Below are 144,179 nucleotides of genomic sequence, written 5' to 3' on the forward strand. Positions count from 1 at the left end.
CCTACCTATAATAAAATTAAAAAATAGAATGAAATTTTAAAGAAAAGAAAAAGAAAAGAAAAACTGGTCCATTTGGACTGGAATATGACCATTAAAGCTAGTAGGACACTTAAATCAAAATTCTTTCAATATAGCATTATGAAATGCCATGTTTATTCCTCTTTCCTGTTAGTAATCCTTTTGCTTCAGCTTTCATATATTTATTTCTATAAAACTCACAGATAATTTCGTTGTTTTGCTGTCAACGATAAATGTCACACACAAAATAGTGACATTTCTGAATACAACTACGTCTTCTGTTCTATCATTACACAATTATGTTTTTCTTTTTATTAAAGCAGCACCATTCTCTAGGGAAATATGGAATATATGATGAGCACAGCAAGCAATCCTATGCTCTAATAAATAAGCACACGTGGCAGCTTTTATATCTGTGGCAACACAGCTCAGTAAGAATTGGTTCACCAAAATGTATGCTGTCTCAAGACATTTTCCAAAATGAAAATGAGGTGAGTATCTAATAAGATCATGCACACAAGAAAAATAAATAACTAAACAGATCACCCCATGAACCTTTCCTGCTGCTTGAAAAGTAAGCAGCAGGTTTGCAATGTTTGTCATAAAATTAATTTGTTATTAAATGGCTTTGCAATTATGTAGTTTCAGAAAGTAGTATCAATTTTAAACTCTTGACATGTAAAATTTGGGATTCAGCAAGATGTGGCAAAAGAAGATATATCTTTAGAAAAGATAAAACCTTTCATAAATCCCAAACAGCCTCAGGGTCAATAAAAGTCCCAAAACAATATTTTTCAATATTTTTTCTTCTATCCCATTTTGCAAAACACAATGTGATTTGAGAAATGCTTTTATGGCTGTCTAACATTACTGTTTTCTTCAACCAATCAGATTCAGTTTTTTACTCTCAGGCACATGGTCAATATTATTCACATTGGCAAAAATTTGGAATGCAATAAGCAGAGGCTGGATAAATTATTTTTTAACCATAGAGATTTGGTGATGTCATATTTATGCTAAGGACATAACAGATGCTAGGCCTCTATCTGGTCCATGTGATAGAGAGCAGAGTGAAGTAACTACATAACTATGGACTATGTTCCTAAACTTAAAACTTCCAACTGAACCTACATTTGATTGAATCTGGTTGTGATGTGCAGAGCTGAAGTACAACCTTATCCCCAATTTTTGTTTGCTCTGTATTGTGACATTCTTGTAGGCTATATATTGCCACTGTTATTGTGTAATACTTTTTTTTTAGCTTTATCAGCATGTCACCTCAAGAGAATTTGCAATCTAAAATTTGATGCAAAAAGGAGAAAGGTAAAAAAGGGAAGAAATACAGAATTACTTCACTTGGATGTATTGAAGTTGCTTATAGGCCAAATATCAATAAACACCTCCCCTCCCCCAAACTGTTAGCATTTGGGGATATCAAAGCATCCTCACAAAATGGCTGTCAAAGTAGTAACAGATCTAGTCACATTTATACTATTGGCTACGTCAGGGGTGTCAAACTTGATTTCATTGAGGGCCGCATCAGGGTTGTGTTTGATCTCGGGGGCCCGGAATGAGTGTGGCCAGGGTGAGTGTGGCCAGCTTCGTGTGACTCATGTCGGGTGCATCTGTGGTGGCCCAAACGCTCTGCCAGTGAAAATGGACACTCGCTGGCAGAGGCACCGTGGGCCGACCCATCACAGTTTCCAGGACAACCCTGCGGGCCAGATCAAAGCAATCCATGGGTCAGATGCAGCCCCTGGGCCTTGAGTTTGACACCCTGGACAAGGTAGTTCCATGCGTTTTTATTTTTACAAACCACCCTTGTTTCCACCACACCCATGTATTGCTTCATACCACTGCCGTTTGTTCTTCATACTTCTAACATATTTCTTTTTGAGGATCTCTTCAACTCTGTGCAGTCACAACATGGTTAGTTTTTCTTTCCTCTTAACCCATTCACTCTTACTTCATGTGTTGTGCGATATCATATTTCTTCCTTCTCTTACTCAAACATAGCAGACTTCATACAGATACTCACTTTTGTATTCAATCTACATTAATTTTATCCTACTCTTGCTTTATCATGCCCATTTCTAAATGCACCATTCCGATACACTGAACTTACTTTTAAGTTTCTCCTGATAAGCCAAATTCTGACTTTCATAGAACAAAGTGAGCAAGGACATGCTCTTATAAACAGCCTTCTTAAACATTCATCCCTTACAACAAAACACAATGCTTTTTAGTATCACTTGCACTTCTTAATTTTTTTCATCCATCTTCAATAAGCATTTTACCAAGCTACAAATTCCCCATTTACTGGTGCCTATTGCAATTGTTCACTCAGTTTCCCCATAAAAAAAAATCCTAGTCCTTCAATATGTTAATTTTCACAACCTCTTTGTGTACTTCTCTTTGCATCACACGTTCTTGGCAAATCATTTGATATCAGCAACTTATTTTCACATGCCAACCAATAGATTTCTTACATTATCACCATGATTCCTTATACATTTATTGTGCATGAATACATTAAAATAACCAAGAGTACATAGCAATTCCTCATTTCATTCCCTGCTTGGTGTTCAACTATTCATTAAGGATTCAATTAATTCTCACCATATTATACTCTTATCGCATTCTGCAACCAACTTTCAACTCAATACTTACGTAAAACATTCCATAATTCAAGCCCACTCACACTATCATACACTTTCTCTGAATCAACAACTGTACAATAAATGTTCCCTTCACATTCATAAATTTTTAAGTTATTTTATAAAGAACAAAAATGATATCTGCATGCCTCCTGCCTGGCATAAAACCACACTGTAGTTCCTAAATTTTACTCAATGTCACTTTGCATACCCTTTCTATCAGAATATACTTTCCGAGATCCAGACAACAAATTAATCTCCCTTCAGTTTTTACATTCCTCTTTTCCTTTGAATAGTGGAACAATAATGGAATTCTTTCAATCATCAAACAGATTTAGTTTTCATACAAATGTTAAACCATTTATGTAGCTTCTCCACTAACAAACCACATCGCTGTTTTAATATTTCCTCAACTCATGCCATCTATACCTACTGTTACCCTTCAGCACTCTTACAGCACAAAACAGAACTTTTTCTAAGCAGATACTCAGCAATTGTTATTTTCAAACATTCATTCATTGAAAGTTTTATAACAGAAAATAACCTACAACTGCTTCTAGGGAGCTGCAAAATCCCAGGCAAATCTGAAATTGTCAAGGATCCTGATGTTAAAATAGAACATTTTTTTTGAAAAAGTATGAGGCACACTTTTTCAGAGCACTCCTTTTAATTAGTAACTAGATTCTTGTTTTCATTGTTCATATAGAACCGTGATGGCAAACCTATGGCACACGTGCCACAGGTGGCACGCGGAGCCATATCTGTGGGCATGCAAGCATTGCCCTAGCTCAGCTCCAGTGCGCATCTGCGCGCCGGCCAACTGATTTTTGGGGCTTCTGGGCCCACTGGAAGTCGGGAAATGAGCTGTTACTGGCCTCCAGAGGGCCTCCGGGGATGTGTGAGGAAGGCTGTTTTTAACCTCCCCAGGCTCCTAGAAAGCCTCTGGAGGCTGGGGAGAATGAAAAACAGGCCTACCAGGCCCACCATGCCATCGTGTGCCAAAAGCGGAGGTTCTGCGGGGGGTTACGTGCACATGCACATGTGTTCTGTTTAGGTGGGGGCTTGGTTGTGCTCGGGTTAGTCTGAGTTACAGGGGGATTTGAGCTGGTGAGCTGCATTGCTCGTTTGTCAATGAGCTGCCCTCATTGACAAACGAGTCCCTAACACAAAGAATGACACCAGACCCACACTCACGAAAACCACACAGGATGTCACCACCACACATCCACGCAAAAAGCAAACCCACACTGATGAGGCACGACCACAAACCAAAAGCCAGACCACAGCTGCATCATTAGCCACTTTAAACCCCTCCAATCCATGCATGAAGCAAACTGAGACCCACCATGAAGATGTGGCACGACCATGAATGCGAAGCCAAACAACAGCAACACAGCTCACCAGCTCAAATCCCCCTGCAACTCAGACTAACCCGACCACAACCAAGCCCCCACCTAAACAGAACACACCCCCATCCAGAGCACAGCCAACCCCCCCATCCAATCAGAGCACAGCCAAACCCCCAACCAATCAGAACACACCTCCATCCAATCAGAACACAGCCAAGCTCCCACCCAACGAATGATTCTTCGTCGAAACGTCGCCAAGACACTTCCAATTTTACGCGGGAGAAAACCCAAATAACCAAAGACCTACATTTATATGTATGTATATATGTATGTATGTATGTATGTATGTATGTATGTATGTATAATTCGTAATAGTTTTCAACTATTAGGTTGAAATAATAACCTGTACAATAAACTAAGACCATCACCTAAAAAGAATTATGTGAGTAACAGATTTTAATATGTTGCCTATGTATTAGCACTGTTTAGGGTTTGAATGCAAAAATGTGATTTGGATTGTGCACTGGTGCATACAACCTGCAAGAAATCTCTCAAAGTTTCTGCCTTGAACAGCTCCTCAAAGATGATCATGAATGGGTGCCAAGGCTTAACAGAAAAGCAAGTGAGGAAGCCCCAGTTCCCCACAGGTTCCAATAAAAGAAGAATCAAACAAAATGACTAGTGTGCAAGATTGTTTGTAAAAAAAAAAAAAAAAAAAGCTTACCATAAAATGACTTCACTGATTTGATCTTTTTCTTCCAACCAGCTTAAATAATAATTTATAATGTTTGTAAATATCAGAAGATCCTTTGCAGTAACTGAGAAAGTAGAGCATGTTATCAAGATTGGGAGACGGGAAAAATATCTCCAGAATTCAAATATTTAATATTCATTTTTTAAAAAACATTGTTAATAACTTTTTCAAATGTTTAAGCAATTAATAAGTAAAAAGTAAGTTATGGCAAAATTCCAAGTGTTCCCAACTGAATTGTTATAAGCAAAAACTTAAGTCTTAAGTATGACTTACAATTAACAAATAAAAATTATTTCATGTTTTCAGAATGGCAGCAGAAGTTCAGTACCCTCCAACATTGCCTTTTGAGGAATTACCTTTTTTTGCACACATTTTTCTGGATGCAGAAAATATTTTGGAATATAACACTTTTGGATATTTTTTCATTGGAAGTAAAAACTCTCTATTGAAATTACTATTCAAATGTTCTTAATTAATTCTGATTAATCACAAATTACATTCCAAAAACTATCTTTAAAAGTATCACATACTATAAAATCTATTGTGCAGTACACATTATTTTCTACTGATTAGACTTCACTCCTAATTGGTACTCCACATTTATAGTTTCCCAGAGAATTGCTTGTGTCACAGCTGTGGTATCTTTAATAAGTACCAGAAATTGTTATCATGAGATGCCCCCAGTTTCTCAAGGTGGCTATATAAATCTTTTTCATACATACATACATATATACATACATACACACATACATACATACATGTATACATTATTATACCAGTTTCAACCATTAAATATTGGATTTTGTTACTAACAGCATTAAACAATGTTCTTTCTACTTACCATGTAATTTTTTTTGCCACTTCACAGAAGATAGGGTGCAATATATTTGGGCTTTTTATTGCTTTTGTAGAAAGTGCTCTTTACCTTTTTTCAATGTTTGTACATAAGAAAAAAACAAAAGCAAAAACAGTTTTCCAGATGGGGAAAAATCACACTGTTGTTGTGGTTGATTTCCTCAGGATGGTCTTTTGGGGTTTTGGTGCAGTTGGTGGAGGCACAGTTGCAGGTCTGAGAGGGGGAAAGCTATTACTGGGACATATGCCTACTCCTCCATTTTCTAATGGGGGAGGAGGAAGTGGTGAAGGAGGGGGTGGCAAGGGAGGACACTGTTGAGGAGGTTTTCCTGGGATGTGAGCAGATTCATTGTGCAAATGAACCTCCCTGTTTTTAATATTATACCGCACGTCACAATCAGCACAATAGCCATGGTACTGCACCTTTTCATTAAATCGTACCCGTTCCCGTGTTCCAGCCTGAGGACATCTGTCTTTCTCAGTTCTGTGCATAAGAGGTTGCATCGGAACTTTGTCCAAATTATTATTTGATATACCATATGTATCTCCATTTGGAATTTTATTAGGTCCTCCTGGTAAGCCTCCATTTCGTAGCAGAGTCCCATTAGTCTTTACAGGATTGGCAGAGATAACTGGCCTGTGGGTGTCTTCACACTTCACTGGAGTCAGCCGTGGAGGAGGTGGTGGGGGATTAGGTTTCCTTAATACTGTTAGAATAGCAGATGGATGGGGCGGAGCCCTGATGAGTGGGGCACTGCCTTGAACCTTTATTTTTTCCAAACTTGATGCTGTTGTGCTACTTGAACTGCTATTCAACGTGTCTGTTTTTGAGCTGTCAGTCATCTCATCTTCCAGCTGCAGATCAGAAGTGAGTGTATCAATCTGGTCAACCACCTGCATGAAAATCAAATACAAATAATGGTAAGGATTTATGAGAATTAAAAACAGTAGAATTTGCAACCTTTTTATAGATATATTAAGTATCTCAACAAAGATACTATACAAAGATGTATAGTAAGTACATCAACAAAGTGGCCATTTGATATAAATGTATAAATGTATTAAGGTCACAAAATAATAGGGAAGAGTCTATCTCTTATGTTCCTTGATTTAAATGAGACACTTTCACATTTGGATTATAATATTAGAATGGTAACTACCAAAAAAATGGCATAACAGGAAGTTTAAGAGGATTTTAGAACAACCTGCAGTAAATGGAACATCAGAATTACTGCAGAAAATGTTTGAAGAATTACACAAAAAGTTGTCCAACTCACTTAGTACTAAATTGACAAGTTTTGAATAAAGAATGGATGAAAGACTTGTTAAAATGAAAAAGGAAATAGAGAAGTTAAAAATATGGAAAAACTGTAACAAACTGAATGTAAGTGTAAAAAATTAATGACAAAGTAGTAATTTTGAAATGTAAAATGGAATTTATAGAGACATGAAAAGAAATTCAGATAATCTGGCATTGTTTAGGTTGAGAAATCAAATTCCATTTTAAATTGTATTTTATCCAATTCTATTTTAAATTGTTTTTATCACATTTTAGTAATAATTTGTGTCTGGAACTCTGCACTTTGATATGGCCCAAGGGCTAATCAATAAAGTAAACTGGTAAGTTGAGAAAGAAGATTTTTTTCTTGAAATTCAGAACAATTCTAGAGGATTCTGGAGAAAAGGTAATTCAAGCTTTATCAGTTTTTTGGATTGGAATGAAAAGGCAGAAATCAATACAATTTATAGAATAAACACAAGATTTATGAAATTAAGAAATGTTCCAAGGGATGTTCTATACTTTTTTCAGAAAAACACAACCATATTCTGCAACAGAATTTTAACATAAGATTGAAATTTGATGATAAAGATATAATTGTACTCAAAGAAATTTTAATTAGAATACTGTGTAAGAGAAAAGAGTACTTCTTTCTTACTGATAGACTTAAACAGAAAAAGATTCCATTTTGATGGAATAAACTGGAAGGAGCAATTTTTACTTTTAAACAGAAACTTAACTTAAAATATTTGGTTTTGATTGAATTTTATGAAGAAATCAAGAGAATTTCCAGAAAAATTCAAAGAATACAAATAGATGTGACACATAAGTCCAAAGCCTCCAAAGATTTCCAACAGGAAAGTGAGGGGGATGATACTGAATTAAGTGCTACAGGAATTGAGTTTTAAAAAGATATATTAAGTTAGGATGAATTACAGTTGTTATTTGTGGGGATAATTTATGTGATAAACATGAATATTTTGTCTAGAATGATGTTTTTGTTTTAGACAGTACTTAGACAATTCTTGATAATTGTTGCACCATTTAAACAGTGGCAAAAGGATTTATTTAAGTTTCTATGGTAAAAGAAGTTAAATACTGATCACTAAACAACCACTCAGTTATGACAGACCTGAAAAAAGAGGATTTATAACCCAGAATTAGAAATTCTGACAGTAAGATCCCCTCCACAGTCAAGGGACCAAACTTTGGGCCCATGGCAACAAAGCCATGTTTACAGCATTTTGTGGTTACATGACAGCATTTTATGATGGTTTTGTTGAAAACCGGCACTTCTGACTTTTGACAAACCACGTCTATAACAAACCATTCATTTGCTTTACAATTACTTTAAAACTACCACATTTACTTAAAAACGAACACACAAAAAAGATTGTAAAACAGGTGAACCTCGTTACAATATGCAACCATAAGGATCGACTCCATTATGGTTGTATGTTGAAGAGTTTAAAATTATCCCTCTACTCTATTTTAGAAGTCTGGTACTTGATAGTATGGTATATTGCATCTTAGCAGCAGTGAAACACGAAATCCAATGGTTTGGAGATAAAATGATATAAGTGTTCTGTTAATGAAAAATTCCCAAATTCATGGAGCTCCAGCCTCTATCAGTTTCATAAAGAAGTGTTTGCAAGTGTTCCTGACACAGACTTGAGCCAAATATACATCACTTTAGCTGATCAACTGAGATTATAGAGGATAACTATGTGATATCATCTAGAACTGGCAACAAAATCCCATGCATTTTTGTTGCTTAAATAAATAGTTAAATAAATTAGTTTTTTGAACACAAAGGAAATGTAAACTGATTCCATTTCTCAGCATTTCCCAGCATTTTAAAAGGCACGTACTCCATTTGTGTCATAATTTTTCTATAGGTTTTATTGACCATTTTTTTATATATAATATATAACATATTTTTTGCACTATAAGACTCAGCGGACCATAAGACGCACCTAGGTTTAGAGGAGGAAAACAAGAAAAAAAAATATCAGGTGGAGCCTAAGAGGACCACAGATAGGTGTCCTCTCATGTGCCAGCTCTGCTACTGACTCCAGCACTGCGGAAAAGAGACACAAGGGGCAGGCAACGACAAAGACAAAAGAGTCGGGGTTCAGCACTGTAAAAGGATCCCACCACCACGGTCTGGCTGCTATTCACCAAAGGACCAGCACCCTTTCGACCCACTTTTTTTGGGGGAAGTGCGTCTTATGGAGTGAAAAATATGGTAGTTTATAAACAACTATTTATAATTTACATATTTTCATAAAATTATATGGGCCTCAAGTCAGAATTTATTTAATTCTTCTGTCTTGCATGTCAGGCTCTATTTATTGCTTGTCAATTAAAACCACATATCTTTTTTAAAATTATTGAATATATTTTGGTATAATTAATTTTATTGTAATAATCAGTACATACTGCATTTATCTTACAACTACTGTGCCCTAAGATCATTTATGTTGTTTAAAACTGTTTGAAAATTCCAATCTTTTCAGATTAATCTCATGAAAATTGCATTCAACAAAACATCAATTCATAAGTGTGCTTTTGGATTCAAATTCTAAACTCAAAGACAAACAATAACCTAAAAAACAAGCTTTAACTGATTCTTTGTAAATTGGGTCTCCACCATTAGTGATCTGCCAAGCCAACCAAGTCAATTATTTTAGCCAGCCAAGTTTTTGACAAATCATTTTTTGCAATGTCATATAGCAGAAAAACAGCAACACTAACATTAATTGACCCAACATGTCCTTAAATCATTAACTGGCAATGGTGCTGCAATCATTATATATAAGTCCTTTGAATTTAGTTCAAAATAGAAAACTACATTTTCAAAACATCATTCCAAGTGCCACTAGCAATTTTAATATGAGCAGAAGGTTATCATCCTATCGTTTCAGCTTAGTTTTGTACTAAATCAAATCTTGCCTGGTGTCATTTACTGGAAGGAATCTTTCCAAGGTCTACTAATGACATATGATGTGGATCAGTCATACATAAAATAAACACATAAGAAGTATTGTATATCACTAACTTGGTATGGTCCATATTAGATGTGTTCAATGTGTTAGTTTCTTTTCCAAAATTCCGAGACAGAATGACCAAATCTGGGAATTAAGAGCCAGAGTCCAACAAGTGCTAATTGGAAATTTGGGGAGCTGTAATCAAACAAACATTCAAGACACAGATTGGGAAAGGCTGGTCTGCACTAAGGTAGCTATTTTCCAGTATATAGTAGTGCCCAAAATTGTGGAAACCTTTTGGGGAAAGTGTATTTTCTAAAACTAGCTAATGACACTTTTTTGGGGGGGAGTAGTACCATAAAATTATATATCAATGGAAAGATAATTTAATCAAGAATGTAATGCAATAACTTTTATGAAGGATTTGCTATTAGTATAGCAATTACAGTATAAAGAAGAAAAGTGAAACACGTAGAAAAAACGAGATATACAAAAATTATCATGTTAGTTAATACTTAAGTTGGATAACCTTTAGCATGAATTACTAATTATGAATTATGCAGCTTCCATGGAGTGAACCAAGACCTTTAGTTCTTCATCTGTTATAATGTGAAACCAAGATTGAATGATTGCTTCTATTCACTGGGTTTTATTCTGGGTCGTTTCTGACTAACAAGTTTCTGTAGTCAGCTCCATAAATTTTTCAATTGGGTTAAGGTCTGGGCTGTTCCCAGGCCATTCCAGCAGTGGAATATGATTATCTTGAAACTCCCCCAAAAAAGTGGTGCTATTAGCCATCAACCTCAAAAATACACTTTTCCCAAAAGATTTCCACAATTTTGGCCACTACTCTAAGCATCACGTTTACCAGGAAATACGAATCCTTTTAGATCTAATGTAGAAATAAATTAGATATAGATATAGTTATGGAGTTTTTTTTATAACTATGCGTAAATGCCTATTTGATTTGTAATATATTTCCTATGCAACAATGCAAATGTTTATTTAATAATCTTATATTATTTTAAGTAACAATTATCAGTTTTTTTTTTCCAAAATATCCATTTACCTTAACAATAGTTCTTAAATAAAGAATTGTTAAATAGGAATATTTTTGCTGTATTTCCACTGTATTTCATCTTATGCTAAAGTACAACAGATTCGGTAAAGTACTTTGGCCATTTCTGTCTTGCATGTCCTTACATGTATCTTATTATAACCTTGTAAGCAAATGATTTAAGTGAATTGTGTTTTATCTTTGGAAAAGTGATTGGGCAACACTGGTTTTCATAAGAAGTCAGTGTTCTGCCTTTGCAATACTATCTAATTAATCTGGGTGAAAAGGTTATATGAGTTTGAAACTGAGACAATAAATATATGCCGTTAAAGTGAAAATTTAAGTTGCAAAAAATAAAGAAGAGTAAAAACGTAGTCGCCTTAGATATGACAGGTGGTTTTTAATTTATAATCAGAAGACAGTGTCTTCCAAGAGTATCCTTTATTCATTAAAGTATTAATTTGAAAAATAAAAGTACAATTATAAATATTATTTGACATTCTAGATCTATCTATTCTGAGATAATCAAAACTATGTGCCTCCAAGCATAAGATGTTGGAAGTTTAGGAAAATCAACTGGATCACACTCTAATTCTCATAAATTATTAGCAAGGACAAGGACATTTTCATCCAAGTATATGATTTATGAATGAAGGTCATGAACTATCTTACTGTCAATTTAAATAATTTATTGTCATTTGTTTATACATTTTATGTTTTTAGTTGTATTTAGTATCTGATACAATCAAACTATTCTGTATCATTTTTACTTATTGAAGTGTTCACCTGAAAATTAAATTTATAGTTATAAAAATATTAAAAGTTCCCTTTTACTTTAATGGAATTATAAAATCCCTTTCAGTTTTCTTACTTTTAAATTTTCAGTAAAACATATGTTCCATTTACTCAGATAAATTATATCATCTCAGTTTAAAATAATTAATATAAAATACCTTTTAAAATGTATTTCATTTTTTATTCAAAAACCATCGTAATTCCATTCGACAGGGGAAAGGCATAGCAGCAACTATTGCTACATTCAGGCTCAGCACAGGCTGTCAGGCTGATTTAATAAGTCAAAGAACTTAAGTGCCAAAGCATTAAGAATGTGTGAATGAGGGCAAGGTTCATTTTCTTTCTGCTTGTAAATTTGATGTTTCATCTGCCGTGCATTTGTCAAAGTGCTGACTGAATAGTATACACTGACTGGATTAAGGTTTGTATGAAAATGACAACAACTCTACAAGATAGAGTAATCATAGCTCCAGAAAAACATAAAAATATCCAAATAATTAAACCCAAAAGTATTTCATGAGAGTTTCTGGAGGTATTTCAAATTTTATTCTATGGACTCCTGTTTCTGTCAAATAAGAATAAAAAATAAGAAAAACACAATTGAAAAATCATAAATGTTTAATATGTGAATAACGAATGACAGAGTCTGAATTTAGACTTACTATATCTGAATTGCAGAAATAATTTTCTGAGTTTCCATGAACAGAAGGAAATTAATTTTCTTTCATGAAGCTTCTTTCCTGCTGCCTAGAAGTAGTTGTATGTACAGATATTTCAATGTGTCTGCTTTATGTCACCTTTAATATTTAAGAGAACAGCATTTGAAGTATCTTGTAAGCAATTTGTAAGCTGCTGGGGACTTGCAACTTTCTGCCAGCTTCCCCAATGACCTTGGTTGTTGGAAGTTGGCAGGAACTTGTGAGGAGATACTCGCTTAACAACCCACGATCCTTGCTTAAAAGCAGCAACTGAAGAGTCTGAGAGTGCTTCAGGAACCAAAATGGAAATGTGACAGCATGCTTTATGACAGCATCACTTGGTGATGGAAATTCCGAGCCCAACCATTGTTAAGTTGTTCAGGTTATAGAGTACAACACATGGTTGACATTCATGAAATACTTTCAGACTTCTGTACGCTTCAAAATTATTTAATTTACTATGAAAACATATCTTACCTACTACATTGAAAAGTTTTAAAATGTCTTCTTTAAGGAATAGAACATTAGACAATACAAATAATATTTCCACCACTTATTGATTTAAAGACAAAAATAAATGAATTAAAATTAACTGTGCGTAAAATGTACTTAATAAGTAGACTAACAAAAAAAATATTAAGGAAAATTAAACGGAAATCTGATTTTGTGAAAGTATTAAGTTAGATCTTAATCTAAACCTGTTATTAGTGCCCAACTTTACAGAAAAACAGTTTTTGATTAGTGGCATATGGATTCAAATATTGTTTAGTATCTGACTCTGAAAATCATTTCAATATCCTGAAGAAACAGGAGCACAGACTTAGGTTTCTGCAATTTTGGTATATAGCTTTGTGTTTATCGCCTCTGGTCCAAGAGGTCTCATTGGCTCCAAGTACATTTGGAGAATTATATCTAGTCTGTCACCTTTCTTGATCAGGGATGTGACCTCCTTGCAATAATGCATGTTCTAGAAACCTGCTAGTGTAACAACTTCAAACTTTTCATGCTATCCTCAAAGATGGCTCAGACTATCAGCTGTAGTTGATGCTATAAGCAGAATTTTTTATAGACTACATAACATCAGATTGTAAGGCACTGCACCAGCTCACAATGTTTCTATAGTTTTTCTAATGACATTTTTAAAGGATGTGCTTCACCCAACATATGACTTCATGGACATTTATATCTAAGGGGGAAGAGGCCCTTCAGCACCTCATTGTGAGGGTAGGGAAATTGATATTCCTATTATGGCACCCCAACTTTGAAATACCCGATTTTTTAACATTGTCTCTTTTTTGATGTCACTACTTTCCCTTGAATATAACTTCATAGCCACATGCTGTACAACACTTTTCAATTTTTCTGCTTTATATTATTATATTGTTTTTTAACCTTTTAAAATAGTTTTTATTTCATTTTCTTGTTCTATCTTATGCACTTAATGGGATGTAAGTAAGTAAGTAAGTAAACAAACAAAACAAACAAACAAACAAACAAGACTGAAGTATAACATGTTTTGACAGTTTTGACAGTTTTATACTGCTGTGGCTTTCACTGAGGTTTTTTTTTTAATGAAATGCAAATTACAAATGCTATAAATAAAAAGTCCTGTGTGCAATTAGAAAATATATAAATAACATCTTAGGTATTTATTTTTTTGCAACAAAGCATCCAAGTTAGTACTAAGTAAATTTTAAAGTAAACCTCTACTTAATAAAGCTAAGACTGAAGGTTGGATCCCAAATTTAATAAAAGCTGAGGTAAAATATATGTTCTTTTTATTATAAGTTCTGATATAAATTACATAGAAGACTTGCACTCCTGTTATGCCAGAGAAATATTTATTATTCACAAAAGAATGTAAGAAATGAGAACATTGTAAGTTTAGCTCAGTAAAAGCCATTTCAGAGGGACAGGTGCATTTTTGAGACTAAGATAGGAAAGCCACCATAAAATTGGATTATTTTTATTGCTGATAAATCTTTTTAATGCGTTTAAATGCATTTAATCCAATCTCAGAAATGCTGATACTTAGGCAGAGTAAGAACTGCTATAAAAATATGTGTCACAAACTTCATATAAATAATTTAGCTAAGTGTGTTTTCAATTTATATGAATGAATTATACTTATATATTTAATACTGTTATTGCAAGGGATTCTTTCCTCTTCTCCTTGCCTTTTTGTCTATCAGATTGGTCCAAAGGGTTTCCAACATTAAGAAAAAATATTGTGTGTGTGGAGGGAGATGTGATGGTATGTTCCATCATGATATATACTCTGTCATAGGCAAATGCAAATAGAAACTTGCATTTTAAATTGGAATTTGGATTATACTATCATTCTTAAATGTTTTAAATAGATTATTTTACCTTAGAACTGGTCATGCTCTGCCCCCCTTTTTTCTTTTTAGGGAACACTTATAATGAAGGTTAAAGCTAAGTTCATTTTTCATGCAAAAATCCATTTTATATGAATGAAAAAATGCTCTTGCAATAAACAAAACAAAACAAAGTACACATTTACATATAACTGCATTTTATTATTTTCTTTATAAACACCATTGGCAATTATGATATTGTAGAGACTCTGAATATCTAGGGAAAAAGGAATAAGCACTTCATGATTCTATTCGTAAAGTAGGTGTTTCAAATATGCTTTGACACACAACAGGAATCAGAGCTAATGTCTGCACTAAAGTAATGCACAAGTATTCACATCTGTCCTCTTATTATTTATGCTTTTATTCCATTCAAACTAGATTACTGAATTGTATTTTATGTGGGTCTACCTTTAAAAGGGCTTGTCCACTGGAACAAATACAATTGCCAGGATTCGTGCGAAAGATAAAACTTCAGAAAATGCAGATAAGGAAAATATGCAAGTTGTATTACCTATCTATCTATTCTTCCAAAGTTCAGATTTTAAAATATTAAAACAGTTTGGAATCAAGTGTTTTAAAGAACCAATCAAGCATTCCCAGGGCTTGCCTGCTTTTCTTTATTTGTAAAGATCCTTAAAGCTGGGAACACTTATTTGGGCTGATCTTGTTTCCTTGGAATTCTCTTTTGTAAGAGTTATGTATGGCTTTTTCAATGTTTTCTAAAATAATATTTAATATAATATTTTTATTAGATCCTTTTCGAAAGGAAGGAAGGAAGGAAGGAAGGAAGGAAGGAAGGAAGGAAGGAAGGAAGGAAGAAGAAATCATTTCAAACGTAGGAGAAACAAATATGAACACATGTTACAGTATATCTTATTCTGCTGGTCTGATACCTTCCTCTAAGTCATCTAAGATTTTATTTCTTTATTAAAATGTATTAGCTGAACTCTGGTTGGTGCATAAAACCAAAAAACCCCTTACAAATAGATAAAGCATCAAGGCTCCCAAACTAAAATGATCTTCTCAACAACAGAAACGAAACAAAGAAAAGATTAGACCTCCCTGTTTTCCAATTTCTTTTCTTCTTCTTTTCCACAACGTTACTTTGTAGATTTGTATTTGTTACTACGTTAATGCAGTTTTGAAATGGTTGATTTCATGCATTGGAGAAAAAGTTTTAAATATTTAAATATAACATAATATGGAACTTCACATAGTTTCTGATGAAGATTTCTATCTGGCATACATTGTATCATACTAAACTAGATTTGGAGTAAATTCTTCAATAGCTTGCTAGAAAACTTGATGTTATAAACAGTAGAATTTATAAATTGTAAATATCACTCAGAGTCATGGTTTGTGATAACCATGGTTTACTAAATAAATCATAGTGGTTTGTTTCATACACAATTCAGAGGTAAACCAAATTTACAAGTCACAGCTTTACACACCATTCTGAGCCAAAAGAGCCTGGATAGCTCTGCAGACAAGGCACTGTAATTTAACACCAGCTGTCTGCAATTAAAGTAAGATCGAATCTCGCCAGGCTCAAGGTTGACTCAGCCTTCCATCCTTTCTAAGGTAGGTAAATTGAGGACCCAGTTTGTGGGGGCAATAAGTTGACTTTGTATAAAATATACAAAAGTATGAAGGCTATTGCTTAACGCATTGTAAGCCGCCCTGCATCTCCGGAGAAGGGTGGCATATAAATCAAATTAAAAAAAAAAAAATCAAGCATCTGAATATTTGCTGTTTTTTCATATCAAGTTAAAAGAGGCAATTGACAATAACTTAAGTCAGTTCAGCATGCAAGTGAAGATTGCAAATCTGTGTGCAAGTAAATACCTCTAGGTCAGTGGCGGGTCGCCCTCAATCAGGTGAACTAGAGCAGTCGCGGCGTGAGGCTCCGCCCACCCACCCGGATGCTTCTGAGCATGCGCAGAAGCATAGCACATGAGCGTGTACGAGCCAACCAGTAGCAAACTAAATTGAAACCTACCACTGCTCTAGGTGCATATAATTTAGATTAGGAGAAGTGGGGGGGATTAGATACCTGGAATGGGTTTTTAGTACATTTTATTGTTGAAATTTTTAAAACTGTAAATTGATTTAAATGAATAGGAAAAAGCTTTTTGCACAAGTTTACATAATCTCTGTTATGTTTTAGTTGAGCTTTGATAGATAACAGATGTTGTATTTTAGTCTTTATTGTAAAAGTATATTTTTAAGAGCAGTCACCTTTTTTTAAAAAAACAAAGGAACAGCACTTCACTCTCTAACTAGGATTGTATAAACATTCATGTCCCACTATCCAGAGGTCAAGAAATAGCATTATTATTTGCCTCATGGGGCCACCAGAGGCAACTCATTTGAATTTTGGATCATGATTCAGAAAAAAACACAATCTTGCCATCACATTAGTTGGCATAAAAAATGTAAATTCATGGCTATAACTTTTGGAATTTTACCAGAATATTAGACTTTTAATTTGAATATGAAGGATATAGCACAGTGTCTATGTACTACATCCTGTAAAGACTGTTGTAATGAATTATGCACAACATTTTTGTAAGAGATATTTTACCATTAAAAAAATATAATTCTTGAATCAGTCATTAGATGTAAAAGCCATAACTCTTAAAATGGAATACAAAAAACAGTAAGATAAACAACTGATGAAAATTTCTCAAGATCTTTCCATCACCAACTTTAAGACAGAAGGACTCAATCAACTAGTAATCATCTGATCAAAAAGGTCATTGAACAGATCTTTCAGCTATTGAATAAATGAATACTTCCCCCACTCTCCTCTTTCAGGTAGTTAGAATGCTAAGAGGTGCAAAAAAAGTTATACTTCCTTTCTAAAACCTTTCTTTCTTTGGCAAGCAATGCCATTTTTTCTGGCTCTTGAATCTTGATATTCAATCAGAGACCGAGCAACTTTGCATACATTTTTCTGATTCAACTGAGTTAAAGCATCAAATCACCAATTCTATTCTACATTTAGATTTCAGTAGAGAAGCTGCACATCCCTAATCCAAATCTACTTTGCATTCCCATATGTTTTGCTCATGTGGGGATTTCTCAGCAGGTAAAAGGCTTTCTTATAGTAAAATATACGGTAAACTTCACAGGCAAATAAAGTTAACACAACGTGTACAACTTAAATCTGAATTAATATAATAGGAACATAAATATAAAGGCAATGGATTCTGCCTTGTGTTCATGGACACTTATTCTCTTTGTTCTACCCCATGCATTCATAAATGTCAAGACAACTATCAGAATAAAAGGAAGGAGTAGTGAAAAGCAGAATTAAAACAAAATGAGCCGTCACATTTGCAGGTCAAACCTGAAGGGAACTATCGCATTTGAAATAGATAAAAGAAAAGAATCTATAACAGCAGCCAAGGCAATTAATTGTAAAAGATAAGGTGACAAATTCAATTGGTATTTGACAGAAATATTTATGAAGAATGAAAGATAATAGAGCCACCAGCTATAAGAAGTGGTAGAAGAAACAAGTGTGTGTGTGGGAGGGGGGAGACCAGTAAAATGGGCATATCTGTGCTCAGGACTGCATCAGAAAAAGAGGAAAACCCCACTCAGCAGGGGACAATATGTTTAATGCTTCTATATGAAATAGCCATCAATTATTACTAACTTAGATTTATAACTAAGTTAAATAGATATAAATTAAGTGCCTATCAGGCACAATAGTTTCAAGGAGTTTCAAGAGGAAAACTGTCTGATTTCATAAATTTATCATTCATATCCTCAAAATGGCATTGCTGATGGCAGCTCAGTGAAACGCTCTCTAGTCCAACTTTTCTGACTCAACAGACTAGCAGAGACAATGGTGGGAAGGGAGAGGGGATGGTTTCACGCATGTGCCCACACCCCACTTTCACAAATGCAGCTTCATGCACTCACACATGCGTGCACCTGCTCCCCCACCACTTCCATAGCCAAGTTACGAATGAGCTGCAGCCCAGCACATGGCTGTGGACCAGGATTGGGGAGAAGCCCTACTCTAGTGTATTTTGTTTTATATTTTAATTGTCCGTGACTCTCTGCAGGTTACATACACCAAAAATGAACTTCTGAACATCAGACAACTTTCTACAAATATTCCTCCTTTGGTTTCTCCTGTGTATGCAAATGTGAAGGAAAGTTGTATGGGTATTCTGATCCAAGCAACAGCTTTCCTCAGCAGATGGAGAAAACAAAAGAAAGTGTAGGAAAGGGAGGCATGGAGGAGTTTTGGTAAGATTGAGTAGGGGGGAAAGGACAGGGGTGAAATTCACCGGATCGGACTGGCACAAGCGAACTGGTAGGGACAATTTGAATTGGTTTGCCGAACTGGTAAAAACCACTCCTGGTTGGCCCCGTTCACACCCGCCTGCTCACCGCTCACTCCTTTTGTCTGCTTGCTCGCTCCTTCCGGCTGCTCGACCCACTCATCCACTCCTGCCCTTTAGGCTGAGACTTTTCTCCGTCTATTCACAGCAGAGCTGCTGCTCCCTTTATGGCCCCCCCAGCCCGCTCCCTCCCAGAGACTACTTTAGGGACAGGCTGTAGCAGCTCCGCTCTGAATGGAGGGAGAAAAGTTCGGTTTCTCTCTGCCACAGAATTCAATGTTAAATGCTACAGCAGAGAGAATCTGAACTTTTCTCCCTCCATTCACAGTGGAGCTACTGCAGCCTGTCCCTTTAAGGTAGTCCCTGGGAGTGAGGGGGCCGGGAGGGACCACAAAGGGAGCAGCAGCTCCGCTGTGAATGGAGGGAGAAAAGTTCAGCTTCCCTCTGCCACAGCATTCACTATGAGCCCTTCTCGTGGTCATACAGACACTTTTTCCTACTGGGTTCTGTGGGTGTGGCTTGGTGGGGGGGGTCATGTGACTGAGTGGGTGTGGCAGAACCAGTATGGGAAAAAATTGAATGTCACCACTGGAGAAGGACCACTCTCCCAACACTTCACCTAACAAACCTACATTCATTAGTCAGTAAAATGGATGAGCTGCTCCTTCTAAATCAGAACAACCCTGATTTTCTAACTCAGCAGTTCTCTGCTTTACAGAAACTTGTGAACATTTTGAGGACAATATAATACAGATCTCTGGGTTTCAGATTCAAAGGGTGGATCGGGTTACAGAGACAACTTTCCTGAGAAAAGGAGATTAGAGGGTATTTGCTTCTATGTTAATAACCGATGGTGCAAGAATGTCATAATATTAAACAAAGTTTATGATATGGACTTAGAGATACTATTTATCGATTGCAAACCCCTTTATGCTTCATGAGAGTTTTCCTCATTCATCTTGGTTGGAGTTTATATACCACCCCAGGCTTGTACAAGCAGCACACTGCAAACCCCTGTTGAACAGATTCTGTGCACAGAATGGAAATACATAGGACTTCCTCTTGCTTCAATTGCATAGACTGGAGTGTTTTTGAAGATGCTTCAGCAGCCTTCGATGAATTCTGATACTGTGACATCGTAAGTTTGCTTCTGTGAGGACACGTGTGTGACTACCAAGAGCTTGTGTATATATAACAATAATAAGACTTGGTTCCAGCTAAGCTCAAGCAGCTATGTCATGCCAAAGATGAGGCCTAAGGAAAGGAGACAGGATTTTGTACAAGGCCTGGACTGTATTTAAAGGGAGATCAAGTTAGCAAAGAGAAGCTACTCCAAAAAGCTGAGAAACAAGTTCTCAGATAATGAACCAGCAATCGTGTGGCAAAGCCTGAAGAACATCACTGGCTACAGCAGACCTGTCTCCCTTATTGAAAAAAAATGTCAACTAGCAGAGGAACTGAACGTGTTCTACTGTAGGTTGGAGAGAAGGTCTCTGTCATTTACCGCTACCTTCTCCATCTCAGATACACAAAGAACTGCCAAATCTCCTACACTTATCTCCATCCTTCTGCCCCTCCCCCACCTCTGCCCCTCCCCCTCACCTTAGAAGAAGATGTGCATGGTCTACTTCAAAGCATCAGAGGTCCAAATAAATCGATTCCATTCCAGGAACAAACAAAAAACCTGGTCATAATGTCTGAGAGAAAAGCCAAACCTCTGATACCTTATAGAAGGCCAAAACACTTGGGACACCTGGTTCTTAGGGGAAATGGGGTAGGATCTGTAACAGAAAACAGTTATACAACATTTATAAAGGTTAACTTACTTTTATTTATTTCATTAGGATTTTTTGCAAAATCACACATTATTCTCTTCTGCTGAACTGCTAAGGCATCCCATCCACACAAGAGGATTAGGTTGCAACTAAGAACCTTCCTGGCTAATTCTTGGCTGTAAAGTAGAGTATCAGTCTTTATCTAAAGTAAACACCTAAAATGGAATTATTTATATTAAACTGCAATCCATAAAGAGCAGCTTTGTAAGCAATTTAAAGAAAACAAATGAAGTAATAAATGCAGCAATTAGCTTCTCTTTACCTTCTTTTTTTAAAGGGGGAAATAGAAAACCAAATTTTTTTTTAATAATAATCCACTTGTTTATATAGTGCCAACAGCAGCAGGAAATTATAAGCCAAATTTCCACAATAGAATTCTGATAAATAATGTGTAAATGGTTCTTGTGTTGATACAGCATTTTTATAATTAACAATTGACAATAGAAGTATCTCCCCTTTTTAAAGCCAAGAAAATACTAAGATACAATATTGATTGGAAAAGCCATTTTGTTTATGTTTAAATATTTAGGGAGTCTTATTTGAACCTCATTTATAGTCTATATAATCTTCAACAGTCTGCCTAATGTATTTGCAGGCTTGAGAATCAGAATGCCATTAGTAGCATTACAAACATTACTCAGATTCCTGTGAGCCATTATTATAACTTTTAGAACGCATGGTACTCAAAATGGGTCATTCAAAATGAAACAAGATATTTAGGTTACACAACACATTAGCAGAACGTCAATATCTAGTCCTAGTTTAGCAACTACCTTGTTTAGCAACCACTCTAGTTATGATGGTGATGAAAAAATAATTTTAAGATTACTCCTTACATGTATGACCTTCACAGGTCTGTAAAATCAAAGGAAAGCTTAAGATCATAAACACAGTTGTGGTTTCGCTTAGTTACCACTTTGCTCTAGGACCTAGTTGAATGTCCCAATTGTAGTAGCTAAATAAGAACTGTATTTGTTGCTATTGGAAGAGAAAAATGACATATTAAAACTATTCCCAATGTTTTCAAAGCAAAAAAAAAAAAAAAAAGCAGGATTGACACACACACGTCCATACACCATTATATAACTAATCAATACATCGATATAACAAACAGAAGATACCACTGTATTAGAGATTTGCATTCTAGAGGTTCTTCTTTCAATTGCCTAGACTTCTATTACTGTGCCACTTTGGCCTCAATTCACTAGGGTTATAAGATGAAGTATAAAATCAGTGTTATTGGCACAGATATTTTTAAAAATGATGCAAATATTAAAGATCTTTGGAATAATTCAAGGTTTTACAAAAAGTAGGTAAAGGAAAAGAAGCAAGGAAATCCAAAACAAAAGCTGAAGGTTTCATCTATGATATTTGTTTGTTTTAAAATAGACACCAATCAAGTCTTGCAGGTCTCAGGTTACAATCAAGGATGTTTAGATTTCTCTAGTTTTAATACTACCCTGTTTCCCCTAAAATAAGACATCCCCTGATAATAAGCCCAATTGGGCTCTTGACCTCATGTGCTAAACTAAACCCTCCCCTGAAAATAAGCCCTCCCAAAAAATATTTAAATGCATGCACAGCCGATCCCCGCCATTTCCTCTGGTTAGGGTTAGGGAGACAGAGCTGGAAATCAGGTAATATAGCAAGAGAAGCCCCATCTTGCTCCATGTGCCCCAAAATAATAAGACATCCCCAAAAATAAGGCCAAGCACTTATTTCAGGGTTCAAAAAAATATAAGACAGGGTCTTATTTTCGGGAAACACGGTATGTAGTTCTGATAATTATTTATTTCCCCAGAAACAATATGTACAAGATATGGTGGATAATCTTTCAACTATGGTACATAATGCCAGATCATGTTGTGACTTCTTCATTTTTCTAAAGATACATGTCATATCAATTTCTTAAAGCTAAGTATAATTAAAAATTGATTATTCTAAAACAGAAAGTCTCTTATTTTGTACTCCTGTTTTCAGAGATTCTGTGTATTTCATGGATGTGTAACATAATTTTATCTAGGAGTCTGGTGGCGCAGCAGACTAAACTACTGTTAAAAGTAGCATTTAGCTGCCAACTACCTGCAATTACTGCAAGTTCAATTCTCACCAGGCTCAAGGTTGACTCAGCCTTCCATCCTTTCAAGGTAGGTAAAATGAGGACCCGGTTTGTGGGGGCAATAAGCTGACTTTTTATAAAATAGGACACCGCTTAGGGGAGGCCAAAAAAAGCCCTACTAAGCAGGTATATACAAAAGTATGAAGGCTATTGTTTAATGCATTGTAAGCCGCCCTGAGTCTCCGGAGAAGGGCGGCATATAAATCAAACTAATAAAATAATATTAACTTTAGAACATTTGAAAAAGTCAGCTTTGCAGCACATAAAACAGTTATTTATTGAACAGTATAACTGAAAATTTATCTACCCAGCAGTAAATCACAATAGGTTCAACAGCATTAAAAGCAAGATAGGTATGCATCGGTAGACATAGGACCTTAATTCTTTTCATAAAAAAATTTAATGTATGACAAAATTACTTCTAAAATAATCTAAAAACAAGAAATGTAAATAAAATTTAAAAAGTTGTCCTAAACCAAAGCTTTTTTTCAAATGTTTGTTACAGACAAGCCAATCTGTTTCTTAAATCAAACAATTTGGTAGCTAATATTTAGAAACAATCACATCAATTAGAGTTACAATTCTCTATACTGATACCTTTCAACCCAAATATTTTCACTTACATTTGGAGATGGCTTTTTGTATTGCTAAAATTCTGGTCCAAACATTACCTGTTAGCTTAATTGTTTCAATCTTGACAGTTTTTTTTAGAAATACAGTCTTTCATAAAGCAAATGTCAAAAGATTTTGAACAGAATCCAAGCTATTCATGTAAGGGAAATTCAACTATAATAGTTAATTGTGCTTCCAAATAATACTGTGAAATTACTTGACATGATGACTTGTGAAGCATAGCAGCTGTTTGCTAAGCAGTACCCATATGATGGCTATTCTGGCATAGTATAAATTATAACTTCCCAAGAACAAAACATATAAAACCTTACCTGATGTTTTTTGAATCTTGTGGGCATATTATACCTTTCTTTTTTATTATTGTAAAGAATTTGGCATATCTTATGCCTTGAAGTTTTGTTCAAGATAGGAATTACATTGATTGTTTCTATCCTTGAGAACTTTATAGAATTTGCTGCTTTTATATATTATGCCCATACATTTCAACGAGGTTGAAATAAAACAGAACTGTGTCTGCTTTTAAGAAATTCTACATTAAAATAAATTCATTTTTAAATTTCCTATTTGTTTTATATTATTCATTACAAATGTTCCTACTAAACCAGCCTCCTCTCATAATGAAATCTAATAAATATTTTCAAAAAATGAACCTTGATCAAATTAGTGTGTGTGTTGTGTATATACAGAGAGGGAAAGAGAGAGAGGGGGGGAGAGGGAGAGAGAATAAGAGAGAGAGACTGACTTCATGGAAAGTGTCTAGAGCCCAAGAGAACTATTATCTTTTGAAACATTTTGAATATTTAAAACCTGTTGAGTTTCTTCCAATCCTTAAAAAAATTCATGAAAGCAATGGGACAAAAAGATAGGAAAGGATTAACCTAACTCCAAATTCAGTGCAAATCAATGTCAGCCAAGAAATTCTGATTTTTTCCAATTCTCACTCACTTTGATGAAAAAGTTTTCACAATTCTTTCCAGGGAGAAGAACATTTTGGAAACATTTCCACATATGGTCAGAACCACTATTTCCTACCCTTAAGAAATTGTTAATAAAGGATTTTCTTAAGATGTAAAAAAGGTTCATCTTTTATTCATAGTAAATCACAGGATTGTTTATGGTTCTTTCTCAAATGATTAAACTTGGTTTTCCAGGTCCACCCATTTCCTTGTGCTCCTATCATATAAAGGTGATAATAAATTGCTCGGTTATTGGTTAAAGAACAAATTCTTAGATCATCTCAATGTGGGAACAACATGCAAGGTAACAACAATATGCAATTTAAGAGTAAACTGTATGCCAGATGTGAGCTGTAATTGCTCACTTTTCGTTGTTTCATAGTATCTCTGATGTTTTAGGCAGTGCCATATCCCCTTATAATTTATTCTTCTATTTAGTCATTGAAATGAATAAAGCTCTGACAATCTTGACACTATGGAATTAATACAAGACACTGATTACATCTAAGACAGTGATGGCGAACCTTTTAGACACCGAGTGCCCAAACTGCACATGCGCATATGCACAAACTAAAAGGGTGTGCAGACATGCACAAATGTGTGCATGTGCGGGAATGCGCAAACATGCAAATGTGTGGACATGCACAAATGTGCATATCTGGATATGCGCAAATGTGCACATATGTGGACATGCGCAAATGTGCGCATGTGCAGGCATGTGCAGCAGAGACCTGAAGACCAGCTGGCTGGTGGGAGGCGGGGCATCCCAACACCGGCAGCGCAGCAAGAGGTAAGAGCTTTTTCTTTCGTCAGCTTATGCTTCGTTGTGTGCAGGGAAATGGAAGCTCACGAAAGAAACGTCACAGATATCTGATCTGGGGCGATGGCATGCATGCCAGCAGAGGGTGGCACCTCTGGCACACGTGCCATCGGTTCACCATCACGGATCTAAGACCATACTCTGTATATTACTGTTTTTTATTCTTTTTTATGATCAGTATATATAAGCAATGATAGGTTTTAAATATTCCATATGCTATCCCTAATATGTTTGAATTTGAAATTGGCCATTTAGCTTTGTAGAACCAAGATCAAGTATTTTTAGAAAAGGAAGTCTTCATTTATACAGCCCTTTCCAACACTTCATTGACTCTGCTACAGACATCTTTTGACAAGAGAAGGAGACATCAGCTTAAGTGTGCTTTGTTATTCATGCTCCAGAAAAGCTGCCACCAGCTGTTATTATTATTGCATTTCAGTGATGAAGGGGATGCAAAATAAAAAAGATACAGTAGTACACATTTAATTTTAAATCGATGTATAAAAACAAATGGTATCCATCATGTATTTGTTAAATTTTAACATTATGAAATCAACTTACAAGTTGAACTTGCAGTAAACTAATCGTGAATGTTTATTTGCTCGGATGTTATTGACCAAACACTAGAGATCTGTAAACAGTACTCTGATACAGTACTCTATTTATAGGTCGAAACAAAACTATTTTTTTTTTCATATTTTATCCTCAGTTATGATTGTTATAGTTTTCACCATCTTAGGACTTTTCTCCCTTTCTGTTCAACACAGTATTTTGAATTATATATCATACCTATACCATGTGATTGGGAATGAAGTCATTGTTGGGCTAAATGTTTTAGTATTCAATATGAATTATCTGAACTCCTTTCAGTAAGATTTCAGACCAGGTTATGGGACAAAAATAACATTGATTGCACTTGAGATGATTTCTAGAGAAAGTGGGATGAAGGTAGTGGATTCCTCCTTCCTCTTCTTGACCTTTCAGTGGGTTTTGATTCCTGGTGTTGCAAGCAATGCTGCGGCTGCCTTTTCTCAGGGCCTGGAGGTTGTATGGATCTGGATGGAGGACAATATTTACCTTATTATTATCTGCCAGCTGCCCAAAGTCACCCTATTGGAGAGATAGGCAGCATGTAAATTTAATAAATAAATAAATGTTTTAATAGCTGCACAAATGCTACATACTTTTTAATACCCTCTTATATTCATCCTTGAAAATTAATTAGAGTGAATGTTGCTTCTATGGCAGCTTTCTCCCAACATGTATATAAAACTTTTGTTCCAATATACTTTCTCCCAATTATTGACAGCCTTAATACATACCTGTTTTAATATTAAATGCTTAAACTGGCATGCTGCTAACTGCACTGTGAGAACCAAATGGAAAGTGTCTTTCACACAGTCACTGATCACAGCTGCTGTCAATATTTCTGTGTTGTCTTTCCCATTTTTTTTTCATCTTCAAAGTACGCCCTAGTCATTCATTTCCCTAAACATATGACAGAGAGCACCTGTGCATTTTGATGGGACAGACAGCATAACATCAATGGAACAGAGTGCAATATAAAACATTCAAATTATGTTCTTTCTTTAGCTTTAGCTCTTTTTCAACACAAGGGGGAAAACAATCCAATGCCTTCCTATGTTACTGTTTTTAGGTACTAGGAATGTATCACTTATTTCAAGCCTGGAGTCAACAGCTGCAATGTGTGAATTTAGAAAAAAATGTTCTACAGTCTCCAAAGAAAAGCCGTAAAATGCCAAACCACTTTCAAATAAATAGGACTTCCTTGCAGACAGTTCAATATATAAAGTATCCCACAATGACACATGATGGCTGGTCTTTCACAGTGAAATTAATTTAAGATAGTTCATGGAAATATAGATTTCTATTCCTTTTCTCTCTCCCTTTATAGCTATTTGAAAATCAAAGGTTAGGTAGATGGACAAGAAGAAAAATCTTTCTCCTGCTGCTTGCTGAATTTTAATTGCAAAGCACCCCAAACTCATATCCCTGAAACCATACGGACTCTATCATTCTCCCAAAGTTTACATTATAGCTGGCGGATACTCTGGGAGACAGACTTCAGATTCGTCCATGCAGCAGGAATAGGAAGGTTTAAATGCTGGTTTAAGAGAATATTTGTATGTTAACTGTTCTTGCTTTGACTATTCTATGTTTTGATGATGTAGTTGTAGCAGGGCCGGATTTAGATGAAAAGAGGCCCTAGGCTATTCCACTTATGAGGCCCTTTCACCTATAGTGAAAGTGTAATTTTAATTTTGCTAACAATTTGAATGTAGGCCCCTCTTGATCTTGAGGCCCTAGGCTAAAGCCTAGTTAGCCTATAGGAAAATCCGGCCCTGAGTTGTAGTGTATGTTATTAGAAAGTATATTCCTTCTAATGACATTTGTTAGTCTATGAATATATTATCAGACCCTTTCTGATTCTTCATATCTAAAGTAAAATTATTTCCTTTTTATTTCTGTTATGGAAGCAGATTTCTTATTTTTTATGTAGACTAAACTCTAAGATTATACTCATAGGGAAGCTTTGCAATGTTTTATTAGCAAATATTGGACTGCAACATAGAATAATGTATGATATGAGAAGCTTGAGAAAAAATGGGCGTTGGTCTTACCTGATACACCCTTTCTATATCAGGCGGGCACGGCAGTCAGGTCTGGGAGTGACACAGCTTCTCTTCCAATGAGACCGGGTCTGCTGAAAGTTTTAAGTCCCGCCTCTTCCTGTGTGATTCAGTTTTGAGACGAGGTAGAGAAGCAGAAAAGTCGTGTCTGCAATGGTAAGAAACATATGAAATTGCCTCCCACCCACCGGTGCCCGGGGATGGCCAGACAGGGAGGGGCTGACTGCCATGCCCATCTGATATAGAAAGGGCATATCAGGTAAGACCAACGCGACCTGTGGAAGACTGAGTTGATCTTAGGTATGAAGGCTGGATCAAGACGGAGGACCACCCTGTCTGCGTGAAAGATACACAGGTCCTTACAGATAGAAAGGGCCGCCAGCTCTGAAATACGGCGAGCCGAGGTTATCGCCACTAGGAACGAAACCTTGAAAGACAAATACTTGAGATCCACCTCCCGCAGGGGTACAAATGGAGGCCTGGTGAGTGCAGTCAGTACCTTGTTGAAGTCCCAGGTTGGAAATCTGTGTATTGTAGGTGGGCGTAGATTGGTAGCCCCGTGAAGGAAGCTGCGGATCAGAGGTTCCCTAGAAAGCAAACCTGAAGATGCCAATGACAGGATGGATGAAATGGCAGATACCTGCCTCCTTAAGGTGTTTGGTGAGAGACCCGAAGAGAATCCTTCCTGAAGGAACCCAAGAATCTGGACTATTGCTACTGAGGTAGGGACGAACTTGTGTCATCTGCACCAACTGGAAAAGGCCTTCCACGTGGCGTCATAGATATGAGTCATCGATGGACGGCAAGATGCCTGGATGGTAGTGATGACCTCTGGAGGAACCAGAGCTTCTGTCAAGAGGAACTGCTCAACCTCCAGGCGGCTAGCTGGAGTGACTGAGGATCTGGGTGGACCAGACGGCCTTGAAGGAGAGATATCTGGTTGTCGGGAATCCGCCAGGGAGGAGCCACTGACAAAGACACGAGGTCCGCAAACCACCGACGACGAGGCCAGTGGGGAGCTAGAAGGATGAGCTCTGCCTTTTCCATGAGAAGTTTCCGGATCACCTTGGCTATGAGAGGGAACGGAGGGAAAGCGTAAAGGAGAGCCCCTGGTGGCCATGGGGTACATAGGGGGTCCACTGCTTCTGCTCCCAGAGATGGGAATTGGGAGAAGAAGTGTGGAAGTTGATGGTTGAGTTCTGTGGTGAACAGATCCACCAGTGGTAACCCGTACCTCCTTGTCAGCTCCTAAAAGAGAAGAGGGTGAAGGCTCCATTCCTCCTGGTCGATTGTAGTGCGGCTGAGGGAGTCCACCTGAACATTGGCTATTCCAGAGATGTGTTCTGCGCAGAGGGACTCCGCCCAGAGACCCAGGCGAAGGGACTCCTGAAGTAGAGCCCGCGATCGGGTCCCCCCTTGTCTGTTGATGTGTGCTTTGGCCGTGATGTTGTCCCTGAGCACAAGAACATCCTTGCCTAGCACATGGTGTTTGAAGCTCCGAAGGGCGAGGTAGACTGCACGTAGCCTTAGAAGGTTGATGTTGAGTGCACTCTCCAGTGGAGACCACCTGCCTTGAGCCATGTGAGTGCCCAGGTGTGCCCCCCAACCTGAGAGGCTCGCATCCATAGTGATGACTACCCTCTGAGGTTCCTGGAACAGGGAACCTCTGGAGACTGCTTTGGGGGACCACCAGTGTAGGGACTCCATGACATTTGTGGGGAGAGAGAGAGACAGAAGGCCGAGGTGCTGCTGAGGGTTCGTTGATGGGAAAGAAGAAGAAGCCACTGCAATTCCCTGCTATGGAGACGAGACCAGGGTACTATGCCATTGTCAGGTTTCGAGGTCGTCTCAAATAAATTGCATTTCAAACAAAGTCTTTGAAGTAAAACTCCCATTTATTAAGCATGACATTCTGAATCCGACTCCAATTGCAGCCAACACTGACTTCCAGACCCAAAACCCTCCCTTTCCGTTCCCCACTCCCCTGCACTCATTGGCCATCTTCCAAGACACTCTACCCCTAATCTACTGCCCCAGCTCAAGGAATTTCCCCCCTCCCATCCCATCTCCTAGGGGATATTATCTCCAGGGAAAATAAGTAGGTGAAAAGTCAAACGTCCCTTTCCAGATGCCTCCGCTTCTTCTTCTTATGTCAGCACTAGAGTAAATGCAGCTTGAAGTGCTGACAGCCATAAGAGGATACCATTTTACCTAATAAGCTAGATAAATTTAGAAGGGAGGCCGACCTATGGTGTCTAAAACGTGCGGCCAGGTCAGTGAGGCTATCCTGACGATCTTGAGACAGGAAAACTTTTGAAGCTACGGTATCAATTACGGCTCCCAGATATTGAAGGCATGTAGAAGGTGTAAGATGACTCTTCCTCCAATTAATGGAAAAGCCATGAGCCCTCAAAATTTGTATGGAAGTGAAAATATCCCGGCGTGCCCTGTCTTCAGATTGGGAAAGGAGTAGGTAAAAAAAAATTGTCTAGGTAAAAAAAAATTCTAATCGGTATAGATGAAATATGGCTGATAAGGGCGGCCATGACCTTAGTAATGGCTCTAGGCGCTGAGGACAACCCAAAGGGAAGGGCCCTGTATTGGAAGTGTCACCCATTGTAACAGAAACGGAGGAATCTGCGATGAGCAGGAAGTATAGGGATATGTAAATAAGCTTCCATTAAATCAATTGAAGACATGAAGTCTCCAGGTTTGATGGCTAACAGGATAGTTTGAAGTGATTGCATTTTGAACCGGTGGTAAGTTATATGCTGGTTCAAGGATTTTAGATCCAGAATAGTTCTCCAATCCTCTGAAGCCTTCTGCACTAGGAACAACCTGAAATAAAATCCCTGTCTCCGCTGGTGACAGGGGACCGGTTGAATGGTCTTAATCTGGAGAAGGTGATCAATAGCTGCATCTACTCGAGCTCTTTTGGTTCTGTCCAGGGACAGAGGGCAGCGCAGAAAGAGATTGGGGGGATTGGACCGAAATTCAAGAGCTAGGCCAAATCGAACCGTATTCGTCACCCAGGAATCGGAAACGGTGGCATCCCAGTGGTCTGCAAAGAAAGATAATCTGCCACCGATCATGGAATCTGGTGGAGAATTAACGGGCTCGCCAGAAGGATCTGTCCCTGGAGCCTCTGAAAGGTCTCCTGGAAGAGAATCTGTAACCTGGTCTAACCTGAGTGTCCTGCTGCTGAGTTCCTCTTGGCTGGAAGAAGCGCTGGGAACGCTGCTGGTAGGCGTTGAAATCTTGGCCATGAAAGGAGCCTGTCCGAAAGGAGCCCTTCAGAACTTCAGACCTTCGGGAGAGAGAAAGCAAAATTTTTCTATGATCCTTAGCTTAATAAGGAGGGGTTCCAAAGGAGTCCCAAACAGCTTGTCTCCCTGAAAAGACGCCATTTAGCCCTTTGATCAGCTTGCCAATTTCTGAGCCAGAGTAAGCATCTGGAAGTCACCGAGGATCCAATCGATTTAGCAGAAAACCTAACTGCGTTAAGAGTAGCATCTACTAATATCAAATAGCTTATGAATGAATGTTAGTATTAGAAGTATTTGGTTATCTGTAGTGGAGTTAAGGTTTCAGTGGGGGAGGCAGTACTTTGAGGATAAGTAGATTAATCTAGTTTATGTTTGATTAAATGAAATACCTTGTATTTCGCTCTGGGAAGTCAGGGGGAAGGGTGGGATGAAGGGGGGGAAAAGGGGGGGGAACAATGGGGGGAATTTTTATTTTTGTATTTCTTTTTTGTAAAACTTTTCAATAAAAAAAAAAGAGTGGCATCTACTGAGAATTCCACCACGGCCAGTATTTTATTAATGTCTTGATGAGACCTAAGGTCAGCCGCTGGGATTCTCTCCTGGAGTTGTCTCAGCCACAGGATCGTAGTGCGGTTAAAGAATGAAGCCGCAGAGCAAGCTTGGACCGCCCACGCTGAAGCGTGATGTCTTTTAATCAGGGTCCTCTCCGCCCGTTTGTCCTCTGGACGCAAGGATTCCTCCGCTGGACCGGCCACAGGTGAAGATGATGACAAGGTCATTATTAGAGCATCTAAGCATGCACCTGTAACAAGCTAGAGAATTCAGTTGCCAAATTATAAAAGTGTTTTGTCCAGCGAGTTAGGAAGAGGACCTGTACAGGGAAAGGACCATTGCCTTTGAAGCATATCAGAAAACAATTTGGGAGATGGAACCGCCTCAGTGAGAACTGTGGGTTCCAGAAAAACTGATGTAGTAGGATCAGAAGTTGAAATGGCTATATCAGGCCTGGAGCTAGGAACACCAAGGCGGGTGGTAGTCTGAGCTTTAAACAATAGTGATCTGAACATCTGGGGCTTAAAAAGCCCCACAAAGGAAGGTTGATCTGGTTCCAGGCCCTCATCCTCAGAGAGATCTTGATATGGGATGATTTCCCCTTTTGAAAGAGAATCTTGGCTGTCAGAAGCCTGTGATTCCTGCTCCCCTTGATGAGATTCAGAAGCGCCCGACACATGAGGTCTCTGTGAATGACTATGATGACCTTCTATGTTAGAAACCTCAGAAGGGGCCTTTGAGAAAGGCCTTCAGCAATACCCTGGAGAATGGCAGTAGATATAAGAGAAGCCAGAGCAGGGGGAATCTCAGGAATTATTTGCTCTGTTTTGGAATTGCCCCCTCCAGAAGTAGAGGCTGCCACCATTGGATCAGTTTGAAAATTATCCTGAGCCTCTGAGATGTTGTGATCAGGTTCTGCCAGGACAACAGGAAATACTGATGATGCATCAGCCATGCATGAGTTCTCATGAAGAGATCTATCTGGAGATAGAGAAGGAGTATGAGGTGGCTGGGGGGCAGGAGGCTGAACACCTGAAGTGGAAGCAGACACAGAAGGGGAAGAAACCTGAGTATGGGCTGAGGCTTTAGCCTTTTCAGCTTGGGCTTTTTTAAAAGCTCTTTCCATAGCCCTATGGTGTCTTTCTTCATCTCTAGAGGATTTTGAGCCCTTAGATTTAGATGGGCGTGACAATTTAGAAGCAGAATGCTGCTGTGATGAGGGGCCTTCGTCTGGATCCTCCCCGTGGTGCCTTTTCTTCTTGGATGACTTGAGAGAAACTCTGGCTGCAGTAGCATTGGTCATTTGCATTGTAAAGTTAGCCTCCGGTAAATGTAAACGCCTTTAAAACTTGCCCAGGCAAGGGTCAAGTCCCTCCAAAGGCCAGATACTCAAATTACAACTCCCAGCCCCAGATACTTGCGATTGCAGAGACCTCCTGGGGAGCGTGGAATCTCTAGCCGTCCGGCCTGAGGCTATTATAAATCGCGCGGTAAAAATCCTCGCGCCAAAAACCGCTGCAGAGCAAAAGCTCCTTTGTGCAGCAAACTGCCCATGCCAATTTTCAATGAGGCCTGGGGGAATCAGCCAGCGCTGCGGAGCAAGCTCGTGGGCGCTGCTGAAAGGGATCTGCCCTCAGGCAGCCCTGAGCCGCTCCAGCGGCTTTGAGCGGCTACAGGCAAAGCCTTCCTCGCTCTGCTTGAGATTTAAAGCTACAGTAACAAAATAATAAAATAAAACAAAAAAAGGTTTTCTAAATGGAGTGGAACTACTACAGACACGACTGTCTCAGAGAAGATCGAGTCGAAAAACTGAATCACACAGGAAGAGGCGGGACTTAAAACTTTCAGCAGACCCGGTCTCATTGGAAGAGAAGCTGTGTCACTCCCAGACCTGACTGCCATGCCCGCCCTTAGGAGAATAACCACATCACTTTTAGGTTTTACAAAAAGAGAAAATCAGAACATTGTACATATGCAAAAGATTTCAGAACAGCCCTTCTGTTTCTCTCTATACACAAACACTTAGATACACACCGAAATATTTTTAATTAAATACTTTTTTACAGAGTAAAAACAATATTGATTTTAAGTTAAAGATAAGAGAAATGTAAGGTAAAGGTTCCCCTCGCACATATGTGCTAGTCGTTCCCGATTCTAGGTGGCAGTGCTCATCGTTTTAAAGAGGAAGAGCCAGCATTGTACGAAGACGTCTCTGTGATCATGTAGCCGACATGACTAAACGCCAAAGGTGCACGGAATACTGTTACCTTCCCAACAAAGGTGGTCCCTATTTTTCTACTTGCATTTTTAACATGCTTTCGAACTGCTAGGTGGGCAGAAGCTGGGACAAGTAACAGGAGCTCACCTAGTTACGCAGCACTAAGGGATTTGAACCGCTGAACTGCCAACCTTTCGATAGACAAGCTCAGCATCTTAGCCACTGAGCCACAGCGTCCCTTTTAAGAGAAATATAAAAAAAAATAATAAAAAATAGAAAAAGAAAAAAAAAAGAATAACAAAGAAGTGTATTCCACTATTCTTAACAGCAGTTACCGGTATATTATTTCTGTTATATCTTTATATCTATCTCTTAGGTTACATCAAAGTTTCCTTGTTTCCATAGTCTAAACTTTCTAATAATCAAATATATAAATCATCAGCTTTTTTGGCCAAAAGTCTACAAGGGATTAGAAGAGTTTATAAAAATAAAAACTGGGATCTCATTGATAGAAATCCTCAGGTCAAAGGAACCACAGTAATATTAGGGAAGTCTTTAAAATAAGAGGCTGGAAGTAGTCCATTGGGACAGAGAGGTTGTTTGGGCACTCCTTAAGAAATAATAGGGAGTTATATGACAGCCCTCCAGGAATCGCTACTACCACCAGATCTTTAGATAATTAGGAACTCTTCTGTTATCTTCTGTTAACAAGAATTAGTGGAGTTTGGAGATAATATGGAAGGGCTTAGTATTGTATGATATGTATAAAAATGCATAACAGTAGAAAGTGAAAAACAACAAGACTTTCAATGGTGTCATTGTTAAAACACAGAAAATAAAGGTCGGGGGTCTCCAGGTGTAATTATCTCTGGGAAAATCCTTGAGAAGTCAATAAGATGAAAGATATCTCAGCCACAGAAGGAATAGAGACAGTGTCTCAAAAATGACCCTCCATAGTTTTTGGAAAATAAAGGCAAAGGGAAAGAGATGTGCTTTTTGATTTGAAAGATGCAGTTACTGTAATTTAACAATAAAGACAGTGATATTAATTGGTTTCTGGTTTGGACTATGCCAAAGGGCAGAGACCGGCATCATAACAATTACATCTGAAAGCAAGTAGATGTCACTTCAGAGTCCCATTATATGACCTTTGAGTAATCATGGAAGATGGACATGGTCTTAGATACATATTTAAGGGCAAATGTTATTCCTAACTTCAGAAAAGGGAGAAAGTAGAAGCAGGACATTACAGACCATATAATGCACATACTGAACAAAATGTGATAAGCAATTATTAAGCAGCCAGTTTGACAGAAATATTAAAAGAATGTATTACTTGGTAGGAGGCATCAATCTACCATCATTTTATATTCCTTAAACATGTGCATAAATCTAAATGTTTTGTCTTCTTTAAAGATGTGTAAATTGTATGCATCCATACTTGGCAATTCAATGCCAAACTTTTATTTCTGACAGAAATCTGAATAGAATTTCTTAAAGTATGTCCTTTAAGAGTATATCCTTTTTAAAGTATATCCTATGGAGCCGAGGTGGCGCAGTGGTTAGAGTGCAGTACTGCAGGCTACTTCAGCTGACTGCTAGCTGCAGTTCAAACCTCACCGGCTCAAGGTTGACTCAGCCTTCCATCCTTCCGAAGCGGGTAAAATGAGGACCCAGAATGTTGGGGAAAATATGCTGATCCTGTAAACCACTTAGAGAGGGCTGTAAAAGCACTATAAAGCAGTATATAAGTCTAAGTGCTATTGCTATCCTAATGCTGGCTATGATCAGTTTGGTGTGGGATTAATTAGAATCTCATAGCTACTGAGTGACACAGGAGTGGGTCATACCAATTCAGAGCCATCTTAGTAGTAAAAAATACACACTGGCATGTATTTCTAGGTCTTCAATGTTATATTTTAAAACAGAGTAACTATATGATGGATTTTATGAGAAGTGTGATTTAGATATACAATCCACCTCAGTGCCTATTGCTATGTCCCTACTTGCATCACAAAAAATGTTCCCAGTGTTTCCATTAAGTTATTTCCACCTCACTGCTATACTACGTATGAGGCAGGCTTAAGCCACTCTTAGCTATTAGTACTGGTGTTTTCCCTTTACCATGATCCTATCTTGTATGGAAAAAACATGCGATATAATTGGTTTTCCTGCCCACCACTAACATTCAAGGTGAAATTAGGTAACCAGCTATAGAAACAGTACCAAATAACATCCACAGGATGTTTTAGCCTCATGCAACTAGTCCTTGAGTTACAATCATTCGTTTAATGACTATTCAAAGTTACAATGGCACTAAAAAAAGTGACTTACGATTGCTTTTTATGCTTACAACTGTTGCAGCATCCCCATGGCCAGATGATCAAAATTCTGGCACTTGGTAACTGGCATGTATTTATGACAGTTCCACTATCCCAGGGATATGTGATCATTTTCTGAATCCTTCCCAGCTGGCTTCCGACAAGCAAAGTCAATGGGAGAAACCAGATTTGCTAAACAATCATATGATTCACTTAACATCTGCAGTGATTCACGTAATAAATGTGGCAAAAAGGGGTCATAAAATGGTGTGCAACTCCCTTAAAAATTGCCTTTCTTAGCAATAGAAATTTTGAAGTCAATTGTGGTCATAGGTTGAGGTTTACCTGTATACTATTTTGGTCTCTGTGCAGCATCTTTCTACTTTTATGTTTAAATAGACTGCTTATAAACTACTTCTTGTGGATATTGTTTAGGTCTGAAATAGTGCAACAGGTTGAAATACCATAGCACTGAAATGTTAGTCAGATCATATTCCCATTTTAGTCCCTGAATACATAACAGAAGAATTTACAGACTGGCAATTAGGAACTACTGTATATAGAAAAATAAGTAGGGAAGGAGAGAAATCTTAAATAAAACTCCCAAAACTGCCATCAACTTCCATTCATTTATTAATTTTTCTTTTAAACTTTAGACAATTTGTGTCGTAACAGAATGCGTTCTACGAGGAGAGGCAGACACAACAGCTGAGAGACCCCACTCGTGTCTTGGAATAAGACCCATGTACCTGCCTCAGTGCTGAGATTGGTACTGTAGATATTTTTTGCTGCTGGACGATGATATACTGAACTGGGAGAGCAGCTTATTTTCAGGAAACAGTATCACTTACTTTATTTATCATGCTCTGTCTACACCTAATCAGGATGTAAGCATTTGCTCTTTGCAAATCAGGCTAATTAATTCATTTTCAACAGCTTAACATATTAATGCTGTTACAATACATACAGAAAATGTGCCAAGAAAATTCTACTGACCTTACTTCCTAAGCTTGGTCACAATGATGTTGGCAGTGCTTTAATTACTTAATTATTTCCTGTCTTTGTTCAGACTAAGGATTTACAATGCTATCTAGCATGATAACTGTTAAATTTTAATTACAAGGGTCTGAAGAAAATAATTCCAAATACTGCATCTTACTGTCAGAGACTTCTTTGATACAGGAATTTTCATAATGAGGTCCAACATTTGTAAATAGTTGCCACACAGATATAGCCTGGGAACTGACACTGGTACAATAACAAGCAAACTTATCATGTACTGGCAATTCAGTTTATTATTTAGAATATTTATTAGGTACTTTCGAGTGTTAAGCAATGAATCCCAAATTGAACAAAGATTATATTTTGTAATCTATAAATCATATTACATTGTTGGGAGTCAAACAGCAAAGCTTTTCAAATAGGCCAGAAATTGGTGTGTAAAAAAAGATCCTAGAAGTTTATTATTGTAAATAATTACGACAGTCATACCCAACCTATATCTCCCAGAAATATCACCCTGCAAATTCTATAATTTTTCAGCACACAGCATTTGATTATATGGGGCCTGAAACACACTATACTAAGGGGTTATTCTGGCAGACACTATATTGAAGTACTCTGGTTGTATGCAGGGCTTTTTATTTTGCAAAATGTATTTCTACTGTATTTTAGTCTCTATATTTAATTTACTATCACAGACCAAAAAGAAAACAGTACTACAGTATGAATCAATAGATTAGGAATTAGTATATTAGAAGGACATAAATAACTGACAAATATTAAATGTTGGTGAAATTCCACACAACACATTACTAACCAGATCACCAAAACTGGAACATAATTCAAAGTTTACTTCTTCTAACAGCAATCATAACTGAGCAGAATTTAACAGCACTCATAAAAACTTCAACAGATTGATTGTGCATTAAAAACAGCTTTCTATTTCCTATAACTAACCAAATCACTAAAATTAGTGCATAATTCAAAGCTTGCTTCTTCTAACAGCAATCATAATTGAGCAGAATTTAACAGCACTGATTTAAAAAAATCTTCAATAGATTGATTGAGCCATTGGTTTAGAAAAAAAAAACCCTTCTATTTTAAGCCTGTGAAATATGGGATGCTGTTGAACTCTCTCATGCACCAACCTGGAGCTATTTTGATCATTACCAGGATAACATAACAAGCCAGTTTGGTCTAGTGATTAAGGCAATGGGCAAGAAAGCAACTGTAAGTTCAAGTCCCACCTTCACTATGAAATCTAGCTGGGTGATATTTTGGCCAGTCCTCTCTTTCAGCCAATCTACTTCACAGGGTTTCTGTTGTGGGGAAAATAGAAGGAGGCAATTATGTTGGCTATGTTCCTCACCTTGAACTATTCATAAAAAATAATAAAGGCAGGATATAAACATAAATAAATGACAGGTAAACAAGTAAAAAAAGATACACAGCAGAAAACAAGAGACCAAAATGATTCCTTAAATGTAAATGGTGTATAATGATAAAATATTGATAACAGTAAAGCCCTAATTCTAAAACTAATACTTCAGAATCTAAAATACTTGTAATATAATATCATTATCACCAAAACACTGAAACTAGAGCTAATACATACACCATCAAAGAGAGAAACATTAAATCTCTTATTGTTAATATGCAGCAGCAATGTCCTTTGTCATCAATCAATGAGTGTTTTTATTATAGTCAATGGATGATGGAAATCAAATGGTATTACAATATAGAAGAAGCAATCAGTCCATGTCTAGTTCTGTAGGCGGAATAACAAAATTTGGCACACTCTAAAGGATGAAGCTATTATCATATTTACTCAGCACATGGTCGCTTCATACCCTCTGGCAAGAAGTCAAGCCAATGCCTATTATATTCCAGACATTATAAGAAAAGGAAATATGAAGAGCATACTTCTCGGTTTTCTTCCAATCCCTTAAAAGCATTTCTGCTCTGGGACATGACTTAAAAGAAAAGGCAACAGGGCATTCATGGAGCCACTGACAGCATTACAAACCACTGCCCACTGCTGCTCCATAGAGAAAATTCGGAAGTGTGGGGGAGGGAATCTGAGTTTTTTCCCCACAATTCCCAATTGTGGATAGTCCCAGATCCAGACTATTTTCAGAATTAATTCTTCATTTATGTTTCCCCTCAGCATGCCAAATGTAGTCCTATTCTGTTATCTTGCTGACAGCAAACAGCTGGACAAGAAACCTTAGCAATTTTACATTATTATCTTTTTAGAGAGACGATGTGGATTTAAGATTTTCTCTTTTTTCTTTTGTTTATTTTGCTTAAATAGTGTTATGATGGGCCAACATAATGGTCCCTGTGTTTTTAATTGCTTGTATCCCGCATTTATTATGTTTATAAATAACTCATGATGGCAAACTTATCCAACAGATCTTCCTCCTACCATTTTCCCCACAATGACAACCATGTGAGGTGGGTTGGGCTGAGAAGAATGACTGGGCCAAGGTCAATCACCTGACTTTAATGGCTAAGGTGGGACTAGAACTCATAGTCTCTTGCTTTCTAGCCTGGTGCCTTAACTGCAAATTAAACCCATTTTGTTATTACCTCAAAATCACAATTCCATTCCAAGGTATACCTACTTAGAAAACTATAGTAGGTCACAATGACTACTGTTTTGCAGTACATCATAGTTCCATCGTTAGGCTTGAAATAAAACTCAAAACATAATTTCAATTAAATTGAAGCTAACCATTTCCTTAATGTATGGATAATATATTTAGGAAACTGGTGATATCATTCAGAAGCATAAGCATCTCTTCTTTTGATCTCTCTCTCACACACACATATTTGTCACTTAACATTTAAAAATTGCATGACATTGCTAATAACAGAAGCACGTGTTACCTACTATTATTCAACTAAAAAGTTAGAAAAACATATTCATGAGTATATATTCAAAATTATTTATTGTAGGTGCTATTTAGAAACCTCCTTTCCAATACAAACACAGGATGGAACAAGTTATGAATTTGTTTCTGTAATGCATGTTTTAATTCTGTGGTTATTAAGCATGGGTCATTAAATGGAGCATGGGATGGGATGGGATGGGATGGGATGGGGTGGGGTGGGGTGGGGTGGGGAAGGCCCAGGCCTGCATGTCAACACTGCCCCAGCTCATATATGGACTGCCCTGGACCTTCCAAGGCCTCCCCCATCCTCTGAAGCATGCCATGCTCTGCTTCTTGCCCCTCTGGCCTTGGGTCTGTTTCCCATGCCACTGAGTTTCATATCCAACTCCCATATTCTGTCATCAAAGATATACGTTCTTGAAGATATATCTATTCAAATTCTGGAACATAAATAAGCAAAACATAGCCTTTTGTAGGAAACAGCAATTATAGGCAGTCTTCTTTTAATGATGCTAATTAGGGGACCGGCAACTCTGCTCCTAAGTGAAGTGGTCACTAAGTGGGAAATCACATGATCGTGACTGTGTTTTTGAACAGGAAAGGAACAAGACTACTCGGTTTAACACTTTAGCCTTTGTTTGACTCCAAGGGAGTACTGTAAGATGTTTGCATAGCATGTCCATGGCTCTCAGCCTTGGGCTGCTACCACAGCCACATTATTTTCTATGTGTAGAAGATCAAATAGCTTATACTCTTGCAATCCCTTCCTCTTCAATTTCTGTTCTGCAAGGAAGGAATAAAACATTGTACAGGGCAAAATGTCCTAACTGTAATGGTAATTACTGTATTTTTCAGACTATACGACGCAACCCCCACAAAAAAGTGGATAGAAATGTCTGTGAGTCTTATAGAGTGAATGTTGCGGGGGAGGGGGTTGGTGTGGCACAGCTGTTCTAGGTGGTGATCTGTCCCCGTACCCACACACACACAAACACAGCCAGTCGAGGGTTAAGGAAACACTTTGGAACATACCCAGGTCTTATCTCCCACTTGGCAGCGATAGACACACCGTCTGCCAAGTGACTTTATTTTCAAAGTAAAACAGAAAGATAAATACTCAAGAGTCCAAATGTCTGACACTTTAAATCTTTCTCTCAGCAGTTCCGGACGAGGCTTTAGTGACTATCCAGGATTTGCTTTGTTCGTCACAAGGATCCTTGACCACTACCCTCTATTATATAGTCTCTGGGGTGTGGTCCAGTGACTCAGTTCTAATCCCTAGCACGCCTCCTAAACTGCTGCAAACGTTTATAACGCCTTCGGAGGCGTGCGTCCAGGAATGATGTTTCTTCATCACTCTGATTCGAATCAGCTGTCTCCTCTCCCTCAGCCGGCACTTGAGACAATGCCAGAGGGGAGGGGCCTGGAGAGGGAGGCCTGGCTGACTCCTCTTCCTCATGCTTGGAGCTTTCTTCCTCCGATGGGACAGGCTCAGAGGGCGGGGCCACAACAGGTGGTGGGATTGCCACTGTCACCGCCTATTGTCGCCGCCGCCTATTGCTGCCACCCAATCGGCGGTGAACAGGTGGTGGTGGAATGGGCGGCAGTGAATGGACAGTGGCGGCAGCAAATGGGTGGCGATAAACGGGCAGTGGCGAACAGGCAGCAGCGAATGGACCATGGCGAACGGGCCACAGAGGAGGCAAATGGGCAGATTTTTCCCCATTGTTTTACTCCTGTAAAGCTAATGTGCAACTTATAGTCCGAAGTGTCTTATAGTCCAAAAAATACAGTATATAATTGTGGAATATGTGAAAGTCATCTGTAGTCATAGACTGTAATTTTTTCAGCACTGTTATAATTTCAAACGGTCACCAAATAAGTGATTGGAAAGCAAGGACTACCTGTACATCAAAATGACAATGCATTCACAATTATGTCTTCATGAAAAAGAGACAATTATACGTGTCCCATATAACTATACTTTTGTTGTCATTTGCCCCCCCCCCATTTCTCTCCATAGATACTAATGAACTTAATTAAATAACAAGGCATCTTAATATGCACATTAATTCCTTTTAGCATGACAGTGTGCTAATTTGGGAATCAAAACATACAAAGCAGATTAGTTGCACACTGCAAGATAGTAGTGGCAAAATATTGCCATTAAGACAACTATACATAATGGTAGTTCTACACAACACTTTCTACTCCAAAAACATTTAAATTGCTACAATCAGTTATTCACCCATGAGACACAACTGGTACTGAATGGTTTACTCTACAAAAAAATGAAGATTCTTTAGTTTTAATAGAGTAATTCTTAGAGTAAAATGACAGTTTGTATTAATTATATAGCATGCAGCTCACCTTATTTTTTTACTTAACTATTTAGAGGTGATCTTCAACTTATGATCACAATTGGGACCTGTTGCTAAACAGGGCAGTTATTAAATTGCGCCCAATTTTATGACCTTTTTTGACACAGTTGTTAACCAAATCACCACAGTTAAGTGAATCATGCTGTGGTTAAACAAATCTGGCTACTCCCATTGATTTTACTTTGTCAGAAATCAGCTGGGAAGATTGCGAATGGTGAACTCGTGATCCTGGGACTCTTCAACAGTTGTAAATACATGTCAATTGCCAAGCGCTTGAATGTTGATGACATGACCATGTGCAACAGTCAAAAGTGGAAAGACTGCCCATAAGTCACTTTTACAGTGGTGGTGTAACTTCAGTGGTCACTAAATGAATAGTTGTATGTAGAGGATTACCTGTATTTACTTATTGTTCTCCTCTGATTTTGGAGTAGAAGATACAACCCTCAACTACTTCATCCCCTAAACCTTAATCCACTGGTGTTTTTTTTTAAAAAGGCCTGGGAGTTTCCATTGATATTAGCTAAGGTAACATAGTAAGCAGTTGTTTGCAATGAACTGTTCAGTGTGAATATGTACAAGATAAAAATCTTGGTGCATAACACAGAATATGCAAATATTCATAGGAAGATGACATCAATTGTGTGACTAGCTTCCTATGAAAATTTGCATATCTTGACTGACATCAGTGTAGGAGAGGGCTTATCAGGAAAGTCCCCACATGCGTATTCCCAATATCAGAACAACTGAACAGCACTTAAAGCGTCCATAAGAGGTGAACATCGGAACTTTTGTCTTAAACATCTGCGTTTTCATTTTCTCCACCCTACAATTTCATTTGACATTTAGACTGAAGTTCAGAACATGCATTTTACATTTTTAGCATCCAATGCTTTGAAAAATGGGTTCCTTCCTTTTTGTTATTTTATGTTTTGTTCTATAATGGTTTGTATATCAGAATGAATACAAGCTGACATTCCAAAATGTGATAAAAGTCACATAAGCATTTTTCCTCTCATCCAAAACAAAATTGATGCACTTAACCTACTCCAGCATACTTCAAATTCTCTGCCAGCTTTCTATTCTTACTGTTTTAAATTCTGTCACTCAGTCATAACAGAAATCTGTCACCTTTGTGTTAGATTTCTGTCTCAGCTGGCTATCAATAGAACGTATATCTATTACAATTTTAGACTGACAGTCACCTTCTATTACTCTCTCTTTCTTTCTCCCCTTCACACACACAGAAACTTACAGACACACAGACTCAGACATTCTATAGCAGTGGTGTCAAACTCACATCATCACAGTGTCGTCATGTGACATATTGGGACTTTTTTCCCCTTCACTAAACCAGGCATGGGAGAGACCAGCGTGTGATGCATCCTGCCCACAGGCCATGAGTTTAACAGCCCTGTTCTGTAGCATTTATTCTATCAGGCTAATCTTCTGATTTTCAAAGCAAGGCAAGTATGAGGAAGGACAGTTTAATTATTACCCTTTAAAAGAGAATTTGATCAAACAGAATATAAGAGAAATTTTCTGGCAGGTGTAAAATGAAGAACATCAAAGTTTTAACCATCCTAGTCTGATGAATTACTAATACTGGTAGAAGTTTGAATATATTATTAAACTATATTTTTTCAATAAAATTTAAGAAAGTTTATCAAAAAGGTTTCATCTTATATTAAAGGTTTTATTGGGAAAAAATTAAATGAAAACACAAATGTTGAAAGAAGAAAGCAAGTAAATAAAAAAGTAATAAATAAGTGAAAATGTGCAAAAAAGAAAAATAGAGAAGAGGAAGAAAGAAGCAGAAGATACAGTAATTCCCTTCTTTCCATACCGTTTCTAATCATCAATCCCATACATCACAAGTTCATTCTTTTTTTTTCCAGCAAAAAGTCTATAAGGGGTTTCCAATCACTAATAAACGTAGTAATTTTCCTTTTTCTAATCAAACAAGTCAATTTTGCCATCTCTGCTACTGCTGTCATCTTCATCAGACATCCCTCTGTTGGGGGTAGTTCAGAGTCTTTTGGGGTAGTATTGCCTATAATAGTCTTGCAGCAGTTCTCTTACAACTCTTTTCTGTCTATCCATTAGTTCCAATAAAAAAGTTTAACTTTTGAATTTAATTAAGGACGTAGCAAATCAAGAAAGTGGTGTCATCCTTCTGCAACACTAGATATGCCTATGAAGGGGTGGAGCTTGTGCCACAATGTCTCAACTCTGCTTTTTTGATGGATGCCTTCTATTTCCTGATCTACTCAGCTTATGGTCCAAGGATTTCTCCTATAAACCAACAGGCTCCGTACCTGAGATTTTAACTGAAAGGCTTCTTTTTGGCAAGATTCAGTGTTTTGCATTACAAGTTTTAGAGGAAGAATTGTTCATCCTATAATTAGCTGAGCTTCCTGATGCTGATGGATTGTAGGACTGTAGCTTTCTTACCCTTGCTTTATTTCAGGTTTCCACAATTGGAATCTGGCTATCAAAACTTTCTCTTAGAAATTAAATAAAATGCATATAATGCATGAAAATGTGGTCAGCTGCTTATTTTATTTCCTTTTCCTACTAAAAAGGACATAATATTTTCACAAAGCAATATAACAGATAAGACATTTTAATAACCCATCTATTCTGTTCAGTCATTAGGGAAATCTATAATGACCACAGCAGTGAAGTATTCCTTGTTCTTTCAAGTTACTTGTTACAAGTGACATAAATAAATGCACTAATTGTATTGTAACTTCTCATAAAATCAATTTAAATAGAATCAACTTCTTCACAGATTTTTCCAAACATTTTTCATTATAAAATTGTCAATATACTTGTCTTGTTTTAGTTTCAGAGATCACTGTTTGAGCAATGCTAAATTAGCAGCAAACTTATAAATTCAAGCTGTAGAAGTAAGCACATTGCTGTTCTTATAGTTGAGTTGGGTGTTGGCCAGAGCACTGTATAATAAATGCTTTCCCTAACACTACAAGAGTTATCTATTGTTAACCATCTTTACTCACCCAACCAGGTACAACTTTTGAGAAATCAAAATTCAGCCTTAAAACAATGTATGGTACTGATCAAAACAATTGTCCTCAATTCAAACTCTACAACCATACTCCACTCAGCTCAATAAGAATACAGGTTTCTGATACTTGTGATGACAATTAACACACATATTGCTCTTATTCATACCAGCTTATATGTTGGTATATCCAAAATGCAATGCTACTAACCTAGAATAATATACTACATTTAGGTAATCTTGGTTCATATCTACTATGGTTGATAGCTGACCAACTTGACTCCTTTCAGAAGCATGGCCATAAATATAGTACAGAATCCTATCCATTCTCACTGAAAGCAGATATGGAACAGTCAGTGTCCTCAGCAGCTGATCAATCATGCCATCCTCAAAATACCAGCCTAATCAATAGGTAGTACCCTTAGCAGTTTATCTGAAGGATTCTCTTCTTGGAGGTCAGATGTCTTATTGGGTATAAAACTTATTCTTGAATCTTTTTATTCAAAAAGTATCTTTTATTGAAGAGTTGTTCTTCAACAGAATTTGTTCAGATTTTAGCAACCCTTTCCTGTAACTTCATGGTTCCCCCCTTCCTTTAGTCAAGTAAAGTTAGAATGAAGAACTGGGATTTCTAGAAAATAATGACATTTTCTGAGTTATTGAAGGACATAGTACAGCACTGCCATCTGACAAACTACAGTAAAGGAGATTAAGATATTAGCCAGGAAGGAAAGATCCAACCTTGCTTGTCACCTGGGACATTCCTCAAGAGACAATATTAGTATTTCTTGAAAATGTCTTTTCTAAGATGTTGCTTGCTACATGTCAAATGCATTATTAAACGTTTGGATTTAACTATATATTTATTGAATTTATTCATATTTACTTATTAAATTTATTTGCTGCCCATCTTGTTTTTAAGTTACTCTGAGCAGATATTTAAACACCCTAAAAACTTCTAAAAATGTCATATACATTTGGGACCCCAGACCTCACTGTTAAATTTCAGATATATTCCATTGAAATATTTGCTTATTCTGCAAAACAAGCTTGAGGTGCCAGATTTTGTGCAAAGGGTTTTTTTTCCCTCCTTACCAGGTTGCAGTTTGCCAGAAAGAGATTGCTTTATTCGTTTCACTTATCTTGAATTAAAAACATCTAATGTTCATTCAGAGATACTAACTGCAGATCAATCTCTAAAGGTAATTAAGGCAGAAGCATTGGGAATAATGATAGATACTGTAATTCCAAATTCACAAACTCATGGGACATTTAATCACTTGGGGCAAAGGAAAGAAGATATAATAAGCTGCTGTCTGGGAAAATACAAGAGCGATGACCAAAAGGGCTGGAATAGACATGTAGGACAGATTTTTGGCTTTAGGCTGTCACATTTTACAATGCAAATCCTTAAATTTACAAGGCAACTCTAATGGCAAACAAACTGAAGGTTTGAAATGAATCTTTACTACATAAGACAAATAAAACTGTAAAAATAGTAATTTATTGTAAAAAATAAGGTAGAGATGCACATGCATTTTAAAAATACAACCTATTTCCTTAATTAAATTCATTCATTTAATAAAAACCCTATTAGAGTTTTACTATTATGGTGGTATAGAAAGCACCATAAAAATGCAGAAGCTATAGAAGTTCATATCTCGGTGACCCAATTCATTTAACAAACTGTTTTTAAGCCCACAAGGATTAAAAAAAAAGGGGGGGGATGGAAAGGCTCATCTCAGACAGAGCAAGAATTGGATTTCAGTTTTTATGATACTGGCCTTTTTCATCCAAGCTGTTCAAAGAACATCATTCAGCCTTGTGCATGAATGAGGCAGAATCTACTGGGTCCAGTTCATAGCCTGATATTGTAGTTTGAAGGAAGAGAAAGTATTACTTCCATAACCTTTAACACTGGGAAAAAAAACATTTTTGTCTGTTCTTTCTTCTTAAATTTCAGTATTTTGCATGTATCATTCTCAAACAAATATTATAATAGTTTTAACAAGAAAACAAAGCTAATGAACAACTAAAATATATATATATAGGAGTGGTGAGTTTCAAATTTTTTTACTACCGGTTCTGTAGGTGTGGCTTGGTGGGCGTGGCATGGCTTGGTTGGTGTGGCAGGGGAAGGATACTATAAAATCTCCATTCTCTCCCCACTCCAGGGGAAGGTTACTACAAAATCCTCTACAAAATAGATGGGGGCAGGGCCAGTCAGAGGTGGTATTTACCGGTTCTCCGAACTACTCAAAATTTCCACTACCGGTTCTCCAGAACTGGTCAGAACCTGCTGAAACCCACCTCTGATATATAGCACCCAGAAAAATAAATATCATACCGTGTTTTCCCAAAAATAAGACCCTGTCTTATATTTTTTTTGAACCCTGAAATAAGCGCTTGGCCTTATTGTCATGTGCTCAAAAGCCCGATTGGGCTTATTACCAGGGGATGTCTTATTTTGGGGAAAACAGGGTATAATGATATGATATTTTTCATATCTTTTTAGGATTAGGAGATTGAGCTTCAGCTGTAAATTTTGTTTTGTTTTTTGCCGTTCCATATATTTCTCAGACCTCAGTTCCTAATATTTTAGAATATTTGCAACCACAATTACAAAAAAAAAAAAAACCTAACAATAAAACCCCACCATGCTCAGAATTTAAATAATCCAAGGGGGAAGAAAAGATATGAATTTCTTAATTCTTCCCTTACTTTTTGAGGTTTATATTTACTACTTTCAGCAGACTATTTAACAGTCATATTTAAACAAGCTCTTGAGAGAAATGTGCAACAGGTATTCATAAATGCTGAAAAGGAAATCCTTTTCTCCAAGTTCAGTTAAAAGCAATTAGTACCAGAGCAATTGCCAAGAATTGGCAATTACCGTAGTCTCCATCATGCAGTCACATTGACATTTTATCTTATTAACAGACTCAAAGTATGCTGCTAAATATTGAGAGCTTATAGCATACATTAAAAGATCATGGCTGTGGCAGGCAGCATTTACTGCATGTAAAGTCATATGAAATTTTGAAGTCATGCCATGATAAACAAAAGTACTATTTTTTATGACAGCAGCTGTGTAAAGATCCAACCACTCTTAAGTATGCATCTGCCTAAATACTCACCTTTAGCAGATATATATATCTGCAATAATATGCCTCTTCTTCTGGACCTGACGGGGAAAAGCAGTCACTCAAATACTCCAGTCACATGCCATACAGGGCTTCAAATGTTACCATCAGCACCTTGAATTAGATGCAGAAGCAAATTGGTAACAAAGGAGCTGACAGATCAGTGGTGTAACATGCACATCTAGGCCCAAATATAACTGTCCATACCGCTGCATTTTGTACCAACTGAAGCTTCTAAATATTTTCATTCTATATAGAATGCATTACATTAATCCACACAGGGAATGAGTGACTCAGCATAGAACCCATGATCCAGGAATTGGAACAACTGGTGTACAACTGGAAGCTGTACCCTCCTAGCCATGACTGCCCCCTGTGCTTTGAGCAGGAGCTGTAAGTCCAGAAGGACCTCCAAATTACATACCAGTTCTCTCTCGGGAAGTACAATCCCATCTAGAGCCAAAGATAGTAAATTCACAGATCCAGGTGGCCCTAAAATCCAAAGCCATTCAGTCTTGCCAGGGTTCAGATGAAACCTGTAATTCCCCATTCATACATTTTTCAAACACCGAGCAGGACATTGGCAGTAGTACTTCCCCAGGGGAGAAGATATATAGGTAGGTATCAGTGATACCTCACCCCATAATCAAGGATGACCTCAGCCAACAGATTCATATAGATGTTAAATAAAGCAGGGAACTCCTATAGCAGGGGTGCTATTCAGCAGGTTCGAACAGGTTCTGGAGAACCGGTAGTGGAAATTTTGAGTAGTTCAGAGAACCGGCAAATACCACCTTTGGCTGGCTCCAGAGTGGGGAATGGAGATTTTGCAATATCCTTCCGCCAGGAGTGGGGTGGGAATGGGGATTTTGCAGTATTCTTCCCCTGGAGTGGGGTGGGAATGGAGATTTTGCAGTATCCTTCACCTGCCACACCCACCAAGCCACGCCCACAAACTTGTAGTAAAAAAAATTGAATTCCACCATTGTCCTATAGCACCCACAATGTGGAGGCAAAAGGGGGGACCTCTTGCCCCCAGTCTACACCAACTGAAACTGGCCTCAGAGGAAAGAAGAGAACCAGCTTACTGCCCACTCCCAACCTACCCAACCAGACTAGAAAGAAGTTAGGGTTAATGGTATCAAAGATTGTCAGAGGTCAAGAAGGGTAGGGATGGATGCCTTACCAGAAGACTTTGTCAAATTTGTCAAGAAACACACATCTTTCTTAGTTATTTTTCATTTGTTAAGCATAAAGTTTAAAGTTAATGGTAAATGCTTACCCTTCAAATAAAAATGCATATTTATGCTAAATTTTTCTAATATGCCTCAATAGAGCTATAAAGAAGAAAAATCAGTAAAGAAAAATAGGGATATAGGGAATATATAAAAACAAAATATTGTTATTCACTAGATTTACATTCCAATTTCAAAAGCGCAGGATAGTAGAAATAGCACTTCCTCCTCCAGATTACTTCAAAACAACCTATGAAGTTGGCAAACCAGAGACAAAGTCACCCACTCAAAGTCATCCAATCAGCATCTATAATTGAGGTGACTTCAACCTCATTCATTTTATACCAGACTAGGTTTTATCATAGAAATGGCTGATAATGGTTTCTCTTGGTAAGGTCTGTATGAAAAAAACAGCAGAACCCAAGTTATGAGTTGATGAATGTGAAAAAGCAGATGTTGATATAGCAGAAAATTACTAGAAAATTTGCAAAAGTCTATACAGGTAGTCCTCAACTTACGACCACAATTGAGCCCAAAATTTTGTTGCTAAGTGGAACATTTGTTAAATGAGTTTTGCCCTATTTTACATTTCTTGCACTTTTGTTAAGAGAATCATTACAGTTATTAAGTTAGTAGTACCGTTATTAAATGAATCTGGCTTCCCCATTGAATTTGCTTGTCAGAAAATCGTAAAAGGTGATTGTGTGATCCTGGGACACTGCAACTGTCATAAATATGAACCAGTTGCCAAGCATCTGAATTTTCATCATGTGGCCATGGAGAAGCTGTAACAGTCGTAAGTGTGAAAAACAGTCATAAGTCATTTTTTTCAGTGTCGTTGTAACTTTGAACAGTCACTAAATGAACTGTTGTAAGTCGAGGACTACCTGTATTGTCATTAATGTATTAACAAATGGGGAAAAAGTATTGTATCTTATTTTTACACTAAATGATTAATGTCTTCCTAAAGCTACAAGTTAACTTAGAAAAATATATTTATATTATGTATCCTCCTGTTTCCTGTCTACCTTTGGCTACAAACATTAGAATACATGCAGTTCAAAGGTACTAATATTATTTATTCTAAGAGAATCACTTTTCAATTTCTTCCCACTAGAAACAGCACAGAAACATATCTAATTGGGAGTTACCTATTACAAACCATAATGAGCTGAATCCAAACCAACATTGCAATAAAATTAATGGGAGAAATTAGTTATTGCTTAAGTCCATTGATCGTAATATAAATGAAACTAATATAGTCTGTATCCTACAAAAAGTTTGTAATGAACCTTAACAAAAACTGTCATCACACCATTGCATTATGAAAATCTTAATGCTATAGTTTTAGCAAAATAAAAAAATGACATCACATCGCTGAATTACACCACTGGATTCTAATGTTGCCTGCAAACCATTCATAGTGGTTGTAGTGAATCACAAACAGTCTTCAGGCAGCACTCATTATTTTGTGACACAATCAACAGGTCATTCCAGCAGCTTCATGAGAAAACTCCATGGAGTGGACAAATGATGTGAACCATAGGAAGCAGACAAAAAAGGCTTGAAAATGCCAGCTGCCATGAGGACGCCACATGAAACTACCAAGAGCCATTGCAATCAAGCAGCAAAAGAGGAGAAAATGTAGGTACATAGCTTATAAGGAGGAAGAGGGAAACCTAATAGGTGGGTTAATACATTTAAATAAATAAATTCCCATAGACAAAATCTTGTTATTTGCAGTTAAGTTTTACCCTGGAAAAGGCCCCCTGCACATAATGATTACGGTACCTGTATGCATTTTTGTTCACATACATAATCTCTTTCAATAAAGAATTCTACAGGTAGTCCTTGCTTAACTTCAGTAATTGGAGGTGGCAATGCCATCACTAAGTGAAGCAGTCATGATGACACCAAATTTACAATGTAAGTTGTAAAAGGTTTATTTGCCATTGATAGGCAGAATCCTGCATGGTAGCAATATCACGTGATCACCATTTGCAATAACCTGCCAGATTCCCCATTGATTTTTCTTGTTGGAAGCCAGCAGTGAATGTCTTAAAGGGAACATAATCACAGACACTGCAACCACTGTAGTTGCAAACCACTTGCCAAGTGCCTGAATCCTGAGCACGTCTGGGGTAACACTGTGACAGCCACCACTACGAGAAATGGTGTATGTCCCCTCGTTTGGTTCCCTTGTAACAGTCCCTTAATGAGTAATTGAGGGTTACCTGTGCCAAGGATATTTTTTCATTTTTTTCCATAGCATAACTCCACACATTTCTCCAATATTTCTTTGCACTGCATTAAAAGCAGCTTGTTCTTATTTCCTTTCGTCTACTTTTGATTTTGGTTGGTCGAGGGTTAATTTATCTTACATTTCTTCATGCAAGACTCGTATTGTATCTTCCTGCAAAGGTTCTATTTTAACTCTCATTTCTTTTCCTTTTCTTCCATCCCCTTTTTATCCAAGCATTGCTATTCAGAACTTTTCTTCCCCGTGAATTCTACACATTTTTTCAACCTTTATTTTAAACAGTCAAATGAATCCCACTTTTAGATTTAAATCTAGTCACTTATCATGCATATATACGACTAGACATCTGCTTGAATTGTGTATTCAAAACAAACAGATCTATTTCGAAGCAATATTCAAGAAGCAGTCACAGTTCTCATTTGTTCTTACATCTCTTAATAACCCAATCACTTTTTCAATACTCTCCTGTCTTATCCCTACATAAGTACTGTGTCTTAGAAAAATAGTTTTTCACCCTAGATAGCATTCATTTAGAAAGTTGAACAATTTTTCCAAAATTCATCTGTGGTTCATTATAATCATTCAATAGAATATGCAACTATCACCAACTTGAAGATTTCTACTTGTATATGCATCTATATGAATTTTGTGTGTGTGTGTGTGTGTATGCACACATTACATTGTATAATATACTACTCTTTTATGGGCTTTGGAAATGCACAGGTGGATTGACTGCAGCTGACACAAATATTTCAAAAACACAATAAATGAATTATTCTTTCACGAGACATGATGATTGTGCAACAAGCAAAACATACTACAGCAAACTTAATTTTGCCATTCAGCATTATGTCAGGATTACATGCTTTTGCAGGCTAATGCATATCAGACAAAAATGGATTGAGTAAAATTCTCCTTCTCAATAAATATGTATGAATATCATAAACTATGCATAAAAGGACTCCTTATGATTTTTATGTATTCATATTGCTGCATGTCTAAAATGTTTATAAAACTGCAGTTTTTATATGTCACGTCATATAAATTTAGCTACCTGTAGAAATTCAAAAAGTTTTCATAATGTGCATAATTTCTTCTGTGGCCGCTTGCCACCACTCACATGCATTACCCTGATCTGGATCTGGAGCTCTGTTATCGGTTGCAGATGCCTTCCATCAGGTATCTGGATGCAACATGTAGGTCAGGGCAATGCGTGCGAGTGGCAGCAAGTGGCCGCAGAAGAAGTGAGTCAGCAGCGGGCTCCTGCTGGGCAGTGCTGTCAGTGCCACCGCCGCGAGGTGAATCAATAATTAGAACCCTCCAAAAAGAAGGCCTAGCCATTTTGGGGGGAGGAGGGGTCAAAAGAAAATAAGACCCAGCCTTCTTTTTGGAGAAACATGGTAATAATGTGTTCAAGCCCTGTATAAATCATATGATGTAACTTGGAAATTTAAAAAAATGGAATTACCAAATGCAAGCTTGCTTTCTCCAGAAAAGTGACAATGAAGTAAGTTTAGGCTGCAATTAGGACTCCTGTCTCAATTGGACATTTCAATATATGTATACTCAATCAGAAATGTGAAGAGCAGAAGCATCAACAGTCTAAATATGGAGGGGAAATTGAAGGTATCAAAATGAAAAAAAATAAAACAACTAGTGGATTTAGACAATGTTACACACAAATCAAAGATACTATGGATATGACAATAAATGTTCAGATTAGGTTCTTTTCAGTGCTGAAAAGAAACTATGAAGAAGTAAAAATGTGTTCTATTATTAAATAAGAGCAAATCATTTACAACATTAAAGAAATTAATACATTATGAGATCCTATTAATCAGGCACTGAATAGATCATATCTCAGGATCCTCAGGCATAACAAGTACAAACCACCAGCTTAGTGATGGTGCGGCTCTGTCCCGTCCTCACGCCCCGAGTTGCGGTGTCGAGCGTGATGATGGGGCTCGACATCATATAACTCGGAAACAAAAGAAATAGATTACCATTTTATTTATGTATTATTATTCCACATGTATTTTTTTAATAATTCATAATAATCCTTCCTATTTTCCTCACAACAAACCTGAGAGTTGGGCTATGTTGAGAAAGAGTGACTGGCCCAAAATCACCCAGCTTTCTTTCATGTCTAAGGATTCAAAATCTCCAGATTTCTTGCCTGGTGCCTTAACTACCTAGACCAAACTGGCTCTGTTAAGAATATAACTTAAGGATCTTAAGGATACTATCTTAAGGATGTAACACTAAATCCTATTTCCTTGGATCAGAGGAGGTCACTGAATAGGCATTGGTCTTACCTTGAAGGCCAAATTTCTTGATAGTTGTGTCATCGTCCAGATATGGGCTGCTTCAGTCGGATCTGTTGCTGGCTGAGCCATAGTTTTTTTGACCACGCCCCTTGCTCCTCCCTTTGGGGCCCAGTTTGGCGAAGAAGGCCACAGGAACAAGCTCCAACAGGAACCATCATCCTCAGAAATAGAAACTGGTCCAACGGGACAACTGGAAATAAACTTCTTTAACATTAACAAAAAACAAACTGTACAGGCCCTGAGACAGAGGGAGGGGCTGGACGATGACACAACTATCAAGAAATTTGGCCTTCAAGGTAAGACCAATGCCTAATTTCCTTGATCCAGTTGTGTCATCGTCCAGATATGGGACATACCAAAGTTTGGCAGTCCTAAGGGCGGGATGACGAAGGGCCTGGGGAGACCCCTGACCGGTGCACCTGTTGCAAAACCCTCCTGCCAAATGTCGCTTCCGCAGAAGCAAAGACATCTAACTTGTAATGTCTAATAAATGGCGAGGGGGTGGACCAGGTGGCCGCCCTGCAGACCTCCTCAAGGGAAGCCTGAGTTGCCCAGGCCGCCGATGTAGCCGCACTCCGGGTGGAGTGAGCAGTAATTTGACTGGGAATAGGAACCGCCTGGGCTTGATATGCCGAGGCAATACATGCTCTGATCCAGCGACCAACCGTTGCAGATGAAGCTTTATTCCCTAAGGAACTTGGCAAGAAAGAGACAAACAAGGCCTCGGATTTTCTGAAAGGGGCAGTTCGTGTAATGTATATTTTCAGAGCCCTCCGCACATCTAAGGTGTGCCACCTCCGTTCCAAGTTATGGGAAGGTCTAGGACAAAAATTGGGAAGAATAATGTCCTGAGTCCTATGAAATAGTGAATTAACTTTAGGAATAAAGGAGGGGTCCAGTCGTAAGACGACTGTGTCGGGTCTGAATATGCATAGATCTTCCCTAACAGAGAGGGCTGCCAGCTCTGAGATACGGCGAGCCGAAGTTATGGCCACTAAGAAAGCTACCTTAAGGGTGAGGAAACGAAGATGGACCGTGCGGAGGGGCTCAAAGGGAGATGCCGTCAAGGCGTCAAGGACTCTGGGTAAGTCCCAAGTGGGATACCTATGAATCGAGGAAGGCCGTAAGAGCCTGACACCTCTCAGAAATTTTCTAATAACGGGGTGGTGAGTGAGCGGCTGTTCAGAGGGCTTGGATAGGGCCGTAGACAGTGCCGCCACATGTCTTCTAAGGGTGCTGTGGGCCAGACCGCGGTCCAAGCCATCCTGCAGGAAGTCTAGGATCTGAGGAGGGGAGGCTAGCAGAGGATTGATCTGGTGGGACCTACACCATCGTACAAAAGCTACCCAGGTGATATTGTAAATCCTAACCGTGGACCTGCGTCTACAAGCCTGTACAGTAGGAATCACCCTATCTGAATACATGTCCCGCTTTAGGAGGGCCCTTTCAAGTGCCAAGCAGTCAGTTGGAGCCACTGAGGCTCCGGATGGGTCAGGACTCCCTGCCTCAGGATGATCTGGTCCGATGGAATCCTCCAATGGTGTGATATGGAGAGATTGACCAGATCCGCAAACCACGGGCGCCGTGGCCAGTGCGGAGCTATCAGGATTATTTCCGCCCTGTCGGCGACCACCTTCTGGAGCAGAGCTGGGATCAGAGGCAGAGGTGGGAAGGCATAGTGAAGACCGGGAGGCCATGTGAGGCGGAGAGCATTGATCCCTTCCGCTCCCGGAGTCGGGAACCTTGAAAAGAAGCGAGGAAGTTGAGTGTTCAGATTCGTTGCGAAGAGGTCTATGCGTGGAAACCCGAACCTGTTGCATATCGCTTGGAAAATGTCCGGATGGAGCTGCCACTCGGCATTGTCTATCTGAGTCCTGCTGAGGAAATCTGCTTGGATGTTTTCTGTCCCCGCTATGTGATCTGCTCGGATGGAGAGGAGATGTTGCTCGGCCCACTTGCCTAGACGAAAGGCTTCCTCCATGAGACGTCTCGATCGAGTCCCCCCTTGATGATTGACATGTGCTTTTGCAGCTATGTTGTCTGTCAGCACCAGAACGTGATGGTTTTGAACAAGCTGTTGAAACTATATGAGAGCTAGGCGGATGGCCTTCAGTTCTAGCCAATTTATGGGGTTGGACAGGTCTGATGGAGACCAACGACCTTGAGCCACATGCGATTCGAGATGCGCCCCCCAGCCATGAAGACTGGCGTCCGTCGTGAGGGTGATCCTGTTTTGGTCCATGAAAAGACATCCCCCGTCTAGAGAAGGCGATGTCCACCAGTGTAGTGATCGCCTGACTGATAGTGGGACTCTGACAGTGGCCATGGTGTGAGCTTGTTGCTTTCGTTGGAAAGGCAGTAGAAACCACTGCAGGTGTCGGGCGTGAAGGCGTGCCCAGGGGACGATCTGAATGCAAGAGATCATTTTGCCTAGAAGTTTTGACAAGGTGGCCAATGGAACAGAAGGGTTTTTGTGAATGTGAGCTATCATGTCTTTGATGTCGGCTCGGCGTTCCAAGGACAGGTAGACTGCGCCTTGATGTGTATCTATGATGGCCCCGAGGTGGACGAGTCTGTGGGTTGGTACTAAGTGACTCTTCTTGTAGTTGACTAGGAAACCGTGTTCGGTCAAGGTTTGAATTGTGATGTGTAGATCGTGTAAGGCTTGGTCGTGAGATGGAGCTAGAATCAAAATATCGTCCAGGTAAGCCTGGAGTCTTACCGGTTGTTGCCTCAGGTGAGCTGCTACTACTGCCAGTACCTTTGTGAAGACCCTTGGTGCGGACGCCAGGCCGAAGGGAAGGGCCCGGTACTGTAGATGTTTTCCTGCGTAGCTGAATCGGAGATATTGCCGATGCCTTGGAAGTATTGGGATGTGAAGGTAGGCCTCTGTGAGATCTATGGAAACTAGAAAGTCGTTGGGACGAATCCCCTGAAGAATAGAGGTTAGTGAACACATTTTGAATCTGCGATACACTATGTAAGAATTGAGAGATTTTAAATCCAGTATTGCCCTCCACCCCCCCGACCGTTTTGGAACCACAAACAGGATAGAATAAAATCCCTGTTTCCATTCGCTTTGAGGGACCTCCTCTATGGCGCGAATATGCAGGAGATGTTGAACCGCTTGGTCCATCAGGAGGCGTCTGGACTTGCTGCTGTAAGGTGGGCATTGAATGAAACGTGTCGGAGGTGTGGATAGAAATTCTAGGGGGAGGCCAAATGTTACTATGGATAGGACCCAGAGGTCTGGGGTAGAGGCTTTCCACCTGTCTGCGAAGAGAGCCAGGCGGCCTCCAATGGGAGGGTTTGGTGATGAATTACTTACGGCCACGGGACTGGCGGTAGCCGGAGCCACGAAAGGGCCGCTTGGACTGTGTGAATTGTCTGCCCCTATCCCGAAAGGACTGACGGTCCGAAGACCGGCTTGATCCCTGAGGGAAGCCCTGTTGGGAGGTGTTTCCATGGTAATAGGGACGAAAGGATGCCCTCTTGTAATAAGGATAAGATCGTCTGTCAACACGAGTAGATGTTGAAGGAAGAACCTTACGCTTGTCCCGTGTTTCAATGAGGAGGGGCTCAAGTGACTCACCAAATAATTTCGCTGCAGAATATGGAGCTGCAGCCAAACGCCATTTGGCCCGAAGATCTGCTGGCCACTGACGGAGCCAGATCATCCTGCGGGCTGATACAGTAGAGGCTAGGGCCCTAGAGGCGAATTTAACCGAATTTAGAGTGGCATCTGCTGAGAATTGAGTAGCAGCTATGATTTTATTAATATCCTGATGGAGGCGAACCTCACTAGGGGGCACTCTTGCTTGCAATTGCTGAAGCCAAAGGATGGTTGATCGGTTGAAAAAGGAGGCTGAGGCAGCCGATTGAATTGCCCATGCAGCAGCCTGGTGGTTCTTCTTGCACAGGAAGTCTAATTTTTTATCCTCTGGTCGTAGACCCTCGGAAGTATCCCCTGTCACATAGGAGGAGGGAGACGAAAGAGCTGCTACAGGACTGTCCACAGGGGGGACTTGCAACAGTTGAGCAAATTTGGGTGCAACCGTATAATACTTCCTATCTGAAGCAAGGGCAGAGGCCAAGGTTGCAGGGCTAGACCATTGTTTCTTAACCACGTCTGTAAATAATTGAGGGATTGGAACAAAGGATTGTTCAGGAGTAGGTTCAGCAAAAAGTCCCTTTTTATGACCCTGGCTATCTTCTTGCAATTCTTTAATGTAATCATCATTGTCTAAAGCTGCAGTAATGCGTGCCTTATGTAACAGAGACTTAAATTTGTGTGGAGGAAATAACCCTGTAAAGGCAGGTTGATCTTGAATTACGCCCTCATCATCTGATAAATCAGAATGGTGATCCATTTCCAAAGCAAAGGATTCACAAGCCCTTGAAGCAGTAGGGGAATGAGAGCCAGTAAGACTAACTGCAGGAGATACTCTAGCATGAGTGGAATGCTCAGAAATTATTGATCCAGAATGATGTCTTTTATAGGCATCCTCCACTCGAGAAGCAATGGCCCTTTCAATTAAAACTTGTAAGTTTTCTGGCAGATTTTTAAAAGGGTCCTCTGGAATCTGATCTTGCAAGGGAAACTCCCTTGCAGCCTGAGCTGGTGTCACATTTCTGCTAGGAGCAGGAGAAGCCGGGGAAATTATTTGACTTGCAAATGGATTTTGCAGAGTGCTCTGTTCTTCTTGAATAAGAACCCCTCCCTCACCTTCTGAAGACCAAGCTTGGTGAACTTCAACAACAGGAAGGGGGGGAGTAGCGGGGGGAGGAGAGGTTTCCTTACTGGGAATAGCTTTTGAAATTTGCTTCTCTAAAGCCTTATGCCTCCTTTGCAAGTCTTTTTCCTCTGATTTAGAAGAGTGCTTGCGCTTGCAATCTGCTTTTTTCCCCTGAGGCATGGTATTTCCCTCCCCGTGGGAAGAACGCTCTGCCCTTGCAATAGTATACTCACTGCGACCAAGATGTCGACTGCAAAGATTTAGTTTCACTTTCGCCACGTGGTAAGGTAAACAAAAGCAGAGGATCTGGCGTTAGCTCACTGGCTGCCAAGTAACACGTGAGCAGAAGAAACTTGCTCTAGAGGTGACTGTCCAGGAAACCTAGAAACAGCCCCTATAAAGCGCCTTTACAGCCACAAAAAAACCCTGGCTGTAATATTGCCACGTGGAGAGTGTAAGGAAACCTTACAGCTCTCCTGTATAAGCTCCGTTGGTGATATAGGAGGATCACTGGCTAAAAAAGGGTTAAAAAGCCTCCTATTGACTCGTTGGTGGCAAAGCGGCAATTATCACCTCTCCAAAGTGCCGCGGCGCTTCAAAGGACCGCCCTACAGCTGTTCTGCTGTCCCGGGAGCTGAGGGCGGGGGCGGCGGCCTATTTTAGCGATTCTGGGGTTTGTCCCAGAATATCACTACAAACGGTGGTGGTACAATGGTTTAAGCCCCCTGCGGTGTTGTTGGTGGTATAGATTTAAAAAAAAAACCCCACCAAAGGGAAGAAAAAAAAATTTGAAAAGACCCGGGAAGAGGCTTCCAAAATGGCCGCCGCCTGGAGCTATTGAAGAGCCTGATAGAACAGGCTGCTCCAATAAGAGGTATACCGGTAGGCTATTATATGCAAAATAAAACTAAAAATATTTCTTAACTAGCCTAGTAGACCGGAACCTCTGAAAATTACAAGAAAAATTAAATAGGAAAATAAATGAAAGAAATAAGAAAATAAAAGGTCAAAAAAACTTACAATTTAAATGCAATCGAACAGACCTGGGCTGAGAGCCAGATCTGTAGGAGGTGTTACTCTCAGGCCGACTGAGCCTAAACTGGGCCCCAAAGGGAGGAGCAAGGGGCGTGGTCAAAAAAACTATGGCTCAGCCAGCAACAGATCCGACTGAAGCAGCCCATATCTGGACGATGACACAACTGGATCAAGGAAATTAGAGATATCTACCCATCAGAAATATTCAATGTCATAAACAACTTGAAGATTAATAAAATCACTAGGACCTGATTCTCTGATTCTTTGTATATAATATTTAAAGACAAATATAAACTCTTCATTTATGTAAATTATATATTGCTAATCTTAAAGAATGAGCTTGTCAGATGGTCAGCCAACAGCCCGGGTTTGAGACACAAGCTCCGTGCAATAGAGTGAGCTTTCATTCCTTGCCCCAGCTCCTGTCCACCTAGCAGTATGAAAGCATGTAAATGTGAATAGATTAATAGGTACCACTACCTTGGGAAGCTAACAGCATTCCACACGCCTTTGGTGTATAGTCATGCTGGCCACATGATTACGGAAATTGTCTTTAGGCAACACTGGTTCCCTTGACCAAGAAATGGAGTTGAGCAGCCTGTCCTAGACTCGTACTTGTCTGACAGGGAAACCATTGTCTTTTTTTAATCCTAAAGGTGTCAGAGTAGATATATGACAGAATTAAAAAATTATGGCCATACTAAAATCAAACAGATATCCGACAGAGGCATCTAATTACAGAACAATCTCACCGTTAAATTAAAATTTAAATTAATCATTGAGACCCAATGATTAATAAAAGAATGTACTGTATTAACTTAGACTGGATAAGACTAATCAGATATTTTAGAAAAGTGTTAAATTTTATTAAATACACTAAAAAATACAAGTCAGTTTTAACTCCCAATGCATAATACAAACCCTTTATTCATTTAGAATAGTCTTTGCTAGGGGAAAAAAAGTTAAGTAAATATAATTTGGGTCATAATTTTTGCATTTATTTTTAAACTATAATAGTGTAAATGCTACGCTAAGGATTAAAATTTTTTAATCAGAAACATTCCACATCAATGTAGGGACAAGACAGGGATACCCTTTACAACTTTGTCACCTGTACATATTATCTACAGAGCAGGAGGCCACATTAACAGGAGTGGGCCACCATTGGCCATGGGGGAAATGGCAGAGGTAGGAAATAGGGTAGTGGAGGCAGGAGGTGAGGAGGCAGCAGCAGGGAATGGAGAGGCAGTGGCAGGGTGGGACATTGTCAGAGAGTGGGACAGTGGTAGCAGAAAAAAAGGGGGTGAGGAGGGGTGGTGATGGTAGTGGTGGGTAGGGCAGTGGTGGCGGCCTTCCATGACAATCCTAGGTTCTCAGGTGGCCCCTTGGGGAAATTAATTGCCACGCCTGCTATAGAGCCTCTATCAAGAAGTATCCAAAATAATGAACAATACCAAATTGTACTGTATGTATGCTGCACTCCTTTTATTTTATCCAACGAAAGAATTGTTAATTATTTATTCAAGAAATTAACATCTATTAAAAACTAGCAAGTTTTTAACCAGATATAGGTTCTAAGATTCATAAAGAAATTAAGAAGAAATGCAACATGAAAATCTATGTAAAGTCAGTAAGATACCTAGGAATTAGTATTCCAACATTCTTTTATTATTCTTAATATTAATTTTATTAATTTTATTATATTATAATAATTATATTTTATATAATTAATTAATTATTTTATATTAATTAAAATTAATAATATTAATTTCTATTAACATAATGTTAAATTAGATCCAGAATTGCTTGACAGAAAGAGATGGACAGCATACACATTTCATAAAATAAATAAATAAATTATAATCTCTTATTGAAAACAATTTTAAAAAATCTAGAAAATGATCTTTTTGTGGAAATAAGCTGCCCAAAAATTATCAGTATTTCTAAAGTTGTCACATTAGTTCCAAAATATCTTAGAATATCTTTGAATTTTAAGACCTTGAATGCTTATCAGCAAATGTTTATAAAAAAAATTATTCAACAAAAGTAGATTGAAAATGATAAAAAACCTATTATTTTTTAAATCACCCAAATGGGGATAGGACTTCCTAAATAAATATTTACATTTAAATATTTACATATCATTTCAACTTTCACTACATACACACAGAGGAATTGAGCAGAAATGGAAACAGACAAATCAAACAACAGAATTGATTCTTTTTGAAAGTGACAGATATTAAAACCTTAAGCATTCTCTGAAGATTTGAAAATACTGGGGAAAAATTCCATCTCGTTGCCTATTAATGTTAATTATGGGTTGTGACTCTTTCCTAAGCAATTTAGCAGAGTTACCTATTAGTAGACAGACGGGTCCAAATCTATTTAGGTTAAAGGACTATTTTATAAATGATAAAATAATTCCAGAATATATTTTAAAGCAGAAACTTTTATGTATCAATCATAATTGATTTCAACTTATTAAAATGAAACTTTTGGTACAAAAATAATGTGTAAGATAGCAGTACTGTGACCATTAACAATCTTTGAAAACCTTATGGTACTCCAAGTCCTCTAAACCTCTAAAAGCCAAAATATATTTTGTTAAAACTTGTTGAACCAATATCTCCCAAAGTAGTGTAGGAATCAGATACAAGTCATATTATTTCTGACAAGATGTCAGAAATGGACTACACTTTGGAAGAATCCTATGTTATGATCAATATCAGCAAAAATCAGGGGAAATTCCTTAAAAGCCTATGAAACCTATTCATAGGCAGTATTCTGCTTTATATAAATAAGTAGAAATACTAGAAATGATTCATATAAATGCTGGAAGAGTTGCAAAGTAAAGGGCACCTACATGCATGTATGGTGGTTCTATAAAGTTGGACATAGATTATGTCATACGTAGTTAGAAAGATCAATAGAATGGGAAATCACAGTTAAAGTCCGTAAATATGTTTACTGTCATTATTTAGTGCCCTAACTCAAAGTCCTAAAAATAACATAACTAATCAATTCATGATAGTTCTGGAAAAGCTATCTTTAAGACAATGGTGCAACAATTCAGAGGTTTCATCATTAAATTTCTGGTATGAAAAGCTATGGAAAATTGTTGTAATATTTGTGAATCCCATTCCAGCACACCCAGTCAATTCATGCAAATATTATTATTAATAATTTTATTTACAATAAATCAATCTTTGTAGTTAAATAGTTAGCAAATTTTGGCTGCTTTGAGGGCTTTGAAGTGACTTTATGCAGAATGACAAGATCTATTTACACAAAGTATTAAAAGAGAGTTATGAAAAGGCTTAAAGTTAGGGTTGGGGTTGGGGTTAGGGTTAGGATTAGGGTGAGGTTTATGGTTACTCTAACCCTAACTTTAAGGTTAGAGTTAGAGTAACCAAACCTAAACCTAAACCTTTATTGGTAACCAAACCTAAACCTAAACCTTTAGAGCAGTGGTGGGATTCAAGTAATTTAACAACTGGTTCTCTGCCCTAATGATTTCTTCCAAAAACCAGTTTGCCAAACTGCTCAGAAAGTTAACAACCGGTTCTCCCGAAGTGGTGCGAACTGGCTGAATCCCACCACTGCTTTAGAGTAACCAAACCTAAACCTAAACCTTCATTGAAAAGACATATACGAAAGTGAAAGAAATGCAAAATAAAGTACAGGACTTTCTTACTGAAAAACAAAACCAAGAGAAAAAGACCAGTATTGACCTACATGTTGCCACAAGGAAAGCTAGAATGCCATTTTAGAGGGAGTGTTTTATATATTGCCAGTTTGCCTTTTGGCATTGCATAGAATGCCTAGAAAATATATGAAATATTAAGTGTTTCATACTTTGACGTCTCATTTTCAGCATTCTATAGATTTTCTAGGCATTGTATAAAATGCCTAATTTCACACACTGACAGTAACATATACATTATGTAAAAGGTAAAATAATAATAAATTTTAGGAACACACAGAAAACGGGTGTAATCCTTGCCATCTTGGATCCTCCCCTCAGAAAACTGTTGCAATGGAAAAATTGACATATAACAGACGAGAGGGATAGATCAGAGAAACTATGTTTGATTCAGTTTGGGAAAAAAAATGCTTTCTGCAAAATATAATAGGACAAACTTCATTTTGTATATCCAAAAAATTTTTTTTGTATATGCAACATTTTATTTGTATATACAAAAGTTGCTATTGGTATCTTGACTTGTTTTTAAATTGTTTTAACATCTCTGATGGCTTTTAAACTGGTTAGGTTTTAAAAAAAAGGTCTAGATATAGAGTTAGGGATTTGCTCTGTCACCTTTATTTGCTAATTTCAGGCCACTTCCTAGTACTTCTCTTAGTTAGATGTGAATCTTTGCCTGAATCTATTCTACAATGTACTTTTTAATATCATTTCTTTTGTACTTATAAATTCTGTTTCACTATTTATTGACCCTAAATCAGTGGTCCCTAACCTTTCAGGCTTTGTGGACTGGTGGGGGGGAGGAATGGTCCTGTTTGAGTGGCAGGTGCATGCACAGTTCAATTTGTGCGAGTGGTGGGTATTTGCTGCGCGTGAGAGTGCCTGCCTGATGCACAAATTGCCTGCTGCTTGCATGGCCCAGTTCTGAATGGGCTGCAGCCCAGTATTGGACCGCAGCACAGGGGTTGGGGAGCCCTGTCCTACTAATACCTGTATAAACAGAATGCCACTTCTACTTTGACCAATTGCTATGGACTGTGATTAGGCCCTCTGCATGTGAAGATTGTGCATTAAATGAAACAAACAAAATGTTAAAAAATTATGATATTTATGTAATTACTTACTAAGCACGTCTAAATTATATGAAAGTAACCAAAATATTTTTACAATCCCTAAGGCATATCACAACTTTTGAGCACCCCTAATGTTTGGAAATTGAAAGTTGAAAAATTTGACATGCCCTAGACCAGGGCTGTCAAACTCCCGGCCTGTGGGCAGGATGCATCATGTGCTGGCCATGCCCATGCCCGGTTTAGCAAAGGGGAAAAAAGGTCCCGATACGTCACTTGATGTCACCGTGACAATGTGAGTTTGACACCCCTGCCCTAGACAGTATAATTAAGCTAACAATGTTCATGTTTACTGCTCCTTGAAAACATCAATGTTGCAACAGGAATTAAAGCTGCTAAGAAGGAGAATAAGCTCCACATCCTCTAATTACTTATGCACAGAGAATCCATTTTTACTATTTTCCACAATGTTAAAAAATGTTTTGCATGTTTATTAAATAAGAATTGCCAATAGTTTTAAGATATGCAAAAATGATTCGGTAAATCAATCAAAAGGTGGCAGGTTTGAAGCATAAATGAATTCAGTGATGCACAAAAAATACAAGTTCAATGGCAGGCAATCAACTAAATAAATTGTTGGTATAGACAAATTTGAATGAAGCCAAAACAATTATGCAGACTAACCACTATTTTTCTTGCATATCATACAATACAGATAATCTCTATTTGGAAAGTTTTCTGCTAATTTCTGGCAACACCTATCAGGTCTGTTTCCCTTTGATAAAACATTAACACTCACTTATTTATTAAAAGTTATGCAAATAAATTGCAAAAATATATTCTAGCAGATACTTTATATCCATAATAACATCGCCATGTTATATACAATACAAGAAAATTCTGTGGAATTACCAAATGAAAATGCATGCTAGCCATGACCTTATCAAATGGAAAACATCACTGTTAAAAAAACTGCAATATGTCTGAATTATGATATGACTTGTCTCTTTCTTTCTCTTCCCAAAGCTGTCTACAATAAAATAAAAAAAAATATTTCAACAGCAAACATATTGATTTATTCATTTTCTCCTAAACACAGATTTCTATTCTGAAATATTTGAAACACAGTTTAACAAAGTCAGTTGTAAGAAGACAATGCTAGATTACCACCCTACACTTTCCTGATATACATGAGACTCATTTCCATTTTTTCCTCTTTTCCATACTTGATTTCTCTCTCTCTCTCTCTCTCTCTCTCTCTCTCTCTCTCTCTCTCTCTCTCTCTCTCTCTCATTTGTGTGTGTGTGTAAGAGAGAGGGGGGGAGGGAGGAAGGGAGAGGGAGAGAGGGGGGGAATCAGAGTGTAGTTATCAGTGTATGGACATGGTGAAAGTAAAAAAAGTTTTCCAAGACAGAAAGCTATGGAGAGGTAAATCGTTTTAATACAAAGCAGGCATAGTTAAATTTTCTTTTCTTTTTTTTTATCTCCTATCTTTGATTTTTTTTAATCAAAAGTTATTATTTTTTCTGTTTTATATAATTATTTACCCTCAAAAAGAATATTGTGATGGGTATGTATGGATTTTTATGGTGGCACAGAACACAAACAAAAGCAAATCAGTGTTCTCTGCTTGAGGAAACTTTGTAAAACAACGTAATTTTCTTTGTATGTAATTCAGCTCTACCAACTACTTATGAGAAACAGATGTGCAGAGAATCCTGAAGTGCTGTATATTCACATAAGCACATTCTGTTGCACGAATTCTGTGGATGCTGTTTTTCATACTGGGGAACCAGCAAGTGTGGAGCTGCTGTATATTATTAATAAGTATCGTAAGAAGCATGTTGTTGCAAAATTTGGTATTTCTCATCAATATGGATGGATGAATTATTACTATTATTATTATTACTACTAAGTATGGTCTAGTGAATAGAATACTAATTTGAATATTTGTTTAACTGTAAAGTTCCCTGAGTGACCTACAGCAAATGATTTCAACAAAATTGTTGCAAGTATGAAAAGAGGGGAAAACATCTATACTGCCTTAATTTTTCTGAGAAACTCAGCATGGAATTTTAAAAAGTAAGTATTCTCACAGTTTTTCAATTACAATGCAGACTTTCTTGCACCTATGTATTTTTGTGTGCTACTATATGTAGTATCAATAAAATCTTTGATGTAAATAGAACCGTTGTGGATTGAAACAAGTCTTTCTATTTTAATGCTCCACGTACCTAGCTGTTAGAATGACATTATAAAAAGGTATGTACTGAACATGAGATCAATAGTAACCTCCAGGAATTGTTGCAGACAATCATATAATCCCTAGTATAGTAGATAGCATTCAGTTAAGTTCAATATAAATCCAGCAGATATTAATTATAATTTAAATACATAAAATATTAGTACCATTATGTAGAACTAGACACTAATTCTTCTATTCCCCTCTAACATCATTCAAGCTGGTGCTACTACTCTTATATCAAATTCCTTTTACTTTTTTCACATAATATGAGAACTCAGACTCAGCTATTCAGCCTCACTGAACAATAGCTCATATACCAACAGCAGCTCCTATAGAACCATTTTCTGAGATACAATTCATTGGATTTGAGATGTAATATCATTAAGAAAATCCACCTCAATTCATAACTGGGATCATTCAAAAATTTGCTGTGGTCAGTAATATTTACATGTATTAGATAAAACCATCTGGATTTTATATGGTACATATAAAATATGTATATATTTTATATGTATACATATAAATACATATATGGTACATAGGATTGTTACACTGTCACAAATGTTTGAAGAACTCTCTTAAATCTATTTAATCCTAAATATTGACTTAGGCAGTTGGCCAAGTACCTTGACAATTCAAATAGCATATTACGAAGTTTGAGCTAACAAAGCCAAACCCTGATGCTGCTAAAGGCTGAGCCAGCAAAACATTTCACTGAACATTTCAGTTCAGAGTTAAGCAGTCCTTTGAACCTAAATTTACACGGCTTCTCATATCTAATTCTTCTAACAGAAAAGATCTAAATCTCTTACAGATTACACATGGATAAACCCTAGGTGACACTATAAATTATACAGCTGATATATGAGGATATATGAGGTCGCAGATTATTCAACATGATGCCTTGAATAGGATAAGCTCTCTTCAGACTTTCACAAATTTTCATTTGATCTTTGTTTAGTAATAAAGATATGTATACATGTGTGGGTCTACACACATGCACGCATACACACACACACACACACACACACACACACACATAAAGTATGTGTGTACACATGCACACACACACACACATACACACACACACACACACACTTTCTATATACCTAACAATGTAGAAAGATATTTTCTAAAATAGACTGGAATTTGAAAATATGCAGGCTGAATTACTTTTCCAAGACAGTCATCCGAACAGGAAACAGCTTCAGCAATTTTTGTACCTTCCCAGTAACAATCAGAATTCACTGTTGAAGGATTTTTCTTTTGCATTTTCTTTTTGTGTCTGCGTGTGTATGTTTTGTTGGTTCTATTTTAAAATTAAAGATATTTAGAATAAATATTTAAGAATATTTAAAATAACAAAGATGATGCTTATGAACTGACCATCATCAGTTGATGTGCCATTTATGATGGAGCTAGGCAGAAAGTGATTGCCCAGATATTAGTTATAAGTGCTGAGCTTTGCAAAGCAGCTATTCTTGAAGTATTGAGCCAGCCTCACCCTATGGAAGATCAACTATGGCTTTTCCAGGTGGCCTGCTTACCAATCAATGCTTCCATTGAAATTGGTAGGAAAGGAGAGGGTACAGACTATGCATGAATACACAAACATCCACGGAGGAACAACCGGAGAAAGCCCTCAAGGCAGCCATGCCAATATTTCTAAAAGATGAATCTGACCTAAAGCTTTGAGAAGTGCTTTGCTGACCCAAAAGCTTTGTGTCCCCTGAGTAGCAAGAACATCTCCCAATTTCTATGGAAATATTTGTTCAGTGATAAAAATTCACCTCTGTTATTTAAGGTTTTAACACAGTAGTTGATGGCCATAAAAATAAGAGAATATTTTTTCAATGAAGGATACATCAGACCACTTCCATTTGTATTGTACAATACATCATAGTGCAACATATTTCATTTTTGCTGTACTGGTCATAATACACAGGTTCCCATCATCTACACCAGGGGTGTCAAACTTGTATGATCACGTGACATATCATGACTTTTCCCCCCCTTCGCTAAACTGGGCATGGGAGTGGCCAGCGTGTGACGCATCCAGCGTGCAGGCCGCGAATTTGACACCCTTGATGTACACCAATGGTTGGTGTAGTTTCAATAGCTAATGAGGTTGAGGTAATTAAGGTAATTAAGATTTCACATTTTTAATTGATTCTCACAATTATTTTTTCCAGTATATGTTTAACAGCCATTTTCTGATAGCAGAAATAAAGTGAGACAAGCCATCTAAAACAAGGTGACAAAGTTGTTAACTGAATGTGCAGGAAATGAGTTCATGATTAAATTCTCCCACATAGGCAATGGTAATTTTTTTGTAAACCATTTCCTCTCCAAAGTTCTTTGCAAAAATTTTACTAAAGATTTATCAGGAATAGCATCAATTTACTTCATCCAGAATTATTTATTAGGCATATTTTTATGTTTCCAATTTATATAAATACTTAAAATTAATGAACTTATGTTGAGGAAAAGTACTGTATGTACATTTATTGATTATCTATCTATCTATCTATCTATCTATCTATCTATCTATCTATCAGGAAAATATATTCTTGGATTCTAATGGAGGCTCAATTTTATTAAAAGGAATGTCTTGTAAGGATTTACATTTTGATTTTTCAGATGGCATTCTCCATGAAGCTAATTATTGTAATAGCCAGAAGACTCAGAATTGGCCATAATCAAATAAAAGCAATATTTTTCTGGTATTAGAGATATTTAATATTTGAAAGTGGAACAAGGACTGCAAATGAAAGGTGATAATATAAGCCAGGCCACACTATTGGCCTGTTTTTTCTAAATTATGTATTTATTTGTTTATATATTTACAATGTATATATTTACAATGTATATATGTCATCAATTTCCAAATTGTCTAGGGTTCTATGATGTTGTGCCATCACTTTCTCTACCATGCTCTCACAAAAGAGATGGTTAGAAATTGGTCTAAAGTTGTCCCAAAACAATTGGATCAAGTGATGCCTTCTTGAACAGAAGAAATATCACAGCTTCTTCCAGAGAAGATGGAAACACTTCCTTGCTAAAATAATAAGGGGAAGATTTCCTATTTTAAATATTTATTTTATATAAATATTTTTATTATATATATATATATATATTCTATTTTACATCAACATTTTTTTTAATTTCCAAGTTTTAAATAGTAAGAGATGTGACTGCTAATTTTAGGCTTCGAAAAATGGATTTAAATCTACATGAAGCCTCACTGCTTCAGGATTTATTTATTTTATTTAACGTATGGCAAATACATGGACTTATAGTGGTTCAAATGTTAATGTCCAGTCCAAGGACAGAGTGGTCTATGTTGAAAAAATCAGACATTGGGCCAGTGTAAACTCTGGATGGACATTCAGACACAATGTGATGGGTATTTTGTCAAGGAGCACCAACAGTCACACTGAGGAATAGAGACAAGACCCCACTTAAACAATGAGTCCTGGCAGACACCATGTTGGGTATTGATCCTGTTCAGAGTTGATCTGTTCAGAGCTGGTGAGGAAGGTCAAAACCTGGCACCTTTTGTATAGGGTCATTATGTGACTGCCTGTATCTGAGGGTTCAGCAGCCCATTTGGGCTTTCTACTGTGTGTTGATGTCAAAGTTGTTAGACAACTGTTGAGCAAGTGCCAGAGAGGGCATCCTGGATTTAAGCCTGCCAATTGATGGATAAGGAAGGTCAGCGTGCACAGAAAGAAGTGGGTTTCTCATAATTTTGTTGTACTCCTTCACTAAGGCTTCCTGCCTTCATAGAGCTGGTGGTGCAATGTGACTCAAGATGGGGAGCCAGCAAGCAGGAGTAGGAGCTTCAGGATATTAGCCCCAAATTTAAATCACTGAATATATTTCTTAAAAAGACATTTAGGTTTTAATTTTTTGTAACATTCATACATCTATAATGTTGTGAATCTGTACTCTTAAAATGTCTCAGATCTTACTATATGAGAATCCCAAAGTTCTCACTGTGGCCCACATGAGACATCCATCTTAGATAAAAGAAAGAAGCACAACAAAGGCCTGCACTGTTTTTCAGTTGTTCCCCATGACAACTTGACTTTTCCAGGAAAAAGACCAAGCAGCTATGGCTAGGAGTTGAACTTCTAGACACAGGTGCAAGACCCTCAAAAGATAATCCCAAATGCTGTCACTGCAGCCATTAAAAAAAGCCTATTTTAGAAGAACATTTTTGGGACTGCTATCTACATTTATCCTGAGGATCTTCCAGCTGGAGTTATCATTTCTTCGATACAAGTGGTTATTAAGAGCTTTGTCCTACTGAAGCCAACTCTCATGGGTCCAAAGGTAAAACAGAAGAAAAATTAAAGGTATGAAGAGGGAAAAAGCTCCCTAAACTTTCCCCTTCTGCCATGCCAGACAGTAGTAATACAAAGCAATTATTATAAAGAAAAAGAAAATAAAGCCTAGTGCCAATCTTGATCTCATTTTCAGATCAATTCAGTCTCAAATTTGTTCTCAAATATATTTGAAAAGCAAGGCCCTTTCACTGGGTTCTCCTTGCTTCAATTCCTTGTCTTTCAATCTTTAAAAATTTCCTTTCTCCCAGCTATTTTTTCACATTCTTATTTCTTGGATGACTATTAACTCACTTCACAATTCTGCCACTTCCCTCAGCCATCTAGTCCCTAGGCTTTCAGTCTTTTTGCTTTGTTATTTCTTGAATTATTCACCCAGGTCTTTCTAAATTACCCATGTCATTCTTTCTTTTCCTAGGGCCTCCTCACATACGATTTTTTTTTCTCTTACTCTTTTACTCTGCAGCAATGATGCTGTAGACAGTCTATTCCTATCAGCTTCATCCTCACATAAAACAGATTCACTGACATCCCAACAGTACATTCAATTTGTAACAAAAGTTTTGCTTGGTTCACTAAAGTCCTCGAGGTACGACAGGTTGATTTAAAGACTGTTCAAAGTTACAACAGAACTTTCAAAACCAACATACAACCCTGTTTTGAAGTTATGAATTCTGCGGAACTCACCCAGTTATTTGCCCTTATGACCGATTGCAGAGACGCTGCAACGAACTCATCTATTTATTTCTGCTTTGTCCTACTGAAGCAGCCCTCATGGGTCCAATAGTACAGTATTTCAGAGGGAGAGAGGGGGACAACCTGTTTCCCCTCCCCATCTCAGGAGAGCAATCTCAGATTTCAAAATATAGAGGGGTGCCTGCATGGAGGGGAAAAGGCTGCTTTGCTGGTGAATTAAACATTTCTTGGCAAAGCACAGGACTTTCCCTGATCATGCTGCTCAGCCACTTCGTTGCTGTGCTGCATGGGTGGCTGGATTGAAAAAGATGCTGCTTGTGGAATTCTCCCATGTGGCCCAGCAGGAGAAGCCTGATCTCCTTCCCTTTCCGATCTCCTGAGCTCTGCAGATGTTCACAAGGTAAGTGGGTGATTGTGAGGGCAGAGGAGGAGTCCCAAGTGCTTGTGAAGACCGCAATGGGTGGCCAGTGGAGAATGGGGTATATCAGGGGGTGGGAGGAGGTCTTGGGAGACCCAAGGCATGAATCTGCATTAGCCCTACAGGATCATCTCTGAGGCACCCATGCACACATAACAACCCATGCATTGGTTTAACAAATGCACTGGGGAGACCAGGGATGGGTGGTGGTGGTCATTAATGGAGACGGTAATGGACAAGCACCATTACTGCTGTAACACAAGGATTAGCTGTATACCTGCTGTATGCTGCCTTCATTTTTTAAAAAGAAAGAAAAGCTAATTTAAGCAATAAATCAAGCACAGTGCACGTATTTAGTATAAATGCACTGTATTTAGCTTCAGTGCCTGGTGCTGTATTAAATCATATTCCCATTTACATACATTTCCATCATTATAATGCAAGACAAAAATAAGAACCTATAAGAATACTTAGGGCCCAACATAACTGAATACGCTGTAGTCATAATTAAAGTGGATGTATTGACACTAATTAAACTGAAGTGAAAAGTTACTAAATAAAACCACATTGATTGCAGTGTGAAATATACCTCAGTCTGAACCTAATCCACTATTCAAAAGAAAATATTAAAGACTGCTAAGAAAGATGATACATCATTGATAGAAATTACATCTAAAGAGGAAATAGAAGCTGTCATTCATATATATACAGTAAACACATGTGTATAAGATACACAATGCTGCTCTTAAAGCTGCTCACTTAAAAAGATAGGTTGATAACTATACTCCTCTTTTTAAAAAGTTTCTAGTTGCATTGGACCAAACATGACTCCATTGTTTTCACTGCGAAAGGACAATGGATAGCAATTATCCAGATGAACACCATTCTCAGTACAAAATATATTCTTATGCTCATTAGCTTAGAGCTATGCCTCTCTATATAATTAAGAATGTATTATTATTATTTACAGGTAGAAGTTCTTTTTAAATTAGAAATTTAAAAATATAAAATGCTGTATTATATCATAGCCTATTTAGTCTATCTTTCTGTTCTCAACCAGATGTCTACTGGAAATCTACAATCAGAACATGAATTAAAAAGGATCTCACACCTATGTTTTCCTGGTATTGGGAGATAGTAAGCTACATTATTGAAAGGAATATACAGCATTGCAATTAGAAAATTTTCCCAGCTTCTACATTTTGGATTAATATTTCCATCAAACCATCCACCTGAGTGCTCTTTTCTAGTCAACCACCAACAGAGTCATAAATACAAAGTTAGAATTTCATTTTGTTTTAATCATGTACTTTTTTTAAAAAAAATGCATGTGCTTTATTAATGCTGACTCCCTACTTTAGCGAGATTTATAACTCTGTTTTCCTTCATTGTTGTAGTCACCCTACTAATCATTTGATGTCATTAAGAACCATGCCCAAATCATAAATCCTCAGTTCAGACCATTCATACTCAAGTCACACCAATTCCAATCTAGTTCCTTATGGAAATACTATATTTAATCTACTTACTCCAAGAAGATTCCTATATTCCTATTCGTCATTTGTGTTCTTTTACCAGTTACAGATTTCTAATTCTGATCCCATGACTACTAAATTTGTTCAGAAATACATAGTAAAAATCACAGTCCTTTGGAAAGCTATGTAAAGCAATGGTCTATTGAGTCACCACTTCCATAAATTGTTGACATTTTCAAAGGATTTTGAGAGATAGGATTAACCTTTGTTTACTTTCAGCAAAAGTTACCCTTCTATCTATCAGCTTTATTAAACAAGCTATTATGTTAACCAATCTGTACTCCTTCCTTGGAGCAGCCATATTTCCCCTGATACAGTGAATAGCAATAACACTTAGATTTATATACCACTAATACAGATAGTCCTCAATTTATGACCAGAATTGAGCCCAAAATTTATGTTACTAAATGAGAAATTTGTTAAGTGAGTTTTGCCCCATTTTATGACTTTTCTTGCCACATTTGTTAAGTGAACCATTGTACTTGTTAAATTAGTGACCCAGTAGTAAGTGAATTTGGTTTTTCCCAAATTGACTATGCTTGCCAAGAAGGTCGCAAAAGGGGATCACATGACTCAGGGACACTGCAACTGTCATAAATGTGAGTCAGTTGTCAAGCATCGGAATGTAAATCAGGTGACCATGGGGATGCTGCAAAGTTATAAGTCTGAAAAATGGTCATAAGTCACTTTTTTCAGTGGCATGATGTAAAGGCATATTATATATTATAAGTTATTGAACTAAGCAGTGTCTCTGATGATTGGAAGGGAAACCATTCAGGTATACCATTTGCATGACTGGATTCCACAAAAGAACAATGAAATATAGATGAAATATACCATATGAGTACAGAAGATAATATTAAGTCTACATTTTTTTCACTGCTTGCTTAGTATTCAACAAGCTTTTCAACATAAGTTATTGAACAAACTAGGCATTCTGCAATTTCAAAGAAATCTTGTGTGTCTAAAACAAGGAAGAATTTATATGATAATGAACATGGTCTTACATTTTCCTGCAATAATCATTACATGATTACATATTGTTTTAGATGCATAATATTATAATTTCAAGCTTTATATTTCTCTGATATGTTTTTACACTATAGCTTCCTTTCCATGAAAACCATCATAGTTAGAGGCAAACAGTTTCTGGCAGCAAGCACTAAAGGCAATATTTATTGCAACTGTGAAGCAGCCAATGATAATAGATCCAAGTCATAGTAAATGTCATGTGACTTCTACTTACAGAAATCCTGCTTAGTTTCTAGAAAGAAACCCTTAGGAACCATAAAACACATTAAGGTGATAGAAAACAAGGGTTGGTTGCCAGATGCTAAAATGTATATGCACTCCAGCAGAATTAGTGGTTAAATTTATATATTAAAAGACAACATTGTTACACAAACTGCTTACGTGAACATAACTAACAACCACATACATTTAAAATGTGCATTGAGATTTCTCAGTTAAGATAACAAACATTTTGCCAAGGAAAAATATCCAACAGGGTGAAGGAAGGTTAACTTATAAAAGTTATTCCTGTACCATTCAAAGTTCTTCAAATTAAAAGCTGTATCTAAAATCTCTTAGAGACAAGATCACTTACAAATTAGAAAACAGAGGAAATGACTTGTATAATAGAATATAAAGTATTACAAAGAATATGTCCAAGCCTGCACTCATATCCAGCACAAAATCCAAACATTTGTCGACCAGCTTCATCAGCAAAATAAAACAAAATAACCAATTAAAACTAAACAACTGAAAGAAATACAGAAGCTCTGAGAAGGAGAGATAAATTGTATTATTTGAACTGTAATGTTTGCTACTACAGAACATCTCCACTATAATTCTCTCTGCAAATTAAACTAAAGGGGTTGACATTTGCCTGGCTAAAGGTTATATTATATTGGTTCCCAAGACATCTAAGGCCAGCAGATATATAACATTTATTCTGTGATTCAACTTTACAATTCAGATTTTCCATTTTCATTTCTGATTTTATTTTCAAAGTATGAAATGATATTTATACATTTCCAACTGCCACTGTACATTTACAGCGAGAAAATCTCTATATATTTAGTTATTTAAAACACCTTTCTTGATGCTATATATAATCCATCTGCTTACCTCGACAAAGATGTATAGTATTTAATTCAAGAGTTTTATATTTGAGTAGTTGTGTATCAGACTACACTATGAGCTAATTGAGACTTAATTCCTCAGACAAATTATAGATCTTTCCTAATGAAACCTTAAATTATGTCTGCAACTGATTCTAATTCCCTCTTGTCATTTAGTCCTACCCAATTCAGGTAACAATTCCAGGATCTTAAACATTAAGAACATAATATTAAACAAGGTGAAAGGGAAGATAGGTCTTTATCATTAATCAGGTCAGCATGTTTCGATAAATAAAAATGCATCTGCTGATATCTTTTAACTATATCCAAATAGACTTACATATGTTTGAATATACAGTAATTTGTAAAAAAAAAAAAAAAGTGCCAGTTGCTACATAACTAGATCTACTACTTTTCCTGCTTCTATTGCACTGCAATCTCCATAATCTATCACAATTTATTAACCATCACAGCAACAGAAGATGTCCAAAAGCTGGAAAAAGTCATTTAAAAATCACTCAAGAGTGCACTGCCAAATTCTACTAGATCATATAGAACATTCCACAGCCTGAAGTTTGAAAAAAATGAGGAAAGCTGGAGGACAAAGTATCGATGTGTTGTTAAAGCAATTAGTTGTGAAATGGACTTTGACTGGGAATTGAGGAATTTTATTCTTATTTACAAATCTTTGCAGGCAGATTGCCTTTGCCGGTTTTTGACAGAAACCTAAGAAACATGCCCACAGAACATAATTTGGGTCCTAAGAATGGAATCTGGCATCCAAGCAGGCCCACTTAAATTCAGCATAATCCCTCAGATTTAGATTACTTGCTTTATCCTAACCCTGCTTCTAGGAATATCCCTTCTCTGCTAAAGACAGGAAATCTAATAAGGTTGTCCGGCTCAAAGCTGCGACCTCCCCGACCTCTTAAAATAACATCCACAAACAGAAAGAAGTGAAATTAAGTAACCACCCTCGGATAAGAAGCCAAGGCATTCTAGCGGCGGCGTCGCCGGCTGTCAGGAAAGGAAGTGTCTCCTAGCCAGAGAATTGCAGTGACTAAACCTAACACCCAAGTTATCGGGTGGGGAAGGAGAGAGAGGGGGGGGGAGGGGGAGAGAGAGGGAGAAGGAGAGAGAGGGAGGGAAAGCGAGAGAGAGCGAGAAAGAGAGAGAGAGAGAGAGAGAGAGAGAGAGAGAGAGAGAGAGAGAGAGAGAGAGAGAGAGAGAGAGAGAGAGAGAGAGAGAGAGAGATGCCCACACATGGCTTTACATGAAGAGATGGGGAATAGCAACTCTCGCTGCTGCTGCTGTTGCTCGCCCGCCCGTCCCCCGCAACTCACCAGTGGGTAGCAATGGGGAAAGCATTTAGCGCTCCCCCGCCCCGCCAGTCTCAAACCCCCCTCCCGAACCCGGAGGAGGTACTCCTTTCTCTGCTCTTAGTCATCCCCAAGAAAGCCAAAAGACTGCGCCGCCGCGTCTCGATCCCATCCTCTCCGGAGCCTCGCAACCAAAAGCCAGTTTGAGAGGAAGCCAAGCGAGCATCCTCAGTTTGCCAACCCCGTGAAAAGCCAAAGCCAAAGGCAAGGGCGGGGCGGGCTTGTCCCCCCCCCACCCCCTGCTGCCAAAGAGGGAGACACTAGTTGATTTCTGGCGGCTCCAGGCAAGACTCGAAAGTGTAACAAGTCTGGCGCAGTCCGGTCCACTCCTGCCGCCGCCGCTGCTTCGGCCACAGTTCCCCAGGAGTTGGGGCAGTCCGAATTGCGGGAAGCGGGGCAGGAGGACCGGGCTTACCCCGGGCGATCCAGACCAGAGGGTGGCTTGCCTTCTTTTCCTAGCCACGCCACCCAGCTGGCGGTTCTCTCACCTCCTTGAGCTCCTTGGCCACGTCCTTCAGGTCCCCCAGGACTAATTCCAAATCGTCCACGATTATCTTGATCTGTTCCTTCACCTTGGCTTTGGAAGCTGGCGGCACCCCTTCGGCTGGAGAGGACACGGACGAGGAGGTGGCGGAGGAGGAGGATGTGGTCCCCTTAGACTTGGCTGACATTCTTTGGGGGAGCGCCGGGAGAAGGGAGGGGGAGGGAAAGGACGGCAGGCAAGTCAGGAGAGCAGACTTGCCACGAGCGATGGACGACACTGCCGGTCCCCGTCCCTCTTTAGAGCTCCGGAGCTGCTGCTGCAGCCGCTGCCTCTGCTCTGTTTGCACATCTTGGGCTCCGGTCCCCGGGGCGTTGCGCTCCCGGCGCGCGCCGGCACTGCCATCAACTGCACTGAGCGAAGGAGCCCCGGCTGCAGGCAGGCGAGCAGACGGGCGGGCGTTGCGCCTGCGCTGGTCTCCCTCCCCCCCCCTCCACCCCTCACACAGATATGCAGACACGCAGGGCACTCCGCTCGCCCAGGGCTCCGGAAAGAGGCGGGCGGGCGAACGAGCGAGCACCGGCGGCCCGCGTGGTTATTCTCCAAGCCCCCGCCACATGGTGCGCTAAAACTCTCAATTCGCTCCAATCCTTCGGACCGGGTGAAAGGAGAATATGGAGAGGGAGGAGAGTCGCTTTTTGCAAACTTTATCCCCGCCCTGGACCTAAAAAAAAAAAAGAAGAAGAAGAAGAAGAAGAAAAAAACCCGCTAGAAACGCCCCTCCCCCGGGATGGTTTGGCCCAGACTCTGGAAAGGCGTCAGGAAAATGTTTATTTTCTCTAGTGACTGCGGCGGGAAAGAGGTGTAAGTGCGTAAGAGCCAAAGGAGGCGGAGAAAGAAGGTGGGGATAATTTTTCCACAAGACTCGCTTTTTCTCCCACCCCCCTCCCCTCCCCTCCCCTCGTCTCCTCGGAATGATTCCCCATTTGCTTGGCAGGGCGCAGTCCCCAATTCCATCAGAAAGCGCGTTTGGGTACTACGGCGGGAAGACACTTCGGAGCACCCCTTTGCGTCGCGCCGGTTCTTGTTTATTCGGGGTGAGGGAAAGCTTCCCGCGTCAATCAAGCAGCAAAATTGGCGACGAGATTGTTGGCTTTGATTGCTCGGGATAAATGGGTTTGTTTTAACCCACATAGTCGCCTTTTTATTTATTTATTTTATTTTAAAAGAACCGTTCTCTGAAAGGGGCGGCGGATGGCGGTGTGCTCCGGACGCGTGCCACGCGGTGCCTTTTGGCGAGGGAAAGAAATGCGCCTAACTTCTCGAATGAGAGCTTTATGACGATGGTTGATTTCTGCTGAACAGAGAAGGACTGTGTTAATACTAAATTATGACATAACAGCTACTAGGATTCAATTACCTTTATTGCAGCGAGAGGGAGAGAGAGGGAAGGAACCCCTTGGAATGTAACATTGTGAAATGATTTTATAGGAACGGGTCGTAATAAATAAGGAAGACAAACTGGGCAGGCTAGCAGTCGTTCAGTCGGTTTCGGATTTCATAAGAGATTGTATAAAAAAGAAACGTTTGTACGGACCTCCTGATCCAATAAGGCAGTTGAACGAGGATCAAACGGAATAACAGGGGAAACCAACTGGATTGTTAATAGAAAACCAGAACAAAACTTACATAATATAATGATTATACATAACATTGTTGATTAAAAACGATGTCAAGTTATTAAACAAGTTAAACTCTATTCCAGGTAGTGTATGAGCTGTCAGTAGGATGCCTTTAAGATGAACACCTGAAGTGGTTATTAAATCTTTCAGAAGCAAAACAGAAATATATTAGGGACTAATTTCAACAAGTGGCACAAACAAATAAACAAAAAATGTACCTGCCTTAAGAACTGAGCCACAAAAGCTGAAGAGTTCAGTGTTGCAAAACTGTATTAACAAATAATAACTCTGCCTTTTTTTTCAGCACTCCAATACATAAGTGAGGAAGGATAGTTGCCTTATTATGCAGATTTAATTTGTGACCATCTAATCATAATTTATTTTCTCATATTGTCTCTAACAGGATATATGTGATTTACTTAGGAAATTTATCCTACGTGCTTTTAAGCTTTACCTAAGTTTCTAGTAAACCCACTATTTTCTAGTAAAAAATTCTATGTTGAGTTGAGTAATCCAAAGCAATATACAATGATTTCTGAGGAGTGAAAAACATTAAACTATTAATGATCAAAAGTTTTGTTGTGGTGGTTGTTTTATTATAGACAGGTTGTGGAGACCATCCATACAATGATCAGTAGTAATATTCACTAAAAAATCTTCTTCCGCTTTCTGCTGAAAATTAAAAATGATATATTTTGATTCATCATAGTTTCTGTATATTTCCTATTTTCAAGTTATTTCATGTATTTGCAGTCATCAATAATGTCATTTCTTTAAATATCTTTGCACTCATTCTGCTTTGCTTCCACGTTCTAAAATTAGTCAATGTGTTGTTTTTTTTAACTCAAGGCAATCTGTTAGATATCTTTATCTAAGCACAGAAGGTACAGGAAGAACCACGTAATCATATCCATCTATGGTTACATTTACAAGTTAATCTCACAAAGACATTCACAATTTGTTTGACATATTTAGGTACTGCATAATTTTTTAAAAAAACTTCCAGACTTCAAATCAGCAATTAAAAAATAATAATTTATAACAGTTGAGCATACATTACATAAAATATATGAAACGAATAAGGAAAAAAAACTAATAGAAAGAAAGAACCAGGTGAAGTAAAGATCACTGCATCTCCAACTTAAACTTAAAAAGGCTGAGCTTGACATCAATGCCACCGTGAATTCTAGAGATGCTTTAGAAGGCATAGAAGTGAGCATGCTGAGCAAAGACTGATGAGTAACTAGGAAAGGGGAAAGAGTAAAAAGCACTGTACAGTCAACAAAGAAATCTTAGATGATCAAAGTATAGCAGCAACAGGGATTTCAGTCATCTGTTCAGTCGCCTGAATTAGGAAGAGAGATCTTTATCTCTTCTCCCATGGCTCAACATCATATTTTCAAGCATCTTCTAAATACACCCACCACCCTGGGAAATCCTCATATACAAGTCATTATTTTTGCTGCTGTTGCTGTCGCTGTCCTGCAAAAGCTGAGACAGCAGGCACTTAAAAATATCTCGAGTCTGCTAAATAAGTAGTGGTCCTTGAATTGGAAGCTGTGCATCTAGATTTTATTTCATTCAGTTAATGAAGGCACACTAAAGGGCCAGCAACTACACTGAAAGAAGAGAAGAGAAGGTTGTCCAAATTGTAGCAAAAGCTAATGCACTCAAGAACACAGTAAGACTAGAATACTGTATGGTGTTCTTGAGTTGCTAGGTAAAGTGGAAGTAGCAGAGATATGTCTTATTCTGTGATTCTGTATCCATGGATCATAGTGATGCTCTTGATGAGATAGTTCTGGGGAAGACGGGAAAGGGGGTGGAAACTTCCAGCACTTCCCAAGTCTAGTAATGGCTACCAAAGATCCTGGCCCACCCCAGTAGATTTGTCAAATTATTTGGCAATAACATCCTTTGGGAAACAACTCACCTAACACTTCTTGAGGCACATGCAGCACTTCATGGCTCTCACCATGTGCATGCCTGATCTCTTCATGCAGCTAGCAATGGGAGAGCTTGTGATTTTACAAATTGAGAAGTTCAAAATTTTACCTAAGAGTACATAACTTGATGGAAAAGCTGATATGCTGCATGAAATCCATCTCAACTTCCTGATAAAATGACTAGGATAAGGCAAGCAGAAACGATCAAGGCAGATTTGACTAAATTGCACTGAATCTGACAGGCTGGAATCTCAATATAGTACATTAATTTAATAAAGATAACTCTCATGTAGAGACTGGGGAACTCCCTTAAAATAACACACTTCTCTCCATGCTGTGGCGCCTGCATAGCATGTTGAATGGAGGTGCTACTGGTCAGAGAGGACTTACACTAATAGGTTTTGCTAACCTTGAAATCTTAAGCCCACAATGTCTTTTGACTGAGAAATAGCTGTACAAAAGAATAGATGCCTGCAGTCATAAACTACAAAAGATACCACCAGCAGACCACTTATTCTTTAGCATTTTTATCCATTTTATCAAGAGACCTGCCAAAAGAAGAAATGATCAACTGACTTTGTTAAATCAGGCTCAGTCTCTTCAAGTTAGAGAATGAGAAAGCTTTTCACAGACCTAAAGCAACTGTGTCAGTGCAAAAGATGCAGGTCATTCATGGCTAAAAATAAGTTGGAGCCTAAGCCCAGGGGTACGAGGGGACTGGCAAGCTGTGTCTACTATATAAGAAAACTTATCCACTAAACAAGTGCAAAGGATTTAGGTAGAGATGAAAACTTTGCTGAACAATTATCATACTTGGGTTTGATGATGTGCCACCACAAGCCGTTCCACCAGAGGTAGAAATAAAGTGCAATGACTGCAGCAATGAAAGCTATATGTCTGCTCTCCATTCAGACTCATGCAAATAGAATATCAGCCATGTGCAGACTGTAATTGGATTTGGAACTCTCTCAGTAAGTAATGTGGCCATAAGGTGTGATGTCATACGATCATATTGACTTACAATGACAGTTCCAGCTACTAGGTGAATCCCAAAAGATTGCAATATCCCATGACGACATTACCATCATTTGCAAACCTCTGCCATCTTCCCCATTTACTTTGTTGTCAAAAGCCAGCAGTGAAGGTTGCAAATGGCGATCATATTACCATGGGTTGCTGCAATGTAATTGTGAGCCAGTTGCAAAGTGCCCAAATCACAATCACATGACCACTGAGATAGTGTAATAGCCACAACTACTTTTATACGATAGCATTTGTAGCATTTTTAACTATCTCCTCATCTAAAGCAACCAGCAGCTTTTGTGATCTGGAAAAGAGAACTATTGCATTTATATCTGCATCTATGTGTATGTCAAACCCCTGTTGTTTGTCTTCTCTATAACTTAATAAAACTTATCCTGGACATTAAGAAAAAATGTGATGATATAAGTTAAATATAAATGCATGATCAGCAAAATTAGAACCATACCTCATGCTTTAACATTATTAACAGCAATCAAATTTCTACATATAATTACCGATGAATGAAAACTTTATTTTGAAAGGAGTAAAGGGCTATAAAACTGATTACAGAAACCACAATTTAAATATAGTTTGTAGACTGAGACATAATTACTAAATTCATATATTATGCCAGAATTAACCCAAATTATATAATGGCTTAACATGAGTAAATTTAGCAAACAAGTATTATATAGTCCATAAGAATTCCAAATTGGAATTCCCTATTTCCATTTTGCAAATGGAGAATAAAGTTTGGAAAAGTAAATAATATATGAAATTCACATGAGATACTTGACTAAGTGGATTATTATGAGTTAATGTTAGGTTGATCCTACCTGATTTGAAGGAGAAGAATATATTCATTTGTTAAGAGATTACTGACCCCTGGCACTTGACTTTTACTTCAACGTGGCAGACTGAACATAATTCTCTAGAACCTGAGGGCAACAGGACAATTTAGGAAGGTTAAGATAGGCCACCCGAATTGTCTTAACTCCCAACATTTCACCACCAGCAGCTTCTGTATCTGTGTCTTTCACTCACTGACTTTCTTCCATGATTCAATCATCTTTTAAGAAACTATGTACTTTTTGACAGATATTAACATTTTAACTTTGTGACAACTTGGTCTTCTTTGATGTGTTAGAAATAAAGACAGCTGATTTAGGGAGCAGGTTCAGTGAAGTATGATTATGAATTATTGGCATTATTATTATGCCAATTATGATTATTATGTTCCTGACGTGATTTTACACATGAATGTAGCACTACTGAAATCTGAAGCTATATCCAAGGGGTACAGTTTATATACATACCTCACAGAAGGTGTCTGTTACTGCTATGGAAACATTCATGCTTTTCATATGTTGGGGGTGTGAGAGAGTGAGATATTGTCAAATAACTGCTGAAAACTACTAATGTCCATCTAGTTCTGTTAGGGTATTGAATACTAGTCATGATATAATTAACTAGTATAGGAGCAGAAATCCAAGTTCATTAAATACTAACATTCATAAAGTTAATAAGCCCTACAAATTGTGATTGCCATATGTGAGCTACAAAAATCCAGATCATCAATAGATTGCAGTTTAGAATAGGATCTTCTGAATTTCAGTGATGTCATCTAATGTTTATATATACTTCAAATAGCCCTACTATTTTACCACAGGCTCTTTGGTCCAGAACATTTTTTTAGCTCTTTGACAGGAGTAACACACATTTCTAGCCTTATCTTAAAATGTCAGAATAAGGAAGCAAATTACCCATTGTCATTATTTTTTCACATTTATCACTAGAATTGTTTAGTATAATTAGGTTACACACTTACTTAAATGCTATCTAAATGCCACCTATCTTTCTGAAGATAGCTAACCTAAGGCAATATAATGAAAATAGTGCAGCGGTTTAGTCAAAGATGGATCTAAAGATGATAGAATTTACTGGTTCTCACAAAATTCATGAGTGGTAAATATATTCAAGAAAAAAAACTAGATATCTGCTACTTGTGAGAAAGGCTATGACATTTAAGTTCAGTGATATCATTCTATCTAAAAACATAAATGCCTTTGTCAAGGTCATGTTTTAGTCCTAGTTGTAATGTATGGGTATGAAAGCTAGCCCATTAGAAAGGCTGAAGGAAGAAAAATGGATATACTGAATTGTGACACTGAAGAAGATTACATGTACTGTGAATACCTTGGACTACAAGAACAACAAATAATTCACTATTAGATGAAGTAAACGCAGACGGCCTACTGGAAATACTATTAATGAAACTGTAACTAATATATTTGGGACACATATAATGTGAAGGCAAGAGTCATTGAAGAAGACCCTAATGCTTGAAAAAATTGAAGGCAATTGAAAAAGAGTCAGACAGAAGACAAAGTGGCTAGATGTTATCTCTGATGACACAAGCATGAGCTTAGAAGAATTAAAAAAGCAGTTACTTATAGACAAACTGGTGAAATGATTGTCCATAAGGCCATGAAGAGTCAGAAGTAATTGAATTGAACAAGTGACATATCTATAACAATCTGATATAAAAGCTGCAGAGTTCTGGAAATTTATGAATTGTCAGTTAAAGATACAGGTAGTCCTTGACCTACAACAATTCATTTAGTGACCATTCAAAATTACAACAGCATTAAAAAAAGATTTATGACCATTGTTCACATTTAAGACCATTGCAGCATCTCCATGGCCATGTGATCAAAATTCAAACACTTGGCAACTGGCTTATATTCATGATGTTTATAGTATCCTGAGCTCATGTGATCATCTTTTGTGACCTTCTGACAAGCAAAGTCAATGGGGAATCTAGATTCACTTAACAGCCATGTTACTAACTTAACTGAAGTGATTCGCTTAACAACTGTGGCAAGAAAGATAATAAAATGGAGCAAAACTCACAACTGTCTTGCTTAGCAACAGAAATTTTGGGCTCCATTGTAGTCAGAAGTTAAGGACTACTTGTATTTTCACAGGCAACTTCATGGAGCGCTTTATTCAAAATTTCCTTTAGACACTTGCTGAGTCTTGCTACCTAACTTAATCCAAGAAGTTCTTCAACCATATATACTATGGAGTATTGTTGGATAAATTGTAAAGTTGCACACATGCATCCAGTTTTCGAAGCTCAATTCATTTTAATTGACTACATACATAACTGAGTGTAGTCAGCTTGGAAAAATTATATAAGTACTCAACAATTAGCTTTGAATACTTGTGGGACATTCATGTTATAAATTAACTTGAATGTCACACACACCCCTTATTTCAAGTCAAAATACAAGTTATTACCATAGCAGTTGTTTCCATTTCAAGGAACATTTCCATTTGCCACAACTTGTCAAAGCTTCATATAGATTCCTAGTTCAATTTGTTTGTTTGTCTAGGTTGCAGAAACCAGTACATACTGAGCACTGGTGAAATTCAATTTTTTTATTACCAGTTCTGTGGGCGTGGCTTGGTGGGCGTGGTGTGGCTTGGTGGGTGTGACAGGGGAAGGATATTGCAAAATCTCCATTCCCACCCCACTCCAGGGGAAGGATACTGCAAAATCCCCATTCCCTCCCCACTCCTGGGGGAAGGATATTGCAAAATCTCCATTCCCACTCCACTCGGGGGCCAGCCAGAGATGGTATTTGCCGGTTTTCCAAACCACTCAAAATTTCTACTACCAGTTCTCCAGAACCTGTCAGAACCTGCTGGATTTCACCCCTAATACTGAGATACCACAATCCATATTTAAGACATAGAGTTTGGAACCATTATCAAACTCTCCTTGATTATTCAACAAAATTATATGTAGAATTATTTTCAAACTTGCTAAAAGGACATAGCCACGTATGAAAAACAACTTTTACAACGTTTATATATATCTATAGCTATACTTTCTCATGAAGAATAACTTACAAGGCATTATTTTTATGTTTGGTTTGCCCCATAATTTTAAAAATGATTGTTAATCTATTTAAACTTCTTCAATGTCTTGCCCTCTAGTGTATTTTTCTACTATTGTAGAAAGAACATGTAAGCAATAATGACATTTAGTTAGATTACAATTAATTTGGATCTGCCCCAATATCTTGAAGAAGCCCTCATCAAAATTACACGTGAACTAAAAAATAAACATAATAAATCAATGAACTGAACTGAATATATTTCCTAGCTACTGTATATATCTACCTGTTGACTGGTAAGTCTCAAATCTTAAGATTCACAATAATATTTTTTTTATTAGTTAGTACTATACATGCTTCAAAATATATTCAAAAATACACCAGGCCTCACTAATGCAGATAATTAATAATACTATACATTAAATTGGCCTATTTTGTCAGTTTCTGTTATATCTTCTTAAAGCAGCTGCATTAGCTTTATTGATCTAACTCCTTAGAACAGCTAAACCTTTTTTCAGGTTTTCAAACAATGCTTATTTGGCTAGAGAGAGCCATTTTGGTCTAGTGGAGAAAGTATAGGCTAGAAACCAGAAGATTATGAGTTCATGTCCCACCTCATCCATGAAAGCCAGCTGGGTGACTTTGGATCGCTAACTCTGTCTCAGCCCAATTCACCTCATAGGGTGGTGGTTGTGGGGAAAGTAGAAGTGGAAAAGAGTATTAAGTACATTCACTATCTAGAATTATTTATAAAAAAGATAAAAATAATAAAGGCAGCATATACAGTAAATAAATATATATTTTAATATAGTGATTCTACCCTAATATGAGAAAAAGATTCATATAAAAACTCTCTTTGTTTCCTCACTATGTGCAGAATCACAACTCTCATATAACCAACCAAGTATAATAAATTTTCACTAAAGTATCATTTGAAGCACAACAGCTGAATTTGCACAAATTATTAAAAATAAAAAACTTCCCCTTTAATAAGAGATGATAACCATTCCTTATGATCATGATGCCCTATTTGTGGCTTCCAACACCCGAAAAAGATATTTCCAGGTAAACTGATGAATAAAATGGCTGCCCCCTTCCCAATAAATGACGAGTGGAAATAAAACAACAGGGTTCTGATGAGCAAAGCTCTCTTGCTGAATTCGGCCATTTGTTGCCATGTTTTATAAGGATAATCTAAAACAAGCTTGATTTCATTGAGGGTCACATCAGCATTGTGTTTGACCTCGGAGGGCGTGGGGGCATGGATGGAGTCAGTGTGGCCAGCTCGACGTCACTTGTGACAGGGGCGCCTGTGGTGGCTCAAGTGCTCTGTCAGCAAAAACGGGCTCCCAAGCTCTGTTTTCGGCTGCGATGGCCTCCTGCAACTCTCTGCCAGTGAAAACATAGCTCGGGAGGGCCGCACATGGCACTCCTGAGCTCCTTTTTCCTTGGCAGAAGCACCATGGGCTGGTCCTTTGCTGTTTCCAAGGTGAGCCTGACAGCCAGATCTAAGCCCTAAGCACTAAGATTCGGTCCCCAGGCCTTGAGTTTGACATCCCTGATTTAAAATGTTAGACTTTAAGAAAGAGATTTTAAGGTTACAGAGACTTCATTCTGCCCCCACAAAAATACAGAACAACACTTTAGAATGGGGGTAAAGTAATCTGATAAATATCCACTGTAGAATAATAACGGCCGAAACTGGACAGTCCTGAGGTAACACCTTTAATAATCAACAACGACTCTGAACGTAATCTGCTTCAGGCGAAGAAGAACGCGCAAACTCAGCCTGACAGCTCTTACATAGGGGCTGTCAGGCGGCTAACCAATAGAATAACAGAACGTTACAAACAACACCAACAGGAGGCCGACTCATGGAACCGGCTCAGTACACTACACCCCTTCCCACCTGGACCGCACAAGTGTAGTCGTTAAGGTATGCTGGTCGGCACCGGATTCGCCCCGATCTCTGGGGTTGCGCTGTTAGCACTCCCTCACCCTGGGGATAGACGACAATGCCATCAGGACTGCTCTCTGACTCCCTGGTAGACTCCAACTCATTGTCTGGGCCCCGCTGGCCCTCTTCACCTTCAGGTAAGTCTACAGAGTCCCGATCTGGTGTGGCCATTGCATCACTTTGCGACGTGCTCCGGGGTTTCGGCTGGGGTCCGTTTTTACGGGGTGTTACTGGGGAATCTACCTGCTTAGACATCCCTGCGTCCCTAGCTGTGCCTTCCGCCCCATTCTGCCAATTTGCACCATCCCGCCTGGCCTGCAATTGATCCTGATGCCTGCGCCAGACCTTACCTTGCTCTATCTCTACCTTATACGAGCAAGGACCTGTGAGCGCAACTACATGCCTCAGTATCCACAACGGGTGGCCCCCATAATTTCGAGCATAGACACTGTCACCTAGGCTGAACCCCCTCGTGGTGCTTACAGAATCTAGCGGCTGCGTTGGGGCATAATGGGGATGCAACCTATCAAAAACAGTACGTAACCTGCACCCCATAAGTAATTCCGCAGGACTCTGATTGGTGACCTGGCAAGGGGTGGTGTGTTGGATTAGCAGGTATTCGGCCACCCTGTCGTGCCAACCACTGGGGCCCATTCGTCCCAATGCCTCTTTAGCCGATCTTACGGCTCGTTTAGCAAGGCTGTTTCCGGCTGGATGGTAAGGGGAAATTAAACAATGATGAATCCCCAACCCCGCGAGGAACATCTCGAAAGAACTGGCGGTCAATTGGGGCCATTGTCCGACACCAGTAGGTCGGGCAACCCATGCGTACAGAAAATAGAGCGGAGGACTTTAATCACGGTGTCAGTCGAGGTGGAATGCATCAGCCAAATTTCAACCCTCTTAGAGAAGGCATCTACAAGGACGAAGAACATTTGGCCATGGACTGGACCCGCAAAATCAATATGCACGCGGGACCATGGGCCCGAGTGTTCCTCCCACCTCCTGGCCTGACACTTTGATGGCAGCAGTCTCGATTCCTGGCACGGATGGCAAGACGCCACCCAGTCCGTAATGTCTTGGTCCAGGCCGGGCCACCACAGGTACGCGCAGCCTAAGCCTTCATGCGCACCACCCCAGGGTGCCCCACATGCAAAGAGGAAAGAATGGACCTGCGCAGAGACTGAGGAATCACCACTCGGTGTCCCCATAATAGGTACCCTCCCTGAGTTGACAACTCTGATTTACGAACAGAAAAAGGCTTCCACTCGGCCCCCACAATGCCAGTTGGCCACCCCTGTAGTACTCAGTCCATGACTTTGGAGAGTTCCGGGTCCCGAGCCAAGGCACGAGCAACATCAGCGGCAGTCAAGGCGAACAGTGCGCTGTCAATCAACAGGACAGAAGATGCAGGTGCAGGGTCGCAGAGGAGTGAGGGAACCGGACAGCGGCTGAGGGCATCAGCGTGGGCCAGATTCTTTCCTGGAATGTAGGTCAAAGTGTAGTTATAAGCAGACAGAAAAACTAACCATCTGGAGAAATGAGGGGAGAGAATTTGAGAGAATTTGACGATCTCCAGCGAGGAGGCCGAGCAGGGGCTTATGGTCAGTTATTAGGGAGAAAGGTCGACCATAGAGAAAAGTGTGAAAACGTTTAACCCCCGCCACTAAAGCCAATGCCTCCTTATCAATTTGAGCATAATTACGTTCGGCGGGAGCTAAGGTCCGAGAAAAGAAATCCACGGGGGCTTCCCGGCCATTAGGGAAACAGTGACTCAGGACAGCCCCCACCCCATAAGGAGATGCATCACATGCCAGGACCAGGGAGAGGGTCTCACAATACTCCGTGAGAACGGAGTTTGAGACTAACAATTTATTGACAGCTTGAAACGCAGAAGCAGCTTTAGAGTCCCAATTCCAACGGGCCCCTCGATCCAACAACCGATGCAAGGGTTTAGCGACAGATGCCTTATGTGGCAGGAACATTGCATAAAAATTAAGCAACCCCAGGAAAGCCTGAAGTTCAGCTTTCCCTTTGGGGAGGGGTGCGTCGAGGATACCCTGGTCTTCTCAGGCGTTGGATGGATACCCGTCTTGACAATTAAGAATCCCAAGAACTCAAACTGGGGAACAGCAACAAGGCATTTTGATTTCTTGACTTTAAGCCCAACACGCTGAAATGTGGAGAGGACCAACCGGAGCCTGTCCATCAAGGCAGAGGTGCTGACTTCCTGTTTGCTGCTGGCCGCCGCCAGACGTTCCTTTGGGATCGTCAGCTTCCATAGCCTGTCAGAGCCGCCTTCACAACGGAACGGCGGCTCGAAAAAACTCCGTTCCCATGAGGAAACGGAGATAGAGCCGGCAGGGGTGGGTAGAACTCTCTGCAGAGTCCCAGAAGTTTTTCTTTTACTTTTGGGATGGAGCGGATGAGATGCCCCATATCCCCAGCCGCTGCTCCGGGCTTTGGGAGACCTCTGCTAATGCAGAGCTAGGCGTCAAAAGCAAGCCTGCGAACTTGACAGATTACTCAAAGAAAATGTGAGCTGGACCTGTAATACTGAAGCGCAAGTATTTTATTTATCTTTTAAAAATTACTTAAGAGAATAGAGGAAGAGAAAGAGGAAAAAAGGTTTTTTTTAAAATGGCGTCTGCCGCGGCTGGAGAAGAGTTTGAGAGGGAAAGTTCTTCCGTTTTTTATTATTACAATGTAGCGGAATAAATACCACTGGCTACATTTGTAGACAAAACTCCGCTCCTGTTTTTGCTTTTCTCTTTTTCCCCTGGAGGCCTGATTGTTGCTGGCTGGAAGTCTTTTGTCTTGTTTTTTTTTTTCTTCTAACAAAGCCTGCTTAGGCGGAAACATGGCACTGAGGCTTGTGAAGTCAGACAAAAAAATAGGTGGGGGGGATTCCCCCACTAAGAATTTAAAGGAACAAGTTTTAACTTTTCAGTCCCAGAAACCTGATTTTAATATAATAGAATTTCTCTTAGAGGAGATTGAAAGAAGGGATGAGATTGTGAATCAGCAACTTGAAAAATTTAAGCAGGAAACTAAGGAATTGGTGAAATCCAAGTTTGACTTTTTGCAGCAAAAAATTTTAAAAATGTCAGAATTCATGATTCGGTTGGAAATAAATGCTAATTTACTAGAGTCAAAAATGGATGAAATTCAAGACAAATTGGACAATAGAATTCAAAAAACTGAAAATGATTTGTTAAATATTCAGGATTATAGTTCAGAAGAAAAATTCAAAATGGATGCTGATCAAAAGTCTGGTAATGTAGAAACTCTGCAACAGAGGATTGAAAAAGAGGTTCTAAAGATACAATATAATTTTACAGAATATGCAATAAGACTTAGAGGTTTGCAGGAAAATAACAGAGATGACTTAAGGAAAATATCTTCTGAATTTCTAGCTGGGATTTTAAAGATTCAACCTGAGGAAGTGTTTTGTAGGATTGACAGAGCTTATCGAATAAACTCCTGGACTGCCAAGCAAAGGCAATTGCCTAGAGATGTGGTAATCTATTTTTCAGATAAAGAAATTAGGAATAAAATTGTGCAAAATTCCTTCAATTCTAATTTGCAATTGTATGGAAGAAAGATTTGGATTTACAAGGAACTCCCACCTAAGATATTAATGGAAAGGAAGAAATTTGGTTTTCTGGTGTCTGAGTTAAAAAGGAGAAATATTCAATTCCGGTGGGATGTCCCAGTTGGTATTATATTGAGATATCAAGGAGAAAGATACCAGTTAAATACTGTTGAAAGAGCGGAAGAATTTTATCAAAATAGGTTGAAAATGAATTTAATGTCTTCAGATATAATACAGGATAAGCAGAAGGAGCTGGAACTAAAGACAGAGACTGTACCAGATAAATTGCCTTTGGATTTATCGGATACCCCAGCTGGATTATCTACAAATTCGAGAGAAGTGCCATCTGATTTTAATGTGATGACTTATCAAGGCAAGGACAAGCATGGAAACCAATTAGAGGATATACAAGGGATAAAAAAGAAACGCGAGACACAAAAAATTAGGATGGAAGTCAAACCCACAAAAAGAAAACAAAAAAGAAATAGGTTGTACAAAAATAGAAATTTCTAACCCAAGCAACAGTGAAGCCAGTGATATTAAAATATGAATGATTATGTGAAAACATAGAGGAGGCGACACATTGGTCAATATCATCCTGAGGATAGTGGCAGATCTCTGCATTGCCGTAATTTTGGGACATGGAAAGAGCCTCAAATTGATGGTTTTGAATTATCTACTTTGAAACTTCTTTTTGTGTTGATAAATATATTATAATTATCTTGAATTATAAGGCAAGAGAATCACATTGGGACATGCAGAAGATCGGGTTGTTACCCAATACGATGATGGAAATTAATAATCCTGATGAAACCCACAATTATTATTATATGGAATATAATTATAATGTCACTCGGGTGGTTGTTTTTACTTTTATATATATAAGAAGATGTTTACTACTGATGGGGGCAGATATGATTGGAGACCTTGAATAAACTGTTGCATCAGCAAGCTATGTTACCCTATTATGGATGTTGGTTCTAACAATCCAGTGGAAAGACTTCAAGAAGATATTATATGGACTATAAATTTAAAGTTATTGTCTTTTCTTTTTTTATTTAGATATAATGGAATATATATATATATATATTTTTAAGTAGTGTGGGCAGTGAATTAAAGATATCAAGAATTGTTGTGTATGGTAAATTTGTAAGACAGTGGGTGAATAAGCTAGCTACAGATTGATTAGTTTAAGAAAAGGGATTTTTAAGTGATACATTTAGGGGAGTGGAGGAAATGGATAGAATGGAATAAATGTTAAATTAGATTTTATGGGGAGCCCGCTTTGAAATGTTATTAAAGTAGGACTTATCGCATAGTTTTAAAGTGGAAGGTGGTTTTGAATTGTTGCAATAATGTATAGATATAAAATACTATTATGCTAAATTAGAAGTTATTTTATAATAGTTATAGTATAATGTGTTTGTTTTTTGTTTTGTTTTTTTCTCTTCTTCTTTTCTGAAATGTATGGATAAAGGGGGATTTATAATACTTTTAGTAAGTAAAGGTCAGTATTTTGAGGAGGGAGTAAGTAATCTGTTATGAATTAGGGTTTTTTTTTTTTTTACGAAGAAGTCACAGGGGGGGAAGGGTGGGGAGGGGGGGTTAGGGAGGGGGGGGAGGGGGGGGGAAAAAGGGGGAAAAATTTGTATTTGAAAACTTTTTCAATAAAAAAAAAAAAAAAAAAAAAAGGCAGAGGTGCTGGTAGCAGACACCAGCACATCGTCAAAATAAGGGATAACCCCAGGGATACCATGGAGCAGCCTCTCCATCAGACTCTGGAAAATCCCTGGGGCTATACTGACGCCAAATTGGAGGCGGCGGCAACGGAACGCCCCTCCATGGGTAACAATAGTTTGGGCATCTGCAGACAAATCATCGACAGGCAACTGCTGGTAAGCCTGTGCTAAATCAAGCTTGGCAAAAATCGACCCATCCCCAAGGGAATGCAGGAGGTGTTGGACCACAGGGACAGGGTAAGCATGAGATGTTAATGCCCGATTAATGGTTGCCCGATAGTCTGCACAAATGCGGATGGGATCATTAGCCTTCATAGCGATGACAGTGGGGGTCTCCCAACGCGCGTGGTCCACAGGCTCCAGAATTCCTTGTACAATCAACTTATCTAGTTCAGCATCTACCTTACCACAAAGGGCAAAAGGCACTCACAGTGGTTTAAGCCGACATGGCTGAACGAGGGGGTCCAAACAGAACGACACTGGGGTTCCGGTGTACAAACCCAGCTTGTCATCAAACACAGAAGGGAATTCCTGACAGAATGTTTCAAGTTCAGAGGATCCTACAGCATGAATTCCCTGGATGGTGAGGCCCAGGGCGTCAAACCAATTAAGGCCCAAAAGGCTGGGCAGCGGCCCGTCAACAATTATCAAAGAGAGCTGGTCAGAAAATTTTTTAAACGAGACTCGAAAAGTCCCACTGCCTATTACTAGAATATGGGCCCTGTGTTCTGTACCCAACCCCACGCACACACACCACCAGACGTTTAGGAGTTAAAGACCAAACCAGCCGGCAAAATCCTTTTCCTTATGATAACGGAACTTGGCAACAACCTAGTGGCTGCCTGCCAAGGGTTTATTATTTACAAAGAGGAGAGATAACTTCTCCCCACTTCTGATATATCAAAGGAAAGCAGCTCAATAATTACAATCAAGTCCAGTGATAATCCAGTCTTAAAGCAAAAGTCCAGCAATGCAGAATGGCATGGAAGCTTTCAGCTTTGTTCGTCACAAGGTTTGACTGGCCACCACACTCCCTTTTATATCCTGTGGGATGTGGTCCAGTGACTCAGCCTAATCTCAGGCACGCCCTTTCTTCTGTTGTGCGCGCTTATCTCTGCGACGCTGGCGTGGGTCCAGCCAAGACTCATTACCCTCATCACTGTCCATCTGTGGCTGTGTGGATGTGCTTGGCCCTGGCCCTATCTCTTGTCCTTCGGCGGACACCGAAGGCATTGCCAGAGAGGAGGGTCCTGGAGAGGGAGGCCTTGCCAACTACTCCCCTTCACTCTCAGAGTCCTCTCCTGACGATGACACAGGCTCCGGTAACGGAGCCACAACACCCTGATAATCTTTTAACAGGAGAGTACACGGGTCCAATTGTCAGTTCGCCAATTTTGGGACAAGACGCTTAATCGTGCTCCAGGACACGATGGACGTTGCAGAACCAGTGTCCACCTCCATAAGGCATGGTTTGCCTTCGATCAGGACAGTGAGGTGGATTTTCTTCTGGCTGAATTTGTTTGGAGGCACACCATGTTGACAGCAGAGGAACCCCGCCTATTACAGGTGCGCTCAGTAGACGAGCGGAAACAATGACCTTGCATGTCACAAGGGGGACTTGATCTTAATTGTGGCAGTGCCGCCTGACACACCCAGGCGATATGACCCAGGCAGCCGCAACAGCGGCAAGTAACGTCCTTGAATCTGCAAGAGGACCGTTGATGGGCTTCCCCACAACTGAAACAGTCTAATTTAGGAGCCGACCCTCTCGCATTTACAGGTACGGTAGCTCTAGTTCTAGTATCCTGAATGCGGCAAACCCCCGCGTCATCATCTGAGTCAGATAGGTTCCACTCCGAGGTCTCGTTAACAACTGTTGCTCCGTCCCCAAATGAGGAAACACTTTGGCCTTGAGGCAACTCCGCTAAGGACAGCTTGGCTAACTCAGCCGCACAAGCCTCATCCAGAGCCGTTTGGAAGGTTAAATCGTGATTCACTATAAGATGTCACTTAAGGCTCTGATCCTGTACGCCACCAACAAGTCGGTCAAGGAGGTAATCGTCGAGGTTAGTGAACTCACAATGACGAGCCACCCTACGTAATGCAGCAACATACTGATTCATTGTTTCCCCCAGAGCCTGATCCCGATGGTAAAAATGCTGGCAGCAGGCAAATCGGGACGGCGCTGGCGCATAATGATGTTTGAGTTTTTTCATGAAGTCCTCCCACGACCCGGAGTGGATGGAATGGGGAGCCATGAGAGTCATAGCAGTGTCAAACATTTCTGGCACACAGAAAATAAGCGCGTTTGAGCTCAGGCATCAAGTTCGTATAGTCATTAGCAATTAGAAAGCAGTCAAAATGGGCCACATATGCATCCCATGTTTCAGTACTTGGATTGAATGGGGGAAAATGGTTCGAGCTAGCCATATTCAGTATGTTTCGTAGTCTCACAGATTTGGCTTTTTTTCACCTTGATTTGTGGATAACGGTCGACGATCCCATCCTCGTCACCAGTAATAAATATCCACTGTAGAATAATAATGGCCGAGACTGGACAGTCCTGAGGTAACACCTTTAATAATCAACAACGACTCTGAACGTAATCTGCCTCAGGCGAAGAAGAACGCGCGAACTCAGCCTGACAGCTCTTATATAGTGGCTGTCAGGCGGCTAACCAATAGAATAGCAGAACATTATGAACAACACCAAGAGGGGGCCAACTCATGGACTACATAATCAGTACATAATCAGTCTACTTTTTCTATGTTGTTAGTGCCTTCCTAGTGGTATCACCTATGGCCTTCTAATTGCTCAAGAATTACTGTCTCTGAAATTACAAATTTGCCCATTCCTGCTATAGGAAATGTAGCCTTCTGAGTGTTCATAATGTATTCTGGAGATAGAAGAATTGGGTCCCTGGAATCATCTGCCCCACTCACTTAAAGCAGTAATCATTGTGATCCCAACCACAAAGTAGTTAGCATATTTTGGATTGATTCTGATATAGTTAGTTAATTCTGCATTTCCATTCATAGCATTTGCCTTTTGAGTTCTGCTCATGCTAATTATCAATCTCAACAGAAGGAATGTGGGCTGCATACTTAGAATAAACTCAAGATGTGCCTTACAATATTTGCTAGTCAAACCATTATTTGGATAATGCATATAAAATGCTGGAATTTTGAGCTTATGCAGTATTTCGCTGCATGAAGATTTATACAAAATAATCAACAGCTAAATGTCTAGCCTAAATATAAAATGAAAGACACATTTTTTCAAGAGGCATTGAAACATGGATAATTCGCAGAACATCCATATCGAAAAATGAAAGACCGATTTTTCTGAACAAAATATCAGCAGACATTGCATGAAGCTGAACTTACTCCTTAACAATTGCTTAAGTTATATAGTACTGAAGGACTTATACTGTATTTCTTTTCCTTTAAGACTCAATGTACTTGTACAGACTTTTTTTTAAAGTTTCCTGTTATTCTCTGAAAACAAACATACTAGTTCCAATTAGTACTTTTTACAAGCCTGTACATGTGCATTTAATTGTTTCATGAAAAAAGCAGAAATTTAGTCTGGATATATGCCTTATGATCATCTCTTGCTTCTTTTCTTTTCAAAAAAAATTTTTTTTTCCTCCTTTAGCAATATTATCATGTAGGAAAGGGAGAAAAAAGTATCAGTGTAATGGTTAGCAGCTAGGCACAGATAGGAAACATATCTATTTATATGACCGCCTCTCCCTAAGGATATCTGTTCATTCCATCAGGTTAGATAGGGTTGCCATACTCCAGGTCCCTTCCTTTAAATGCCTTCTAGTGGAACATAGACAACATGCCTTCTTGGTAACGGGCCCTGCCCGTTAGAACAACCTCATCCATGAGATTCAGCGGCCCTTGAAATCTGCTTTATTTATTTTGTTTTTGTTTTGTTGTTTTGCTTATTTTTAGTGCCTTGGAGTCATTGTTGACTCCTATTCGCTGTCTGGACTAGTGTTGTGGCCTGTCAGTGGCCTGTGCAGATTGTAGCTGATTCTGACAATGCGGAGGCTGGTGTGGTGCTGCGTCAGCAGCCTGTGCAGCTGGCGCTCAAGTCGGACAGTGAGGAGGCTGTAGAAGATGTGGTGCCAGAGGCAGGGATTCAGCCAGGGCCTTCAGAACCTCCAGAAGCTCCTTTAAGTGAAGAGGATGAAGAGGAGGAGCCTCTTCTCAATGCACGAGTGCACAGAGCTGTCAAAAGGCATGAGTGGCTCCTCAGGAGGAGGTCTCCTCGAGAATAAGGCTTGGGGCTAATTGGCCACTCCCTTAGCCTATTTAAGAAGGAACACCGCTTGCAACAAGCTATACAGAACAACTTTAGTTCACTCTCCTTCGTGTCTGAAAAATTGCTTCTGGGCTTTCTGCCAACTCTAGTAAGACTGTGATTACTTATCTTAGAATTCTAGTAGGCTGTTAAGTCAGTTCATTAACAGCCTTTGAATGATAAAGACTAAGTTATTTGAGTAAAATAAGCTTTGTATAGAGTTTGTGTGTACTGCATTCTTTGGGGTCCGTAGCTGGGCAGAACAACTAGTCCCTGATGTTTTCTTGGTATTAATTTTCCATTGCCTGCTTCCTAGGGCTGAGAAAGAATGACTGGTTGAAGCTGGCTTTATAGCAATAGCACTTAGACTTATATACTGCACCATGGTGGTCCTCTGAATGATTTACAATGTCAGCATTTTGCCCCCATATATTTGGTTCTCATTTTACTGATCTTGGAAGGATGGAAGGCTGAATCAACCTTGAGATTGTGGACATAGTTAATCTACAATGCTACAGTCTAACCACTGTGGCATCAGGGTTCCTAAGATGGTACTAGATTCATGGTCTCACAGTTTCTTACAAGATATCATAACCATAATACCAAACTGGCTCTTCTCCCCTATCAGGCTTCTGAAAAGCATTGAAGACCTGACTTTTTCCCACAAACGTTAGGGTGGAATAAGGCTGGAGTGGATAAAATTCTTTGTGGATGCATGTGTGTATATTGATTTGGGTGGGCCAAGAGTTTTTGTGATGATTGTTATGCTTTCTACTGTGTTTTAGTTTGTAAGCCACCTTAGATTTATTGTGCATAACATGGGTGGCTATATAAGTCTTTTAAATTAACAAAACAAATAGACCTGTTGCCCATTAGAAATAATTGGACTGCAGTCTTTATCAATCTTTGGGCATGCTATCTATAGTAGTGATGGCTAACCTTTTCCAATCCAAAAAATTCACATGCACCCGAATCCCCAAAATGCAATGTGTGCGTGGCCCCTGCACATGCGCCCTGTCCCCCGCATTCGTGTGCTGACCTCTGCACACGCACTGCGCATGCGCAGCAGAGACCTGAAGACAAGCTGGCTGGCGGGAGACGCGTGTGCATGCACAGGAGAGCTTACCTGGGGTGACAGCTCATGTGCCATCAGAGAGGGCACTGCATGGCACCTCTGGCATGCCTCCCATAGGTTCACCATCACAGGTATATAGCATAATGGAAGCTGGAATCTACCAACATTCGAAGGACTCCGGGTTCTATATTGTTGACTAGATTCCACAAAAGTCTCCATTTCTTGGGACCCCACTAGAAACTATGATTCTTGGGGAGAATTGTTCCAATTCTCCAACAATTTTGTATCCCTCTTCCACATCCATCAGTTTTTGCAGACATATTAATTTAAATGTAAATATCTTAAGTGAAGAGAAGATTTATATACTTTATACACTTATTAATGAAGATGTTCCAAGTTTATAGTTATTTATGGCCTTCATGTTCCCTGAGTGGGTGGTGGTCTAGAGGTGGAGCTTTCACCTCACAATCAGGAAGCTGTGAGTTCAATCCTAGGTAGCGGCAGATATTTCTCTCTCTGGGCGCAAAGCGAAAATGTCTGCTGTGAACTTTGCATATGTGTCAGGAAGGTCATCAGGTCAGTAAACACTCAACTCCATTCAGTCAACCCGGCTCCACCCTGATGCAAGGGATTACAGGATCATTAAAAGAAAAACAAAAAAGACCGTTATGTTCCCTCTCAAGTTTGCCATGATCAACAAGGGTCTAGCCTTAGTAATTGATCCCTCACAAAACTCCATCAGCCTCCTTCTCTTCCTTCCAGGTCTATTAAGATTGTCTGTAAGATTCTTTTTCCATTATAAGTATTATCTATAATACTTATATTATAAGTAGTCTGGTGGCACAGCAGACTAATAGCCTGTTATTAACATCCAGCTGCCTGCAATTACTGCATGTTCGAATCTCCCCAGGCTCAAGGTTGACTCAGCCTTCCATCCTTTCTAAGGTAGTTAAATTGAGGACCCAGTTTGTGGGAGCAATAAGCTGACTTTGTATAAATATACAAAAGTATGAAGGCTATTGCTTAACGCATTGTAAGCCGCCCTGAGTCTCCGGAGAAGGGCGGCATATAAATCAAATTAAAAAAAAAATCACTTGTAAACTTTATTTGTATGTACAAATATCAGATGAATTCAATTCAAATTTAGAGTAAGGTCAAAAGATAGAGGAAAGATACAGAAGAAATCTTCCTTAAGGATTTTTTTTAAAAAAAATAAATGTAAAGATATTTGCTTCATAAGTGCTTGGAAAGAAAATTTAAAACATCTATAAAGTCATGTAAAGTTCATAACATGAAAACTATATTAAGGAAGCATCATCACCATTTTGAACTTTTCATTTTCGAGAAGTGGAGTGAAAGGTTTATACATTAACTGGCTGACCTCCCATTTCCAAATTAGTTCTAAAGTATTAAAATAGTTGTGACTGTAAATTAATAGCACATTTTATTGCTGTTCTTACCTTACGCATCCATATTGTTTATTTTGTTAAAAGTAGCAAGCCTTAAGCATTTTAATTTTCTTGAATCATATTTGCACTGATTGAAATTCTCATTTGCACAAAAGAGCAATAGAAAATTAATTTAAAAACACATTTGGTTTCACATATGTTTTGCATAAAGCTGTTATTTTAAATTGGCTTAATTAGAGACATTTGTCATACTTACTGGAAACTGGTATAATGGCATGGTTTCAGCCACCAAATTTCGACAATGAGAAAGTAGAGTGAAAAGGCAATGTACTCTAAAATGTATTTCCCAATAGCCATTGGAAACTGATGAAAACTTATTATATTCTGTTTAACTGGCCTTAAAATGAGTAAATGAATGAATGTGCTTGTGTCATTTTGACTTCAGAGATGCAGTACATGGTCCCAAAGGTGACTTTGCTGATTACATCATGCTTCAAACATGCTCATTAAAATTGTATATGACTGGTGGATTACAGGTAGGTGCCATGAAGTTACATAATTCTTTCATAGATTGTTTCAGTAAAGGTGATCTGTCTTCAACATAGTCTTTTAGGTCTCTTTGGTTCTTTCTTTGTTGTTGTAATTAAATCCACCCACTTTGTTGATGCTTCTCTTTCCTTCAAATTTTCCTAGCAATAAAGACTCTTTAGTGGAGCTGGATCTTCACATATGATACTGAGCCTAATGATTTGTGTTTCAAATGAAAATTCTAGGTTAATTTGTTCTATGATGTATTGGTTTATTCACATGGCTATTTTGAGGACCCAGATTGTTGGGGGCAATATGCTGACTCTGTAAACCGCTTAGAGAGGGCTGTAAAGCACTATGAAGCGGTATATAAGTCTAAGTGCTATTGCTATTGCTATTGCTATTCAAAAACTTCAATACTCTATCACCTTTTGTCCCAAACATTTTTTATTTTTATTAAATTACCAAATATAGTCAAAATATTAAAATACATAACGATAACAAAATTCAACTATCTCCCAAAAAAAAGCAAACTGTAAAATTAAAACAAAAAAGGGAAAAGAGTGGGAAAAATGAGCCTTCTTCCCAAAAAGAACCTTAAAATTCTTAACAATGGTGTTTTGAACAATGATGTGGAAATTCTGTTTCAATGCATGAAAAGTGTGGGTGTCTAGATGTGGAATAACAGGCTTCAGTTCAACCCTAGTAGATCAAGTGGCTTTTGGTTTTGGGATTCCTGGGGACCTTCCATCTCTTGTTCTGGGTTTGATTATATTTCCCCAGATACTTCCTGTATTTAAGGACTGGGGAAACCTGCTTAATTACTTATATCATCTCTCAACTGGGTTACTTATATCATCTCTCCATATAGGGCTGACCTTGAAATGTATTTGGAAGCTTCAGCTGGTGCAAAATGCATGTGCATGGAAAATCAACAAACAAGAAAAAAGCCAAACAATGCATCACCAAAATGGAAGATCAGATTGGAAAATAAGATCAGCGTGTTAGTATCAGATGCATGCAGTCTAGAAGAGATGAAGAAAAATAAACTGAAACACAAGAAGACAAAGTAAAGACAAAATCAAGGTAGCATTGGAAATAATAAAATAGCAAAAATCAACCATAGCCAAGAAAATCTGCAGATATGAAGTTCCAATTGCACACTATAAGTAGAATCTCCAATTTCAGTCAAATTACAAATGATCATATGGAAATTAGCTGGCTTTATTCTTCTGCTTTAGCTTAACTTTAAACTTGCACATGAGCAATGTGTTTATTCTACCTTGATCTCTATCAGCCATAGTCAACATGATTTTTATGTGCTCCGTCTGATGATGTCCATGCATATAGGCATCATTTGTTGGTTTGAAGACTATATAGAAATGAAGAAGAAGAAATGAAGAAATGAAGAAGTGATAGAAACTAATACATTGTTCTCCTACTTTATTTTTATTTCCTAGGCAAGTCCAACTACATTTTTGCTTTTACTATTTTTGGCATTTCAGTCTCAAACTAGCAACACATCTTATTTGTACACACTATCAACCTCAGATTGAACTTGCTCATGAAACTCATCAGCTTTCCCTTATTGTGCATCAGTGGTTGGGATGTAAACATGAATAACTGTCATGTCCAGTTCCAATCCATTTCAATTCATTGATGGCCAAAGTATCAATCTGTAGTCAATTTATTTTATTTTTTACTCTCACAAGTTTTTTCATGAGAAAACTTGAGAAAGTAGATATCTAAAAGAGTATAATCTAATTAACACTATTAGTACTCTGAAAATCCCCAGCTTTTTCTCAATAGAATATCAGTAAAATTCCACTTCATCTGGCATCTTTATTTTAACAATTTCTACCTTGTCTGTCCATATGTTTTCCCTTGTAAAATACAGGTGTAGTTTACCATTGCCTTCTCCCATATAGTATGAAAAATGCCCTTTTCACTTTCATTGAAGTGGTCATCTGCTTCCAGCACCTTTCCTTCTCAATATATAGGCCTGATTGCTTTAGATCTGTTCCTCCTAGAAATGTACACTCTGGTAATATAGTTCCAGCATGTTTGATTCATGCCTCCCAGAAACATTGTCACATCATTATCTGTCCACATAACAGGACTTGAACAGGATGGTTGCATATTATATATTGTATAATCCAACAACTATGCATTGAGATTATTGACATAATCTCCACCTAAACCACGTAAATCTGGAAATTACAAAGTCTTGCCCTGCTTCATAAGTCTGAAGTTTCCAAATGCCCTGGGATATATTTTGCGCTTAACAATTCCACTTAGTTCTTCACCGGCATCTACAATGCGCTTGCTGTATTTAATTTAGAGATGAGCAACTGCTGTTTTGCTGTGCTGAGGTAATACAAAGCTGTAACTGGATAGTAAAAATGTTGACTTTTGTATGAGAATGGTTAAGGGATTTAAAGATGGAAATGAATGAGTTCTGCACACAGAGGATTCCTTTAAGCTAAAAATAATAGTAAAAATCACATTGCAGAAAATTGGCTGTTTTGCTCCCAGGTATCATCTGTATTGTATTTTGGGGACTTTGGGAGTCACAAATAGGCAGGAGAGTTGTATGTAATCCAGCCTAAAAGGGTTCAAGGAATAGTTCTAGATTTTTAATTCTATCAATGTATAGTCTCATATTGTTCCTATCGAGTGCAAATTGTCCACACCATTCCGGTCAACCTACTCCACTAAAACAGGGACAAATAAATGAAAAGTACACTTTTTGTTTCTACTAGTGTACAATTACAAGTTGGTGAGGTTGCCAACTAGCCAAAAATACTTTAACATACTGTATTTTGAGTTTTTAGGAATAAACATTTAGAAAGTTGGGCAAAGAACTTTCAGCAGAGACTGAAGTCTTCTGAACAGAGGCTCTGCTCTGCAGAGTATAGTGGTTCTAAGGAATTGACCTACAACTATTCCAGCAAGCTATCCATAACTCAGGATCATCTGAAATTGCATAGAAAGAAAGTAGCTCTTTAAGAAAATAATATTCCAGGAAGACTAAAAAGCCTGACAGTTGCTTCAGGCCAATCCTTAAACTGCTTAGCTGTAGCTAACAACCTTGAACAAAAGCCAGCAAATATTAGACAGAACTGGCAGTACTCTCTCTATTACAGATCTTTTTGTACCTTAACGCATGGGGATGACCGAAACCCTGTTAATATCAAGACAGTGATGGATTTCAAAATATTGAGACTATTCTTTCTTTAATCCAAAGTAAGAGTTTTGGCTCAACAGTATACAGGGATGGCAGCATATTGGACTTGCCCCTTATGTAATTAATGTGTAAGACTTCTGTCCCCATGCTTTGCCCTCAGAGACTATTGTCTTCCTTTCTCCACTTAGTTATGTTGGAACACCCATTCATTTTTTCACTGACTACAGTTCAGATCTTTTCCAATGAAAAATAAGATTTAGTTTATTTGTTCAACAAATTTATTGTATTTTATTTATTTATTTATTTATTTGTCAACAAGTACAAGGAAACAAGTAACAGTATAGACATAGACATGGACACATGAAAAAAAAATTGGCACAAACAAAAGTATATAAATAAGCAAAACATAGGCATAAACATATAAAATGAGTACATATAAACGGGAACAGTAGAACAGGGATGGTAGGCAGAGTGATTAAGTTGCAGAGTTACTATTGGGAATTACTTGCTTACGATCAGCATCACTCATTTAAAAATCCTATTAAACATAAATAGAATAAAATACAAAAAAAATAAAATTTTGTAATTTTTGTCAAAGTAGGGGTACCTTCTGAACCATTTCTTGATCCTGATGAAGAAAACTGAACCTTGATATAGAGTTCTTCAGTCCAAACTATCGTGAGGTAAGATTACTGCATGGAGTATCTATACAATACAATGTAATAATATTTATTGTGTTTTTTATATTTTATTTTTATATAAGTGAACATGGCACAATTGAACGTACTATAGTTTGGCATCTAGCCATGCTAGCCAGGAATTCTGGGAGTCGTAGTCCCAGCAAATCCAAAGAGTACCAATTTAGCAAACTCTCATATAATATGTTCTAAATGCACTGTCAAAGGAAAAGACATTATGCAGCACTCTACTAATATTAGCTTTTTCACTTTGATATTTTGAAATCAAAGACCTAAAGAGATGACATGGCTTTGTTTCTTTCCATTTATTAGTTCTAACTCTTATTTCAGAAAAGAGAATTTGAAACCTGCATCACATGAGGATTGCTCAGCGTATGATTCATACCATGAAAAGCCTTTCTTGTTGCTTAGGCTTTATAAAGTGTAAGCAACTTGTGCATTCAAAGCAAAACATCCTATATATAACATATAAATAGTGAAAGGATACTATAACCACCAACCAGTTTGTAATTGAAAACAAATAAAAATTGCAACTAATGTTATAAAAATTATATTAAAGTTATACTACATCCATTAGATAATTACTTTAAATATTAACTTCTTTTGTAATGTTATACATCTTGCATATGTTATATGATACATCTTGCACATTTAGCCATTATTTCTTTGAACATATTTTGCCTTAATATAACTGCTGCTATTGCACTTAATGAAATTCCTGCAGTAATTTGTTCATAGGCTTCTTAGCAAATGAGTATTTTAAACTAATATTTTTTGGGCTATTGTTTTCTAACTTACTATTCTAAGAACCAATTTTGTGTAATGGTAAATACACCAGGCTAGACCCTGGGAGATTGTAACTTCTAGTCCTACCAGCACAAAGCCAAGTGGATGATCTTCGGCCAGTTATTCTCTCTGTCCTAGGAAAGAGGTACTGGCAAGCCACTTCTGAAATCCTGTCAAAAAATACTTGTCCAGGCAGTTGCCAGGAATCAACACTGACTCACAGACACCTCTTTCCCCCAGAAAATTAGTTAACAGTCATTGTAAATGTAGTATGTTTAAAATATCATAAAATAGCCAAAATAATATTTGTAACAAAACACTTTAATACAAAATTAGAATTTTCTGTTAAAAATTGCAATTCGCAATTAAAGGATGAAATTTTAATTTCTGATAATGGAGAATGGTTGGGAGGAACTTCAGTTTCTCTCTTCATGCAGATCCATTTTTGCAATTCTGGGCTTAGATGCAAGTCACTTTCCAGTATGATTTCTTTGTTAGTTGATTTGTTTTACTTCTCAAGTATACAAGAACTACATTTCTCTAGGGTGATGTACAAATCCTTGTTTTCATAGACTGTAACACTAGAAAAGTAAGCACATTTCTTAGAAATCAATGTGACAAGACAAATAATGTTCTTTCATGTACACAACTCCAAAATCTTTTAGCCATGGGTAAAAGCAATGTGCATTTGTTGCTGCCAAGCCAAGCTGAACCTCAATATCCCACAGGCTAAAAAGAAAAGAAAAAAACAAGACTAGCTACAGATGAATTGAAATGTGGTTAATCTGGTAAAAAACAAGTCCTTTCAAAAGATTCATTCTCTTTCCCCTTCTTCTCCTTCTCCTCCTCCTCCTCCTCCTCCTCCTCCTCCTCCTCCTCCTCCTCCTCCTCCTCATCTGACTTGCAAAAATGACTTCTTTTCAGGTTTTGTCTTAATGAGCATTTATAGGAACATATATCGGTACGTATTCTGCACTTCCAACAAGGACATGAGGCAGCAATCCTACTTATGCTTATCAGGAAGTAGAAATTTATTCTTAGGGCTAAGATGCTGTGGATTTTGACTCAAATTCCATGATTTTGCTAGACATAAGATATCCTGCCTTCGTGACAAGTAAAGAGTAGAAGTATAGTAGTGGAATCAATGGTGAAATGTAAAATTTGTTACTACCGGTTCTGTGGGTGTGGCTTGGTGGGGGGTAATGTGACTGGGTGGGCATGGCCAACTTTTTTTTTTTCTCTTAAAAGCATTTTTTCTACAACCTTAAGAGGTTGCAGAAAAAAATGCTTTTAAAAGCCTCTGACGATCAGGCAACTCAGCTGGGATAGTCAGAGGCTTTTAAAAGCATTTTTTTCTACAACCTCTTCAACCGAAGAGGTTGTAGAAAAAATCCTTTTAGAAACCTCTGACGATCCCAGCTGAGCTGCACGATCATCAGAGGCTTTTTTTTTTTTTTACTTTTAAAAGCATTTTTTCGGCCGAAGAGGTTGTAGAAAAAATGCTTTTAAAAATTAAAAAAAAAGCTTCTGATGATCGCATGGCTCAGCTGGACATGGGGGGGTGAGGCAGGGATTTTTGCTACTGGTTCTCCGAACCACCCGCTGCCATCGCTACAGGATCAGGTGATCCAGTCCGAACCAGGAGCATTTCATCCCTGGGTGGAATTGGTTTCCTGATGCCTTTTTTCCCATCAAAGTGCTACAAATGGAATAGAAACACAAACAGAATGATGGCAATATGGCAGAGAAGCACACATACCATATCCTATGTTCTCTTTTGCCATCTGTTAGGACTGTTAGGATAAATCCTCCCAGTTACTGGGGTGCTAATATAATGAACCCCACAAGGAAATATAACTGTGATGTATTATTAAAGGCAAACTGTGAGAGAACAATAACAAATCTGAACAAAACATCAAGTATTTTCAATTAAGCAATAGTAAATAATTAAAGTAACTCTTAGGCAAATTGCTCATCCTGTTGCTTTTTTTAACTATTCCAAACTAGCTCTGGAATCCTAAAATAATTTGTGCTTTCTTTTATTAATCTATTCCTACAGTTTAAAAAAATGGAAAAAGTAAAAATGAAACTAGTTCATTTAACATATACAGTATTATTCAATGTTCCAAATTTGATTTTCTCCTTTGTTACATTTTGTGGTTTTAATAATAAATCCTTCACTTTTATTCCAACTGACTAACACATTCAGTCCAAGTACTTCAGAGTGGAAGCAGATCCTACGGCTCTCATTATTATTTAAAAGCTAATGTAAAACACATATTTGCTAGAGAATAAGCTTCGATTAACAAATGGGACTTTTTTGGTGCAGTGGTTAGAATGCAGTATTGCAGTATTGAACTCTGCCAAGTGCGAGGAGTTCGATCCTGACTGGCTCAAGGTTGACTCAACCTTCCATCTTTCTGAGGTCGGTAAAATGAGAACCCAGATTGTTGGGGGCAATATGTTGATATTGTAAACTGCTTAAAAAGGGCTATAAAGCACTGTGAAGCAGTATATAGTACATAGTATATATAGTATATAGATCTAAGCACTATTGCTATTGCAATTCTTCCCAAAGACGTATATAGGGTTGCACATTTTAAGTTCTCATTGAAAAACTCTTGCAATATTGAATTGTAATTAAACCTTGTTATTGGATTATCACCTCTCCCATAGTTTTAATTAATGCGCTAGGTGAGCAGCTTCTTGGAAAAGACAAATGTTGCCACCATTACACATGCTTTAGTCATTTCTCAATTTATATTGTTACAATATAGTACTATTTCTGGCTGTGGATCTGTTCTGGAATCTATATTAGTATATTTGGAAACCTTTGTACACCATTAATTAATAGTTATTAATAAACCACCCATTTGCCAACTGATTCTAGACAACTTATATTAAAACAACAAAATAAGAAAACAGAAATAAATATGTGTTGTTAGTTGCGAAGTTGTGTTCGACCCATCGTGACCCCATGGACAACATTCCTCCAGGCCTTCCTGTCCTCTACCATCCTCTGGAATCCATTTAAGCTCATGCCTACTGCTTCAGTGACTCCATCCAGCCATCTCGTTCTTTGTCATCCCCTCAATCTTTCCCAGCATTACGCTCTTCTCCATTGAGTCCTTCCTTCTCATTAGGTTGGCCGAAGTATTTGAATTTCATCTTCAGGATCTGGAGAAATAAATATACATAATATACATAAATAAAAACACAATTGAAAACAAGTTATCCTGATAACAATAATCAGGCTCATAAAATTAAAAGCATCATTTCTATACAGGACATTCCTGATTTTAATAATATACTACCGATTACACATAGACCATGTAACAATATTAATGATCTCCTAGTGTATATAAAGAAGCAGATGTAAATTACTAAAGGGCACCTAAATACTTAACTCTATATTATTGTGGTAAATACAGTCTTTGTAAAGATTTCTACATTAAAAGAGGTAGATTTCAAACTCTGTTAGTAAAGCATTATTTTAAAAAGGGTAATACAGAATATTCAGTTTTAGAGCACTGAGATGGTTAAATGAAGAGAAGGTTAGGAAACTAAAAAAAAAAAAAACCTCTCTCAAGGAAGGAACTATTGACCCTAATCATGATCCCTTTTTGATTTTAATAAGAAAACTAGCAGCAAAATATGTTATGATTATGAAAACATAGCCAGCTATGCTTGCAATTATTTCTATTTTAAGGTAAAGCTAATTTAAGAAATAAGCATGAAGTGGCTCAGTGGATAAGACGCTGAGCTTGTCGATCGAAAGGTCAGCAGTTCAGCGTTTTGAATCCCTAGTCCTGTGTAATGGGGTGAGTTCCCATTACTTGTCCCAGCTTCTGCCAACCTAGCAGTTCAAAAATACGTAAAAAAATGCAAGTAGAAAAATAGGAACCACCTTTGGTGGGAAGGTAACAGTGTTCTGTGCACCTTTGGTGTTTAGTCAGGCCGGCCACATGACCACAGAGACGTCTTTGGACAGCGCTGGCTCTTTGGCTTTGAAACGGAGATGAGCACCACCCTGTAGAGTCGGGAACAACTAGCACATATGTATGAGGGGAATCTTTACCTTTACTTAATGTAAGAAATTTCAATATTGTATTCCTCTATGCTATAATAACAAACACCTGAAACAATTATGGATTAATCCAGTATCTGTGGGGATGATTGCTTTCTCAGTAGTTGGCAAACCACGCTGAGGAATACAAATGTCAGCACAATGATCCTTAAAGACCCTTCCTCAGGACATGAGGTTTGTCACGTAAGCAGATCACATTGTTTGCAACAGGAAAACATGAACTGTCCATGTACTGTCCACATGGATAGCATACCCTATAGCCTGAGCTTTGTTTAGCCAATCAACTACAAAGTGAACTTTGATCAATGAATCAGCTTCTGCCACGAAGACTATACAGAACAATAAAAAAGGGCTCCCAGAAGCTGTTCTGTGTGCCTTCCCATTAACCTTCTTCCTGCCTATGAGTCTTTCTTCATCACAACAAGAAGTATCCATAGTTCAAAACTGTCATCATTGAAGAATGAGGCCCTGAATTTATAATCTGTTTGTGTCTATAGATCCTGTAATTACACTGATTTTGTTTGTCTCTTGAATTATCAGGTTTGTGGGTTGAAATTCATGATTTAATTGTATCTTATTATTTTTGCTCAAATAAGCCATAATAAGACACTGATACAATAAAATCAAACTTATCTGGATTGGATGGTGTTTCAAGATGATTTCTAAAGCAGGTGATGCCATTCTGTTCATTTATGGCAGATCAGATTTTTATAGATTGGATTTTAATTATTTCTTTACTTGTTTATTTGTGGCCAACTCCCACATTTAAAAAAAACACATAAAAAATAAAGTAAGTTACACTAAAGAAATCCAAGAAAAGGAAGAGTCTGAATACTATCTGGTTTGGCAAAAGTGGTATCAATGGCTAGAGAAAAGGAAAACCAAATAAAAAGATGATCCTAAAAGATTTGAACCAAATCGTGTACCAAGGAAATTCAATAGAATTACAACAAAACTTCAAAAAATATCGTTATATAAGGTAAGATGTGGGAATATATATTGAGAAATACAATTTACCGATGTATTTTCCTAAGAAATAAGATATTATGTTTAAATGTTGTATATGTTGTGTATTGTTTTATTTTGTACTCTGTGTTCTTTTTTTTTTCTGTTCTGTGTGCGTATGTCTTTAATTCAATAAAAATATAAAAATAAAAAATAAAAAAATAAAATAAAGTAAGTTAAAATTTTATAGAAGAAGCTAAGGTTTATGAATATATTCAATAGCAATAGCACTTAGACTTATATATCACTTCACAGTGCTTTACAGCCCTCTCTAAGGGGTTTTACAGAGTCAGCATATTGCCCCCTCCTCCTCAACAATTTGGGTCCTCAGTAGGACCCAATAGTAGAATAATAAAATATTGATAAACAGTGAGGCAGTAGATTATTATTTTTTTCTCAAAGAAAAACAAACAAACAAACATAAAATGACATGCCATCCGCTTGATTAGAGTACAGAAGTGAGTGACTCTAATGAAAACTGGAAAGAAACTTCCAGATGAATTAGGAAGTGATGCTTGATTTCTGACTACATTTTTCTTCTGGCTTTTCTCAACTTTTTGAGTTTCTTGTCTAGACAATTCCATTCTCTCTAGAGGTCCCCAAATCTGATTTCCTTACTGACTTCTGACTGACTCCCTTTTTCCAGGTACAAAACTGGAGGAAATCACTTAAGAAAACTAGAAGCAGAGAAAATAAGATCTGTGGAAATGGAGACCAAGGTAGCGATTAAGGGATGTGATAAAGTAGCAGCTGGCAGACAGCTTGGAGTCAGTAAGGAAACCAGAATTGGGGACTTCTAGAGGGAGGGAGTTGTCTAGACAAGACAGTCAGAAAGAGTACAGAAGCCAGAAAGAAAATTAAGAACCAGTAAAGATATAAAAAGTTGTGGATACAAGATAACCACCTGCACAAGGGAGACAGGATTAGAGTAGTAGTTTTACCAGAAATCAATGACTATGAACAAGGAGAAAGAAGAGGAAAAGCTTAGCCTAAAAAGGGACAACCTAAAGAGATAAAAGGAATGAAAAGCAAAACTTTAAAGCAATATAGATAGACTACTTGTGGGTAAACTACAGGAAAAAGGGGAAAATATGGAGCTTTTCTCTCTGCCACAGGTTGCCTGGCTAGAATACTTCCGGCAGCTGGAAAGGAGACGGGACATCTTGGTGGTTGTGAAGTTCTCAGCAACACAGCATGAAAATCATCAGATATTTGAGGAGCTGATCAGAGGACAAGTAGATCAGATTTAGATGAAGCAGTTTGTAGAAGGCTAATCCAGGAGGAGAGGTCCTACAACCAGAACAGAGAATCTGCTACATGAGGATTTTACAGAAGCAACTGTTACTACGGGCTGTTTCCATAAGAGGCTGCTAGTAGCACTGGTTTGTTAAAATGCATATTGTGCTTTAAGGAGATTCCTCTACCTATACTGTATAAGTGTTGGCTCTGAGCAAATCTCCTTACAAGAGCCAGGGAAAGCCACTCCAATAATCATAATCATAAGTTTATTTGTCAAGCATATATAAGATAACAGGTAAAAGTATAAACATAATTTGAATACATGAAAAGAGTAAGTAAAAAAGAATATTAGGACAGGGACGGTAGGCACTCTGGTGCACTTATGCACGCCCCTTACAGACCTCTTAGGAATGGGGTGAGGTCAACAGTAGACAGTTTAAGGTTAAAGTTTTGGGGTGGGGAAGAAACTACAGAGTCAGGTAGTGCATTCCAGGCATTAACCACTCTGTTACTGAAATCATATTTTCTGCAATTGAGTTTGGAGCGGTTGAGTTTGTATCTATTATTTGCTCGTGTATTGTTGTGGTTGAAGCTGAAGTAGTCATTGACAGGAAGGACATTGTGGCAGATAATGTTATATACTATGCTTAAGTCAGACTGAAGTCGGCATAGTTCTAAGTTGCCTAAGCCCAGCATTTGGAGTCTGGTGGCATAAGGTATTTTATTGCAGTTAGAGGAATGGAGGACTCTTCTCATAAAATATCTCTGGATTTTCTCTTGATTGTATTTATGTCCGATATTTATATTTATTTATTTATTTATTATATTTCTATACCCCTATCTCCCGTAGGACTCAAGGCGGTGTACAGTCAAGAAAAATATAGACACACAAACATCATAAAATTGCTAATTAAAATTATTACTTAGTTTGGTCAATTAAATAAAACCCAGAATTAGATAACATTTAAAAAATCATTCACATGTTCATATGTTTAGCCCCGCCTGTTGGAACATCAGGGTCTTCAGGGCACGGCGGAAAGCACGGAGATCAGGGATATTCCGTATCTCCAGGGGCAGTTCATTCCAAAGGGTTGGAGCCCTCACAGAGAAGGCCCTCCCCCTGGGAGTCGCCAGTTGACATAATTTGACTGACGGTACCCTGAGTAGTCCCTCCCTGTGAGAACAAATTGGTGGGTGGGAGGCTATTGGTGGCAAAAGATGGTCTCGTAGGTACCCAGGTCCTAAGACATGGAGCACTTTAAAGGTGATAACTAACACCTTGAATCGCACCCGGAAGACCACCGGGAGCCAGTGCAGCCCGCGTAGGAGAGGTGTTACATGGGCGTAACGAGCTGTGCCCATAATCACCCGCACGGCTACGTTCTGGACCAGTTGGAGCCTCCGGGTGCTTTTCAAGGGGAGCCCCATGTAGAGAGCATTAGAGTAGTCCATACGGGAGGTAACTAGGGCATGAGTGACTGTGCGCAAGACGTCCCGATCCAGAAAGGGATGCAACTGGCAGATCAGGTGAACCTGATAAAAGGCACCCCTGGCCACGGCCATCAAATGATCTTCTAAAGATAGCCATGAATCCAGGAGGACACCCAAGTTGCGGGCCCTCTCTGTGGGGAGCAAGATCTCATCCCCTATTGTCAGTGATATGCAGTATGGGTTCCAGACAGATGAGCTGTATTCGAGAATTGGTCTAGCAAATGTTTTGTATGCTCTAGTTAGTAGTACAACATTACCAGAGAAGAAGCTATGCAAGATTAGGTTAATAACTCTTAATGCCTTTCTGGCAATGTTCTTACAGTGGGCTTGGGCACGTACTGTAGATCTTTAGAAATGAGTACTCCAAGGTCCTTGACAGAGTGAGGGTCATCTACAAGTTCATGTCCATCTAATTTGTATTTTATGGTTTGATTTTTTTTTTTTTTTTTTTTTTTGCCAATGTGCAAGACAGAGCATTTGTCAATACAGTCAGTGGTTTATTTATCATTTAAAGTTAGAGTTCTACTGCATGATACTGCCTGTGTATCTCTCTAATTGTTATTCTAGTGCAAGAAGAAAAAGTGTCCTCTTGTCATAACTAAAGGTTTAATGTTGTTCCAGTTAGTTCCTCGGGAGAGAGGGAGAAAATTACCCTTTATACCACTTCCTCCCCACTGGTTGGAAACTTGGCATTAAGTTTCTTTGAAGTGAATATGAACTGGAGAATCTAAGATCTCTGGAAAGCCTATTTCTTGAACACAGAACAGTTTCTGTGTTAAAGCAGAAGCTGGAAATAATGTTAAGAATCTTTTTATTGCTTTATCACACTAATAACAAGACTTAGAACATTAAAAAAAAAGAGGAGAATATCAGTTCCCAGGGCTCTTGTGAATTAAATTGTTGCTAGGAAACAAAAACGAGTGTTTCCTTTCAAACTTGCCCAGTGTGGCTCTGCATATGGACCTCAATTAAGGCTGAACATCTATAAACATTCATTTGATATATAAGCCTATAACGGTGTCAGTAATGCTTCATAAACATTCTTAATAAACATTCACAGAATATGCTGAAAGTTAATTTATACTGTTATGTCCATTCCAAACTGCAACCACATACTTCAATGCCTATGGAACCTCTAATTTACCATAGATACTTAATAAGAATTATCAGGGACAAGATCACCTACTGTGATGTACCTGGATTTTCAAAGAAAATATACATCCATGGTCTTACCTACCAGAATATAAATCCTATCTATTTTTTGTTGTTCTTACTTATTTTAGATATCCAAAGTAAAGGGAAACTGTACAAGTCAGCATACAGATATTTCTTCATTACAATATAATAAGTATACAACTCCAGGTTCTAGTAAATGTTTGTTAAGAAAAATACCTACTCTACTAAGAATCATGGATTCACATAAATCCACTTAATTTTCATGCCCACATTAGCAGGTAAATTTTTGTGTTTGGTATTTATTCCAGAGGTTCAAAATAAACAAACAGGTTACAAAATACTTGAAAAACTAGAAGTTCATAGAGATAAGAGCATAAATAGAAAAGCATCTGACTTTCTGTATTTATTTCAAGTCTAAAGCAGCTATTATACACTGCATGCTACAAACAAAATTAAGTGGGTGTTTCTCATTCTCTCAAAAAATCCATGAAGGATTGTGGGGGAACTGATCTTATTTTTTTGTTAATAAACATGTTAATGAAGTAAGGTTGAAGATTCTGTTCCACTTTTTTTCTAATCTTAAAAATGGTTTTCTTACACAAGATTTCCCTTCTCCTTTCCTGTCCTGGAATGCTTACATGACATGTAACATTGTCATATGAATCATATAAGATTCATATGACAATGAATCATATGAATCATATGCTGGACTGTGGTATCTAATGCTTGTCTTGCTAAAGCTTTCCCTGAGTGAAACTCTAAAGATCTACTTCCAAAAATATTTGTGGTAAAATTATTTTACCTTCCTAATGCTTTCTGGCAGGTGTTTAATATATTTTTAACAAAACATTTTGACAGCTGAAGCATTGGGATTTACTGGCAACCTAGTAGGCTGTTGATGGATGGATGCTGAGTAGAAATTGAAAACATTTGACTTCAGAACATATCGTGGCTGTAGCACTGACAGGACAAGAAATAGTTTATTGTCAGATGTTCTGGTTCAATGTAGGCCATACAGTATCAATGATTTAAAAACAAAACAAAACCAAGAGTTTAGAAACAAATAGTAAATAAAAGCCTACATATGAGGCATCAAACTGGTGGCCTGCGGGCCAGATGTATCACATGCAGACCATTTCATTTTCATTTTCATTTTATTAAATTTGTATACCGCCCTACTCCCGAAAGACTCCGGGCGGTGAACAACCATAAAATAAAACATATAAATACAAAATTTAAAATAGAATAAAACAGATTAAATAACTTGGCTGAATTTTAAAACCCCAATAATTTAAAACCAAATTTAAAATTTCCATTTAAAAGGGGGAAAAAAACTTAGGTCAGGCCAGCTTGATGAAATAAGAACGTCTTGAGCGTGTGACGGAAGGTGCGCAGATCCGGGATCCTCCGTATCTACGGGGGGAGCTCATTCCAGATAGTAGGTGCCACACCCGCAAAGGCAAAAAAAGTCACAATATGTCATGTGACATTACGTGACGCGATCGAGTTTGCACCCATGGCCTACATCACTGCCTTTTCATTACTTCAAGTCCTAATGGGTATTGAAATACTGCATTAATGCACAACTATATGATTATTGATTTAATAACATTCAGTGAAAAGAAATGCCCAAGGGGCTAGAATTTCTCTTATCCAGGATGTGCTGTCTTGGACACCTGTTGACTCCCCAATAGACTCTGTAAATTTGGCAATTGGGTAAGCCAACTGAGAGCAGATGAAATAAGAGAGCATCCCAGGAAGTTATTTGCCAATGTTACCTTAAATCAGAAACTACTTTAGTTAGACTCTTAAATAAAGGATTTCTGATTTCCGTATACAGTGTTCCCTGCTAAAGTAAAATAGTGAGATTATTCCAGCTACCGAATTATTCATTAAACACAGCTATATTCCATGAAATGGAAAGAACTTGAATTAATTAGGTTTGGTATGGTTTGGAGATAAAGGTATTTCTTTGAGGTCCTGGAACTTGTTTCTAAAATGTAGTAGATATATCATAAATGGATTATTTTATAAATGGACAAAGATTTATAATCTGTGGCCAAACCAAAACAAAGCATACAATGCAGTTATCTATGCCATAAATCTATTTAGTTTTATGTTTCAGAAATTCCCACTGTAATTTATCAAGGATCCCAGTGCATAGTCATACTGTATATGCATATATTCCCACACAAGTTCTTGAAATCAACAGTCAACCTTAGCTGTCTTCCTCTTCAGTTTGTCCCTCAGAATTCTGACTTTCCTCCAAATGAAATCTTTGACTGCCATTTCTAAAGTGTTTGGCTCATGAAAATGTAGAATTTTAATTAAAACATGTTTCTCCATAAGAACTTGAAATGTAGGACATGGAATCTGTCTGTTGCTTTTCTCTCTTTTGTGAAGAACTAATTAGAGCTATTATATTAAAAAGAATGTTGTTTCCTGGTTTTCTGCATGAATGTTACAAGTTTTTATTAACCCTCCACTTGCACCAAAAAGCTGTCTTTAGCTTGAAACAGGCTATGATTTCAACGCACAGAATAAAATAGGAGCAAAGAGACTTTAAGGTTGCATCCCATTTTGTTTCTATGAAGATACCATGGAGCCAAATGAAGAATAGATATTTGGCAGTAGACATCAATTTAGAATGTTTTTCAATAAATGCATACATTATTACTATGTTTTCAGTATGACAACTGTTTTACAGTCTTTTCACATAATCTAATGAATTTTCCCAAGGATTTTCTATTCCAGCAGTCTAATATTATGTTTTATCAGCAGTTAGGGTGTTTTATTGGAGTTTATATTAGTTTGGTTAGTAGCTTTAAACCATTACAATCTTACAGTATTAATTTCATTATGACTATAAATATATTATGGTATCTATTTTTATTTTATTCTAATATCATTATTTTTATTATATATATATATATATATATATATATATATATATATATATATATATATATATATATATATTATATTATTATAAAATTATTATTTTATTCTTTTAACTGCTAGCTATTTCTTGATTCTTGATTTATGGTTTTTGTTTGTGTACTATAAATAAAATTAAATGTGTTAGTTAGTTTTCATTTATTGATTTGCATCTTGACTTTTATCCCCCCCCAAAAAACTTTTAAAAATAAGAAACAAAAGAAGAATTCAATTGCATTTTTCATTATTGGCAGGGGTGGGTTCTAAATTTTTTTACTACCAGTTCTGTGGATGTGGCTTCTTTGTGGGCGTGGCTTGATGGTCATGTGACAATTATTTAGGATTTAGCAGAGGTACTGGTCTACCAGGCTTTTAACTGCTTGCAGAGCTGTAGCAATCTACCCATTTATTTTTGCAGGCACTGCTCCACCCATTTATTTTTGCAGGCACTGATCTACACATGTATTTTTGCAGGCACAGATCTACTCATGTATTTTTGCAGGCACAGATCTACTCATGTATTTTTGCAGGCACTGGTCTACTCATTTGTTTTCTTTTAACACTGATCAGCTGTAAGGCGGCCCTTTGAAGCCCTACGGCAAGAATTTAAACAATTTTTTTTCCCTCTAGCCATCAGCTGGGACTCAGGAGGCAGCAATAGATTGGGGGTGGGGCCAAATAAAAGATAAGAATAATGCGGGGGTGGGGGGGCAGGGGGCAGAACCGGTTCAGTGACATCATATTGTCACCGCTACCGGCTTGGTGGAACCGGGCGGAACTGGGAGGAACCCACCGATTATTGGTTCCCATAGAAAAAACTGAATTAGAGTAAGATTTGTTTAACTATTACTACAGCGCTTTCGTTTCCTAAGATGTAATTAACATATTAGCATTCTCTAACATCTAAGGTCTAGAAAAAGCAAAGAAATATTCTTAAGAAGACGATTTATCTTCCTTATCCTAAAAAGCGAATTAGATCATTTAATTCTTGATCAGCCATAACAGTAGCTATAAAATCCAGTAAACTAGTCATGTCATAACTCCTATTAAAATATCATTAAAGATCAACTGCCATATTTATTCAATATGCTTATGGACAATTTATGAACAACTTGGCTGGATTATGTGCTTGAAACATCTGCATTTATATCTTTTTATTAAAGTGTATATTTCTTTTTGCTTTTTCTCCTAGCAGAGCAAAGTACTTCAATGTATCAATGTAAGATGAAGTGAAGACCATAGTTAACATTGGCCCATGGTCAACAAAATGGAAAATATACTTCACATTATGCATTTTGATACAAACGTTACAAATTTTCTATTTCCATCTTCAGAACATGAGGCACTGAATCCAATATGGATTGACAAGTCAATTAAGATCAAAGAAAACCATATTTATTCAATTTATGGTCACAGACCAAAACACAAAAAGAAAAATGTTGTTGTTGATTTTTAACCTGACTAAAAGAAAGGCTAGCTTTGGACAGCGCTGACTCAATGGCCTACAGAAATGGCCATAAGCTCCATCCCCTAAACTTAGCTATTATTAGTAGAGTAAAACCTGTAGGCTCACCTTTTAAAAGAAAAGAACAGCTAGAATTTTATCTATCTCTTGCTGGATAAGAATTTGACTTCTGATCTTAAAATATCACACATAGGCAGCAAAGATCATTGGTGACCTAACTGTAAACATGTATTTGTTATCAGGACATACTTCATGATGATCCAATTTTCCAATCCAAAAAATCCAATTTTATGTAAACAAAAGCCAAAAATCCTGAAAATTGAGTAATTTTCAGTGCAGCAGAATATGACTTTTATTTATTTATTTAATTTAATTTATATGCCACCCTATCTCTGTAGGACTCAAGGCGGCTCACAATAATAAATATCCAAATAAAAGCATGTTAAAATACATGTTAACCTCCCCTGTCCAGGTTGAACAGCCATGTCTTTAAATCGCGGCGGAAGGTGCGGAAGTCAGGGGCCAACCGGAGTCCCAGAGGAAGTTGGTTCCAGAGGGTGGAAGCACCCACAGAGAAAGCTCTGCCTCTAGGAGTCACCAGTCAACACTGTCTAGCCGACGGCACCCTGATTAGGCCCTCCCTGTGAGAACGCACCGGGTGATGGGGAGCTGTTGCTGGTTGCAGATGTTCCGACAAATATCCTGGACCTAAGCCATGTAGGGCTTTATAGGTCATCACCAGCAATTTTGTGAGAAACCTGGAACATCCAGTTAAATTCAAATTATAAATTGTATATTTTTTATTATACAGTGTATCGGTGGTGGGTTGCTACCGGTTTGCCTTGGATCAAGCGAACAGTAGCAGCAGCAGTGGGAGGCTCTGCCCACCTGCCCGGACGCTTCTGTGCATGCGCAGAAGCATCACATGCATGAGCGCTCATGGCCCATGAATGAACCAGTAGTGATGGGTTTTGAAATCCGCCCCTGAATTGTATCACAAATGAAGCTGAATATATGTATCCAGGGATAATGTTGTAGGATCTAATCTGGGTCGGTCACCAGCACCAGAGGTTTTGTCTTCTGAGCTTTCAGATTTGTGCTGGAGCCCATCCTCAGGGAGCTTCTCTCTAGCAGAATGGGTCATACACTTCCTAGGGAGAAGTTCCTTGAGGAAGGGCTCCAGCACGAGTCTGAAAGCTTGGAAAACTAAATCTCTGGTCCCGGTAACTAACCCTGTTTGGATCCTTATAAAAAATTATCTCAATTCAAATCAGAATCAGATTTTGTTTTAAATTGTAAGATTCTCTTAAATTGTTAGCTACATCTTACAGCTAACAAAATATTGCAGCATGTTGACAGAAAATAAATCAGTAGTAAAATTGTTAACTGTAACAAATACATGGAGTGTTTGATAACTTGTAATAGTTAATTATCACAATGTTCTAATAAGTAAATAAAATTGCTAGGGAAAAGTAATGCACCGACAAATAATACACATGATTCAATCATACATCCTTAAACTCTTTCATTGATTTCAGTGAGCTTCTCAAGGATTAGTTTTGGACAGATTATTTTCTTTGTTTCTGGATTAAAACCTGCCTGGTTTAAAATACAGCATTTTAAACAAATGACCAAAATTTTTCCTGATTCAAGTAAATCTTCTTTCTACACTCAAAAGCAATAAACCCCATCATGTAAGAAATGAAATAAAAATGTTTTAATCATAGGCAAAAATAGTTATCAGAACATGAAAAATCAAGAACAGAAGTAAATTAACGGACCAGTGTTATAATCTTGTGAATCGTTTCATAAGTGTATAGTAATAGAAAAAGTAACTAAAGTCTTATATTTTGTCTGCTTATAATATTATATTGCTACACTATTAAAAGTGAGTCCTTCGGGAGTAGGGCGGTATAGAAATTCAATAATAAATAAATAAATAAATAAAAATTTGAGTCATGAATTTACACTAAGATCATAATCATAGAAATATCAGAGCTTAAATCAAAGTTCTTTTCAAAGTCACAGCAAGATACATTTGTCTATTATGCGTGACTAAAAATAATCTTTCTCTTAAGTTTTTGTAGAATTATTATTAAGAAACTTCCTGTTTCCCACATTTGAAGTTTTGCCATCATGACTATGATCAAATACCACTTATAATTTAATAGTTTAAGGTAGAGCGATCAATATTTTAGGCATTTTGCTGAGGTGGCATAGTGGTTAGAGTGCAGCGCTGCAGGCTACTTCAGCTGATTGCTAGCTGCAGTTCAAATCTCACCGGCTCAAGGTTGACTCAGCCTTCCATCCTTCCGAGGTAGGTAAAATGAGGACCCAGATTTTGGGAGCAATATATGACTCTGTAAACCACTTAGAGAGGGCTGTAAAGCACTGTGAAGCGGTATATAAATCTAAGTGCTATTCCTATTTTATCCTTCTGTTCTTTCTTCCATTGATTCAAGTTTCATTTTTGTCCTGTTCTCTCATAAGGCTCATCACTACATCTTTAATGAATCTTCGGTATGTTTGTGACAGATGAGACTTAGAGCAGAACTGTGGACATTAGACGAAATGAAAGCAGTGTTGAAAAAATAAAACCATGAAGCAATATCATCAGCGAGATAAATCTAAAGAAAATTTAAGGAATGTAAAGGAATGTAAAGGAAAAAAAAGGGTTCATTTGGGGGAGAAATTTAAAGGAAAAACAAATTCCAGAGTAATATTTCCTAGTGGCTTGATTGAAGAAGGCATCCTAGAAAGGAAGTTTTGTTATTATTCCTGCAGTCTGTTTTCTGCCTTTGAAATCAGACCCAGGCTGGTTTTGAATCATTCAGAAATCTGTGCACCTGATGTTTATCATAATAAATTGGTGTGAAAGAAAATATATTTGTGATATCATTGCATTCAATATATTTGGATTGGATGAAACAAGGGAATTGGATTCAATTCATCTTTATAACAACTAGAGTCAAATTGAAAAGAGAAGTAAGTGAACCAAGGAATACCTTCAATCACCTTTTCTACCCTAGTCCAATCTCTTCACTTTTCCTTCTATATATTCATTATTTCATTACTTCCAGTATTCTCCCACTTCTTTTAATTCAGGCATCTCCCTATCCAATTTCTTCCTTTTTGTATTTGCATCAAAAAATCACATACAGGCATATTAGAGGTACAAGTTACATTGAATCATCACATTGCATGTGTTGCCAATTGCCCCTCCCTGCAGATAGCTATAGGTGTGAATAATGATGCTCATATTGACTCTGAATGAAGGAACATTCAGCAATTATGGGGTTTCCAGATGTCCCCTTAAAATTCATTCAAATGAATTTCATCATTCTGAATTTTTGCTATTTTCTTTCCTTTTCTCCATTTTTTTCTTCACCACAAACATTTCAGGAAGGTAGGACTGGGAGAGAATGACTAATCCAAAGTAATTCATTCAATTTCAGAGTAGAGTAGATGTGAATCTAGTTCTCAATTATCCTGATGCAACATTTTCACCATTACACTGGTGCTTGGGTTGAATCTAGCTGCAGTAAATCTTCCAAGAAGCTTTTGTGGGTAAGGGGGCAATAATCCATGTCTCTGTTCTCTTTACTATTATTGTCCAAGTACTCCACACTGCCCCCACACATATCAGCAGGACAGCAAATGTAATCACATTTACAGTATTGAGTAGAGATAAGGAAACTTCAGAGTAGATAAACATTTTCTCCTGGTTGCTCCACTTCTAGTCCAGATCCCATAAACTGAATGCCAAGGAAGAACCTTTGGGGTGATAAATCTTTACAGTCAGGATAATAGATTATAAATTAAGCCATTATTTTGCAGGACTTATTTTTCAATGGTTCCTTAGTTTTACGCTAAGGATAATTTTCCAATAGTGCCTCAGTTTTGTGTATTTATTTATTTATTTATTTATTTATTTATTTATTTATTTATTTATTTATTTAATTTGTCAAGCATCTATAAGATAACAGATATAAGTATAAACATGATTATGAATACAGGAAATGGACATGAATAAATGGGGACAGTAGGACAGGGATGGTAGGCAGGTTGGTAAGCTTATGACTTCTTAGGAAAGGGGGGAGGTCAACAGTAGACAGTCTAAGGTTAAAGTTATGGGGGTCGGGGGATGAACCCACAGAGTCAGGTAGTGCATTCCAGGCACTGACCATTTTGTTGCTGAAGTCGTATTTTCTGCAATTGAGTTTGGAGCGGTTTACCTTAAGATTGTATCTATTGTGTGCTCATGTATTATTGCGGTTGAAGATGAAGTATCATTGACAGGTAGGACATTGTAGCAGATAATTTTGTGTACTACACTTAGGTCAGACCAAAGGCAGTGTAGTTCTAAGTTGTCTAAGTGCAAAATTTCAAGCTTGGTGGTGTAAGGTATTCTGTTGTGAGCAGAGGAGTGGAGGACTCTTCTCATGAAATATCTCTGGACTCGCTCAATTGTATTAATGTCTGATATGCAGTGCGGGTTCCAGGCAGATGAGCTGTATTCGAGAATTGATCTAGCAAATGTTTTGTATGCCCTAGTTTGCAGTACAATATTACCGGAGAAGAAGCTTCGCAAGATTAGGTTTTTATGTTATATGTTGCTTTTATAATTTAGATGTAATTAAAAAGTGGCTATACATTTGGTTGTATTTGGAGCCAGTCCAAGACTTTTTGAACTCTGAGCTATCCTTTTCAACTAATCTACTATTTGAATGTTTTTAACAAGAATAAAAGGGCAGCACCTTCATAAAAGCAAAACAACACAGACCAAGTGACTTATACAACTCTGCCTTTCAAAAACTCCCCTCTCACTTCCTGCAACCCTCTTCATCTATTACTGAGCTCCTAAGATAGTTGGCTCAATATGCCTGATTATTGTATGTGACTGTAGTTTACCAAAGTACTATTGTTTTTTAAGTGAGATATTTGATTTCACTAAAAGCCTCGTTTCCACATCAAAAGTCCAAAAGGAGTCCTCGGATGCTCTATTTGAATTACTGCTCAAAAAAATGCTCAACTCTTTTGATAAGAGACAGTGTGATGATTTTGCTTGCTACAGAGAATAAAAAGCACAAACCCTAAAATGTGATGTATCTGCAAAGCTCCTGGATTCAGTTAAGCAGCATACAAGTTTAGTGCACTCTTAATTCTTCCTTCTAGTCAAGCCAATTGATTAGAAACCAAGCTCTATAGATAAAAAGACTGTTCTGGTTAACTGCTTTTACAATACATTTCTCCTAAACTTGCATACTCATAACATCAATGCATATAAATAAGTAAAGCTACACTGTGATTGTGAGCTTTTAAATAACTAATAAAAAGGTTTTTATGTACTCAGCATGACTATCACTTTATTCTCTGGGTCAAGGGGAAAAATTAGGCTTCAGCAGAGCCTCAGTCTAATGAATAATTTCTTCATTTCAATCTGTTTTATCCCTGTTACAGGCAGAGCAATAACCCACACTACAAACAAAATTGTCTGCACCACATTTTTAATTTTTTCATAATTTTGAGCATGTTTTCCACAAGTTCTTTCTAGCATATTTAACCTCTTTTTCAAACACTCAGGCATAGGTGACTTCAAAATGGAAAATCTGTCTTAAGATAATGATAATTAATACAGGAGATGGAAAGAACGCTTATACAAGCTTTACTTAACAAATTAATTGCAAAGAATATTTGAGAAAAAAACAAGCATGATACTTGTTACTTTGGAGAAGATCTGACAGACAATTCAGAAATACCACTGAGGGAAGAACTTGGCTGAAAGGATAATTTCCATTTTCTCACTAGAAAATTGTGCAGTTCCAAATAGGATGTGACTAGTTGGGTGAAATAACTTTTAGCAGATTGTTAACTATGATTCACAGACTTTCTGTCTCAAAAGAGGGCAATCTCAATACAGCCATTCACTACAGTTCCTTTTTCATTAAACGCTTTGAAAAGATATAACTGGTCAGATTGACAGATGAACATTTAAGGAAAATATATTTTCTCACTGAAAATGTCAGTAGCACAATCTGGTGAACCATAGTTGTCCCACTCTTGCCCACCAAGCAGCTGTTCATCGTGGTTAGCATTATCATATGTATGCCACACACACGTGCCCCGTGTCTTCATTCCCAGTCTTCAATTCTCTTGATGCTGGGGACATGGTTTGTACCTAAAAAAAAAAATAAAAAAAAATTAGAATTCATCATGCAGCTCATAGGCACAAGAGATTCTTTATTCTTGTTCTCAATCTGAGCTGTCTTCCTTCACCTTTCCTGGTTGGTTGCCATAGATTCTACTAATGAAACCTATTGTCAGCCTTCTAAGATAGTCCAGACATGAAGCACACCCCAAAATGCTAGGTTTACCTTTATTGTAAAGTTACATTAACAAAATCTTGCACATCTGAAAGTACATCTTTCCTTCCTTGCATTTACAGTCTGAGAAACTCTCTCTCTCTCCCTCTCCCTCCCTCCCTCCCTCTCTCTCTCTCTCTCTCTCTCTCTCTCTCTCTCTCCCTCTCTCTCTCTCTCTCTCTCTGTATGTGTGTGTGTGTGTGTGTGTGTGTGTGTGTCTGTCCCTTCTAAGATGTTTGCCATGCTTCCCTCCTATCTTCCAAGATGATTCCCTCATATTGTTACAGCCCTTCTGCTTCAAGATTTGGAAAAAAAAAAAAAAAAGCAGGCAGGAACAGGATGGGAGTCAGATTAGAATCATATATTAGTAGGATTCTGGTAGTGCTTTTCCCAACTAACTTATGCTATTATTATAATCCTTTATAATCTCCATGCCTTTAATCAAATTTGCTAGTCAGAAAATGCCATTAGGCCTCTTCTGATTTGGGGCTACCCATGCTAGAACAACTTTTCTTCTATACGTGGTAAGGTGAGAATAATTGAATTATAGACTCATAAAGTTGAAAAGGCCATTTAGGATATCAAGCCTAACCCCTGCTTGTTGCAGAATTTTGAAACAAAGATTATTAATGATTACTGTTAAGTTGGTGGCAATGCATAGCAACCACATAGATGGATTTTCTCCATGACAACTAAAATAAAGAACCTCAGATAGGTGGTTACCTAATTTCCATTTGAACACAAACAATGAAAGGAAACCCATCACTTCTCCTGATAATTGGCTCCATTGTCAAACCAAATTTATTTATTTACTTATTAAACAATTTTAAATAGCCACCCAACTCGCACATAAATGATTTCAAGCGGCTTACAAGATGGCAATCACACAGTAGTGTTAGTTGCTACTGCTGTTTGTTGGCACCAGTGAAATGGAAGAAATCTTGGTACAATGAAAAGTTATGAGTTGAATTCTCCTAAACAATTCTTTTATCTGTCTCTTTTCCATTGCTTACAATCCATCTGAGCCAGACTCCACCTTTTGGGGCATCCATCAGCTTGCAATGCTCAGCATATACAAGAAGTGGCAATGGGATAACGAAGATTATGCCTGTAAATTAATAAGAAAAGGAAATAAGAGTAGCAATACAGAGAAGGGAGAATGGAAAATGTTAATACCCTTAGGATAATACACATTTACAGAAAAAATCATTATCATTAAGTGTAGTACCTTATGATTCTTGACAAATGTATCTTTTATTTTATGTACACTGGGAGGGTATGCACCAGTGGTAGGTTTCAAAAAAAATTAGTACTGGTTCTGTGGGTGTGGCTTGGTAGGCATGGCAGGGGAAGGATACTGTAAAATCTCCATTCCGTTCCCAATCCAGGGGAAGGTTACTGCAAAATCCCCATTTCCTCCTGATCAGCTGGGTCTTGGGAGGCAGAGAATAGATGGGGGCAGGGCCAGTCAGAATTTTTACTACTGGTTCTCCCTTGCCCTCCCTGGTAAAATGAAATCCTGTGCTTTTTGTTCACAAATCTACATTAAATAATCTACATTATTTTGAATAACATTTGGAAACTACATTTTGTTCAAAATGTGACTACTAAAGCTTTATCTGCCAAGACCAATATTTACATAGAATATTTATGTAAAACAGTTTTGGCCTTTTCTGCCATAAAATCGCAATCTCAATACTGGCCTTTTCACTTTCAACAAAAATGCACTTAGTCAACTTTGCCTGATACTTGGAGAAGGAATCACTTTAGAATATCAAAGTTAGATTTCAGATATGTGTTCTCAAACTGTGATTCATAATCATGTGGAAGTCACAAACAAGGAAGGGGAAGACTTCTAATTTTTTAATATAATTGATTAGGCTTATGCAGGCAAAACAGAAACACTGTCAAATTTTGTTCTTTCCTTCTCATTTTGCCTCTGCAAGGCAGTACTGTCAAGTTGGAGAACTCCTATGATATACAGATGAAAACAGAATTATTGTTTTAAAATATATTTCTTGTTCAACCCTAATCACATGAAATCACACCTTTATTCATGAAGAGGGATTTCAAGTTTATTTATCCTTCAGGGTGTCATCGTATGCAAAGTTTGAGATCTCCTTGGCTAGACCAAAAATTGGAAAACTTCCCAGCAGAAAGCATTGGCAAAGCACTCTTGTAATACTGTGAAGGACATTATATATCAACCTAAATAAGACTTTAGAATGGCACATTAGCTAGCAGTTGATTTCTGGGCAAAATCCTACTTGCTGTTACTGATAAAGAAAACAATTTAAAGGATTTACTAGTTAAATGGCATTAGCCGCAATCCTAAATTCACTATGCGGATGGAATTGGGTTGATATAATCTAATTGTAGGGGCATATGTACACAGAAAAATTGGAAGAAATATTCATCCATAAACCATTGTTATGCACATAGGGTCTATTTAAAAAAAATCAATAGAAGTCCCAGTATTTTTAATAGAATTAGAGCCCAAGCATCACATTTTTTTCTGGAAAAGTTAGGCTATTGAAGTATTTTTGGCTTACCTACTATAATGTGTGAGAAATGTAACAACTGGTTCTCACCAATTATATTGAACTGGCTTAATAAACCCCAGTTGTTTACAGGTCTGCTTCCCATTAAATTTTAATTATGCTTGTAAAAAGAAGTTTGTTTTTTCATTAGTATAATATTTTCAATCTTTAGTGTTCCAGTAAAAATTAGAATCCAGAAAAGAATTAGATCACTGAATTGAAGATGTACATTTTAAAATTAATTAAACACATGTTTATTGGAAGTTTGTCATAGTAAGTCATAATCAGACATTTAGACAGATGAACAGTTAATGGTATCATAAAACTCCACATACTGTCTTTTCTCTGGCTTAATTTAACAGATCTGAGCATGAAATTGAAAACTATACTACACTGACAGTGAATTCAAAACAATATGCATTGCCCTTGAAATATACAGTTAATGGTTGTTGACTTATAATAAATGAATGATTTGATATATTATGTTAATCGCATTCAGGAAAAGAAGACATATACTTCTGATAAACAGTTAACAACTGGTTCTAAAATGGACCAATCTGAAATAGTATTAACAGCTTACAGTATTAATACAGGTATTTTTCAATAAAATGGAATTTATTATCTTGCACTTGGCACTGAAAAACTATTATGCTTGAAAAATGACTATAATACATATCAAACATAGTCCCTTGATTACATCAATATTATAATAGAAAAGAACAGGTCAGGGTTGTACTATAGAATCCTTGGAGCATGTTTGTTTGTTTGTTTACAGATATTAATTGACTAGGTAACATCAAAGAACTACCAAGGGAAAAACCATATCCCCACTAACACCAGCAGGGCTAGCTACAGTATGTATGTATGTATGTATGTATGTATGTATGTATGTATGTATGGTTTTTCCCTTGGTAGTTCCTTGATGTTACCATGCTCAAAGGACTCCATATTACAACCCTATGAGCTATTCTCTTCTATTGTAATATTGATGTAATCAAGGGACTATGTTTGATATGTAGGATAGTCATATATATACAATACACACACTATAAGTATGGTATTTATAAAACATAAAGTGTGTTATTTATAAACAATCCCAACATGGATTAAATTATTTATTGTTGTTATTAGTTGCGAAGTCATGTCTGACCCATGGACAATATTCTTCCAGTCCTCTACCATCCTCTGGAGTCCATTTAAATTCACACCTACTGCTTCAGTGACTCCATCCAGCCACCTCGTTCTCTGTCATCCCATTCTTCTTTCCCAGCATTAGGCACTTCCCCAGTGAGTCCTTCCTTCTCATTAGGTGGCCAAAGTATTTGAGATTCATCTTCAGGATTTGGCCTTCTAAAGAACAGTCAGGTTGATCTCCTCTAGGACTGACCGGTTTGTTCGCCTTGCAGTCCAAGGACTTTCTGCAGGAGTCTTCTCCAGCACCATAGTTCAAAGGCCTCAGTTCTTTGGCGCTCAGCCTTCCTTATGGTCCAAGCATTAAATTATATTATAATATATTGAAAAAAGGTTTCTGTGAGCTAAATGCTTAATCAACTTTTGTGTTTCTGTAGGACATTAAGATAGTCACTGTTAAACCAATATGGGATCTGAATGACTTTGGTGTGATTCACAGAAGGCAATTCGTACATTCTTGTGGCTTGCCAAGTTAGGCAGCTGGGACTGTCAGAAGGCTGGCAGTCCATGACTAATCACAGCTACATAATATGCCAAACTGTTTTGCTGTGTCACTGAAATAATTCATGATGTTATAGTATTTGTAGCATAGCTACCAACTTTGCTAGACAATTTCTGGTAAGAGAGTGATAAAGTGCACAGTTGCCCCATAAAATTAACTCATATAATGAATTCTCTCTTAACACTCATTATGTAATTATATAGCATCAAAACTGCAAGATATTCTTGCTCCCATAAATCTTATAATTTATTGTTCCTGAGCATGATTCCAGGCAGAATCTTATATTGCCACACAACCAACAGGTTTGAACAACCCACTCAAAAGAAAAAGACTATACAACAGCAAACAGTCAAATGCATCTGCACTTATTATATAGTTCCTGTAAATAGTATACAGGCTCAGCCACAAAAGGAAACACAGCTTATAGAGTCATAGTTGCCTCTCCCTTTTCACTGTCAGACAGGTAATCAATCTGATCAGCTACATGGTTGAAAGCAGAGAAATGAGGAAACAGGATTTCATTTTACCAGGGAGGGCAAGGGAGTATGTAGGAGAGATGGATTAGAGTCCCTCTGGTTCACCCAGAGATCTTTCATCTGTCTGTCTGTCTGTCTGTCTGTCTGTCTGTCTGTCCATCCGTCCATCCGTCTTTTTTTTAAAAAAAAACAAGTTTTTTATTTTTATTTCTTATACTACTATAATGCTCTCTACATGGGGCTCCCCTTGAGGAGCACCCGGAGGCTCCAGCTGGTCCAGAATGCAGCCACGTGGGTGGTTATGGGAGCGATGGGGTACTCCCATGTAACCCCCCTCCTGCACGAACTGCACTGGCTCCTGGTGGTCTTCCAGGTGCAGTTCAAAGTTTTGGTTACCACCTTTAGAGCGCTCCATGGCTTAGGTCTGGGGTATCTACGAGACCACCTTCTGCCACCAGTAGCCTCTCACCGACCAGTATGTTCCCAAAGAGAGGGGCTCCTCAGGGTGCTGTCGGCCAAACAATGTCGATTGGTGGCCCCCGGGGGGGAGCCTTCTCTGTGGGGGCACCCGCCATCTGGAACGAGCTCCCCCCAGAGATACGGAGGATCCCGGACCTGCGCGCTTTCCGCCATGCCATCAAAACATTTCTTTTCCAGCAGGCCAGCCTGGCCTAACCTCTCTTTTAAACTGTTTTTTAAAATTTTTAAAATTTTTAAATTTTAAATTTGTCTTATGAATTTTGGGTGTTTTAAATTTCATTTTCCGGGCCAATTATTTAATTGTATTTTAATGGTTTTTTAACATTTGTATTATATGTATTTTATTTGGCTGTTCACTGTCCTGAGTCCTTCGGGAGTAGGGCAGTATACAAATTCAATTAATAATAATAATAATAATAATAATAATAATAATAATAATAATAATAATAATAATAATAATAATAATACACATATTGTAAATGTACATTCTCTTATTCATAATTGATCATATATGTACATATTTTTTTCTAATGAAAGCATAAAAATAAGATATTTTAATTACATTTGGGGTTGCCCTTCTACCCTCTCTTTTCCCTCTTTTCACAACAAACCTTCTATTTCTTCTTCTTTCTTTCCCCTTCCTCCCTCCTTTCTTTTTCTTTCTTCCTCCTCCTCTCCTTTCCTCCCCTACTTCTCCTTCCTCTCCCCCACTCCTCCCCTCTTTTCTCCCTTTCTCACCTTCTCTCCTGCTCTTGTCCCCTATCCTTTCTTCCTCTCCTTCCCCTTTCTTCCATTCCTCTCTCTCCTCCTCTTTCCTTTCTTTCTCCTTTGTTGTGCAATATTTCCCTTATTTGGTATCCGAGCAATTCCAATTTTCTAATAATATATACTTTCTTTTCAATTTCTTTCCCATTTTACCCAATCTATTGTGTCATAATTGTACATTATATTTATAATCTTCTTTCTTTCCTCCCCTCCCCCCTTTCCATTTACTCTGGTGTCATCTGAGTTTCTATTTCTTTTTTATCTTAACCCTCATTTTACTTTCTATTATCTATATCATTTATCTATCAACTTTTATTCATATTTCTTTTCTATCCATACGTAGAATCTTTCTCATGTCTTGAAATACACCGATTCCTCTTTATCTTTTATTCTTAGCATCAACCTGTTCATTTCCGCACAGTCTAAAATCTTTTTTATTACTTCACCTTCTGACGGAATTTTCTCGGTCTTCCAATTTTGTGCAAATACAATTCTTGCTGCTGTTTTTATGTGTATAATTAAGTACACTTCTTCTTTGCTATATCTTTCTGGCAGAATACCCAATAGAAAAATCTGGTTTTAATTCTATAGGTTTATGTAACATTTCCTCTAACCATATCTGTATTCTAGACCAATAGTTTTTGCTTCTGTACATGACCACCACATATGATAATATGATTCCAGAAAATGGAAACATTTCCAGCATTTAGCTGATTTAACTTTAAACATTTTTGCTAGTCTTTTTGGTGGCATATGCCATCTATAAAACATTTTATATAAATTTTCTTTATATGCAGTTGACATAGTTAATTTATAATTCCTTTCCCATAGTTGTTGCCATTTCTCTAATTCTATTGCATAACCAAAGTTTTTCACCCATGTTATCATTGTCTCTTTCACTTCTTCATTTTCTAATCCAGGGTCCTCAAACTTTTTAAACAGGGGGCCAATTCAGGGTCCCTCAGACTGTTGGGGGGCCGGACTGGCTGGGTGGGCATGGCTAAGTGGTCATGTGACTGGGTGGGCATGGTTAGGTCATGTGACTAAGTGGGTGTGGCCAATTTAACAGTCCATTAAACAATGCACATAAATTAAACTTTAATTTGTTTTGCTTCTGGGGGTGTTTTCTTTTCTTTTGTTTGCATGTTGCTCTTTTGGTTGACTTTTCTTTTTACTAGATCATTTTTTCAGTTGTTTAGGAGTCTAGTGGTCCACTTCAGAAAACTCAGTTTTGCAGCAATTCTTCTCACCTCCAATCAAATCTTTCTCTGTGTGTGTGTGTCTCTGTCTCTGTCTCTGTCTCTGTCTCTCTCTCTCTCTCTCTCTCTTTCTGTCTCTCTCTATCTATCTATCTATATATCTTCTGGAGGCAGGAAAAGTGAAAAACAGGCAGTTTTTGCCAATATTTTGGCCTCCTGGGGCATCTGTTCATCCCATTTTTCACCTCCTCCCACCTCCAGCAGCATCTGCAGGCAACAATTGTTGGCTTTACCTTTCAGTTCCAGCCTGCGGGGCTCGTGAAGGTAAATCCTGCACCTAGCTGAAGGGTGGGAGGGGCGATGTGGGCGGGGTAGCCTTGTGGTCCTGTGCAGGCCAGATTAATGGCTTCAGCAGGCCGCATGTGGCCTACGGGCCATAGTTTGATGACCCATGTTCTAATCTAATCTGCAGTAGTTAATTCTACAACCTTTTAATCATTTTTTCATCCTTTCCATCATTATCTGATCCAACTCTGATTCCCTCAAATTAAAACCATACTGTTTCATATCTTTATCATATCTTGATTGTATCTGCACTCATCCATACCAATCAATCTAAATCCCTTATTTTTCTAAATCTTGTTTCTGTTTTAGTTTTCTCTTCTCTGTTAAAATGTCCTTATATCTAACAATATTGTCTATGTTTATCATATTTGGATGTGTCAATGCTTCTATTGTTGAAAGCCACATTATTATTTCCATATAATGTTTCTCTTTCACTCTCTCCCATACTGTTAACAAGCCGTTTCTTACACAATGTCTCTGGAAGTACCATCTATCCTATTCCGTACCATAAGAAAGCATGCCAGACTAGTTGCAAATCATGTCCTTCCAAAGTCAATAGTCTTGTATTTCTCAATAGAATGCATTCTTTAACCCAAGTTAACATCGCCGCTTGATGATAAAGTTCCCAATTTAGTAGACCAAAACCTCCTCTAGTCCTAGCGTTTTGAAACAGTTTAATATTAATTTTGATTTCTTTCCTTGTCATATATATTTCCACATCATTTTATTCAAACTTTCAAAGTATTCTTTCTCCAGCTTTATTGGAATTGTTTGAAAAAAGAACAAAATTCTTGGTAGTACATTCATTTTGATTAGCGCTATTCTTCCCATTAATGACAGTTGTAGATTTTTCCATTTTTCCAAGTCTATTTCAATTTGATTTCTCAGTTTATAGTAGTTATCTTCCTTCACTGTAATACATCTTGAGGTTAATTGGATGCCCAAGTATTTCACTTTCTTCACTATTTGAATATCTAATTTCTCCATTAATTGCTTTTTTTGTTTTTCTCTCATATTTTTAACTATAATTTTTGTTTTTGTTTTGTTCCATCCGTCTGTCTGTCTTTCCATTATGAAATTAGTACACTGCTGTCTATGTTAATAGGAGTTAGTTGAGAGTAGTTGCAGAGTCTAAATTATCTTTAAAGTCTGCTTTCTGTTGATGATGTTGATTCCTGCAACATCATAAAGACATCTATGAAATGTTACAACAACACTAGGACAATTAGTTTTTCTCTTCTTTCAGAATGCTTGTTCAGTCTGTGGCCCATATCTGTATACTACTAAAACTCTAAAGGTCATGACCTTTAGTGAGCAAAACAGTAGATAATAGGGCAACAGTTTTTGAACCAAGTTACCTCAAGTGGGCTAACTTACATAATGTGCCCCAGTTCCTGGACCCATCATTCCCAAGGGAATGACATTTAAGGAAGTTGTAGTTGCTTCAGTTCTACTCACTGCTGTTCATGCCACTGTAGTACATGATCTTCATTTTCAATGTTCTGTGACAGTTTCTTATCCAAACGAGCAATCCCTTGTTCTCTCTGCCATCTGGCAGCAGTCAATTATCTGCTGAAGGGAAGGGAAGGGAAGGGAAGGAAACACTACACACCCTTCCTGGTTCATGCCAGCCCACAACATGCTCCCCCAACTTGTTAGCCTCTGCATATACCACCCTTCTTGCATGCTTTCACATGGTTGTTTCCCTGACCACCCTTCTCACATGCTTTCACCAACACATGGAGCGCCTTTTGGGCAGCCCCCATGCACTCTTCCTGACCTGCACTGCCCCCCCATATAACTCCCCTGATCAATATGGCATCCTCCCTAACATGCACTCGATTCACACACTTTCCCTGACCCACACCATCTCTCTTCCTGACCCACACTGCCCTCCATGCATCATCCCTGACCAGAGCAGCACCTCTCACATACCGATGCAACCCCTATGCATTGTTGACCCGCATCATCCACACATACCCTATTGTCCTACACAGCACCTCTTACATTCCCACCTGCCTTTCATGATCCTCCACCCATCCTCACACCCTACTTGACCAGCATGTTTGTGCACCCCGGGCACTTTCCTGATCTACCACATCACCAGTGCACCCTCCCTAACCATGACATTCTGGCACTTTATCACACATCCAACATAGTACCTTTTGCGTAAGCAAAAATAAATAAATAAAACTAATCTGTATTCACCACCATGATTTGAAGATAAGGCTCTTTTTGGTCAATAACAGGTATATAATGTGAAAAGCTAAAGCAGTATTTGATCAGAGCAATTCAGATATAAGCAACTTTTCCTATTATAAATGAAAAAGGAAAAATAAGTTAAAGTCTGGTGTCCTAATTGTCTGCACCAAAAAGAACTCATAACATTCCAGGAACCTCTTAAACTGACATTGTATCAAACAATACTAACCAGGGAGAAAATAATAAACGTTCTGAATGCAATCCAGAAATATTTGATAAGAGCCTTTCCATGAAATATAAAGTGAATTGCAATCAATGGGTTGTAGGTAAATAAACTGAATCTGCTACTGAAAGCAATAACTGTAGAACAAGCAAGAAAGAGAAGGCAGTGGTTTCTCAGACAATCAAACCATCTGTGCTCTTAAATACTTGTCTGTGATATATTTCTACCACAAGGAGCAATTTATGCAATTTGCAGATCTATTACTGGATAGACAGCAGGCAATAGTGATTTAAGAATAATAAATAAAAAATTAGTACTGGGGTCAAGATTGTGAAGGATAAGTGACTTTTTAAAAATGAAATGTGGATGAAGGAAGGCTCCAACTTATGCTGCACAAAGCAAACATATGCTTCCTTCATACAATATGGTAATATTGTTTGGAAAGGCTAAATGATAAATAGGAAGCTTTATAACACAGTTTGGAACAGCCTGCTATTTAACAGGATAAAGGGAACTTTTCAGTGAGTTGCCAGGAAGTGGCTATAAAGCAGAGCACTTCTACCTCTGAACATTCCAACTACAGTTGCTGGCAAAACATCAGGATACCAACTAATGAGATCATGGCCTATTAGCCCAGAAGCTCAGTGCCACTGGATAAGCTCAGTAATAGTATTTTTTCCTCTCATGCCTGTATTTTGAAGGGAAGCCAGGCTTCTTCATTATACCTGTTCTTCTGTATACAGCAATGTTACAGTTGTTCCAGGAAGAAACCATGCTCTTTTCCCAATTGTCAGCTTCTAATTGATAAATAAAAGCAGAAAATATGGTCGGAAGTCAAGATTGCTCTAGCAAATTTGCTATGTAAGTAGCAAAGGAAAGGGAGGGAGGGAAATGGACCGAATTATGTTGGACAAAGGGGGTAATATCTTGAGCCTAGAACCGTGATGGTGAACCTATGGCACACATGCCACAGGTGGCATGCAGAGCCCTCTCTGCAGGCACGCGAGCCATCACCTCAGCTCAGCTCCAATGTGCATGTGTGCACCCCTACCACCACCCAGCTGGTTTTTGGATCTCTGCTGCGCATGTGTGGGGGGCAGGGCACATGCAGGAGTTGCACGTGCATGCATGGGGATAGGGGGTCATGCACCCATGTGTGGGAAGCAATGCGTAGGGGTGGGGGAGTGCACAGGGGTCACACATGGGGCGCAGGGAGAGCGCAGGAGGTTGGATGTGCAGGGGGGGCACATGCAGGGGGGGGTCGCACACATATTGTATTATGGGTGTGCGCGCCCTTTCAGCATGCAACCACCAAAAGGTTAGACATCACTGGCTTAGAACATATATATTCTTTTAAAAAAGACATAAGACTTGACTCCAGGAATGTAATGTCAGGACAACTATACTATTGTGGAACCAAGAGAAAGAAGCAGTCATATGATGTAAGCAAAGGAAATAAAAGGTAATGTTTTCTTTCAAGAGAGACACAAATACATCATTAGCTGGGAATATATTGTGTGAAAAGACATTGAAAATGAAGGAAGCTTAGAGGAAAGGAAGAGGGGTAAATCTGCAATTTAAGGAATAGTGGCAGAAGTAAAAGCAGGGGCTCTTATATAGAGTCAGTCCACCAAGTTAGGGAGAACACTGGGAATTCTGCAAATAAGTTTATAAGAAAATATTGGAGTAGCCTACATGGTAAAAGGTTAGAATTAACAGTTTGATCAATCTTAAGTGAAATTGTGCATACCTGAAGCAATAAATAGACTCCTTTGCAGGTGAAACCTTCACCTAATTCTCTGAGCCATTCAAATTTACCTAATTCTTCAACCATCCAAAATATTTTCAAACAGGGCTTTATGGCCATGGTAACACAGTGGTTAGAGTGCAGTACTGCAGGCTACTTCTGCTGACTGCAGTTGCCTGCAATTTGGCAGATCGAATCTCACCAGACTCAAGGTTGACTCAGCCTTCCATCCTTCCAAGGTGGGTAAAATGAGGACCCAAATTGTTGGGGGCAATATGCTGACTCTGTAAACTGCTTAGAGAGAGCGTAAAGCACTGTAAAGTGGTATATAAGTCTAAGTGCTATTGCTATTGCTATTCTTTCAAGTATTTGAAGGGTGCTATCAATTTACTCAGGAATAAATAGAAAGGTGCTATCATTCCTTCTCAGGAATAAATATTCCAAATTTCTCTGTGGAGAGATTTCCCCAATCTCTCTTCATAGGATTTAGTTCTCTGATCATAGTCATTACCTTGTTCTGAACATATTCTGATTTGTTTGAATCTCTAAAAAGGAATTGCCCATTAATTGGTACAATACTCAAGACAGGATCTGACCAGGTTACTACTTGTTCTGTGGGCGTGGCTTATTTTGTGGGCGTAGTTTGATGGTCATGTGACAATTATTTAGGATTTAGCAGAGGTACTGGACTACCAGGCTTTTAACTGCTTGCAGAGCTGTACCGATCTACCCATTTATTCTTGGAGCGTTCCGGTCTACCCATTTGTTTTTGGGGGCACCAGTCTACCCATTTGTTTTTGGAGGCACCGGTCTACCCATTTGTTTTTGGAGGCACCGGTCTACCCATTTGTTTTTGGAGGCACCAGTCTACCCATTTGTTTTTCAAGCGCACTGGTCTACCACCACACTGCCTTTTAACACTGATCAGCTGTAGGGCGGCCCTTTGAAGTGCCGCGGCAAGAGTTTAAACAGTTTTTTTCCTTCTAGCCGATCAGCTGGGACTCAGGAGGCAGCGAATAGATTGGGAACCGGGCCAAATAAAAGGCAAGAATAACGTGGGGGGTGGGGGTGGGAGCGCCCAGCTCCCGAACAAAGAGCACCGGTTCGGTGATGTCACATTGTCACCACTACTGGCTCAGTGGAACTGGGCAGAACCGGGAGGAACCCACCACTGAATCTGACCAACAAAATTGAACTATCAATTCTGGTTATTTGGAAGCTATTCTGTTGATGTTACCTAAAATTCCACTTTTTTTTCCTTTTTGCTGAAAAATCATTCTGCTAAATAAAATTAGATAAGTAACTCCTATTCCAAGATATTTTTCACAAGGACCGTAACATAGTCCCCCATTCTATATTGTGCTCATTTGGTTACTGTTTCTCACATCAAACGTTCTGCAATGAAAATTTGTTTCATTACTTTCAATACATTTCACTAGTGTACCAATATGCTAAATTTTATTTTTGTCCTCAAAAGTATTAGCTCCCTAAAGTAGTTTTATGAATATTTGATAAGGACGCTTAACATAATTATTCAGGTCATTGAAGAGTGAAGGATTCATGAGTGAACCTTTCAGCATCTTACTTGATAAACATACAGTTTGATGAGAACCCATTTATGAGTACATTTTGAATATGATTTTCAGGTCAGCTTATTTGATTAGTTTGCTGATCAGAATGTCCTGAGATACTTATCAAACCCTTTTTTAAATTTGTGGTATCTAATGTCGCAATCTCCAAATGAAGTTATCTAATCAAAAAATGACAGGTATATGTAGCAAGGCTTATTCTTAATTCATTCTGACACCTGGTAATAATTGCATTTTAAAGATGCTCTCAAATAAGCTTTGTACCATACTTTAAAATTTTCCTGAGTATTAATGTCAGTTTGACATTAGTCTGTAGTTCATCAGAGTCCCCATTTTCCCCTCTTTTGAAAATATAGATAACATTTGACTTCCTCGAGTCAGTTGGCATCCATTCATCAAAATTCCTCAAAGGTAAAACATAGAGTTTTGGACAAACCATCAATAACCTGGGATGCAATTAATCTGGTCCAAGAGGTTCAAAGTAATTAAAATTAAATAGATATCCCTGCCAAGATAACTCTCACTTCTATTACTGCCTCTTTATCCTTCCTGCTATTCACAATTATCTGATAAAATTTCAGTCTTCTCTTGGGGAAGACTGAACTAAAATACTTTTTCTTTGTTAGCTTTTTGCCATATTCAATGAGCAGTTTGTATACTGATCCCTTTCTCTCTTTTTTTCCTTTTGAACTTATCTGTAGAAGAAACCCTTATTGTTCCTGGCATCTTTTGCTAAACTCAACTCCTTCTGAGCTCAGTGTCTTTAAAGTTTCGTGCTACATGTAGGTGCTTCTTTTTCATGTCCTATCTCTTTTCCCATGCATCTGTAGTTGTTTTCAATTCATTGCATTTTTTCCCAGTCACATTGATCCTTTCTGGTATCCTACTTTGTGTGAGTGTGTATGTGTGTATATGTGGAATTTTTCCTAACTGTGCTTAGTGATTTCCCATTGATCTTTACTCCTTTTCCCAATATTCTTATCCTGATAGGGAATCATATTGCTATTTCCTTAAGCTATTTTTTCACCCGAGTTCTATGATATCCATTAAATCTACTCAGAATTAGTTAAAATCAAGAACTCTAGCATTATATGCTCGCTTTCCCTTAATAATGCTGCTACTGAATCTCCACTTCTTTGATTGAATTTTCCTTATTGTTTATTATCAGAACAAAAATAATTGATCCTCTTATGAATTCCTCCACCCTCTGAGAACAAACATTATTAGCAATTCAAGTTAGAAATTTCCATTAAGGTTCATGAAAGATTCTCATCTAATAGATCCTAAGAGTATTTAAAGTTTCTCACTACTCTTACTTCATGACTTTTGAAACATCTACAGTTTGTTTTGAAAACATGTTCCATATCTTTATCTTAATTGGGCAGGTAATAGCTTTTATTTGTCCCTTCACTTGCTTTAGCTGTGGTGCTAGATAATTGGATATTTGAGCAGATGTAGCTATATTTAACATATAATGTAACTCATTTTCCCCTTCTATTGTTTCTGTTCCAAAATCTTCCCAATACTTATTAATTCATAAGAACGTATACTTATTAATTTAAAAGAACTAGTTTTTCCCCCCATATGCTGAGCATTAATTCACAAAGAACAAAGACTGTGAACTATTGTTCTTCCAGCCGAGGAAAATTAGTTGTTTATCTATAATTGCCAATTTGTTTCTACAGTTACAAATTAAAGATATCACTGAGTAAGCTTATCATAGTCATATTAATCTAATGTCAATATATGTGTTGCCAGATTTTTGTGAACTGTGGTATATCAATGGCTTATTAATCAAATGGCTTATTAATCAAAAGAAAATAAAAAGAATAGAAAATAAAAGAATACTCAAAATAATACATGTTGAACAGGCATTATGACTGATGCATTTATAGCTTCATTTATATTAGAAATAAAGTAATTTTAGTCACTTATTCCCAACAAATGGAGAGAAAACTAAAGCACAGTGCCAGTTCATGATAGAATGCATATGCTGCTATGATTTCATATAATGTGGTAGGCCATGCTTTCCTCAATCAAGATGTATTGAATAAGCCACAACTGATTGGACTCATACCAAAAATCAAGGCAGGGCCCAGAGGCTACAAACCACCTTAACAGGGCTTTCATAGCACACAAGCAAAATAAATAAAACTTCATTATATCTTAGCATGTTCTACCATACCAGGTTTTGCCATTACACTTGATTTTTTTTAGGTAATGCTAATTCAGAAGCCATGCTTTACAAACCACAACGGTGAGGTTCCTAAAATGTATTGAGTTAAAACTGAACAAACTAGTGCTGTGTGAATCAAGGAAAACTGTGACAAACTTTGTAGGCATTATCTAGCTTGTTCAGTTGGATTTTTGTGAACCATTTGTTAATTTTTTCCTTCAAGGAAGAGATAGAAACCACTTTCTTTCAGCAATGAGATCATGGTATCTCACTGTAACAGGCAATAATGCATCTTTCTTAAAATTCATTATTAAATTTTCCTTTTTTCCTTCCAAAATGCTAACTGCAGCTTTCATTTAATTTACGTTAGTCCATTTTATCCCCATTACTCTCTTGCTATGGATCCAAGTCAGGGGTGGGTTCTACTTATCTTTACTACCGGTTCGCAATGGTGCCGTGCGTACACGCTTGCTTTGCTCGCACACACGTGCAGTCTTCTGCGCATGCGCAGAAGCTATCTGATGACATCGGGGTTGGTGGGCAAAGCCTCCCTCCAGTTTTACTACCGTTTCTATAAAACCGGTCCAAACCAGGGGCAACCCACCACTGATCCAAGTGCAAAAGTGTCTCCAGATAATTTCCTGCATATGCCAAGATTTGAACCTGATCTAGAAGGTTCCTCGCAACCGTCCCCTTGAAATATTCACTATGTTTGACATAAATCCCATACAATAATACTTGTCAACACAGACTTCACTATGCTTTTAATGTAAATGGTGATAATAATAATAGCTTCGTGCAAAGTTAACAATAACTTTTTTCCAGTTGCAATCAATCGTCTTAAAAAATGCTCTGGCAATCTTTTTTTTTCCCCACTCCTTTGCCCTCATGACATTGCCTTTATTTTGTACCCAGCTTTTATTTACCAGTATTGATATTAAAACAGTCTATCGTCTTTTTATACACTGTCCAAAGTAACGTACTTCAAAGTTCATTGCTGCAGTTCTGGAACATGTCTAGTCCAGAATTAAAATTCAACCCACCAACCAAGCTGGAGGAAGAGAAAGAGCTGCAACAGAACTGTTTGTTGCCTAATTCAGATAACATTCCTGCAGCTGGGGCATTCAAGATGAATATAATATGCTGCCCAAGAGTACCAAATATTTGATACAATTCTCAAAGCTGGCACAGATGGAAGAATTTTATCAACCTAAGAGACTAATCATATTAATTGCACTTAATCAATGATATTTAGTTTTAATTAAATTTAATCAAATAATGTTTTTGGAGGGATACATTTTAGGCCATAGGACAGCAGCGGAAGTCAATAGTGTTGAATATCTGTAGCTCGAGTGTAGTATGAGGGTGAAGGTTCATTCTCTGAGCTTGTGGATTGGTTTCCGAACATTTTGTTACGCATGGAGAATGAACGTTCACCCTCAGAGGTCAATCCGTCAAATGATCTTGGGGAAGAGTTATAAATTTAGTCCTCAAATTTAACTAAAGTGTTTTATATATTATGAAAATGGGTTGCAAATTAATTTTCAAATTTGTGTCTTGTATTTCAGTCATTTACTTCCAATTATTCTGTGTAGGTGGCTCTTTATAATCTGTCATCTCCCTCTCTCTCTCTCTCTCTCTCTCTCTCTCTCTCTCTCTCTCTCTCTCTCACTCACTCTTTCTTGTTCTCTTTGGTTTCCACTGTGTCATTACTGAAGAAGACAAATCTATTCTTTCTGCTCATGTTCATTTACTAAGCCTGGAAGCAAAATGAAAGCTGCAGGAAAGAAATGTGGCAAGCTACTGCATCACACTGTTTCTCAGGGAATTTGAAATTAATACTATGGACTGTAAAATCAATCGTGCATTAGATTATGCACTGAAAAGCACATATTAGTCCAATGCTACCATAGTAATCCTGTCCAAGATACTTGCTGTTACATTTGAAACATTGCTTGCCAATACTTCATCCGATTTTTGAAAAAATATTCTTCCTCCTCACTATCTATTATCTATATGTATGCCTATATGTGTGCCTACATGTGCATGTATATACGTACACACATGGACATTCATACTGCATATGCAAAAACATATACATTTAAATATAAGTTTCACTGAGTTCACAGTAGCATCCTTCTGTTCAAAACTCACTGATTCAATGTGAATTATATAAAGATAATTGGGCACAGATACAAAAACAATATTTTTAAAATGCCAAGTGACTGGAGCTGGGCAAACAACCAGTATTTCTAATATACGATCAGGATGGAAAAAAGATAAAGAATAGAACTTAGACACAACTGGGTTTAAAAAAGAAAGAATAAAGATTCATTATAGTTGATGTGCTTATATTGTTAATGTTCTGTATCATTAATGTATTGTGAGAGAGATAATTTTAAACACCGTGTTATTATGTACCATGATTGCTATCTTTCTCTTTTATATCTTTTTGTTGTGCTGTCATCATTAAATCTTTGGGGGGGGGGGGATGAGGATAATATACTGTATATGATATATTATAGTTGGG

At 38.0% G+C, this 144,179-nt stretch overlaps 1 protein-coding gene across 1 annotated transcript; it reads right to left on the reverse strand.

Annotated features, from left to right (window-relative positions):
- Nucleotides 1-5,768: 5,768 nt before the first annotated feature.
- Nucleotides 5,769-78,798, reverse strand: PRR16 (proline rich 16). The gene is made up of 2 exons (XM_070935711.1): nucleotides 78,616-78,798; nucleotides 5,769-6,527 (listed from the first exon to the last, which is right to left on the reverse strand). The coding sequence occupies exons 1-2, from the start codon at nucleotides 78,796-78,798 to the stop codon at nucleotides 5,769-5,771; spliced, it is 942 nt and encodes a 313-aa protein (XP_070791812.1).
- Nucleotides 78,799-144,179: the final 65,381 nt, after the last annotated feature.

This window comes from Pituophis catenifer, unplaced genomic scaffold (genome assembly GCF_029215685.1).
Source record: "Pituophis catenifer annectens isolate HBS135680 unplaced genomic scaffold, rPitCat1.0.hap2 SCAF_2, whole genome shotgun sequence".
NCBI lineage: Eukaryota > Metazoa > Chordata > Lepidosauria > Squamata > Colubridae > Pituophis > Pituophis catenifer.

Excerpts from the sequence above, each read along its gene's own strand:
- PRR16 (XM_070935711.1), bottom strand. The coding sequence starts at position 78,798 with ATGTCAGCCAAGTCTAAGGGGACCACATCCTCCTCCTCCGCCACCTCC. Across the intron at positions 6,528-78,615 it reads TGGCCAAGGAGCTCAAGGAG|GTGGTTGACCAGATTGATAC; the intron begins GTGAGAGAACCG and ends ATTTTCATGCAG.